Genomic DNA, 140,993 nt, shown 5'->3' with positions numbered 1-140,993 from the left:
TTCCTTCCTGTCCTGCTCAAAACCCACCCCCCAGACCCCTTCTGTACTTACGCGCTTCCTTAAAACAGTATCGCCGAAGTCAAACCGAACGGGCTGAGCCGCTCCTCTTCCGCTCGCCGGCCCTCGGAACGTCAGCCTGCAAACGAATCGGACCGCCGAGGTCACCGGCAGAGTCTCCTTTCGGAGCTTCGTCCCCGCCCCCCCCCCAAGCTTTAACGACGGTTTCCCAAGCGGGCAAACGCAGGGCCTCCCTTCAGCCCGTAACGGTTGTTATCGCGGGCTCCCAAGTCGCCGTGACGACGCTAAGCGGCAAAGCAAGGCAAAGGCAGCTGGGGGCACAGCTTACCCACCTAGCCGCGAAAATTCCTATTTGAGGCCTCCCTCGCCGCTTCTGCCAGGCAAACGCACCGAAACAAAGCTCCCGACAGGCAGCTGAGGCTGCACACGGACCTCGGGGCCCCGCTAGCAACAGCGACGCCGGAGCCGCCGGGCTGCCAGGCGCTATTCCCCCCCACACACACACCCTCCCCTGCCGGCCTGGCGAAGCGCGGCTTACGACTCACGAGTGCGGGAAGGACGCCGCCGAGCTTCCCGCGGCCGAAGGCTCCTCGTCAGGAGCGGGCAGAGAACCTTTCCGCCAGCGTTCGGAGTCCCCCGGCCGCTCTCGGCACCCGAGAACTTGCCGACAAAAGGGCTGAGGGCGGGAGCCCGCACTTCTTCACGGCAGCACACAGCCGTTCCCCGACGTGCCCAACGCCTAGGAGTAGCGCAATTTATAAAGACAAAAACAGCACCGCTACAGGGCGTAAAGCCAAGCTGAAATTCCGACAGCCAAATCTTCGCGCCCGACAGAACGGGCCATGTGCATCGGCGCCTACAGCTCGAGGCTAGCGAGGCCTCGCGGGCGATGCTTCTCTGGCAGGCTGCGCAGCTGAACTCCTGCGTCTCGCCCGAGAGTGTGCGCTGCCACAAAAGCACAGAGCGAAGGAAGGAAGGAAATAAATCGATTCAAAGGTCGGCAGAAAATCGTAACAATCCAAAGTTGTTTCTAACCACAAAAGCGCATCTAATACACGAGAAGGAGCCTTAATTCCGCAAGGCTTTCACTTTTCTTCTAGCTGCCGCCTTCCTGCTGCCCCAAATGCCATTGCCAGGCAATCAACCTGGGGTCGCGCTAACTGAGCCTTCCTGAAAGCCATCTCTTCGTTTTACAATTCGCACGCTTCCCTCTCCTCTGGCCACCTGACCGCCGTTCCCCTAAGACAGGAATTTGCTGCCTTGGGGCTCTTAAAGCACGACGCTTCGCAGACACAGAAAGTCACGCGCGCAGAAACGGATGGACGTGGCATCCTTTCTGTAACGCGTACGCACCTTCCGTTAGATGTCGGTCACCTGTTATTCCGATCGCTATTAACGGCGAACCTTCCTCGCCGGGAAGAACGGGGGCTTTCCCTTTTGGGGCGACGGAGACGGCTCTCGCTCGGTTCCTTTTCATTTTATTACTTTGGCTCGCTTACGTTTTTCTGGTCTCTTCAACTTCAGCCGTAGCAACGAATCTAAAAATTAAATACCCTATCTTTCCTTTTCTACGTACGCGTGTACGATAACAAAACAAAATACAAACAACCAAAGCAAAACTAAGGCAGCTACGGTTAACGATAGCCGCAGGGTAACAACGGGTCGCTTAGTCCTCAGCGCTGCCTCCGGAAGGCCGAAATAACGAACGTTCCGCATCGAGAGTTACCTTAGTTACCCGGGCCAGAACGCCTCCTACTGCCGCAGCTTCTGCGGAGATCGAGGGTCCGCTGCTGCGTTCTTGCTTCCTCGTTTCAGCCCGCCCCTTAGGGACTAAGCGCAAAAAAACCGCTCGCTCGTCCGCCTTTGCTCTTTGTCAGCATTTGCTATCGTCGGTTCCGCCTCTGTAACGAAGAGAGAAAATTGCGTTTCGCTTCCAAGAAAACACTTCGACTGACGCGAGTTCTTTTTCTCTTTCCCATGTTTTCCCCCCCCCCCCCGCCCCCCCTTTCTTTCTTTTTCCTTCTTTCCCTCAAAGGAAAGGTCTTAATACACCGCCTTGCATCGTACGTTACAGAGGAAACCCTTTGGAAACACTACAGGGCCGACGCCGCGCCGCAACCCTGCTCCGGGGCCCGCCTGCCTCCCCGCTCCAGCCCGGCCCGCACCGCCAACGAACCGGCGCCCTAAACGCCGCACACGCAAAACGCAACGTCGCACCCACGCTCCAGCACACCCTGCCCCGCGCTCCCGCCGCTCCCGGCCCCAGCCCGCCCCCCCCCCCACTCGCCCCGCACCGCCGCCTCCACGCAGCGACGGCCGCAGCGGGCGGGACGCAGCCCGACGCCCCCGAACCTGCGCGTTCGCCTCACCGGGGGCCCCACGTCCCTCCCTCCACGCCACCTCTGCCCTCACCCGCCGCACAACCAAAACGCCCTCCCTGCTCGCCGCCATCTTGCTTCCCTGCCGCCGGGGGAGCCCGAGGGGAGGGGGGGAGCAGGGGGAGCCCGAGGGGAGGGGGGAGCGAGGGGGAGCCCGAGGGGAGGGGGGGAGCGAGGGGGAGCCCGAGGGGAGGGGGGGAGCGAGGGGGAGCCCGAGGGGAGGGGGGGAGCGAGGGGGAGCCCGAGGGGAGGGGGGAGCGAGAGGGGGAACCGGAGGGGAGGGGGGAGCGAGGGGGAGCCCGAGGGGAGGGGGGAGCGAGGGGGAGCCCGAGGGGCGGGGGGAGCGAGGGGGAGCCCGAGGGGCGGGGGGAGCGAGGGGGAGCCCGCGGGGCGGGGGGAGCGAGGGGGAGCCCGAGGGGAGGGGGGAGCGAGGGGGAACCGGAGGGGAGGGGGGAGCGAGGGGGAACCGGAGGGGAGGGGGGAGCGAGGGGGAACCCGAGGGGAGGGGGGAGCGAGGGGGAACCCGAGGGGAGGGGGGAGCGAGGGGGAACCCGAGGGGAGGGGGGAGCGAGGGGGAACCCGAGGGGAGGGGGGAGCAGAGGGGGAACCCGAGGGGAGGGGGGAGCAGAGGGGGAACCCGAGGGGAGGGGGGAGCGAGGGGGAGCCCGAGGGGAGGGAGGAGCGAGGGGGAGCCCGAGGGGCGGGGGGAGCGAGGGGGAGCCCGAGGGGCGGGGGGAGCGAGGGGGAGCCCGAGGGGCGGGGGGAGCGAGGGGGAGCCCGAGGGGAGGGGGGAGCGAGGGGGAACCCGAGGGGAGGGGGGAGCGAGGGGGAACCCGAGGGGAGGGGGGAGCGAGGGGGAACCCGAGGGGAGGGGGGAGCGAGGGGGAGCCCGAGGGGAGGGGGGAGCGAGGGGGAGCCCGAGGGGCGGGGGGAGCACGAAGGGAAGCGAGACCCGCAATGGCGCACTCGCGTGCTCGCGGCGCTGCAGCCGGGCGGCTCACGCGTGCGAACCGCAGCCCGCCGCGGCAGCCCGGGGCTCCCAGCGAGCGCCCCGTGGCTGCCCGTGCCCGTGGCCGCTCCGTGAGCACCGGGAAGGGGCGACGAGCAGGCGCCATTCGCTTACCCGTTCCCGAAACGGCGGAGAGCAGCGGCAAACATGGCGACCGGCACTGAGCATGTGCTCGCCGCCTGTGTGCGCACGCGCGCCCCCCCCCCACCGAGTGCAGTACCGCTTTTTGGACACCGGGTGGCAGCAGTGAGCGCGGCGGAACGCAGTGCGCACGCGCACCCCCCCTTTTCGTGCAATACCGCTTTTTGGACACCCCGAGGGCAGCAGGGAGCATGGCCGGCCGCCGTGTGCATGCGCCACGGTGCAGTACTGCTTTTTCGACACCCGAGCGACACGTGTCCGGTAAGGACCACACACACACACACACACACACACACACACGCCCAGCGGGCCACTGCTGCAGGGCGGAGAAGGCACAGGCACCTGGAAGTACAGCTGCTGGCCTGCCCCAGAGCACAACGCGAACGGCTGCTGGGAACCCCGCCGACAGAGAACCGCACCTCCCGCCACCTCGGGAGGCGCAACACGGTCTCCCAGAAGGCCAGTACGGGAAGACTGCACCTCCCGGCATGCCCTGCAGGCTAAAACGGCTGCCGGGAAAACCCCTGCCAGAAAACTATAGCTCCCAGCGTGCCGTGCAGACTAAAAGGGCCGCCCGGAAGCCCGGTGCCGGAAGACTACCGCTCCCAGCATGCCGTGCAAAAGCAACACGGCTGCCCAGAATCTCAGTGCCGGAAGACTACCGCTCCCAGCATGCCGTGCAAAAGCAACATGGCCGCCCGGAAGCCCGGTGCCGGAAGACTACCGCTCCCAGCATGCCCGGCGCCGGGGTGGCACAGCGCTCCCTCACCCTCCCGCCCTTCGCTCCGTAGCCATCGCGTTCCGGCCCGCCCCTCTGCCCGCCGCCCGCCCGCCCGCCCTCGGCACCCGCACCCCGCCGCAGCGCCCCGCAGAGCCCCCCCGCCTGCCCGCCCTTTGCACAGATTTCAGCGCCCTCGCCTCAGCTCACCCGCCCTTATTTACAGCGCCTGCTGCGAGGCGCAGAGTCGCTGCGTGTCGTGCTCGAGCCGCTTCTCCCGGAGGCTTCAGGAACAGCGCTTTCCTTTGAACGGCGTTGCAAAATACTCCACAGACAAAAAAGAGGCAGAGGCTGCACTTAAAAAACAAACAAACAAACAAACAAACAAACAAACAAAAAACCCCCACCCACCTACTTAATGGGACAATTTGCAAGCGTTCCAAGAAGCAGCCCTTCTTCTTTAGGACTTTCCACCTCCTGCCTTTACTGATTGTTAAACGAAATAAACAGGCCAAAGCAAGCCACGCGATTTGCTTGACAGACTGCTCAGTTTTTATTATTCAACAGCACGAGATGCTGGCACACAGTACGTCTGGCACGTTAAAGCATGAAAACGTTACTATTCCCATCACCTTTTTAGCTCGTTTCCTGCAGTGCCGCCAAAGGCTCGTTCCGTTTCGAAAAGAGCCGGCCTTTTCTAGCAGCGATCGCAGCCTAAAGGCTATTCCTAGGGCAGAAAGACTAACGGCTCGCTCACCTAGGTACCACTTACCTGGCTCCATTAGTTACTACGGGGATTAGCAAGGAAAGCGCATCGCCTTCTCTAAAGGGGAAAGACGCTCTTTTAAGCGCTTCCAGCGACTCCCCAGCATTGTCGTTACTTTGCGCGGCTAGGCAGCTTCTTCAAAGCCAGCTGCAAGAAAGAGTTTGCCTCCAAGGCACAACTTTCTGCTCCCCAGGGGCCGCTCGAGAGGAAAGCGGGCATTCGCCGCCCGCCCTCGGACAAAACGCACGGCAAGCCCTCGAGCACAGCACAAGACACCTTCTCTAGGGAAACCCGCTACTACGTCTCCTTCGCCGCAGGTTTTTCTCGGTATCGTGGCCCATTCGACAAACAAAAGAGGGCGAGAAATGTTTTCATCTGCTCTAAGGGCTTTCGTAGAAGAGAACGACATCGAAAGGAGTTACTACGGGATTTAGGCTCGGCTACGCACGCTACCCCAGCGCCACGGACTCGCTTTCAAGGGTCGGTAACGTGCGCGGTTTTTGCGCTCGTATTCACGGAACGAACAGGCGCTTCCCCGAGGAGGAGCGTTCGTAAAAAACTCTGACAATGCGTTGCGAGGCAGCAAACCTAGGCGAGCAGTTCTTTACTGGGATCCCTCGGCTGACGTTTCTTCGGCCGCACGCTCGCGGTCAAAGGCGTCTTTCTCACGTCCCGCCGTCAGGGCCTCCCCAGCAATTCCCGCAGCGACTCCCCCCTCGGGACAAACAGCTCGAGGACACGCACGGTCTCGCTAAAAGAACGGGGGGGGGGGGGGGGGGGGGAAACAAACGCGTGCGCTGCGCGTGGCACTCGCAGACCCGATCTTCGGGTCCAGAAGAAAACTCTCTAAAGCGGACCAGGCGGGCCAAAGAGGTCCCTTCTTTGCGCCACGCTTCTTTCCTCGCGCAGACGTCGGCCGCCTCTCCCCGCTCTCACGGGATCCCCTACCGGCAAGGGCACGGCGAAACGTTTCGGAAACGACAGCGTTTCCCAGAAGCATTTCCAACGCCTTGGGAAAACAGCCGAAGGAGAGGCTCACGCGGGGCGCGTAACTAGAAAGAACGCTCCGCACAAAGGCCTCAAATGACCAGCCCGGAGCAGGGATCCCGGGCTCTCCGGGAGCGCAGGAGTTCTCACGTCCCTACTGAATGGAGCGCGCTGCCCGTGAAACACGAGACGCCGCAGCGACGCCGATCGTCGGAGGGAAGCCTGCAATAAGAGCAAAAGAAAAGCAGACGTTGAGGACAAAGACCAAGCTACGAGCCCCTCGCAATCCAGACACGCTTCTAGATTTACCGCCTATTTCAAGGCGCGCCTTCGGCAATTCCGTCCAATTTATTTTCCCAGAAGCCCGCGGCGAGGACGAAACGCCTCTCAAAGGAAGGTACGGCACAACCGCTCTGGCCTATAAACTACCGGTTTCGACACAGGAAAAGCACGGGGAAAGCGCTCGCGTTCCCCCCGAGAAACCACGTCCAAGCAGACCGATGAAGCAGGCCCCAAGTCTGAAAGCGGACCTAAAGGAGCCCGTTTGGCAGCCACGAGCTGGAACACGCCGTTCTCCTCCTCGCTAACAACCTCCCGTAGAGACCGGCAGCTGTACAGCGCCTTCTGCGCTACACGGAGGAGTCGGATACCGGGCAGATGCCGCGTCCCGAACGCGCAACTAGAGATTTGAACGCACGGACGTAAACAAACGCCCGTGACGTAGCGGAGGTCTAGCGTATTCACGTTTACCGTGCGTCGGTTCTCCTGCGCGGACGGGCCGTTCCACCTTCTTTACTCGTTAGCTGACAGACGCCCTAGGAGAAAGCAAAGAAAGGAAGAAATTCAGAACGAAATGAAACAGATCGGAGGCAGCCTCCAAGGCTTTGATCCATCCCCCCAGGCGGCCGAACCCCCTTTGCAAAGGCACATCTCAAAAGACGTGTCCTTCCGCGATCGCTGCGCTCCTGAGAGCCTAATAGTAGATGGTGCTTGTTAAACAGGAATGAGATGGTAAAACAGATGTTTCCCAGTCTCAAAGAGATTTACGGCATCTACGTATTATGATACACCAAAAAGGAAAAACAAGATGCATTTTTTTTTTTTGGGGGGGGGGAGGGCGGGCGGTGGGGAAATCCTTAAAGCTTTCAACACCAGCATCTTAATACGGCTTATTTGCACCTTAATTCTGAAGAGAACGAGAAGGGGGGAGAGCTGGCCACAAAGGCGGCGAGGGAAAAAGAGGGAGGCAAAGGCAGACAGAGAAAGCGGACAGCGCAGGGCAGAAGAGGGAGAGGGAGGCAAACGGGCGGACGGGGAGCTGAACAGAGGCGCGGAAACAGAACGAGAAGGCTGCCGAGGGGGACGGAGGGCTGCAAAGGAGCCTGGCGTTCAGCGACGGTATTTTACCGCTCCTCGCGCGTTAGCAGCCCCTTTCAGATGCTTAAGCCCAAATTCTCTCAGCCCTTCACAGCTTCAGTCCCCGCGGCATCTAGTTTCTCCACACTCTCCAATCTTCCTCGCTCTTTCCTGTCCTGCTCAAAACCCCCCCCCAGACCCCTTCTGTACTTACGCGCTTCCTTAAAACAGTATCGCCGAAGTCAACCGAACGGGCTGAGCCGCTCCTCTTCCGCTCGCCGGCCCTCGGAACGTCAGCCTGCAAACGAATCGGACCGCCGAGGTCACCGGCAGAGTCTCCTTTCGGAGCTTCGTCCCCGCCCCCCCCCCAAGCTTTAACGACGGTTTCCCAAGCGGGGCAAACGCAGGGCCTCCCTTCAGCCCCGTAACGGTTGTTATCGCGGGCTCCCAAGTCGCCGTGACGACGCTAAGCGGCAAAGCAAGGCAAAGGCAGCTGGGGGCACAGCTTACCCACCTAGCCGCGAAAATTCCTATTTGAGGCCTCCCTCGCCGCTTCTGCCAGGCAAACGCACCGAAACAAAGCTCCCGACAGGCAGCTGAGGCTGCACACGGACCTCGGGGCCCCGCTAGCAACAGCGACGCCGGAGCCGCCGGGCTGCCAGGCGCTATTCCCCCCCCCCCACACACCCTCCCCTGCCGGCCTGGCGAAGCGCGGCTTACGACTCACGAGTGCGGGAAGGACGCCGCCGAGCTTCCCGCGGCCGAAGGCTCCTCGTCAGGAGCGGGCAGAGAACCTTTCCGCCGGCGTTCGGAGTCCCCCGGCCGCTCTCGGCACCCGAGAACTTGCCGACAAAGGGCTGAGGGCGGGAGCCCGCACTTCTTCACGGCAGCACACAGCCGTTCCCCGACGTGCCCAACGCCTAGGAGTAGCGCAATTTATAAAGACAAAAACAGCACCGCTACAGGGCGTAAAGCCAAGCTGAAATTCCGACAGCCAAATCTTCGCGCCCGACAGAACGGGCCATGTGCATCGGCGCCTACAGCTCGAGGCTAGCGAGGCCTCGCGGGCGATGCTTCTCTGGCAGGCTGCGCAGCTGAACTCCTGCGTCTCGCCCGAGAGTGTGCGCTGCCCACAAAAGCACAGAGCGAAGGAAGGAAGGAAATAAATCGATTCAAAGGTCGGCAGAAAATCGTAACAATCCAAAGTTGTTTCTAACCACAAAAGCGCATCTAATACACGAGAAGGAGCCTTAATTCCGCAAGGCTTTCACTTTTCTTCTAGCTGCCGCCTTCCTGCTGCCCCAAATGCCATTGCCAGGCAATCAACCTGGGGTCGCGCTAACTGAGCCTTCCTGAAAGCCATCTCTTCGTTTTACAATTCGCACGCTTCCCTCTCCCTCTGGCCACCTGACCGCCGTTCCCCTAAGACAGGAATTTGCTGCCTTGGGGCTCTTAAAGCACGACGCTTCGCAGACACAGAAAGTCACGCGCGCAGAAACGGATGGACGTGGCATCCTTTCTGTAACGCGTACGCACCTTCCGTTAGATGTCGGTCACCTGTTATTCCGATCGCTATTAACGGCGAACCTTCCTCGCCGGGAAGAACGGGCTTTCCCTTTTGGGGCGACGGAGACGGCTCTCGCTCGGTTCCTTTTCATTTTATTACTTTGGCTCGCTTACGTTTTTCTGGTCTCTTCAACTTCAGCCGTAGCAACGAATCTAAAAATTAAATACCCTATCTTTCCTTTTCTACGTACGCGTGTACGATAACAAAACAAAATACAAACAACCAAAGCAAAACTAAGGCAGCTACGGTTAACGATAGCCGCAGGGTAACAACGGGTCGCTTAGTCCTCAGCGCTGCCTCCGGAAGGCCGAAATAACGAACGTTCCGCATCGAGAGTTACCTTAGTTACCCGGGCCAGAACGCCTCCTACTGCCGCAGCTTCTGCGGAGATCGAGGGTCCGCTGCTGCGTTCTTGCTTCCTCGTTTCAGCCCGCCCCTTAGGGACTAAGCGCAAAAAACCGCTCGCTCGTCCGCCTTTGCTCTTTGTCAGCATTTGCTATCGTCGGTTCCGCCTCTGTAACGAAGAGAGAAAATTGCGTTTCGCTTCCAAGAAAACACTTCGACTGACGCGAGTTCTTTTTCTCTTTCCCATGTTTTCCCCCCCCCCCCCCGCCCCCCCTTTCTTTCTTTTTCCTTCTTTCCCTCAAAGGAAAGGTCTTAATACACCGCCTTGCATCGTACGTTACAGAGGAAACCCTTTGGAAACACTACAGGGCCGACGCCGCGCCGCAACCCTGCTCCGGGGCCCGCCTGCCTCCCCGCTCCAGCCCGGCCCGCACCGCCAACGAACCGGCGCCCTAAACGCCGCACACGCAAAACGCAACGTCGCACCCACGCTCCAGCACACCCTGCCCCGCGCTCCCGCCGCTCCCGGCCCCAGCCCGCCCCCCCCCCCCACTCGCCCCGCACCGCCGCCTCCACGCAGCGACGGCCGCAGCGGGCGGGACGCAGCCCGACGCCCCCGAACCTGCGCGTTCGCCTCACCGGGGGCCCCACGTCCCTCCCTCCACGCCACCTCCGCCCTCACCCGCCGCACAACCAAAACGCCCTCCCTGCTCGCCGCCATCTTGCTTCCCTGCCGCCGGGGGAGCCCGAGGGGAGGGGGGGAGCAGGGGGAGCCCGAGGGGAGGGGGGAGCGAGGGGGAGCCCGAGGGGAGGGGGGGAGCGAGGGGGAGCCCGAGGGGAGGGGGGGAGCGAGGGGGAGCCCGAGGGGAGGGGGGGAGCGAGGGGGAACCGGAGGGGAGGGGGGAGCGAGGGGGAGCCCGAGGGGAGGGGGGGAGCGAGGGGGAGCCCGAGGGGCGGGGGGAGCGAGGGGGAGCCCGAGGGGCGGGGGGAGCGAGGGGGAGCCCGAGGGGCGGGGGGAGCGAGGGGGAGCCCGCGGGGCGGGGGGAGCGAGGGGGAGCCCGAGGGGAGGGGGGGAGCGAGGGGGAACCGGAGGGGAGGGGGGAGCGAGGGGGAACCCGAGGGGAGGGGGGAGCGAGGGGGAACCCGAGGGGAGGGGGGAGCGAGGGGGAACCCGAGGGGAGGGGGGAGCGAGGGGGAACCCGAGGGGAGGGGGGAGCAGAGGGGGAACCCGAGGGGAGGGGGGAGCGAGGGGGAGCCCGAGGGGAGGGAGGAGCGAGGGGGAGCCCGAGGGGCGGGGGGAGCGAGGGGGAGCCCGAGGGGCGGGGGGAGCGAGGGGGAGCCCGAGGGGAGGGGGGGAGCGAGGGGGAGCCCGAGGGGAGGGGGGGAGCGAGGGGGAACCCGAGGGGAGGGGGGGAGCGAGGGGGAACCCGAGGGGAGGGGGGAGCGAGGGGGAGCCCGAGGGGAGGGGGGAGCGAGGGGGAGCCCGAGGGGCGGGGGGAGCACGAAGGGAAGCGAGACCCGCAATGGCGCACTCGCGTGCTCGCGGCGCTGCAGCCGGGCGGCTCACGCGTGCGAACCGCAGCCCGCCGCGGCAGCCCGGGGCTCCCAGCGAGCGCCCCGTGGCTGCCCGTGCCCGTGGCCGCTCCGTGAGCACCGGGAAGGGGCGACGAGCAGGCGCCATTCGCTTACCCGTTCCCGAAACGGCGGAGAGCAGCGGCAAACATGGCGACCGGCACTGAGCATGTGCTCGCCGCCTGTGTGCGCACGCGCGCCCCCCCCCACCGAGTGCAGTACCGCTTTTTGGACACCGGGTGGCAGCAGTGAGCGCGGCGGAACGCAGTGCGCACGCGCACCCCCCCTTTTCGTGCAATACCGCTTTTTGGACACCCCGAGGGCAGCAGGGAGCATGGCCGGCCGCCGTGTGCATGCGCCACGGTGCAGTACTGCTTTTTCGACACCCGAGCGACACGTGTCCGGTAAGGACCACACACACACACACACACACACACACACACGCCCAGCGGGCCACTGCTGCAGGGCGGAGAAGGCACAGGCACCTGGAAGTACAGCTGCTGGCCTGCCCCAGAGCACAACGCGAACGGCTGCTGGGAACCCCGCCGACAGAGAACCGCACCTCCCGCCACCTCGGGAGGCGCAACACGGTCTCCCAGAAGGCCAGTACGGGAAGACTGCACCTCCCGGCATGCCCTGCAGGCTAAAACGGCTGCCGGGAAAACCCCTGCCAGAAAACTATAGCTCCCAGCGTGCCGTGCAGACTAAAAGGGCCGCCCGGAAGCCCGGTGCCGGAAGACTACCGCTCCCAGCATGCCGTGCAAAAGCAACACGGCTGCCCAGAATCTCAGTGCCGGAAGACTACCGCTCCCAGCATGCCGTGCAAAAGCAACATGGCCGCCCGGAAGCCCGGTGCCGGAAGACTACCGCTCCCAGCATGCCCGGCGCCGGGGTGGCACAGCGCTCCCTCACCCTCCCGCCCTTCGCTCCGTAGCCATCGCGTTCCGGCCCGCCCCTCTGCCCGCCGCCCGCCCGCCCGCCCTCGGCACCCGCACCCCGCCGCAGCGCCCCGCAGAGCCCCCCCGCCTGCCCGCCCTTTGCACAGATTTCAGCGCCCTCGCCTCAGCTCACCCGCCCTTATTTACAGCGCCTGCTGCGAGGCGCAGAGTCGCTGCGTGTCGTGCTCGAGCCGCTTCTCCCGGAGGCTTCAGGAACAGCGCTTTCCTTTGAACGGCGTTGCAAAATACTCCACAGACAAAAAAGAGGCAGAGGCTGCACTTAAAAAACAAACAAACAAACAAACAAACAAACAAACAAAAAACCCCCACCCACCTACTTAATGGGACAATTTGCAAGCGTTCCAAGAAGCAGCCCTTCTTCTTTAGGACTTTCCACCTCCTGCCTTTACTGATTGTTAAACGAAATAAACAGGCCAAAGCAAGCCACGCGATTTGCTTGACAGACTGCTCAGTTTTTATTATTCAACAGCACGAGATGCTGGCACACAGTACGTCTGGCACGTTAAAGCATGAAAACGTTACTATTCCCATCACCTTTTTAGCTCGTTTCCTGCAGTGCCGCCAAAGGCTCGTTCCGTTTCGAAAAGAGCCGGCCTTTTCTAGCAGCGATCGCAGCCTAAAGGCTATTCCTAGGGCAGAAAGACTAACGGCTCGCTCACCTAGGTACCACTTACCTGGCTCCATTAGTTACTACGGGGATTAGCAAGGAAAGCGCATCGCCTTCTCTAAAGGGGAAAGACGCTCTTTTAAGCGCTTCCAGCGACTCCCCAGCATTGTCGTTACTTTGCGCGGCTAGGCAGCTTCTTCAAAGCCAGCTGCAAGAAAGAGTTTGCCTCCAAGGCACAACTTTCTGCTCCCCAGGGGCCGCTCGAGAGGAAAGCGGGCATTCGCCGCCCGCCCTCGGACAAAACGCACGGCAAGCCCTCGAGCACAGCACAAGACACCTTCTCTAGGGAAACCCGCTACTACGTCTCCTTCGCCGCAGGTTTTTCTCGGTATCGTGGCCCATTCGACAAACAAAAGAGGGCGAGAAATGTTTTCATCTGCTCTAAGGGCTTTCGTAGAAGAGAACGACATCGAAAGGAGTTACTACGGGATTTAGGCTCGGCTACGCACGCTACCCCAGCGCCACGGACTCGCTTTCAAGGGTCGGTAACGTGCGCGGTTTTTGCGCTCGTATTCACGGAACGAACAGGCGCTTCCCCGAGGAGGAGCGTTCGTAAAAAACTCTGACAATGCGTTGCGAGGCAGCAAACCTAGGCGAGCAGTTCTTTACTGGGATCCCTCGGCTGACGTTTCTTCGGCCGCACGCTCGCGGTCAAAGGCGTCTTTCTCACGTCCCGCCGTCAGGGCCTCCCCAGCAATTCCCGCAGCGACTCCCCCCTCGGGACAAACAGCTCGAGGACACGCACGGTCTCGCTAAAAGAACGGGGGGGGGGGGGGGGGGGGGAAACAAACGCGTGCGCTGCGCGTGGCACTCGCAGACCCGATCTTCGGGTCCAGAAGAAAACTCTCTAAAGCGGACCAGGCGGGCCAAAGAGGTCCCTTCTTTGCGCCACGCTTCTTTCCTCGCGCAGACGTCGGCCGCCTCTCCCCGCTCTCACGGGATCCCCTACCGGCAAGGGCACGGCGAAACGTTTCGGAAACGACAGCGTTTCCCAGAAGCATTTCCAACGCCTTGGGAAAACAGCCGAAGGAGAGGCTCACGCGGGGCGCGTAACTAGAAAGAACGCTCCGCACAAAGGCCTCAAATGACCAGCCCGGAGCAGGGATCCCGGGCTCTCCGGGAGCGCAGGAGTTCTCACGTCCCTACTGAATGGAGCGCGCTGCCCGTGAAACACGAGACGCCGCAGCGACGCCGATCGTCGGAGGGAAGCCTGCAATAAGAGCAAAAGAAAAGCAGACGTTGAGGACAAAGACCAAGCTACGAGCCCCTCGCAATCCAGACACGCTTCTAGATTTACCGCCTATTTCAAGGCGCGCCTTCGGCAATTCCGTCCAATTTATTTTCCCAGAAGCCCGCGGCGAGGACGAAACGCCTCTCAAAGGAAGGTACGGCACAACCGCTCTGGCCTATAAACTACCGGTTTCGACACAGGAAAAGCACGGGGAAAGCGCTCGCGTTCCCCCCGAGAAACCACGTCCAAGCAGACCGATGAAGCAGGCCCCAAGTCTGAAAGCGGACCTAAAGGAGCCCGTTTGGCAGCCACGAGCTGGAACACGCCGTTCTCCTCCTCGCTAACAACCTCCCGTAGAGACCGGCAGCTGTACAGCGCCTTCTGCGCTACACGGAGGAGTCGGATACCGGGCAGATGCCGCGTCCCGAACGCGCAACTAGAGATTTGAACGCACGGACGTAAACAAACGCCCGTGACGTAGCGGAGGTCTAGCGTATTCACGTTTACCGTGCGTCGGTTCTCCTGCGCGGACGGGCCGTTCCACCTTCTTTACTCGTTAGCTGACAGACGCCCTAGGAGAAAGCAAAGAAAGGAAGAAATTCAGAACGAAATGAAACAGATCGGAGGCAGCCTCCAAGGCTTTGATCCATCCCCCCAGGCGGCCGAACCCCCTTTGCAAAGGCACATCTCAAAAGACGTGTCCTTCCGCGATCGCTGCGCTCCTGAGAGCCTAATAGTAGATGGTGCTTGTTAAACAGGAATGAGATGGTAAAACAGATGTTTCCCAGTCTCAAAGAGATTTACGGCATCTACGTATTATGATACACCAAAAAGGAAAAACAAGATGCATTTTTTTTTTTTGGGGGGGGGGAGGGCGGGCGGTGGGGAAATCCTTAAAGCTTTCAACACCAGCATCTTAATACGGCTTATTTGCACCTTAATTCTGAAGAGAACGAGAAGGGGGGAGAGCTGGCCACAAAGGCGGCGAGGGAAAAAGAGGGAGGCAAAGGCAGACAGAGAAAGCGGACAGCGCAGGGCAGAAGAGGGAGAGGGAGGCAAACGGGCGGACGGGGAGCTGAACAGAGGCGCGGAAACAGAACGAGAAGGCTGCCGAGGGGGACGGAGGGCTGCAAAGGAGCCTGGCGTTCAGCGACGGTATTTTACCGCTCCTCGCGCGTTAGCAGCCCCTTTCAGATGCTTAAGCCCAAATTCTCTCAGCCCTTCACAGCTTCAGTCCCCGCGGCATCTAGTTTCTCCACACTCTCCAATCTTCCTCGCTCTTTCCTGTCCTGCTCAAAACCCCCCCCCAGACCCCTTCTGTACTTACGCGCTTCCTTAAAACAGTATCGCCGAAGTCAACCGAACGGGCTGAGCCGCTCCTCTTCCGCTCGCCGGCCCTCGGAACGTCAGCCTGCAAACGAATCGGACCGCCGAGGTCACCGGCAGAGTCTCCTTTCGGAGCTTCGTCCCCGCCCCCCCCCCCAAGCTTTAACGACGGTTTCCCAAGCGGGGCAAACGCAGGGCCTCCCTTCAGCCCCGTAACGGTTGTTATCGCGGGCTCCCAAGTCGCCGTGACGACGCTAAGCGGCAAAGCAAGGCAAAGGCAGCTGGGGGCACAGCTTACCCACCTAGCCGCGAAAATTCCTATTTGAGGCCTCCCTCGCCGCTTCTGCCAGGCAAACGCACCGAAACAAAGCTCCCGACAGGCAGCTGAGGCTGCACACGGACCTCGGGGCCCCGCTAGCAACAGCGACGCCGGAGCCGCCGGGCTGCCAGGCGCTATTCCCCCCCCCACACACACCCTCCCCTGCCGGCCTGGCGAAGCGCGGCTTACGACTCACGAGTGCGGGAAGGACGCCGCCGAGCTTCCCGCGGCCGAAGGCTCCTCGTCAGGAGCGGGCAGAGAACCTTTCCGCCGGCGTTCGGAGTCCCCCGGCCGCTCTCGGCACCCGAGAACTTGCCGACAAAGGGCTGAGGGCGGGAGCCCGCACTTCTTCACGGCAGCACACAGCCGTTCCCCGACGTGCCCAACGCCTAGGAGTAGCGCAATTTATAAAGACAAAAACAGCACCGCTACAGGGCGTAAAGCCAAGCTGAAATTCCGACAGCCAAATCTTCGCGCCCGACAGAACGGGCCATGTGCATCGGCGCCTACAGCTCGAGGCTAGCGAGGCCTCGCGGGCGATGCTTCTCTGGCAGGCTGCGCAGCTGAACTCCTGCGTCTCGCCCGAGAGTGTGCGCTGCCCACAAAAGCACAGAGCGAAGGAAGGAAGGAAATAAATCGATTCAAAGGTCGGCAGAAAATCGTAACAATCCAAAGTTGTTTCTAACCACAAAAGCGCATCTAATACACGAGAAGGAGCCTTAATTCCGCAAGGCTTTCACTTTTCTTCTAGCTGCCGCCTTCCTGCTGCCCCAAATGCCATTGCCAGGCAATCAACCTGGGGTCGCGCTAACTGAGCCTTCCTGAAAGCCATCTCTTCGTTTTACAATTCGCACGCTTCCCTCTCCCTCTGGCCACCTGACCGCCGTTCCCCTAAGACAGGAATTTGCTGCCTTGGGGCTCTTAAAGCACGACGCTTCGCAGACACAGAAAGTCACGCGCGCAGAAACGGATGGACGTGGCATCCTTTCTGTAACGCGTACGCACCTTCCGTTAGATGTCGGTCACCTGTTATTCCGATCGCTATTAACGGCGAACCTTCCTCGCCGGGAAGAACGGGCTTTCCCTTTTGGGGCGACGGAGACGGCTCTCGCTCGGTTCCTTTTCATTTTATTACTTTGGCTCGCTTACGTTTTTCTGGTCTCTTCAACTTCAGCCGTAGCAACGAATCTAAAAATTAAATACCCTATCTTTCTTTTTCTACGTACGCGTGTACGATAACAAAACAAAATACAAACAACCAAAGCAAAACTAAGGCAGCTACGGTTAACGATAGCCGCAGGGTAACAACGGGTCGCTTAGTCCTCAGCGCTGCCTCCGGAAGGCCGAAATAACGAACGTTCCGCATCGAGAGTTACCTTAGTTACCCGGGCCAGAACGCCTCCTACTGCCGCAGCTTCTGCGGAGATCGAGGGTCCGCTGCTGCGTTCTTGCTTCCTCGTTTCAGCCCGCCCCTCCCTTAGGGACTAAGCGCAAAAAACCGCTCGCTCGTCCGCCTTTGCTCTTTGTCAGCATTTGCTATCGTCGGTTCCGCCTCTGTAACGAAGAGAGAAAATTGCGTTTCGCTTCCAAGAAAACACTTCGACTGACGCGAGTTCTTTTTCTCTTTCCCATGTTTTCCCCCCCCCCCCCGCCCCCCCTTTCTTTCTTTTTCCTTCTTTCCCTCAAAGGAAAGGTCTTAATACACCGCCTTGCATCGTACGTTACAGAGGAAACCCTTTGGAAACACTACAGGGCCGACGCCGCGCCGCAACCCTGCTCCGGGGCCCGCCTGCCTCCCCGCTCCAGCCCGGCCCGCACCGCCAACGAACCGGCGCCCTAAACGCCGCACACGCAAAACGCAACGTCGCACCCACGCTCCAGCACACCCTGCCCCGCGCTCCCGCCGCTCCCGGCCCCAGCCCGCCCCCCCCCCCCACTCGCCCCGCACCGCCGCCTCCACGCAGCGACGGCCGCAGCGGGCGGGACGCAGCCCGACGCCCCCGAACCTGCGCGTTCGCCTCACCGGGGGCCCCACGTCCCTCCCTCCACGCCACCTCCGCCCTCACCCGCCGCACAACCAAAACGCCCTCCCTGCTCGCCGCCATCTTGCTTCCCTGCCGCCGGGGGAGCCCGAGGGGAGGGGGGGAGCAGGGGGAGCCCGAGGGGAGGGGGGAGCGAGGGGGAGCCCGAGGGGAGGGGGGGAGCGAGGGGGAGCCCGAGGGGAGGGGGGGGAGCGAGGGGGAGCCCGAGGGGAGGGGGGAGCGAGGGGGAACCGGAGGGGAGGGGGGAGCGAGGGGGAACCCGAGGGGAGGGGGGAGCGAGGGGGAACCCGAGGGGAGGGGGGAGCGAGGGGGAACCCGAGGGGAGGGGGGAGCAGAGGGGGAGCCCGAGGGGAGGGGGGAGCAGAGGGGGAGCCCGAGGGGAGGGGGGAGCAGAGGGGGAGCCCGAGGGGCGGGGGGAGCGAGGGGGAGCCCGAGGGGCGGGGGGAGCGAGGGGGAGCCCGCGGGGAGGGGGGAGCGAGGGGGAGCCCGAGGGGCGGGGGGAGCGAGGGGGAACCCGAGGGGAGGGGGGAGCGAGGGGGAACCCGAGGGGAGGGGGGAGCGAGAAGGAGCCCGAGGGGAGGGGGGGAGCGAGGGGGAACCCGAGGGGAGGGGGGAGCAGAGGGGGAGCCCGAGGGGAGGGGGGAGCGAGAAGGAGCCCGAGGGGAGGGGGGAGCGAGGGGGAACCCGAGGGGAGGGGGGGAGCGAGGGGGAACCCGAGGGGAGGGGGGAGCGAGGGGGAGCCCGAGGGGAGGGGGGAGCGAGGAGGAGCCCGAGGGGCGGGGGGAGCGAGGGGGAGCCCGAGGGGAGGGGGGAGCGAGGGGGAGCCCGAGGGGAGGGGGGAGCGAGGGGGAGCCCGAGGGGCGGGGGGGAGCACGAAGGGAAGCGAGACCCGCAATGGCGCACTCGCGTGCTCGCGGCGCTGCAGCCGGGCGGCTCACGCGTGCGAACCGCAGCCCGCCGCGGCAGCCCGGGGCTCCCAGCGAGCGCCCCGTGGCTGCCCGTGCCCGTGGCCGCTCCGTGAGCACCGGGAAGGGGCGACGAGCACGCGCCATTCGCTTACCCGTTCCCGAAACGGCGGAGAGCAGCGGCAAACATGGCGACCGGCACTGAGCATGTGCTCGCCGCCTGTGTGCGCACGCGCGCCCCCCCCCACCGAGTGCAGTACCGCTTTTTGGACACCGGGTGGCAGCAGTGAGCGCGGCGGAACGCAGTGCGCACGCGCGCCCCCCCCACCGGGTGCAGTACCGCTTTTTGGACACCGGGTGGCAGCAGTGAGCGCGGCGGAACGCAGTGCGCACGCGCACCCCCCCTTTTCGTGCAATACCGCTTTTTGGACACCCCGAGGGCAGCAGGGAGCATGGCCGGCCGCCGTGTGCATGCGCCACGGTGCAGTACTGCTTTTTCGACACCCGAGCGACATGTGTCCGGTAAGGACCACACACACACACACACACACACACACACACACACCCAGCGGGCCACTGCTGCAGGGCGGAGAAGGCACAGGCACCTGGAAGCACAGCTGCTGGCCTGCCCCAGAGCACAACGCGAACGGCTGCTGGGAACCCCGCCGACAGAGAACCGCACCTCCCGCCACCTCGGGAGGCGCAACACGGTCTCCCAGAAGGCCAGTACGGGAAGACTGCACCTCCCGGCATGCCCTGCAGACTAAAACGGCTGCCGGGAAAACCCCTGCCAGAAAACTATAGCTCCCAGCGTGCCGTGCAGACTAAAAGGGCCGCCCGGAAGCCCGGTGCCGGAAGACTACCGCTCCCAGCATGCCGTGCAAAAGCAACACGGCTGCCCAGAATCTCAGTGCCGGAAGACTACCGCTCCCAGCATGCCGTGCAAAAGCAACATGGCCGCCCGGAAGCCCGGTGCCGGAAGACTACCGCTCCCAGCATGCCCGGCGCCGGGGTGGCACAGCGCTCCCTCACCCTCCCGCCCTTCGCTCCGTAGCCATCGCGTTCCGGCCCGCCCCTCTGCCCGCCGCCCGCCCGCCCGCCCTCGGCACCCGCACCCCGCCGCAGCGCCCCGCAGAGCCCCCCCGCCTGCCCGCCCGCCCGCCCGCCCTTTGCACAGATTTCAGCGCCCTCGCCTCAGCTCACCCGCCCTTATTTACAGCGCCTGCTGCGAGGCGCAGAGTCGCTGCGTGTCGTGCTCGAGCCGCTTCTCCCGGAGGCTTCAGGAACAGCGCTTTCCTTTGAACGGCGTTGCAAAATACTCCACAGACAAAAAAGAGGCAGAGGCTGCACTTAAAAAACAAACAAACAAACAAACAAACAAACAAACAAAAACCCCCCACCCACCTACTTAATGGGACAATTTGCAAGCGTTCCAAGAAGCAGCCCTTCTTCTTTAGGACTTTCCACCTCCTGCCTTTACTGATTGTTAAACGAAATAAACAGGCCAAAGCAAGCCACGCGATTTGCTTGACAGACTGCTCAGTTTTTATTATTCAACAGCACGAGATGCTGGCACACAGTACGTCTGGCACGTTAAAGCATGAAAACGTTACTATTCCCATCACCTTTTTAGCTCGTTTCCTGCAGTGCCGCCAAAGGCTCGTTCCGTTTCGAAAAGAGCCGGCCTTTTCTAGCAGCGATCGCAGCCTAAAGGCTATTCCTAGGGGAGAAAGACTAACGGCTCGCTCACCTAGGTACCACTTACCTGGCTCCATTAGTTACTACGGGGATTAGCAAGGAAAGCGCATCGCCTTCTCTAAAGGGGAAAGACGCTCTTTTAAGCGCTTCCAGCGACTCCCCAGCATTGTCGTTACTTTGCGCGGCTAGGCAGCTTCTTCAAAGCCAGCTGCAAGAAAGAGTTTGCCTCCAAGGCACAACTTTCTGCTCCCCAGGGGCCGCTCGAGAGGAAAGCGGGCATTCGCCGCCCGCCCTCGGACAAAACGCACGGCAAGCCCTCGAGCACAGCACAAGACACCTTCTCTAGGGAAACCCGCTACTACGTCTCCTTCGCCGCAGGTTTTTCTCGGTATCGTGGCCCATTCGACAAACAAAAGAGGGCGAGAAATGTTTTCATCTGCTCTAAGGGCTTTCGTAGAAGAGAACGACATCGAAAGGAGTTACTACGGGATTTAGGCTCGGCTACGCACGCTACCCCAGCGCCACGGACTCGCTTTCAAGGGTCGGTAACGTGCGCGGTTTTTGCGCTCGTATTCACGGAACGAACAGGCGCTTCCCCGAGGAGGAGCGTTCGTAAAAAACTCTGACAATGCGTTGCGAGGCAGCAAACCTAGGCGAGCAGTTCTTTACTGGGATCCCTCGGCTGACGTTTCTTCGGCCGCACGCTCGCGGTCAAAGGCGTCTTTCTCACGTCCCGCCGTCAGGGCCTCCCCAGCAATTCCCGCAGCGACTCCCCCCTCGGGACAAACAGCTCGAGGACACGCACGGTCTCGCTAAAAGAACGGGGGGGGGGGGGGGGGGAACAAACGCGTGCGCTGCGCGTGGCACTCGCAGACCCGATCTTCAGGTCCAGAAGAAAACTCTCTAAAGCGGACCAGGCGGGCCAAAGAGGTCCCTTCTTTGCGCCACGCTTCTTTCCTCGCGCAGACGTCGGCCGCCTCTCCCCGCTCTCACGGGATCCCCTACCGGCAAGGGCACGGCGAAACGTTTCGGAAACGACAGCGTTTCCCAGAAGCATTTCCAACGCCTTGGGAAAACAGCCGAAGGAGAGGCTCACGCGGGGCGCGTAACTAGAAAGAACGCTCCGCACAAAGGCCTCAAATGACCAGCCCGGAGCAGGGATCCCGGGCTCTCCGGGAGCGCAGGAGTTCTCACGTCCCTACTGAATAGAGCGCGCTGCCCGTGAAACACGAGACGCCGCAGCGACGCCGATCGTCGGAGGGACGCCTGCAATAAGAGCAAAAGAAAAGCAGACGTTGAGGACAAAGACCAAGCTACGAGCCCCTCGCAATCCAGACACGCTTCTAGATTTACCGCCTATTTCAAGGCGCGCCTTCGGCAATTCCGTCCAATTTATTTTCCCAGAAGCCCGCGGCGAGGACGAAACGCCTCTCAAAGGAAGGTACGGCACAACCGCTCTGGCCTATAAACTACCGGTTTCGACACAGGAAAAGCACGGGGAAAGCGCTCGCGTTCCCCCCGAGAAACCACGTCCAAGCAGACCGATGAAGCAGGCCCCAAGTCTGAAAGCGGACCTAAAGGAGCCCGTTTGGCAGCCACGAGCTGGAACACGCCGTTCTCCTCCTCGCTAACAACCTCCCGTAGAGACCGGCAGCTGTACAGCGCCTTCTGCGCTACACGGAGGAGTCGGATACCGGGCAGATGCCGCGTCCCGAACGCGCAACTAGAGATTTGAACGCACGGACGTAAACAAACGCCCGTGACGTAGCGGAGGTCTGGCGTATTCACGTTTACCGTGCGTCAGTTCTCCTGCGCGGACGGGCCGTTCCACCTTCTTTACTCGTTAGCTGACAGACGCCCTAGGAGAAAGCAAAGAAAGGAAGAAATTCAGAACGAAATGAAACAGATCGGAGGCAGCCTCCAAGGCTTTGATCCATCCCCCCAGGCGGCCGAACCACCTTTGCAAAGGCACATCTCAAAAGACGTGTCCTTCCGCGATCGCTGCGCTCCTGAGAGCCTAATAGTAGATGGTGCTTGTTAAACAGGAATGAGATGGTAAAACAGATGTTTCCCAGTCTCAAAGAGATTTACGGCATCTACGTATTATGATACGCCAAAAAGGAAAAACAAGATGCATTTTTTTTTTGGGGGGGGGGGGGGAGGGCGGGCGGTGGGGAAATCCTTAAAGCTTTCAACACCAGCATCTTAATACAGCTTATTTGCACCTTAATTCTGTCCCTTGGACTTTTGAGGGCAAGGCTGCATTTAGCAAGTTACTGACGTCTCACATTCGTCGCTCGAGATAACTGGGCCGAGAAGAGCCCAGAGGAACGCAGTTGCCCACCACCACACGCCCCCTGGCAGAGCGCGCTCTGTGATCCACAGAACCGAGAGCAGCAATTCATCCCACCTTTAGTTTACGCACGCAAAAAGCCGGCTTTAGAAACAGCAGGACCTGGAGACTTTGTACGGCAGCTTATGGAGAAGATACAAAATCAAATCAGCGCGCACGAATGGAGGACCGCCAAATTACCGATTAACGAGATAAGCCGAAAAATTAAAAAGAAAAGGAAAAACGCTACCAACTGGACCCTTAAAGCCCAGAAAGATGGGAGGAGGCGCTCTAGCAGGAATCGCAAAGTCGCTATTAATAGCAGTCGCTCGTTAGTTTTGCCTCCCAGGAGCAGCACGGAAGGAATCCGTTCTACCACTGTGGATATCCTCAGCTGTATTTTGCTTTGGCTCGCTTTTGTCGGCTTTTGTTCTCTTTTGGTATCGCAGACGCACACGTGAAAAGGGAAAGGTGCAATACTTCCTTTTGAGAGGAATATCCCTAGCTGAAGGTAGAGACAAGCGCAAATCGTAAACAAGCTGAGAGCAGAAGTGAGAAACGGATCCAATTTCAAGCTGTCTCCCCCTCCAAATAAGAGAAGCTCCGCTTCTCTCCCCGAGGACAGATGTCCCTCCTATTATCGGCTACTGCGATTAACAGATCGCCAACATACAAAGCTCGGAACGGAGAATCATACGCACACGCACCGAGAACGTATAAAACATCAGACTTTCGAGAGCTACGAGAAGCCCAGGTGAATCTGTCACATCTAGGAAAGCTTCCCGCAGCACACGGTACTGCAACGTACCGTAGTCCGTTAACCGCAGCTTCACCGCCCTGGACCGGGAGGACTGCGCCTGCGCACAGCCCGGCTCTGCAAGGAGCCCGCTCGTGTACACGCACCTATAAAAACGACAAACAGCAGCACGCAGGTTCCTCGACTGCAGGCGCTGCAAAACGCTACGCGTGGGGCACGTATTCACGCGTCAAGCTGATGACAAAGGGATTTTTGTGACCGAGGAGATGACGACTTGAATTGTAAAAACGGGCAACTACGGCGTTCCCGTCTTGGGAAAGCAGCACCAGATAGCCATCGCTGCGAAGAAGTTGCCTGATCTGAGAATCACCTCTTTAAGTATGGAAAAATCGTAGGCAGTAGGCAGCATCTCTGCAAAAAGGAGCACGCTTTGAATTGGAAAGCCTTCTAATCAATAAACTGTAAATGAAAAACTCTGAACCCTGTTTTAAGCAAGAAACACAAAAGCACATACGAGTAGGAAAACTGTAAAAAGAAGTCAAGGAATTTTTGCCCACAGCTTAAAGTGTCCCCCTCGTTTGGAAGGGCAGCAGAACAGGAAGACATGTATCAGAAAAACGTTTCAGTTGCTCTATATAGACTTGATTTAGCCACCATGTAAATGTGACCGTATGCAAGAATCGCGCCACAAGATTGCACTAAGCTGCACTTCCACCGAACCTACCTGAAACACCGCAAGCACTATTTCATCTGCATTACAGATGATTAATATTTTGGTCCTCTCAGCTCCACGGGCAAACGTACACAGCCAGCGCCACCAGAAACCACCTAGGGCAAAACCACCTTCCATGCCCCAGCCCCCCTCACATACGACGCAGCACCAGGACTTAACTATGCCCACACTGCAAGTCGGAGCTCGTCCTCCATGGCCAACTGCAGATCTCCACAGAGCTCCCAGCTGTGACAACGCTCCTTCCACCACGAGACTACGCTTCAGCGCCGGTGAAGAGGTCGGAACAGTCACTGAGAGGCCAGGCGACTGCACAGTCCTCCCAGAACCGTCCCCTAGTCCAAGGCCTGTAATTGCACCCACAATTACGACTGGCCCTCTGCTCCCTCTGGCTCCATTTCATCGCAAGGATGTCACAGCAGCCCTCATTACAGTCAGGCTTGCTCAGGCACCCGGCTGCCTCCAGCCTTCAGCAGATGGTGCTCCTCAGGGGAACTGCGGCATGGACAGACACTGCCATGTTGGAAGCGGCTTCCTTGGCACCAAAACACACACCCCCAACACAGAAAGGAGGAACAAGCAGTCCCGTCCCACCTACCCTCCCTCAGTCATCACAGGCAGAAGAAGGAAAGCCAAGACCTTTCAGACTCCCAAGTGACGCTCCACCACTGTGTTCCGGAGCGCTGCCCACTCAGCGTGCTGTCACCAGCAACGCCACTCTCACCCACCAGGCAGCAAGGCAGGCAGCCAGCCCTGTGCCACCTCTCCAGCCCTCTGTCTCTCGCCCCCACCCGCGCTTCTCCCCTCAGCACAGCCCTCGCCCTTCTCCCACAGAAAACACAGCCACAGAACAGCCGTGGCCCCCAGAGTTTTCAGTCACCTCCAGACCGCTCAGAGAGCAGCGTCTAGCCAAGACAAGATAAAAACTAAGGCCTCCAAAAACTCCAAACAGCAGAACGGCTGAGCTAATGGGAAAGTGACTCTGTCCCGAACAACGACAGAAGCAGGGTTTTGCTTTACTTGCTTAGACGGCCTAACAGACAGCACAAGCGCCCCACGTTAAACAGACGCTGCTGGAAAGCCCTGCGACACGAGAGCACACCAGAAAGCAGCCGAGAGCAGGCTGCTGCTAGACAGGAGAAAGAGGAGCAGAGCGAGGCTGATGCAGGGAAGACCCCAGTTTACACAAAGACAGATCAGACACCAAATTGCGCTCCGTGCCGGTGTCACAATCTTGATTCAAGCTGCACTGTACAGCAGCCCTGTCCATGCACAAGTGGACAAGACACGGCAACGGATGCGCCGACGAGGACAGACCACAGCAGCAGCTCCAGACTGCCTTACCGCAAGCACCTGTGCTAACATCCGAGTACTCTGCTGATCTCCGCCTCCGTGACACCTTCCCCAGGAGCCTCTTCACTGTCAGCCACATCCCCAGCAGTGTCTCTGGCCCATTTGTGCTCCCCGCCTGCACATCCACAGCCCCAGGCTTCGGCATGCAGAGGTGTCTGACATGACCCGAACCAGGCAGATCGAAGGGACCCTCTGGGTGCTGCTGATCACCTCTGATGAGCGCCAACCACCTCTTGGCACCTGCAAAACCAGACAAAACACAAGGAATGACAGACCTTCAGGTGCACAGAGGGGCAAGGAGCCAGACAAAGGGAGGGGGAGCAGAAGAAAGGAAAAGAGGGATAGAGAGCTTGACAGAGGGATGGAGAAAGAAAGAGAAGGCTGGAGACCTGGACACAGCAGGAGAGAAAAAGAGGGATGTAAAAGTGGACAGAAGAATAAATAGAGGAAAAGAGGGAGACGGAGCTTGACAGGAGAACGGGGAGCTAGAAGGATGGAGAGACAGAGGGATGGAAAGGAAAAAGAAAGAAGTAGAGAGAGGGATGGGGAGACAAACAGAGGGACAGGGAGAGGGACAGAGTGACAGGGAGTGAAAGAAAAGGATGGAAATGGGACAGAGGGGCAGGGAGCAGAAGAGAAGGATGGGAAGGTGGATAGAGAGATGGAAAGGAAAAGAGAGGGAGGCAGAGGCAGACAAAGGGATGGGCAACAGAAGAGAGGGATGGAAAAAGAAGTAAAAGACTGGAGATGTGGAGAGAGAGAAGGAAAGGGAAAGAGAGGTATGGAGAGGCAACAGAGGGATGGTGAAAGAAGCAGAGGGACAGCAGGCTGGGGAGTGTGACAGGGAGAGACAGGAGGATGGAGAGCCAGATACAGTGACGGGAAGCCAGTCAGAGGAATGGGGAGCAGAGGATGTGAAAAGAGGGCTGGGGAAGTAGACAGAGGGAAGTACGGATGGACAGAGGGATGGAAAAAAGTAAAAGATGGACAGGGGGCCAGACAGAGCAATGGGGAGAGAAAGAGAAGGATGAAAAGCTGGACAGAGGAACAGGGAGTGGCAGAGAGGGATGGGGAGCGGAAGAGAAGGCTGCAGACCCAGACAGAGAGATGGGGAGCTGGACAGAGGGAAAGAAAGAGGAGAGGCATGGCAGGCCAGACAGATGGGCAGATGGCCAGACAGGGGGACAGGGAGTGGAAGAGAGTAACTGAAGGATGGAGAGCTGGGCAGCTTGGTCACTTGACTATCATTCACTTAAGATAATAACTTGGTGTCTTATAGCTCTTAAAATATAATGCTTCATAGATGTACGTATTTGTGCGTGTGCAACTTTATGCATGTAGTGCACTTTTTGTTACACATACAGAGCTTGCATTAGATGTTGGTGATGGATGATCCTGGTCACTATTAATAATGATCCTTCCTCACCAGGAAGAACAGGGCTTCTCTTGTTTGGAGGTGGAGACTGCTTGCGGTTCAATACATTTTTATGGTCTCTTCAACTTTAGCCACGGCAATTAATCTAAAAAGTAAGTATTACATCTTTCCCTTTTCACACATGCACATATGATAATAATATAAAACAGAAACAACCAAAGCAGAACTAAGCCAGATACAGTAAACAATATCCACAGGGTAGGAATGGATTACTTAGCGTCCAGTGATGCCCCAGGAAACAGAAATAACAAACAACTGTTATCAAGAGTTACCTTAGTTACCCAGGCCAGAACACCTCCTTCTGCAGTACTGTTTCATCCAGTTCATTAGGTATTAATCACAAAAACCTACTCGCTCATCTTCCTTGCCAGCATTTGCTACAATTGGTTCTATCTCTATAACAAACAGATAAACTTTGTGTGTTATTTTTAATGAGACACTGTTAAATTTATGCATGTTATTTTTCTCTTCAACATGTTCTCTTTCTTTTTTCTTATGCATCACTTGCCATTATACATTACAGGGTAAACTTTCTGGAAAAATTACATACAGCAGTTAAGCTTTGGTTATTAGACAGACGGGAGCATCACCTAATACTTACCTACTCCATCTTCCATGAAACATTATTTTTATTCTGGTTCAATATTATTGTACTGTTCAGTATTTTATCTCAAACCCTTGTATGCACATTTAACCAACAACGCTCTCAACCTTTAACTATATGGAAGAGTGAGAGCACTTAATTTGCTTTCCTCTGTTTCAATCCTATTACCTTTTCAATACCTCTCCTAGGTTTCTTCTATACTTGGGACACTTGCTTTAAAGATGACGACTGAAATGAATGACTGGATCACTAGGTCTAGCTCTTCAAGTTTTTCTCCTTTGGAGGATTACCCTGCAAAACAAACCAGAAAGACTGACGAGGCCATGAGGGTATCAGATTTTCAGACCACTTCTCCAGGGCTTTTAGCGTGATCGATGGAACCATTTCTCTTCACACTACTCAAAGCTACATTCAACTATTAGTTAAGTCTAAACTATTTCTTTTTGGTTTTATTTTGTTGTTTTGTTATTTTTGTTTATTTTTTTTAACTTTACATATGCTGTATAATCTGCTGTGCCACACTGCTAGTCCCTTCTGCTTTTACAATAGTTTTGACAATTAAAGCTAGTAATTAAAAACACCCATTGTCCTATGGGCTGGAGTAACACATTCCTCTTTCCCCGACAACTTGCCTAAAACCTATGCTGTTTCCTGCAGCATGGTTGAGGCTTCTCATAGCCCATCACCGTTCTCTTTGGCTTTTCCTGAACTCCCCTTTTTTTAGGCTACTCTTTACCTTCAATTTTTTTCTTAATATTCTCCTTAAGCTTTGTGCACAGTGCTATTATCCCAGACTGGCCACATTGAGAGAGCTGTCTTGCACGTACAGATGGCTCTGGAAGATGGCTCAGAAAAAAAGGCAAAGAAATATGGTTGTCATCAATGCAATCACCCACCACATTCTTCACCAAAAGACAGAGTAAATTCTCTTTTCTCTAAAAGAGGACTGAGTCAAGGTGGAGACACAGATCCAACCTCACATTTATCAGAATACCTTTTTATAAATTCACCTGCTGTCATAAATAAAACCAAGCTGCTATTAACGATAGCAGATGACTGCTCACACAACACTTCAGGTCAGAGGGAGCTTTGGGACCAGACCTGGGGACCCTGGCACAGGGTTTAGGGGTGTTTCATGTCTGTGGGGTTGCTGCGGTCTTATTTCACACAGAATCACACAGAATCACTGAGGTTGGAAGGGACCTCTGGAGATCATCTAGTCCAACCCCCCTGCTCAAGCAGGGTCACCTAGAGCACATTGCACAGGATTGCATCCAGGCGCATTTTGAATATCTCCAGAGAAGGAGACTCCACCACCTCTCGGGGCAACCTGTTCCAGTGCTCTGTCACCCTCACAGTGAAAAAGTTTTTCCTCATGTTAAGATGGAAGTGTCTGTGTTTCAGTTTGTGCCCATTGCCTCGCGTCCTGTCGCTCGTCACCACTGAAAAGAGTCTGGTCCCATCCTCTCGACACCCTCCCTTCAGATACTTGTACACATTGATAAGATCTCCTCTCAGCCTTCTCTTCTCCAAGCTAAACAGGCCCAGCTCTCTCAGCCTTTCCTCATAAGAGAGATGCTCCAGTCCCCTAATCATCTTTGTGGCCCTTCGCTGGACTTGCTCCAGTAGTGCCACATCCCTCTTGTACTGGGGAGCCCAGAACTGGACGCAGTACTCTAGATGTGGCCTCACCAGGGCTGAGTAGAGGGGGAGAATCACCTCCCTCGACCTGCTGGCAACACTCTTTCTGATGCAGCCCAGGATACCATTGGCCTTCTTGGCCACAAGGGCACATTGCTGCCTCATACTTAACTTGGTGTCCACCAGCACTCCCAGGTCCTTCTCAGCAGAGCTGCTTTCCAGCAGGTCAACCCCCAACCTGTACTGCTGCATGGGGTTATTCCTCCCCAGGTGCAGGACCCTGCACTTCCCTTTGTTGAATTTCATGAGGTTCCTCTCTGCCCACCTCTCCAGCCTGTCCAAGTCTCTTTGAATGGCAGCACAGCCCTCTGGCGTATCGGCCACTCCTCCCAGTTTTGTATCGTCAGCAAACTTGCTGAGGGTGCACTCTGTGCCTTCATCCAGGTCATTGATGAAGAAGTTGAACAAGACTGGACCCAGGACTGACCCCTGGGGGACACCGCTAGCTACAGGCCTCCAACTAGACTCTGTGCCACTGATCACAACTCTCTGAGCTCTGCCATTGAGCCAGTTCTCAATCCACCTCACTGTCCACTCATCTAACCCACACTTCCTGAGCTTGTCTATGAGGATGCTATGGGAGACAGTGTCAAAAGCCTTGCTGAAGTCGAGGGAGACAACATCCACTGCTCTCCCCTCATCTACCCAGCCAGTCATTCCATCATAGAAGGCTATCAGATTGGTTAGGCATGATTTCCCCTTGGTGAAGCCATGCTGACTACTCCTGATCACCTTCTTTTCCTCCACATGCGTGGAGATGGCTTCCAGGATGAGCTGCTCCATCACCTTTCCAGGGATGGAGGTGAGGCTGACTGGCCTGTAGTTCCCTGGGTCCTCCTTCTTGCCCTTTTTAAAGACTGGGGTGACATTAGCTTTCTTCCAGTCCTCGGGCACCTCTCCTGTCCTCCATGACCTTTCAAAGATGATGGAGAGTGGCTTAGCAATAATGTCCGCCAGCTCCCTCAGCACTCGTGGGTGCATCCCATCAGGGCCCATGGATTTGTGGGTGTCAAGTTTGCTTAAATGATCTCTAACCCACTCCTCCTCCACCAAGGGAAAGTCTTCCTCTCTCCAGACTTTCTCTCTTGCCTCCAGGGTCTGGGGTTCCTGAGGGCTGGCCTGAGCAGTAAAGACTGCAGCAAAGGCGGCATTCAGTAATTCTGCCTTCTCCGCATCCTTCGTCACCAGGGCACCCACCCCATTCAGCAAAGGCCCCACATTTTCCCTAGTCTTCCTCTTGCTGCTGATGTATTTGAAGAAGCCCTTCTTGTTGTCCTTGACATCTCTAGCCAGATTTAATTCCAAACGGGCCTTAGCCTTCCTCGTCGCATCCCTGCATACTCTGACAACATTCCTATATTCATCCCAAGTGGCCTGTCCCCCTTTCCACTTTCTGTAGACTTCCTTCTTCTGGTTGAGTTTTGCCAGGAGCTCCTTGCTCATCCATGCAGGTCTCCTACCTCCTTTGCTTGACTTCCTACTCATAGGGATGCACCGCTCTTGAGCCTGGAGGAAGTGATGTTTGAATATTAACCAACTCTCTTGAACACTCCTTCCTTCCAGGGCCCTCACCCATGGGATTCCTCCAAGTAGGTCCCTGAAGAGCACAAAGTTTGCTCTCCTGAAGTCCAGGGTTGCGATCCTACTTGGTGCCCTGCTGCCTCCTCGCAGGATCCTGAACTCCACCATCTCATGGTCACTGCAGCCAAGGCAGCCCCCAACCTTCACATCTTCCACCAGTCCTTCTTTGTTTGTTAGTACGAGGTCCAGCAGCACACCTCTCCTTGTTGGCTCCTCCACCACCTGTGTCAAGAAGTTGTCACCAATGCTCTGCAGGAATCTCCAGGACTGTTTGTACCTAGCTGTGTTGTCTTTCCAGCAGATATCGGGGTGGTTGAAGTCCCCCATGAGAACCAGGGCCTGGGATCGTGAGGCTACTTCCAGCTGTCTGTAGAAGGCCTCATCAACTTCCTCATCCTGATCAGGTGGCCTGTAGTAAACACCCACAACAGTGTCACCTCTATTAGCCTGCCCTTTGATCCTTACCCATAAGCTCTCGACTCGCTCTTCATCCACCCCTAGGCACAGCTCAATACATTCCAGTTGCTCTCTCACATAAAGAGCAACTCCACCACCTCGCTTTCCTGGCCTGTCTTTCCTAAAAAGCACGTAGCCATCCATGACAGCACTCCAGTCATGCGAGCTATCCCACCATGTCTCCGTAATGGCAATGAGATCATGGCCCTGCGACCGCACAGATATCTCTAGTTCTTCCTGTTTGTTCCCCAAGCTGCGTGCATTGGTGTACAGGCATTTCAGGGAGGTGATTGAGCATGCAGGTTTCCCAGGAGGGGTAAAAGAGGGTCCTCCATAGCCACATCCCATGCGCACTTCCCTGGCTGCATTCACCTGCTGGAGGCATCCTGACTTGAGCAGTCTTTTGCCAACTACCCTGTCACTATAACTCTCCCCTTCCCCCATCTTACCTAGTTTAAAGCCCTCCTTACCAGGTTGGCCAACCTGTTGGCAAAGACCTGTGTGCCCCGCCTCGTGAGGTGGATCCCATCTCTCGCCATCAGTTGTCGATCTTCAAACAGGGTCCCATGGTCGTAGAAACCAAAACCCTGTTGCCAACACCAGCGGCGCAGCCAGTCGTTAACCTGGAAAGTCCGTCTCCTCCTCCTCTCATCCATCCCCCTCACTGGCAGGAGGGAGGAGAAGATGACCTGGGCTCCCAGACCCTTGACCACCATCCCCAGAGCTCTGAAGTCCTGCTTGATGGTCTCCAGTTTGCCCTTGGTGTCATTGGCGCCCACATGGAAGAGCAGCAGTGGGTAATAGTCCGAAGCGTGGACAAGCCTTGGCAGTCTTTGCATGACATCTCTCACACGAGCCCCCGGCAGGCCACAAACCTCTCTAGACAAGAGGTCAGGTCTGCAGATAGATGCCTCCGTCCCCTGTAGCAGGGAGTCCCCCACAACAATCACCCGCCGCTTTTTCCGGGTGTTCCGGCAGGGCACAGGGTCTGTTGTCCCGGTTACTTCCCTGGCAGCCATGCCCATCTCCTCCTCATCCTGGAGGGCACTAAACCTGTTCTTCAGCTTCAGGTCTTCAGGAGGAGTAGGAGCCTTTCTCCTCCCACGAGCAGTGACCAGTTTCCAGCCTTCTTCTGTGATGTTATGATGTACCGTTTCACACGGCACAGAGCCCTCTGGCAACTCCACTGCTGCAGGGGGTTGGGACTCCTGGAGCTGTACAGTCTCCGAGAATACCCTGTCTATCTCTTGCTCTGCTTCTCGGATGCTGCGCAGCCTACTGACCTCCTCCCGTAACTCCCTTACCTGACGACACAACTCGTCAACAGCAGCACACCTCCTGCAGGAGAGCTGGCTGCCAGCCCAGGCCTCCTGGAGAGGCCCCAAGCACTCCCTACAGCCTGAGACCTGTAGAGCCGCATCTACTGTCAGAGGGTCAGTCTGGGTCCAAGCCTCTGACGCAGCAACTCCAACAGTCACTGGGGAACGCGCTGTGCGGCGTGTCACGACCATACTTGAGGAAGTGTACACCACAGGGAACAGAAATGAAGGTCCCTTCGCACGTCCCTTCGCGCGAACTGCTGTGCAAACTGCTGCCTCTGTTCGCTGCGCTCTGGGAGCTGCGCTCTAGGCCTGGCTCTTATATAGGCCTCTCCCTAGCACTGACTCACAGGGTGCTTGACCGCCCAATCAAGGGCCACTGGGATCAAAGGGATCAAAGGCCCCAACCCCCTCTGGTCAGGGGCAACCCAGAGAGCTCGTTAGCAGCAGCCACTCCTAGCTGGAGCTTTTCCCACGAGCTTTTCCCAGGAGAAGTCAAGGCCTCCTGCAGTTGTCCTTGCCTAGCTTCCCCTTTCCTGTTCACAGCGATCACCTTCTAGGTCCTCGGGGGTCCTCAGAAAGCCCACAACTTCCACAAGATCCTCAAGTTCTAGTCAGAGCCCAACCACTGCTGCGCAAACTGCTGCGTCTGTTCGCTGCCTCTGTTAGCTGCGCTAACACGCTTTCAGGTGGCAAGGAGGATCCCAGTGTGGTCTGAGCCTGGCAGGAGCCTCATCGACATCCAGTGGTGATGGTGTTGGAGCCGAGATGGTTGCAGAGCCACCCAGCTGGGCCTCAGTGTTTACCCTAATTGATTCTAATGACATCTCTGCTAGAGTATTCAGGGGCTAGCTTGCTGCTGCTGGGCAAGGTGTTGGGGTGGTACTGGGTGTGCTGGGGCATGACTCGGAAGTGATACTGGTGTTGTGTGGGGCTTTGGGACAGGGTTTGTGGGAGGTTCTTTGGTCATGAACAACGTTAGGACAAAGTCTGGAAGCATTCTGGGGTCTTTTGGGTCAGGGTTTAGGGGTCACTAGGGGCTTTGGAGCAGGATTTGTTAGGGGGCTTTTGGGGGGCTGGTTTTGGGGAGCATTCAACAGGGCTCTAAGTAAAGGAGAAAGTTTGTGTGGTGGAAGAAGGGGGGTTGTAGGTAGGGGTCAGGATGGGGGTCCCATCCTAAAGAACTGTTGAGTGTGCCTGGGTGCTAAACATAGCTGCCGGCATAACAGGAGGAGCCATGAGTGACCACAGAGGAGCCAGAGAAGGTTTTGGGGGACCCCGGAGTCTGGCATCAGGCTGCGGCACCAGAGCTGAAGACATTCAGATCCTGGTACAGCACATGGGTGCCTGGGGAGAAGTTGGAGGCAATGCGGAACCCAGCACCATGTATGGGATTGGGGAACCCCGTGGCTTTGTGGCAGTTGATCTGCATGAACAGGACTCAGGGAGGCTCAGTCAGCCAAAGAGTCGTCGCTCTTGTTGGGTGGCCCCCACAGTCAGTGCCTGGGGGCAGAGGTGGCCTCAGCAGCCCCGGGGGGTGTCTTTTTTCCATCATCTTCTCCTTTCCTCAGTTATACTTCTCAAGTAATTAACCTGGCACTGCACTAATTGCGCCTTACTCAAAATAGTCTTAAATCCGTATGGGGTTCATAGGTTTTAAACCTACCTGCAGTGCCAGGCACGCGCCCCAGCCATCCTCCCCGCGATGCCATGCCAAAACCCTGCCGCAGGGCCCGTCTGCCTCCTCGCAGCTCCAGGGTGGCCGCAGCCGCAGAGACGAGCGCAGGCGCCGGCCCGCGCTGAGCAGGAAGCCGGGACCTGAAGGCGAGAGGAGGGAACAGGGGAAGCCAAACCACGAGCCATTCCCCCCCCGCCCGTCCCCGCTCCTCCGCCTCCAGACCGATAACCTCCCGCCCTCAGCGCCAGACAGCCCCGGTCTTCGCCGCCCATGGCTGAGGGACGGACGTGCCCGCCGCGCGCCGCCATGCCGCTCCAGTCACGGCGCACGCGCCACCCACCACCCGCGCGGGAGGGGCGGGGCGAGGGGGGCGGGGGCGGGGCGAGGGGGAGGTGGCAAACCGCGCATGCGCGAGCCGCCTGGCCGTGGGTCCGCCCCGTGCTCCAGCGGGCGGCAGGCGGCACGTCGGCACACTGCGCATGCGCCAGCGGCCTCCTGCGGCGCGGCCACGTGAGGGCAGCGGTGATGGCGGCCCGCGGCTAGCTGAGACAAGGTTCCCCGATGTTTCGGCAGCTGCGTTCCCCTTTGCTTCCTGCCTGGTCAGGCAGCTCCCCACATGTCTTCTCCCAACCCATCCTTGCTGGTGGAGGAAGTCTCCTGCAAAGGACAGGAGAGGAAATCCATTCAGTGCTCAAGGGGTTAGGGAGAAGGAATCTGAGCTGAAGATTCCAGTCTTGATCTGAAGGATGTTTAAAGCCCATTTCCAGGGAATGTACAGGGAATGTGGGTCAGCATCACCCTGCCCTGTGACTGGATGCGAGGCAGAATTTTTCCATGATCCTTCAGGATTGGACAAGTCCTCCACGCCGGGTTCTTCCGCCATCGTCCACATGTTAACCCGAGGAAGGGGACACAGGCAAAAGAATTCAAAGGCTCGTGGGACACCCCATCACTCTACCAACCCACAATCGCAGGGCATGTCCCCAATCCATTACACGAGCAGGAGGCCTCATCTCCCACCCTTGCTGCACAAGTCCTTGCCCACCTGCAGCTCCCATGTGCCAACACCCAGCCCTTGGCCAGGGCCATGGCCTTGGCACAGGTCCCAGGGCTGCATTTCCTCACCCAGCACCGCACCTCCTGGGACAGGATGCTCAGGAACTGCTCCAGCACCATCAGCTCTTTGGTGTGGCTCTTGGGCTCCAACCAGTACTGGCACAGCTCCTACAGACAGCTGTCACTTCCTAAGCCCCCTCTGCTTCTCGGTACCTGAACCTCTAACATAACCCCTAGCCCTTAATCCCAACTTCAAATCCTAATCCTAACTCTATAAATCCTAATCCAAACTCTAACCACTACCCCCCTAACCAAATTCCTAAATCCTAGTCTGAACTCTAATTCCTAACCCCTAACTACCAACTCTAGCCCAAATCACAAACCTGAATGTGATCCCAAACCCAAGCTCCTAAACCTAACCCCAACCTGAACCCTAACCCTTGACCCAATTCCAAATGCTGACTTCAACCCCCCCCCCATCCTAGCCCTGTTTCCTAATTTTAAACCCCTAACTCCAAACCTTGCCCTAACCCTAATCTGAATCCAAACCCTAGCCCCAAGCTATATTCTCCTCCTCATAATTCTCCTAATAAAGGGAACAGTCCCAAGATAGGTTGGTTTAACATGTTTTATTCTTAACTGTACAAAGAAAGCCAAATAGTTCAAAAAAAAAATATCTTCCCCTTTTACAGGGATTTCCTACCCACGCGCTCCCCACAGTCCCTTCCCATAGCTTGTGATAAAGGCACATGCACTGTCAGCTTGGTCTCTCGAAGAATGCTCTGGCTGTAGAGCCAGAAAGCAGTGAAATCATCCAATAGCAGAAGAACAGAAACATTAAGAACAAAACAGCAGCTCACCGCAGTGACAGCATAATGCATTTTTTGCCCATTACAAATGTCATGACTGCATTTTAGCTGGAACATGTTCCAGCATCATCAGCCATGATGGCTAAGGAAGTAGCAGTTTGCTATAACATGTATTAAAAAAAACACCCAAAACCTTCCTTACACATACTTGGGATTACTGTTGAGAACGTAGTGTGTCCATGCACCTCTGCTTTGATTTACGTCAAGAAGATTCCGTACAGCAGCTTGTCACAACACTGCAGGCAGCTGCAACTACTTGGTGACTTTCTTAGCACATCAGCTGCACTTAGGAAAGCTCTTTACTTTCCTAAAAGCTAAAATTAGATTTTTCTCTCTGTGCCAGATGATACCACAAACACTGTTTTACATTTAGCTGATCCACAAAGCTGCAAGAGAGTTATGACTTGTAACAGGCACAGGACAGGTACAGCGGAGTCTAAGAGAGAAAAGCTCTGCCTTCCCCAGTCCCAAGGGACAGCACAATCTGTCAGCATACGCTAGTAATAATCCTCTGGAGAACTGAGCAATGTTTGCCAATACCCAGGTTGTGACTCCTCTCAGCAGCTTTAAGATTGCAGATGTGTACATGTGTACTTGGTGTCTAGGCTCCCATTACAGTCCATGGAGATCTAGCCAGCACAGTCAGTGGGATCTAGAGTGTGATTCCTCTGGCAAAATGTTGGCATCTACTCTAAATAACATCAACCACTCTCTCAAGTGCCAGTGACAATGCAGACTAGATCTCCCTTGACTTTAATGAAAGCCTAGACACTTTGCTCAAAATACATGCTTCCATCACTGAAGCCTAAATATAAACAAGAATAATCCCACTCCAAATGTCTAAAGTCATCTTTTTTAGGTCCCCAAGTTCTTCCTCCTGCACAGGAAAAACATGCCCAACTATGGTATAAGCACTCTGCTGAACTTTTCCTGCATTCTTCTTACTCTCTGGCACTCTCTTTCCAGATTCATAAGAGCCTCTGATTCTTGGGACCTTAGCTACAGCTAGTGAACAAGACACAGTTTTCTTAGTTTCTATCCATGCTATGTCACTCTTCCCATCGAGTACAAAGACACACAGCCATTTGTGGCAGGATCTAGAGTACCAGCTTCACTTCAGAAATCATATGATCAGCAGAATTCACAAATTACTGTGCTGAGTTGTTTCTTTTGCTTCTTAGCTTTTCTTCTGAAGAATAAAAAAGAGAGACCAATGGAGAATGGGTGAAACAGCAATACTTAGGGTCATCTCCACATACATCATTTACTCAGTTGTATGAGAGCAGAGCAGTAGGAGAAGGAGTGTTAAAAAGACTTGATGTTTCAAATAATTATTCTGCCTTAGGAAACAGTAGCATATTTTCTGTAGCTATTGAAGCTGCTCCTAAACTGCTTATTTGGTAAAGAGTTCTCTGGTCACAGAAAGCTGAAACAGGAGCATTAGTGACCAGTGTAGCAGGGAACAGAACAGTCACTGTCAGCCTTATGAATTGGTGTTTCTTTCAGCTCTTTGAGATCTTATGGATAAAGCTGCTTCTATACAGGCTGCCAGATCTGAAAACATCAGGTACAAACAAGCCTGCTGGTGTTTATGATCTAATACTATGACAAAACTAGTGGAAGTTACATTCTGTTGACAGCTCTCTACATTGATAACAATTTGAAGCTCTTTTCCACATCAGAGATTTTTCACACTCCGTCATCCAATTCTCCTACCACTCTTCATAAAGTTACCTTCAGCCCATTGTAAACTGATTATCTGGGGCACACAGTAAGCAAGAATTTTGTGCCTTGAAACTTGGCCTTTGCATCTGAGGAAGTTAAATCAAGTAGTGCCACACATATCCAGTTTTTCTGAACCAATTCTGCATGTATGTGTCTGAGTATCAGCATTTGTACAGGAACACACACTCAGATACACACATGCAGTAATATCTTTCTGTTCCTACTTTCACATACGAGTTTTTGGAAAATTTGTATGTTTTTAAGAACACTGTCCTTTCTTTTTTTGTGTGTGCACATTCTTCTGTCTGTTGGCACACCATTTTCTCCTGGCTTGATTTACACGCTGTGCCGGCGTTTGTTGATCATGGCCACAATGTGGGACAGGTCCAGACTTTTCATCATAACCTCCATGAACTCCTCATCTTTCCTGGCTCCTTCCACAAATTCATCCAGAGAAAGTTCACCTGTGTCAGACAGACAGGAGATATCAGAACAGGAAAAGGAGTACTGTAATCCAATTTTAGAGACAGTTCACTAAAGATTCACTGCTCTGAATTACCAAAAGTTCTCAGATAGGTTTTTTTACATTATCTGAAACTTACATTATCTGATCTCTCTGCAACTCTGGCTTCCGTATTTTTCCTAGGCAAGGGTTAAATCACAGGAGTCTAGCTATTCTGAAGACAGGGGTTTCTCACAACTCCATTACAAAGGGTATATCACAAAGAATAGAGAAAATATGTGGCTAAGGAGCGAGATCATAGTTTCCTACATAATACTGCTGGATTAACCTGCTTCTTTTTGGCCTAGCCTGTCCTGCTGGTAGGCCTCCTCCATAACTGCTGGTTTTCCTGTTAAAAGAAGTAACAGAATGAAACTGTGCCAGGCAGAATAAGGTTTTCTGTCCTGGGCCAAGAAGGCCTCATGAGAACAAAAAGCAGAAAACATAGGCATGGAGTGCAGAAAAACATGACTGTGGCTAGCCCTTGTGCAGGGAAGCAGCTCAGCAGAGTGTTGCTGGAATAACAAAAGAGCAAAACAGAAGGTAAGGAGAGCGTGAAGTAACCAGGAAAGAAATATCTCGCAGGGACTTACAATAACTACAGTGGCATCCAGCACCTTTTGGCTGACTGGTCCACAGCACCTAATGGGGCTGCCATACACCCTGGAGCAGACCCAGTGGAATAACTCATAACTTCCACCTGAAATGAGAATGCCTCCTTTCCTAATTGCTGAAGGATTTAGGAGCAGCTGAGGCCACCTGAGAAACTGTTTGTCATTCCCACTTCTAACCCTGACATAAGCTACATAGAAACATCCCAAAAGGCAAAAAAAAAACCCAACCCCAAACCCCTACAAAACTCATATGGACAAAACATAGCTTAGAGTTAGTGCCAGAAAACGAATCCTATCAGACTGGTTATGTACTAGGCAAGGAGAAAAGTGTCTCAGCAAAATTCATGGAGAATAGATTGCTGGGAGGGACTTCATGTCACCAGCAAATAAAAAATGCAGAGGCATAACGTTCAAGCAAGAAAGGAAAATGTGGGTATTCTTCTGTAGCACTGAGTGATCAACTGAGTTGGATGACATAGATAGGAATCTTACCATCTCCATTCACATCAATTTTATTAAAGACTCGATTGGTGAACTCTTCTGCACTAGTTTCATGGTCGCCGCCATTGATAGCTCGAATAGCCTAAAAAAAAAAAAAAGAACAAGAATGGGAGGCTGCCCTGGAGCAGCAGACTGATTCCACTGCAGCCTGTCAGAGGAGATTCAGAACGTGAGAGTCGTACCTGACACCCTTCTCATGCAAAAGCACACCAGCGCCGTGGGAAAACAGAGCAGAAATTCTGAGGCCTTACAGCTGGCACTGAAGGCTTCAAAGGGAGCATGGTTCTGAAGCAAGGAACGAGCAATAAAACCTCGGGGACTGCCCTAAATCTGCTCAGGTAGTGCTTTTGCGCTATAGAAATAGCAGAATCCAGGCCACTTTCCCAGATCAAACTCATCTAACTTTAGCCATCTACAAGTCAGATCCACAGGTCTAAGCTGACCATCCGTGTTTCCTTTAAACTGAACGAGTAGGCACATTTCCAGAGAGCGATTTGCTCCACCCTGAGAACTCTCAGAGAGGTATCATGAACGCCTCTACAGGTGCCCGTTTTTATCCACGTACAACAGTGGAACCTAGCCAAATCTAAAACTAGACTATCATCTTCCAGGTGTGAAGTAAAGATGGAATAAATCACACCTTCAGAAACCAACAGGTTAAAGGTAAAACCTTCAGTTTTACCTGTGAAGCACTGGGTAAAAAAGACAAAGCCCTATGAGATCTCACGCTCCCCACAGAAAATCGCGCTGACTAACAATTCATATTACTTAGTGTAATTGCAAATGTTAATCCATTTTTACACTGGTCTACACATGAACTGGTTAACAAAGGAAAACAGAAATCTAGACTTTCTGTGTGCATCTTCCCAGATTCCTCTGGAGCTAAATATGATACAAAGACACTATTTAATTTCCTTACTTACCTTGTTCTTCTGACGGCTTCTTCTAGTACCCTATGGTCCACTAAGCCCCATAATCCCATCAAACACTCTCTCTATTTGACATCCTGATAATCCCTTCATTATATGCTGTAGTCATTTATTTCTCACATCTCTGCTTGCTTTCCCTGTTTTCAATTTATATGCTGCTTCCTGTGTGTCCTGCTTCTCCCTAAAGCTCATTAGAGATTCATTTTCAGCTTAAGAATATTTAAGTGTTATTCACTACCATTTGTCCTATTCATTACTATATAGGCAGGGTTTTCTTTTCCATGCCTAATTCTTTCCTTTTTTTAAGGATGTCCATGAAATATGTGATTCCAGAGCCATCATATTGATTCTAAGACTATTAATTTTTTAGCTTTTATCTTCGGATATTTAATAAATTTGTTCATACTTTCTCAAATGCCCTTCTACTAAAACTTAGTATTGGCTCAGCACCTTCCCAAGGCCCCCCAAAAAGAGACCCACAGGACTAGTTTCTCAAGGGCTCCGTGTGTTGAACAGTTACTATCTGTTGCTGCACTGTGATGCCTGACTATTTCTTTCACAAGTCATTTGTCAAAGGCTGCATATTATTACAGTTATTATTGACTTTTTTTGTCTCCGATTTCTTTCAATGCCCAGCACTGACATTCATATCCACATGAGGACTCCATTGCTACAGTCTTATTAGTGGTTTTATTTGTGGACAACTCAGACTTCAAATCTTTATCAAATCCATTTTCTGACCTTTCTTATTCAGAAAAGCAAATTATTTAGGGTCATTGAATCTTTCCTGCATTCTTGTAGTTTCCCAGTGTCTGTGGAGTAATCTGACCTTCCAGAATAAGTCATTCTGAGATATTCATACAGTCCTATTTATGTCTGTAATTCCAACATCTCCCATAACAGTTATTTGCACTCAGTCTTTTCTACTGGCAGTCATACTTCTGCAACCTATTTAGCAGAGTGAGAAATGTATCATTACATTGACATTTAGGAACAGATTCTAAAAAGCAAAGTGGGAGCTAAATATCCAATTACTATTCACATGGGAGAAAGGAAACTTCTGGAGCATATGGCAGGACTACGAAGGACACATTGCAGAGACTGCAACTGACAGTCATGGAGTCCGAAATCTTGGAAAGTTCAGGTTAGGTCCTGGACAAGTAAAACAATTTTATGGAATTATCTATGCTGTAGTGTATGCTATGGTGGTAGAGAAAAGTCTGTCAAGCCTGCTGACTGAACCATGTGACTGTGGAGAAACCTGCTAAAAGGGAAAAATGATGTTATGGCAGGTATCATCCATGATCATCTATGTGGGAAATAGAGAAAGTCTCACCTGTGAGATGGGATTTGTCTTTAAGGAAAGAGGAAGGAACGCAGACCCCTGGAGACTCACCTTAATGATGTTGAGTAATTCATGTCGATCAATGCAGCCATTGCCGTCCACATCATAGAGCTTGAAATACCACCGCAATTTCTGTTCCATCTTCCCACGGAGAACGAGGCTGAGAGCAGCCACATATTCCATGAAGTCAATATATCCATCCTGTGGGAAAATGAAAACCAAATTGTGACAAGAACAAAGTGAGGGAGTTGTGACTCTAGAACTACTTTACCTTATTGCTCTTTGGATTCACAGCTGGAAGAGATATAACTAGTCCTCCTTCAAAATACATGGCACAGAGGCTTGGCTTTGGGGAAAAGCTTGGAAATGGCGTGTTCACCTGTTTAGCATGCACACACTATATTTTGGCTACCTTTAAGATCTCCAGAACACCTGGATTTCTGTAGTTCTGATCTATTGCATGGCTAGAACACTCTGTGCTCGCCACTTGCAGAAGTGAAACCTGTCACTCGCATGGCCGTGTGGATGACCCCTCCTTCTCTGCCCACCAGAGCTGACTGACGAGGGCCTTTTAGGGAAGAAAACTGGTCCAGAGCCCTGGCTGCAAGAAAAGCGGAAGATCGCTCCACCTTAGGTTTTCTCTGCTAGCCTGTTTTGTCTCTGTGGGAAAGTACTGCTCTTTTAATAAGCCATAGGTCTGTTCTCCATTCTCTAAAAAAGAGTAACTGAAAATATTTTTTAAAGGCATGGAATATGATTTGACAGCTGGAGAAAATGTTCTGTATTTGTTTTTTTAAACCTTTAATTTATTGAATTTATGAAGAAACTCAAGAAGCTCTTGTTTCCTTTGCAAGAAAAATGCTAGATACTAAAGACTCATAATCTAGGGGAAAAGACTTAGTATTGACTTAAATCTAAAGCAGATAAATAGAAATGACAGATAAAGTACATATGTCCTTTGATGATTCTGAATAACTACTTTAACAAATCACAAAGGAAAACAATTAAACTTTCATTTGTTGAGGAATCCAAACAAGATCAGATGCCTTTCTGAAACATATGTAAAAGGCAAAGGTAGGTGGACTAGCAGAGCACTACTATTGGACAGCAAGGATCACAGTATTTTAGAATATCTTTTTCAGGATCACAGCAGTACTCCCACTATGTGAGATTTTTCATAATTAGGGTGAGCAAAGTACCAGAAAATACAGACAAACAGCTTTAAACTTGGAAAGGAGGGGCATGATGGCAATTTATAAAATAACTATTGAAAAATTATCCTCTTTGCCCTCAGCAGAGTTCTCAGAATCTGAAGGTCCAGAGGGCAGATGATCCTACCCGTCTTAGACACCTATATTACTGCAGGGTGACTCTTCCTCTGGGTGCTCTTGTTCCTTGCCGTTGATTATAAAAGGAGCTGAGATTAAGTGGCTAACTATTAACAGGCTAAAATTAACTGATGTAGGTCCACCTCCTCTGGCTGCCCTGCTCTTACTTCATTCCTCTCGAGATTATTCCTGCTTTATTTGATAGATCAGCTTTTTATCTTAGTGTGAACAGATCTGAATTTGAGAGGTGTCTTAAGGCATCGTTTACTGCATAACCTGAAGCTCACACAAGCACTTTGAAATGCATTACAGCCTTGAACAAATTTTAAAGTCCTTAAATACCTCAAAAAATGACAGAGAGAAAGGAAAATCTTCTCCAAACAATGTAAACATTTTGGTTTAACTTGTAAAACTTTGCTTCTTGCGACTATCATCATCCTGGGCAAAGTTGTGGACTGAGAACTTTAGGGAGAGGAAGAATCTTTGAGATTTGCAGTCATTACATCCCTCACAAGACCTCAGCTACCCTAATGGAGCCTGGGTGCTCCTCTCTTACCTTTAAACGTTCTGTAATATTCATTAGCATTCCTTAACTCTTTACACCTTCTCACGTGTTGTCCAAATGACCCTGTGATTTCCTACCCACATCACTTGTCCTCCTCGACTCACAGACAGAGGCTCCTTCTGGTTTCAGAACCTTGGAGCAGAGACCAAAGCTGCATTTTCCTAGGCTGCCGTAAGACCAAATTTATCTGCCATTCACATTACAGACCTGCAAGCACAGGCTTACGTATACGTGGATAAAAACAGGCAGAAGTGAGAGGCATGTCCTCCTTAAAGGTACTAAGGGGGATACTGTAGCTTACATTAGAGACAGCAAGAGGTTGCCTGTCACAGCGAGTGATACTACCTGCTTCCTAACTGCTGCTATATGCTATACCTCCTACTACTGAGGAGAGCCGTATAGATTGTCTACCCAAGCAAGATTAATTTCAGCTGCCAAGTACCTGGAAATGACTTCCTCTGCAAATGTTATAAATATTTCTATTTAATTTGGTTTCTGTATTCTCTAATACCTAATACAGGTTCATTTTTGAAGAATAATAAAAGGCTTAAAAAAGCTCTAGATCCCAACCTCATCTTCTTTCACTAGCATTTTGCTAACCAAGCAAGGCTAAGTCAATTAATACATAATAAAGGATTCTCAAAATTCAGTGATGAACTTGCAGAAAGCATTTAGAGGACGAAGTGTTATTGCCTATGGTTATGTTATCTCTGTTATTATCTACGCACATTAATTTGTCCCTGCATTTAGCTACTTTATATTGGTGTCCCTCAACAACTTTCCACACCAGGGTTTGTAAGAGAAAACCAAGGACTCCAGCAGTTGCAAGAGCTGGTTTCCTCTTAAGCCATACAAGGCACAATTTCCTTGCTGGAGAACTCACCTTATTCATATCAAACGTGCGGAACATCTGCTCAATGTACTCATTGGCCTCCGGATCCAGCCCTCGAAGCCCAAAGAACTGTTTAAATTCATGCTCGGTCAGCTGTCCAGAAGGACATTCCGTCATGAACTTCTTGTACCAGTGGTGGATCTCAACAGTCTGCAAGTCATCCACTGTGGAGCTGCTGTTGTTCCCCATGTGTACAGATGGTCGGAAGGAAGAACACTTCAGGACCGATCCTCCTCCTCCTGCTGCTCTTGCAGCACTGCCCATCTGTTCCTCTCCACATTCAACAGTAGTCTCAGTTGAGCGAGGGACCTAACTTTCCAGAAGCCAATTATAAATTTTAATCTGCTTAGAGGCTGATTTACAAACCTGAAAGTTTCAACGATATAAATAGCTTCCTTAAAATAGAAAGAAGATACAAGATAATCTACCAAATCGCTGCTATTTCAGGAGCCAAATCAGAAAGGGTGAGACCATTAATCAGATGCTGGCATTAAGAACTATACTGGTTTTACACACTACTCTGTTTTTAGCTTTGATATAATTATGCGTGAAAACGAGGGGAAAAGGCTGCAGGTTGTGGGATTTAAGGTGGAGTAAAATTATGACCTACTCCTCTAATTGTGTTTGAGAGTCTGTCTTCTCAGGTGGAGATCATTTTGTGTCTAGGACCAGACCATATCACAGAAATCATACGTGACCACAGATATCAGGTTATGCAATAGGAAGCTTGTCTCCACTCACACAAAGGAGCACGGAGGAACAACGGCAGGTGGAGAAAGTGAATAACACCCTGCCCTGGCTGCTCCCAGGCACATCGCAGGAGGGCAATCAGCCCATGAATCACAGAATCGCTGAGGTTGGAAGGGACCTCTGGAGATCATCTAGTCCAACCCCCCTGCTCAAGCAGGGTCACCTAGAGCATGTTGCACAGGATCACGTCCAGGCGTGTTTTGAATATCTCCAGAGAAGGAGACTCCACAACCTCTCTGGGCAACCTGTTCCAGTGCTCTGTCACCCTCACAGTGAAAAAGTTTCTCCTCATGTTCAGATGGAAGCGTCTGTGTTTCAGTTTGTGCCCATCACCTCGCGTCCTGTCACTGGGCACCACTGAAAAGAGTCTGGTCCCATCCTCTCGACACCCTCCCTTCGGATACTTGTACACGTTGATAAGATCTCCTCTCAGCCTTCTCTTCTCCAAGCTAAACAGGCCCAGCTCTCTCAGCCTTTCCTCATAAGAGAGATGCTCCAGTCCCCTAATCATCTTTGTAGCCCTTCGCTGGACTTGCTCCAGTAGTGCCACATCCCTCTTGTACTGGGGAGCCCAGAACTGGACGCAGTACTCCAGATGTGGCCTCACCAGGGCTGAGAAGAGGGGCAGGATCACCTCCCTCGACCTGCTGGCAACACTCTTCCTGATGCACCCCAGGATACCATTGGCCTTCTTGGCCACAAGGCCACATTGCTGCCTCATGGTCACCTTGGTGTCCACCAGCACTCCCAGATCCTTCTCCGCAGAGCTGCTTTCCAGCAGGTCAACCCCCAACCTGTCCTGGTGCATGGGGTTATTCCTCCCTAGGTGCAGGACCCTGCACTTGCCGTTGTTGAACTTCATGAGGTTCCTCTCTGCCCACCTCTCCAGCCTGTCCAAGTCTCTCTGAATGGCAGCACAGCCCTCTGGCGTATCAGCCACTCCTCCCAGTTTTGTATCGTCAGCAAACTTGCTGAGGGTGCACTCTGTGTCTTCATCCAGGTCACTGATGAAGAAGTTGAACAAGACTGGACCCAGTACTGACCCCTGGGGGACACCGCTAACTACAGGCCTCCAACTAGACTCTGTGCCACTGATCACAACCCTCGGAGCTCTGCCATTGAGCCAGTTCTTAAGCCACCTCACTGTCCACTCATCTAGCCCACACTTCCTGAGCTTGTCTATGAGGATGTTATGGGAGACAGTGTCAAAAGCCTTGCTGAAGTCGAGGGAGACAACATCCACTGCTCTCCCCTCATCTACCCAGCCAGTCATTCCATCATAGAAGGCTATCAGATTGGTTAAGCATGATTTCCCCTTGGTGAAGCCATGCTGACTACTCCTGATCACCTTCTTTTCCTCCACATGCGTGGAGATGGCTTCCAGGATGAGCTGCTCCATCACCTTTCCAGGGATGGAGGTGAGGCTGACTGGCCTGTAGTTGCCTGGGTCCTCCTTCTTGCCCTTTTTGAAGACTGGGGTGACATTGGCTTTCTTCCAGTCTTCAGGCACCTCTCCTGTTCTCCGTGACCTTTCAAAGATGATGGAGAGTGGCCTAGCAATAACATTCACCAGCTCCCTCAGCACTCGTGGGTGCATCCCATCGGAACCCATGGATTTGTGGGTGTCAAGTCTGCTTAAATGATCTCTAACCCGATCCTCCTCGACCAAGGGAAAGTCTTCCTTTCTCCAGACTTTCTCTCTTGCCTCCAGGATCTGGGGTTCCTGAGGGCTGGCCTGAGCAGTAAAGACTGCAGCAAAGGCAGCATTCAGTAACTCTGCCTTCTCTGCATCCTTCGTCACCAGGGCACCTGCCCCATTCAGCAAAGGCCCCACATTTTCCCTAGTCTTCCTCTTGCTGCTGATGTATTTGAAGAAGCCCTTCTTGTTGTCCTTGACATCTCTCTCCAGATTTAATCCCAAACGGGCCTTAGCCTTCCTTGTCGCATCCCTGCATACTCTGACAATGTTCCTATATTCCTCCCAAGTGGCCTGTCCCCCTTTCCACTTTCTGTATACTTCCTTCTTCTGGTTGAGTTTTGCCAGGAGCTCCTTGCTCATCCATGCAGGTCTCCTGCCCCCTTTGCTTGACTTCCTACTCATAGGGATGCACCGATCTTGAGCTTGGAGGAAGTGATGCTTGAATATTAACCAGCTCTCTTGGACCCCCCTTCCTTCTAGGGCCCTAACCCATGGGATTCCTCCAGGTAGGTCCCTGAAGAGGCCAAAGTTTGCTCTCCTGAAGTCCAGGGTTGCGATCCTACTTATTGCCCTGCTTCCTCCTCACAGGATCCTCAACTCCACCATCTCATGGTCACTGCAGCCAAGGCTGCCCCCGACCTTCACATCTCCAGCCAGTCCTTCTTTGTTTGTTAGTACGAGGTCCAGCAGCACACCTCTCCTTGTTGGCTCCTCCACCACCTGTGTCAAGAAGTTGTCACCAATGCTCTGCAGGAACCTCCAGGACTGTTTGTGCCTAGCTGTGTTGTCTTTCCAGCAGATATCGGGGTGGTTGAAGTCCCCCATGAGAACCAGGGCCTGGGATCGTGAGGCTACTTCCAGCTGTCTGTAGAAGGCCTCATCGACTTCCTCTTCCTGATCAGGTGGCCTGTAGTAAACGCCCACAACAGTGTCACCCATGCTAGCCTGCCCTTTGATCCTTACCCATAAGCTCTCGACTCGCTCTTCATCCACCCCTAGGCACAGCTCAATACATTCCAGTTGCTCTCTCACATAAAGAGCAACTCCACCACCTCGCTTGCCTGGCCTGTCTTTCCTAAAAAGCATGTAGCCATCCATGACGGCACTCCAGTCACGCGAGCTATCCCACCATGTCTCTGTAATGGCAATGAGATCATGGCCCTGCGACCGCACACAGATCTCTGGTTCTTCCTGTTTGTTCCCCATGCTGCATGCATTGGTGTACAGGCATTTCAGGGAGGTGATCGAGCATGCAGGTTTCCCAGGAGGGGTAAAAGAGGATCCTCCATAGCCACATCCCATGTGCACTTCCCTGGCTGCATTCACCTGCTGGAGGCATCCTGACTTGAGCAGTCTTTTGCCAACTACCCTGTCACTATAACTCTCCCCTTCCCCCATCTTACCTAGTTTAAAGCCCTCCTTACCAGGTTGGCCAACCTGTTGGCAAAGACACGCGTGCCCCGCTTAGTGAGGTGGATCCCATCTCTCGCCATCAGTTGTCAATCTTCAAACAGGGTCCCATGGTTGTAGAAACCAAAACCCTGTTGCCAACACCAGCAGTGCAGCCAGTCGTTAACCTGGAAAGTCCGTCTCCTCCTCCTCTCATCCATCCCCCTCACTGGCAGGAGGGAGGAGAAGATGACCTGGGCTCCCAGACCCTTGACCACCATCCCCAGAGCTCTGAAGTCCTGCTTGATGGTCTCCAGTTTGCCCTTGGTGTCATTGGCACCCACATGGAAGAGCAGCAGAGGGTAATAGTCCGAAGAATGGACAAGCCCTGGCAGTCTTTCCATGACATCTCTCACACGAGCCCCCAGCAGGCCACAAACCTCTCTAGACAAGAGGTCAGGTCGGCAGATAGATGCCTCCGTCCCCCGCAGCAGGGAGTCACCCGCAGCAATCACCCGCCGCTTCTTCCGGGCATTCCCGCAAGGCACAGGGTCTATTGTCCCAGGTACTTCCCTTGCAGCCATGCCAATCTCCTCCTCATCCTGGAGGGCACTAAACCTGTTCTTCAGGAGGAGTAGGAGCCTCTCTCCTCCCACGAGCAGTGACCAGTTTCCAGCCTTCTTCTATGATGTTATGATGTACCGTTTCACACAGCACAGAGCCTTCTGGCAACTCCACTGCTGCAGGGGGTTGGGACTCCCGAAGCTGTACAGTCTCCGAGAATACCCTGTCTATCTCTTGCTCCGCTTCTTGGATGCTGCGCAGCCTACTGACCTCCTCCCGTAACTCCCTTACCTGACGACACAACTCGCCAACAGCAGCACACCTCCTGCAGGAGAGCTGGCTGCCAGCCCAGGCCTCCCGGAGAGGCCCCAAGCACTCCCTGCAGCCTGAGACCTGTAGAGCCGCATCTACCGTCAGAGGGTTGGTCTGGGTCGCAGCCTCTGACACAGCAGCTCCAACAGCCACTGGGGAACATGCTCTGCCATGTGTCATGACCACACTTGAGGAAGTGTACACCACAGGGAACAGAAACAAAGGTGCCTTCACACACCCTTCTGCACAAACTGCTGCCTCTGTTTGCTGTGCTCTGGGCCTGGCTCTTATATAGGCCTCTCCCTAGCACTGACTCCCAGGGTGCTTCACCCGCCCTAATCAAGCACCACCTGGATCAAAGGCCCCAACTCCCTCTGCTCAGGGGCAACCAAGAGAGCTCGTTAGCAGCAGCCACTCCTAGCTAGAGCTTCTCCCAGGAGAAGTCAAGGCCTCCTGCAGTTGTCCTTGCCTAGCTTCCCCTTTCCTGTTCACAGCAATCACCTGCTAGTTCCTCGGGGGGCCTCCGAAAGCCCACAACTTCCAACAAGATCCTCAATGAAGGCTCATTTCCACATGCACAAGGAGCACGGAGATGCGCAGGCTGGCGGGAGAGCCCCGATAACCAGTCAGAGAGAGGGGGCCCCTGCCCTGGCCCCTCGGGAGACCATCAGCCCCATGGGCCCCGGTGACACCCATCACGATGAGTCAAGGGGAGAGGATCTCTGGGGGAAAGGGAGGGATCAGGGAGGTTTTGGTGGTAATAAACGTGGGAAAACAGAGGGATAAGGGGATAAAAGGGGCTGGTCACATGTAAACAGGTTGCTGGTCCGTATGCGTGTCTGGCCATGGCCTGCACCTGATCAGCGCAGTCTGTCCTTTCTTCTCATTAAACTCCGCTTCTAACTCTTTTCTGGGGTGAGGAGCTCTCTGCTCTGTGTGTGTGTATGGAGATCTAAGTGCCAGCAGCTGCAGTGGGACCGTGGGTCACATGCACCCGCATATCCAGGGTGCCAGCAGCTGGAGCAAGTGAGTGTACACGTGTGAGATCACTAGCAAATATCAAGCCAAACTAGCCGGCAAATAGGTTAAATAGTTTGGGAGCCAGGTGTGTTTGTGTGTCTTGAAGTGAGACAACTGGAAGAGTTGGCTGCTGGAGGGACCAGAGGGTCCCAGTCAGCTGCTGCAGAGACCGTGAGGTCTGGGGATCAGCTGAGAGACCCACTGGCGAGTGAGTGTCTGTGCAGGAGGCAGCGGGGGAGACCGAGGATCCAGGGCAGCTGCTGGATGGACTGAGAATCTAATCCCAGTTACGGGAGGGATCCACAGTGTGTGTGCTGGTGGAGCAGCTGGGGAGACTGAGGATCCTGGCGCAGGCACTGTACGGACTGAGTGTCCAAGCCCACAGGAGGGATCCACATTGTGTGTATGTATATATTTCCTATGAACAGACATTCCTCCTGATCAGAGAGGGAACAAAGATGATGCTGTCAGTGCTGCTTGTGTTGGGTGAGTGCTGAGTGTGAATCCATGCTGACTACTCGTGATCACCTTCTTGTCTTTCATGTGCTTGGTGATGGTGTCCAGGATGAGCTGCTCCATCGCCTTTTCAGAGACTGAGGAGAGGCTGACTTGCCTGGGGTTCCCTGGGTCCTCCTTCTTGCCCTTTTTGAAGACTGCAGTCACATTTGCTTTCTTCCGTCCTCAGGCACCTCTTCTGAACAGCAATAACCGAGCTCTCTTGAAAATATTCTATTGCCTGTATCCAGTGGAAGTTGCTCAGGTTCATTTGCTGGATTGAAAGGATTTCACTAGCGGAATATTCCTCTATGATGGGATCCCTGGGCAGGGACCAGGGGGGCTTTTAACATACTCCCTGTTAAGTAAAGCCTTTTGACATTTTTAGCTTGCGCCAAGACAGATTTTCCAGGATTGTTCTTCTCAGAAAATAACTTTGCACCCTCCCTTTTTTTGAAGTTCACCCCAGAAAAGACACATCCCCCCAACAATGTTCTTTCTTGGCCCACAGAGGAAAACCAAACAAGTCACCTGCTACCTTAGCAAGATTGTCCTTTATTTTCAGTGAGCCAGCACACACCTCTCCTGTTTCACGGGACAGCTCAGTACAGTCAAGCTTGTGTCTGTACGCAGGAAAACTTAGCAAAGTTCACTGTGAGGGTGAAATGTCCCCAGGTCGCAGCCCTGAAATCTGCCCAGAGAGACAAGGCTCAAGCTTCTCTACCCCACACTGCAAACATGGTTTACCCTGCATGTGGAAATCCCTCTTAGAATCAAAGATGAGTTCAGCCTTCACACTGCTCTTTTCCCTTGGCCCCTGGGTGAGAGGAGGTCCAGGGCCACGGCCTGGGACAGCATCTCTTATTCTACAGCTGTAACTTCTGGACTGAGCCCCAAGAGCAAAGAGGGGTTCTCAGAGGCGGGTGACAAGTGACCGCTTAGAAGGAAAAGGTCCCACACTCATGTCCCTTTTGCTTCAACTAGATTAGAGCTGGTGTTTCTAGCCCGTGAATCGCCCTGTTGTGAACAGGAATGAACACGCTTCCTCTGCGAGCCTGCTGGTTGGCGTGGGGAAATATAAAAACTGGAATAGTCTAGAGAGAAAAGATGTCTCATATCTCACCCACTCGCTCTTCAAACTATCCCATCTTCCCCATCTGGGACTGGATGGGAACCAGAACCCACCTCAGGCACAGGCCAAAACATTCCCTCAAACACTGCAGTTTTCTCATTGGTACTTCTGCCATGTAGACACGCCAGGATGAGCCAAATTAAGCTAATAACATGTAAAAGGATGAAGCAGAGAGAAGCAGAAGTTTCAAAGGAGGCCGCTTGGGCAATGCTGGTCTCATTGCAGAAGCTTCACATAGTTTGCTGGAAAGAGGCCTACTTTGCCCCGGCACTGTCCCCGCCACCAGCCTTCATCTACCATTTCGATATGCGTGATTGTGTCATCAGGATCAAAGGAAATCTCATCATCTCCATCTGCAAAATTGATCAGAAAAATAGTCATCGTCCAAAGATGCATAAGCAAGAGAAGGGGCAAGAATAACCCCTGAGCTGGTTATGCGCGTGCACACGCACACACACACACGAGGGGAGCACAGAACAGCCAGGCTGATACGACTCAAAGTTCATCTCATGCCTCTCCCTAAAACCAGCACAGACACAGCAGAGGAAGGATTAAGACTTCACAGATGAGAGACGACACTTCTGTGTTCCCAAGCTATGTCTCATCCCGCCTCCCAAGAGGAAGAACAACCTTGGTTTAGACACCAAGCTGAAACCCTTCCGCCACCACCGATGGTGTCACCGTCTCTCCCACCCCCGAGGCCGGCTCCCAGTGCCTCTCTCGGCAGGCCGGCTGCCTTTCCCACACCCCGCTTGCCAGACCCACCTCCTTGGTAATCATAGAGAGCCACTGCACATGTCCCAGGACTCTCCACCTCATAAACGTTGTCCGTTTTCCCTGCAGAAGACAGGACAGGCAGGTGAGAAGGAGGCTGGCAGCAGTCACACAGATCTGGTCTGTGCTGCCCTCCCGTCAGCTGCCAGTCTCAGGGTGGACCACATCCAAACCCTGTCAGCAGGGAGACGTGTATCATGGCTCAAAGCAAGTGTGTGACTTGTCTCCACTTCTTCAGGGAGAGAGAATGGGACAGGCTGTCCTGATACTTCGTGTCTCTCCTCCCAAGAAAAAGGCTGGACTTAACTCCAGCCTCCCCCTTTTTCACCCACAGTACCAGTGAGGTTGTGATGGAAACCTCAACAACAGCCTGTGCAGTTTGTTCACAGGCTGGAGGACGCCTGCCCTAATCCCTGCACCTCGTTCATCCCGGGGGACACTGCCAGAACAGGTCTCTCACTAGGGTTTTGAGCAACAGGCTGAATTAACAGGGCATGCCCAGACCCCAGTGCAGAACCGGCAGTTCCTTCCTAGGAAACATTGCACCAAAGAAAAGAGCATCAGTCCAAGTGCAGCTTCTTCAGAGCCCGCAGCAGCCCTCCTGTCTGACTGCCCGAGTCTCGCTCCAGTAGATATACCCGGCATCTGGCCCAGGACTCGGTGCAGCTGGTGTCGCACCTTAGAGCGGGGCAAGGGGGTGGCAGAGGAACAAGCTCCCATCAGCGTGGCCTGCTACCCTGACAATGGCAGACTTCAGGGTACAAAATCCCTCTGCAGTCTGTCCCATACAGCTGGTGCAGAGCAGACAGAAAACAAGCTCCCCAAGAAACAGGCTCTTCCCTAAGTACTCACCCAGGCAGGGCTGGCTCTGGCTGGGCTCCTCGGGGAGGATCTCCTCGTAGTCTTCGCCTCCATCCTCTCCGTCGTCATAGATGGCAGCCGGCTTTCCCAAAGGCTCTGGCAGCTCCTCGTAGTCAGCATCCATGCTGGTACCGTCACAGTAGTCAGAGGACTCTGGCAGCTCCTCATAGTCCCCGCCATCCAAACTCACACTGTAGATGGGCTGATCCTCGTGGGGGGACTTGCACAGCTCCTCACCCAGATCTGCTGGCCTTGGTGGCAATGTGGGCAGCGTTTCCTCATCCTCCGCTTTTGTATTCTGCTGTGAAGTGCGAAAGTGACAGGAAAGTCACCCACAACGTATCCGCTGCCAGCAGCTCTCCCATGGCTGCACAGTGCCCAATGCAAGGGAACCTGCTTCCTTGCAGACGCCTTTAGTGCTACCATGAAACAAATAGAGTATCATTCTCTGCACGATAGAGGAACAGCTCAGTCATGAGTTCTGGGCTGAACGGGCACCTGGGAGCACTGTGCGGCCATGGGGAGAAAGGAGACCCTCATGTCTCTGCCTTCTCAGCTCACTGCTACCGCCGCTGCTCTCTCCCAGCAAGCAAAACCACAGACCAGCTCAGAAGCTGGAAGTTCCTGAAACTAGAAAACTAGGAGCCCAGAGGGGCTTTTATGAAATTAATATGTAAACACTGGTGGCATTTAAAACCCCTGCCAAAGTCAACAGATGACAAAACCTCTACACTCCTGACATCTCTACCAGGATAGCCTAGGTGCACCATTGCTGCTACTCGTCACTCGTGTTTAGACCTATGCCACATGCTTCGCTACAGCTCACTGTACCACCCCTGGACTGACACCCTGCAAGAGCCCATCTGCGTAGTGTAAGGTGCTGTGCGTCTGTGTCCCATCCCCATCCCAAAGTTTTCCCCCACCCCATTCCTTCCCAACCCTCTCCCACGCTGTGGCCGTGCCCTGTTCCTGCCCTTGCAGCTGCCCCGTGAAGCACGGCCCCCTCTCCAGGGCAATCCAGTCCCTTCTGCCTACTCCCCTTCCCAGCCAGCCAACCTAGCCCGCCTCGGCACCTGCTCTCCCCGTGACACAGGCCCATCTCTGTCAGCTCCCACGGGAACCCTTGCTGGAATGGCGGCAGGGGCTGCTTCTGTGTGGTCCTTGTCCTCTCTCTGTTGGATTTCCTGCTGGAGAAAAGTCATCAAGAGCCCCTCAATTCCACTGAACAACGCCCAGAGCAATGCTCATTTCCATTCCTGATAGGGCAATTCCGAGACAAGCCAACATCTCTTCCTGCTGAAGCCTGTTCCAGCTCCCCCAGACCTGCCCTAGGAACTGGAAACTAACAGGACTGTAACTACTATGTGGTCTGCAGGAAGCAGCCTCAAGAAGGGAATGTATGAGGGAGTGCGTTACTGGAGAAATCCTGTCCACACATCAGATGCAGCAACACCACAAAGTAGAAGGAGGTCTTGCAAACCTGAGGGTTTGGAAAACCCTGAATGCAGACTGCTGGAATGGGGATGTTGGGGATATTGTGTTTGCCCTGCGTTTACCAAGCACCAAAGGGAAGCAGTAGCCTAGGCTAAACCACAGAGGGACATCGTTAGCTACAGCCAGGTCCTGGTCTGCATGCCAAAAGGGGCAAAATCCAGTGCCAACCGGGGAGCTCAAGGCCAGTCCCTGGCAGGTACGGGGAGACAATTTAGGCAAGAGGTCACCAGAAACAGACTGAACAGAAGGAGATGGACCTGTGTGGCCCTGAGGAAAGGTCTGCTTTGCAAGTCTTGGGGGGCATAGGAAGATGCCTACGGCTCACCTGCCGCCGAACCGCCTGGCGCTCTCGAGCCTGCCGCCTCATCTGCTCCTCTTCCACCAGCTTCCTGCTCTCCTCATCCGCCAATTTAGCCATGTTTTCAAACCGTGACCGCAGGCTGCTGGCACTACTGGAAGCTGTTGTGGAGAAGAGAGCTGCCCAAGCCTCCCCAGTGGCTCTCATCCCCCCACCCCCCCCCACCCCCCCGACATGTCCAGGGCAAACCCAGACCTCTGCCGCTCCCAGACAAACCTGCAGTACAACCACCTTCTCCAGCCTCCAGCCACCTTCTCCATCCCCCCCCCCTACAGCACATGCCCACCAGTGAGCCACTAAGCTGGGGACGTGGGACCTATAATTTCCCACCCAGCCCAAGGCTGGTACTCGAGCATCTCACCTGCCTCCACCGGTCTTGTCTTCTCATACGAGGAGGTTGGAGCTGCCATTTCGTTAAAGCCAGCAGCGCTCTGCAAGAGGAAGCAAAGAAAGCGTGCAGCCTGTTAGGCGAGGCCAGTGCCGAGACCTCAGCTCAGTTTGGCTGCTGGTGCCTGCAAGCAAGTCACAGCTTTGTTCCCAGGTGTGTCCTCACTGGTGAAACCGCCACAGTCCTGCGGGGAGGGAGGCTGCTGGCTGCAGTCCTGCTCTCCCTTCCAGACTTCCAGCTGAAGACAAAGGCTGTTCCTGTAAAGGAGAGATATTCCAAGAGCCAAAAAGGCCATATGGAGCTGAGCAGAGGAGGCTGGACAAGGAGTGGCAAGGGGATTGCTGCATGGGGCAGGAAGGCTGGGGGCAAGAGCATTCCCAGGGAATGCAGTGAGGGGCTGGGGATGTGCCGGCCAGTCCACCTTTTCCTGAGGTCCGGGGACCCGCTGTACTAGCTGCGCCAGATCCATCCCCTGCGCTCCCAGAGGTATGGGGTGTGGAAGCACGGCCCCGTCAGGTGAAAAGCTGCGGCTACATAACCGTGAAAACCATACGGCCCTTCAGCGGGCCATTGCCTGCAGGATGCGCACACAGCAGCAGAGGCTGGAATACATCAAGGAGAAACTGGGTGCATGAGCATCTGAGGTATCGCTGGCTTTACAGGGTGTGAAGAGATGGCTGAACTGGTAATACCATCGATGGGGGTGGTTGTAGCAAAAAGAGGGTGAGATTGAGGGTGGTTTTTTTTCCATATGTATTTGCAGTTACTACTAGACATTAAACTTCAAGGTTAGTTGTTTGGGGGGTTTTGTGCCTTTCCACCCTTCCCACCATAAATTATATCTGTGACTTTTCCCACGGGCTCTACTAGCACACATTTTTCAGTGCACACTCATAAATCCTATTCCAGCCATGCAGAGAGGGGAAGAAAAACAAAAACTCCAAGAATATTCTTTACCTACCACTGCACTGCCTCAGGCATGAACTTAGATGACAAATGCTAATGCTTATTTGTCTACTTCTACGAGAAAACTATTGCACACGAAAAGGAAACAGTAAAAGGAAACTGCAGGTGGGATGCAACTTTCAGACAAATACAGCTACGTTTGTGTTTGTACACACAGGTGTCACCACATGGACTGGGAGTCTAAGCTCCTGCTACAGTCAGTGGAGCCCAGAGAGCAGCTCAGCTCACCTTAAAGTAAACCCACCTGAGCAGGTAAACAGCACTTCAGGCTCCGCTGAACACTTGGACCAGGTCTCCACAGAGCACAGCAGAGACATGTTTACACGACAGCATTTAAAATTAGGTGTTGTAGTGCGAGAGCTGAATCTCACACTTAGCATTCAAAAATTTTACAACGGGGAGTTTAAATTCCCTGGGGTATATTATGCTCTAATCTGGAGCAATGAGTTCAGCATTGCTCCAGTACCTGAAAACCAGGCAATCAAGAACTTAGGTACCTGCCTGACCAGCCTTAATTTTGCCATCTTTGATTTTTAAACTCATGTTCCACTCCGAGTTGATCAGGAATTCCTTACCCTGCCTCTGCATCCAAGTGCAGCCTGCTCCTCAGAATGACCCATGGCTGTTGACCTTGACACAAGCGCTCATCTAATTTGATATGTTTTTTCTGTCACATACACAGCGCCTTGGCTTTTGGCATTGCACCTCCATTAGCTGTTGTTAAATTCACAGACCACGCTAATCTCCCCCTTAACGGGCGACTGTCCTTGGGCAGGACGCTGTTTCCACTCTGCTACCGGCACAGCCTGCACGTGCGGCCCTGAAGGGAACATGCTGGATTGCTACAGGCACGTGTTTATCTCCTTCCTTGGCCCAGGGCCCTGAAGAAAGGTCCTCGCCCACTTCGTCCAGCTCCTAACTATAAATTGTGTGGGTCAGGGATATTTGTACCGCACCAGGCACAACACTGTGCCCAACAACAGCCAAAGCATGATTCAGGGAAGGAACCACTCCTTCCTCCTTCAAATGCCCCAAAGCCTCCCCACCATGCAGGATTCTCACCCAGGCTATGCCCATCCTTGCAGATCATCATCCACTGGCAGGACCTGTCCCCGTCTTTCCTAAGCAAACTTGCAGGGTAGCTTGCCAAAGCAAAAAGTTAACTCAAGCGCCTGAGACAGTCTGCATCTAGACTGCGGACAAGCCTTTGCCTGGGTTCAGCCCAGACAGGAGACAAAGCAGCAAACCGGACGAGCTCCTCTCATGCAAGGTTTGGCCCTGCCAACCCCAACTGCGCTGGGATTTGTTAAGGTACGCAGGCAGGTGACTAAGCCCTGATTGGAGATCTAGTTAGCAGAACAGACCACGAGAAACTCCTGGACTTGCTGAATATAACAAATAAGAGCGGGAAGCTGACAAGAGTTACAGTCAGTGCCGTGAGGAACGGCAGGTTTCACAGGTGGTTAAGGCTGAGTGAAGCTTCACAGATAATCGAAGGGATTGCTGGGGTCCTTTGGGGGAGTGGAACAGGGCAAGGCCAGCACTACACTGGTAATAACACGGAAGTCCAAGATGACACAAATACCAAATTTGTGTGCAGACAGAGCAAAGCTAGGAGCAATGGGGAAAAAGCAGCTGGGGGTGGTTTATTTGGGAGGAGACAAGGGTAAAGAAAGGGAGGAGCCAAGGCAGATGAGGGAGAAGTATAAGCATGGGAAAACTGAGAGGTGGCACAGTGGGGATAAAAAGGGCCAGTCACACACAGGCAAATTGTTGATCGGTTCACTTGTCTGAGTCCAGTAGAAAGCACTTCACTAACCTGGCTCTGCCCATAGTCAAACTATCAAACCCAGCCCTAGGGCACAGCAGGTCTATGACTGTTCAGTCTGAGCAAAAGCAGCTGAGAATGGGGAAAAAAAAAAAAAAAGAAGAATCTCTGTCTTCCTTGCATCCTGGTCTCCCCAAGCTGCACTGCTCTGCACCCTCTGGTGTTTACACCGGACCAGTTCCCCCAGCCCTGCAATAGCACTGAGCTTGTGTCTCTCTGTCGGAAGCCTTTTCTCTTGCAGCCATGCAAAGATAAGCGGCCATCAGGAGGAAACTGCAGGCTACTGCATGCAGAGACTTACCTTATCCACTCTGTCCTTCTGGACCCCATAACGGCCTCCAAACCCTTTGGCATAGTCTGTATGGAAAAAGTGAGACTATCATATAGTACTTTATATTCTATATGCACCTGACTTCAGCGTGCTGTGACTAGTGACATGAATTAGCTTTGCCTTGAATTGAAAGGCACATCTGTGGGCCAGCTGCATTTGATCACTCCATCAGGAGCGGAGTGTCACATGTTGAACTAAACAAAGTAGAGATAACGGAGGCAAGATGCTCTAGAAAGCAGCTGTTAGGACTAATCCTCCAAACCTTTGAGTGAAGCACCCAGTGTGTGGTGCTGCACCCTGGCAAATCTGCTTCCAAGGCGCTGGGGTAAGCAGCCGGTCACGCCACTTGAACGCAAAGCGGTCTTTTTCACTAAAGCTGGACAAACAGTGCTAACAGTATTCGGGCCATTCCGGGAACCTGATTTGCCTCCTTCCCATGCACCTGCTTTTTGTGCGAGTTTATGATGAGGAATGTGCCTGACGGAGAAAGTGCAGCACCGCCTGGGCAGCGTGATCCAGGGACTTGCATTCAATACCCCCCCGCTTCCATTGATCCAGGAATGCTGTACCTGAGCCCCCTTCCTTGGCAGAGTTACCCCTGTGTTTGGGGGTTCACAGTGCTCCAGCTGCCTGCACCTCCACAACACGCTGTCACATTTGTTTTCCCGTAGCTATATCCCTGGCAGGCATAGCTGGTAGCTCTAGGGCTGTGCCTGCTCCAAGGAGGTTGTGCCGCCTCCTCCGGCAGCATTTCCCTACCTGTCTGGGATGCATGGGGCTGCACGTCTTCCTGGTGCTCCCAGCCAAGGGCACTCTTGTCCTGACGATCCCGCTGGACTCCAAACTTTCCACCAAAGCCCACAGAATAGTCTGCAGCCAAGGGGATCCAGATCACAGCATGAAGGACAGACAAGGGAGAGAAACAGAAGAGCAGCAGTACCATGAGGTCAGGCTGTTTTCACAGAGGAGATGATTATTCCTGCCCAGGACTCGGGGAAGAGATGAGGAATGGACACAGAGAAGAGACAGACTTCCCCAACAGTGGCTGCAACAACAGCCCTCCCTCCTCCTTGAAACACATCATCTGCCATCGACACCTGCCTTGGCTTCCCATGCACTCTTCCTTTAGAGATACGCTGCCCAGGAGATCCTTGTGCCTACGGAAACCTGTTGCTCCTCTTCGTTTGGCCTGAACTTCTCCAGCAATCTTCCGGGGGCATTAGCCTGCTGCCCGTGGCTGCCCCATGCTTTCCATGCCTGCCCCAATCACCTTGCAAGCAGCGGGCATCCAACACCTCCCACAGCACTTTTGCCACCCGCGCAGCAGGCTGCAAGCACAGCACCCCGTGCCCCTGTGGGGCACAGTCCCAGGCCCCAGTCCCAACAGCGCTCACCGCAGCGGGTTCCCCCAGCTCACCTTTCTGAGAGTCATGCTTCTCCGCCTGGCTCTTGTAGTCAAACCCCACTGCTGCTTTGTCCACCTTGTCCCTCTCCACGCCGTAACGGCCACCAAAGCCCTTAGAGTAATCTGAGGAGATGCACAGAGTGAGGTGCTACCCCAGGCACGAGGCTGGTGAGGGGCAGAGCTAGAGAAGGGGAGCAGCACTGGGAAGGAGCACCAGGGAGGAGGAGGAGGAGGAGGAGGGATGATGGATGACACCAGAATAAACAGGAGTTTGGAGGGGATGGCGTGGAGAGCAGGGAGCACCGCGAGGGCCATCGAGGACGAAGGTCCACGGGAAGGGGTGCACAGGGTGAGCATGGGCTGTGGCACCAGGAGAGCCCAAGGGCCACAGGTGGCAGGAGACACACAGCCAGAGAGGGCAAGGAAGGCAGGCGACATGCCGAGGGTGGTTGGGGAGGCGGTGGGAGCTCGGCCGTCTGAAGAGGCAAAGCCAAGGCAAGACTTGGGCGCTGATGGTCCAGGCATCTGCCCATCCACGCCCCTCCAGAGCAAGGATTTCAACCTGCGATCTGCCAGTCTCTGGAAAGGTCTCTGAATAAATGTATTGAGCCCTTGAAAGTACAGAAGAAATGGCAAACTTCTGCCGTATGGCTTACATCTGCCACAGTGGAATCTCAGCATTTACAAGGCAAATGCTCACTCTGGATGTTGAAGCAAAGGCTCAAACCCACATTTCTGGAGACATTCTCCAGTTCCCCCCCCAGTCCATCTCTGGCCCGCTCGGCTCTCGTGTGATGGAAGCACAGCGCGTCTTCCTGACGCCTCCCCTTTTCACATCCTCTAAAGCGGCAGTGTACGAACTACTTCAGCTGTATTCAGTTATCCTCTAAGGACTACCAAGTTATTTTCGGCCGATGTCCTAAGAAATTTCAGCCTCTATCCTAGCTGCTGGCACTACAGGGCCTCTTTCCTTTCAGAGACCTGCTCTTCCAGCTCCATTTCCAAATCCTGCTCTTCAGCAGGAGTAAATCAGTTGTTACCTCCTTTTGCTCCCCAGCCCTGTTCTTACAGGTCGCCTTTCACAGGAATGAGCTGCGGCTCCTCTAGTAAATTCAGCCTTATTGATCCATGAAGATTTTGCTCTTGAGAAATCAGCACAAAAACATTTTGGACTCAAGAACGGCTCTCAGAATAATATTCACCCCATTCACTCCAGCTCAGTCAGCTGAGGATGAATTAGACAGTAATTGTTAAAATCTCTAATTTACAGAAATTGCTTTGACTTCTGTTGAAGCTGTTCAATCTAACTGCACCTTGCCTTCTAAAATTTTCATTTTGTCCTGAGTGATTTCTGAGATTTTACACAGCCTGATAAATTTCTATTTCCATGTCTACAATCTCCTATCCGATCTCTTATACAGGAATGTGTTAATGTATCACAATTGCACGTGATTCATTAAGTTAAGATCAGCCCAGAATGTTTCGTAAACTCTCCCTTCTTTTATAGCTTCCTCTGAAATGAACATGATCCAGTTTTCTTCTTGGCAACGCAGCATGCCTCACATTCATCTAAAAGAGTAACAGACCTTGTCCTCTCATCCTGTCTTGGTTGTGGAGTATTTAAAACAACTTTAGTTTCAGTTCTTGCAATATTCCAGAAAATAGTATTTTGAATCTCTTTCCTTGCTGAATATAGCTGCTTGCATGTACATGTGAAAGTTTGGTTGAATCTTCTCCAGCATTCTGCAAAAGTTCTGGTGCTGTCGAGGCTTTTGTTTCCATATCCGTTGTTCAGCCTTTTCTTACTTGCTGTTTTTCAGAAAACCTTCTAACATCGTACTGTGCTTGGGTTTACTACGGAGCAGCTGCTCAGCAGGACTTGTAGGGAAAAGGGATCAGCAGACCCAAAACTCTTCCTTTGTCTGCCATCTGTCAGGGGAAGGCAGTTCTCTCCGCTCAGCCACGACCCAGGTCCCAGCAAGGCAAAGCACAGAGGCAAGAGGGATGCGCAGCAGAAGCGGGGTGACAGAACAGCAGGGGAGGGGGCCGTGAGGGTGACTGACCAGGGACACAAATTTGAAGTTAGCGATGAGCAGCAGGGGGATAATGCAGGAGGCTGTGCCGCAGCAGACAGCACAGCACACAGGGAGAATCATGATGAGCAAAGACGCAGATGAGCAGAAAAGAAGCTGGGCAAAGTGCTGAGGGATGACAAGCACCCATGGACTTGCCTTTCTGGGACGAGTGTTTCTCCACCTCACTCTTGTATTCAAACCCCAGTGCTGACTGGAACAAGAAAGGCAGGAAACACCAGTCACCCTGACAGCCAAGCTGGGCCTCACGCATCCTCCTCCAGCGCCCTGGGCCTGGTTAGGACCCTGCTCCACGACCTGCACTGCAATATGCAGCTGCACGGCTACCCCTCGGCTGGCAGCCCCCCTCGCCCTCTCACGCCATCCCCTGCTGTCCACACGGCAGCATGCCCAGGAACGGGCCCTCTGCAAGACCATGCAGCCCAGGTAAGGGGTCCACAGTCCCAGCCCTAAAACCTGCCCACCAGTCCAACAGCCCTGGCTGCAGCCGAGGCAGCTGGGCAGCGTTACGAACCAGGCAGCGCATGGGAGAACAGGGTCCTGCAGTCAGTCCCCTGCAGTCCCCGTCCGGTCCTACCGCAGGCAGTCACTGCGCATGGCGTGACATGTGGTTTTGGAGATGACAAACACCACAGCCTCAAGGATGGCGGTGTCCAGGACAGAAACGCAGCTCTGTCTGCACAGCACAGTGCAAGCACAGTTGGGCTGCACTGTGCATGGCAGCATATGCAAACCAGAGAGCTAATCTGCATGAGTTCACCACAATTCACCATCAGTCATCACCTTGCAAACAAGGGGTGAGCTGCGTGTTTCAGGGGAGACCATAACGTGTGGCCTGCCTAGACCTGCACTCATCAGCACTTTGAAAACTGCAACCACGATCCTAAACATAGCACAGTGTTTCAGGGACAGTGCTGAGCACAGGCCGCAAGCACACACTTCCACTACCCTGTCCAACCCACCTTGTCAGCTCGGTCCCGCTGGACTCCATACTTCCCCCCAAATCCCTGGGCTGCATCCGTCTGCGAGGAATGCTTCCCAATATCAGCGACGTACTCGTGGCCCACTGCACACTGAAAAGAGAGAAAGCATGACGTGAGCCCCCACACTCACGCCAGCAGGGTGGACAGGGACATGGGCACCACACAAGCATCTGCCCTGCTTCCAGACACTTGCAGCCACCGGGAGACAGGTCCAAACCAGCCATACTGCCTCAGCCAGCACCAGCCCTGGTCCGAGACCTGTGAGGCAGCTTCGAGGGCAGTCATCCCACACAAGCATCCCTATGGCCCAACTGCCAGGTCACCAAGCAAATGTTAGGCTGCTGAATATCTGCTGCTCCCAAATGCCAGCGAATTAGAGCTAAGCATAATCATGGGGGAACCTGAGGAGAAAAGTGCAGACAGACACAGCCAAAAACCCACAGGCTCCTGGTTTGGCACATGCTGCCCAGGGACAGTTTGTTGACCCTCACTCTCAGACACAGAAAACAGACCTGGCTGGGATCACCCTTTGCCCTGCTAAGGGACAGGCCGGGGTCCCAGGCTCCCTGGCAGCAGATAGCATGGCCAGGAATTCACCCATGCTCCTCAGGAGAAAGGCCAGAGACTAAATGATCGCAACATCTGTGGTAAGACCGGAGGAAGGCCTAGAAGCTGCTCAGCAAAAGCCTCCTTGCTCTGCTCCTGCAGAAGAGCCTGACCATGGCTACTCCACTTTGACCTCCTAGAAGTCTCTGTTTCTCACCCTGCCATCCTGGTATCACACATAGGCACAGTACCCCCCCCTATACTGCTGCAGTCTTATCACCCCACCTTTGAAGAGATGTATTAAAAGCAGGAAGGTACAGATAGAAGTGTGACAAAGATTATCAGAGAATATAAAACAGATCCCATATGAGAACAGAATACGTGGATTAGGGCTCCATCCTGGGAGACAGGATGGAGATCTGTAACGGAGAATGCGAGTATGGGATTATTATTCATTATTTCTCCAAGCACAAGCGGGGGGGGCACCACATTTAATTGTTATGCAGCATATTTGAAACAAGCAGCAGAAAGTCCTTCTTCACAGTGCTTAATTCAGCTAAGAGGAGTGTTGCAAGGAAGCTACAGAGGCAAATTGCACAAATGGGTTCAAGGAGATCCTGGAGACATACTACGAGCGAGCTAGATGTGCGAATCTGCGGAGCCGTGCCAGCTCTCCATTCCCTCCGGTCAGCATTAGGCCAGAAGACAGGGACACTCTCTCCTTTACGAAACAAAGACTTTTCTACTGAGCCCAGGAAAGTCCTCTACAACTGTTACCTTGTCCATCCGGTCCCGCTCTGTTCCAAATTTGCCCCCATAGCCATACGAGGCCTTGGGGCCAGTTTCCAGCTCCTTCTTCTTGATGACCTCATGTTCCTCTGACACCTTGTTCCTCAGCTGGTGGATGCTGGCAAGACAGAAGACCAGGGCAAGTCACTGTGGGGTTCTGCAGACCCATGCAGCTGGCTAGAGCGTCCCTGAGCTGCAACACTGGCCAGAGCCCTGTGCAGAGAAGGATGTAAACCCACCACCAGCAGAAACCCCTTGCCCACGGCTGGGCTTCCCTCTGGGGCAGTCCCACACCTGCAGCTGCTGCACCACGGTGGGGGATGATGCTACCCCAGGGCCTGGGGAAGGACATGGAGAGATCTGCTCAGCGGGCACGTCCTGTCTCCACCCCACAGCCTCCATTCACGACTACACCCTCTCTTTCATGGGGGGCCTACGTTCTCCTTTTTCCGTGTGCTACAGAAACACAGCACAGGGTAGCGCCGGGCTGTGCCCACGGAGCTGCTGGATAGGGGCAGCTTTGGACAGGAAAGGAGCAGGAAGTCTTTGCCATGGCGGAACAGGCACATCCCGCTCCCGTTAGCCGCTCTCTGGAGGTCCTCCAAAGTTAACCCACTGCAGCATCACAGGCGGCCCGTGAGTTTTGCCTTTTAGTGCAAAACCAGCATTTCAAACCGAGAGCCAACACGGCGGCAGCCATCCAACCCAGGCTGCAGCTGGCAGAGCTGGGGCGGGCAACGGATAAGGGCAGCGGGCTGCCCACCACGGGGTGAAGCCTCCACCTTCCCGGGCCAGAGATGCACCCCAAGAGGGGGGCTGCAGGCGGCCACCGCGCAGTCCCCACTAACACGGCACCGACAGCCTCGCTGCGCCCGAAGGACCCGCTGGGAGCCCTGGGGAAGAGCCGGCGGGAGCAGGCAGGGCGAGGAGTCCCTCCGGGCACCGCTCCTCCCCTGCCCTGGCTCCACTTCGCAAAAGCCCTTATTTGGCCGATTTCGGTTTGCTAGCGAAACCGCCGCTTCCATTTCCTGCAGTGAGACGTCACCACGGCAACAGCCCACCCGCGTGTCCGCACTGCCCGAACCGCAGGCCCCGTGTCGGAGCCGCAGGCGCCCGCGATCTGCGCTTGGCCCCGGACCGCGGCTCGGAGGCGCCTCGCTCTCCCGCGGTGCTGCCGGGCCGATCCAACCCGATCCGATGGGAGCCGGGCCAGGCCGAGCTGCTCCCAGCTGCGCGCCGGCCGGACCCAGCCGGCTTCCCGGCAGCCGCACTCACTCGATGTGCTCGGCGCGGCCGGATCCCTCGATGGTTTTGGCTCCCCATCGCTGCTCCTTCTCCGAGATGTCGTTCTGCAAAGCAAACCCGAGCCATGAGCGGCCTCCCGCTGGGCCCACGGCGCCTCGCGCCAGCCAGCCCTGCCGCCCCGGCCTGGCGGCGGCTGCCAACGTTCGGGGTGGCGGTAACCCGCCCGCCGCACCTCGGCCGCCGGGACGCGAGGCCAGGGCTCTCGCCACAGCGCCGCCACCGGGGCCCGGCCTTCGCGGTGCGGAGAGCGCGGGGCGGCCCCGAGGCACGGACGGGGCCGCGCGAGGCGGCTGCGGCAGCGTGAGGCCGCCGGACCCGCGGCACCGAGGCCTGGGGGCTGCGGGGCCACAGCCCAGGCCCGGCAGGGGCTGCGGAAGCTCCCTCCCCCTTTCCTCAGGGAAGAGCCGGCATGTGAAAATGCTGTAAAAACTAATCGCTTAAGAAAATACTGGAAAAACACCGAGATGAACGTTTTAGTCAAGGTCGACTGTTCTGCTTCAAATTTTTTTTTTTTTTTTTTAGGTCTGAAAATGTATTTGGTAAATTGAACCATCAATAAAGTCTTAATATAAGGTAAAACTAAAAATGTATATACAAAATATAATAAAAAATACAAATTATTCTGTTCAGGCTTGTTTTTAAACACTACCGCAATTAGGAGAATTAAATGAAGTAAAAAAGGGGGGGGGGGATTTTGACTGCTCTTTTTTGAACATTAGCAATTTTGGGACTTTATGAAGGAGACTTTTCCTTCCCTCCCAAACCAGAATGTCTTAGAACTCCTGCAGCAGGCAAGGTTTAGCCTCCCACCCGTAGGACTCCAGCTGCGTCACTACAGAGGCTGTTCAGCAATAAATTGCCCTGGAAAGGAAAACGAAACCTCGGCGGAGCCCACGGGGACCTGGGGCCGTAACGCCTGCCCGGCGCTCCCTGGAGCCAGGAAGAGCAGGACTTGCTGCACGACATGCTCCCAAGAGGTTCAGAAAAGGGTATGAAGAATGATACACCAGTGTCTCGAGATAGTAAAAAATCATGTAGGTTAACCAAATACAAGGTGACAAAGAAGTGCAAAAAAATCTTGTGATACTAAGTGAATAGGTGGTAAAACTGTAAATGACAGTTAGTAAGTGCAAAAGCAAGGCATATGGGGAAAAAAATCCTCATTATATCTACACAATGACAGCTCCAAAATAGTTGTTATCATTCAGGAAAGAGTAGGAATTCTAGAACTGGCCAAAAAGCTGAACTGTAAGTGAATTATTAGGAAAGGACTAGAGAACGAAACAGAAAACAAATTGTGACATTGTCTTAATCCAGGGAGTTCCCACAGGCTGAGCACTTTTACACTCTCACCATCTCGCCTAGGAAATAAAAGAAGATATAAACAGGAAAAAAAGGCAATCCAGAGGCGTGGAGCTGCCTCTCTACAGAGCGACCCTAAATAACGTGGGATTCTTCCATTTGGAAGAGACAAATAAGGGCAATTTTGGAAGCCTGTAAAGTTACGAACAGTGCAGGAAAAATAAAATGCAGTTTCTTGTAGCGACAGCTGTGGGGAGGACTTAGTGACGTTATCAGGCAGCAAGTTTAAATACTTTCCGCTCCTTTAGTGATATTACTTGTAGTCAGATGCAGGATACGCTGAGGCTGGAAGGTCTGCAAATGAGGTATAGATAGGGGTCAAAAACAGCTTAGACAGACCACCTGACAGTAAGCCCATTAGTGCCCAACAGGCACGATGGGGCAGATATTCAGGGAGTCACGAATCGCCAGCGCCTGGCAGCCAGGTGGTGTCCCGGGGAAGTTCTCCTGCTTCTTACAGGTTTCCCTGAGCTCTGCAGGGGCCGCGCAAGGGGTCGGTGGGACGCGGCCATCCCCGCACAGCCCTGCAGGCCAGCGAGACCTTTGCACCACCACCCTCATCTCAGCTAACCATCGGTCACCGCGCCAGGCACTCACCACAAAATCAGGGTCGGTGTCCCAGTCGTCCCCCTGGGACTCAACCTTCACCGACACGTTGTGTCCCACGACCGCTTTCCACATCTGCACAGGGAGGACACAACGTCACCCAGCGCCCAGGCACCGCCGGCCCCCCGCCCAAAGGCACCAAGGCACGTCAGACCGCGGCAGCCGTGGCACGACTCAGGCCAGAAGGACGCTTCGGAGGCCACCAGCCCCCACCGATCTCTGCGCGTCTCTCACACGGCACCAGGCATCCCAAAATGATTACTCCTGAGTACCCACGCCTCCTTCAGAAAAGAGCATGGGATTTTTAAGGGTAAACCCTGATGCACACTGACCTCATGGTTAAAAAATACGCCTTATTTTAATGTAAATTAGTGCTGGCATCCAACCATCAGACTATGGTTTTCCAACATGTTACTAATTTTTGTGCTCTGGGAGACTGTTCAGTGCTTTATCTTGCCTTTTGTTAAGCACGGTCACGGCATGCCGTCAGAGACCGTGGCTTGCTCCGGCACCGCAATACAACGCTGATTTATCCCAGGTTGAACTCCTGAATTTTCTTGTCTGTTTTCCAAACTTTTAACCACTGCCTGGCAGGCTAGAGAAGATTCAGAGAAAAGCTGTACGTTGGTCTTACAGTATCAGTACAGTATGTCCTATGGCGTTTATGTCTGTCTCACAGTAAAAATAGGAAATGGGGCTAAAATCATCAAGTGCGCAAGGCGGAAAGGGCTGAAGCTGCCACTGCACAGCTTGCACAAGCTGTCTAAAGAGGCCTGGAGGAAGTGACGGGCTCAGGAAGAGGAAGTTAAATGAAACCAATGTGAAATCTAAAGCTCCGGCATTTCATTTTCAAGGTGACCTGAAAAAAAAGGTGATGAAAAAGCTCTTCCCAAACAACACAGCTTCTACAAAACGAGAAGCAGAAGGAAGTCACGTTACGTTCCCGGCCTCCCCACACAACATGGTTTTGTTGTTCTCAGCAAAGCTCTTACTTCCCACTTCCTATTACTACTGCCTGTGCCGTCAAGAAGCCCCCAAATCTTCATCCCTGCAGCCCAAAGGAGCTTTTCGCGGGGGCAGGAAGGCTGGGCAGCGTGCGCAGCAAAGACCACAGGCGGCACAGCAGGCCACTGAGCCCAGTCCCGCGTCGCTGCAGACTTCCCGTAAAGCCACGAACAACCCAGCGGAAGGGAAGAGGGCTGTGGCAGATCCTCATAGAGCAGCACGTTTCCTTCGTCTGCATCTCGATGGCACCGACTCCTCCATCCCACGGCGGGACAAGCCGCGCACTAGCCTCCAGACTGACTCCAAGCACCCCGGACAGTCGCTTGCTGTGCAAGCAAGATGTTGACGCTGAACAGGGAATCGCACAACCGCTGCTGTCTGAAGCAATAAACCTCCAGCCAGCTCATTGCACTGAGCTTCGAGCCGCCTCGAACGACTGTTATGAGAATCGGCACCACGTAACCAGGGAGCAAAGACAACAGGAACTGAAAGTGCGCAACAGGGACAAGTCTCTTCTCTGTTAAACAAAAGCAAGTTAGCAAGCTGAAGGGGAGGATGCAGGACCAAGGCAGATTTACAGTAAAGATATGGCTTTAGGCTTTCTCCAGGCTGCGCCAGAAAAAAAACGGCGTCATACTCCAGAACACGGCGTGCCTGTGCTGCAAACCACCGTGCTTGCACACGCCGACAGCAATCCTGCGACCAACAGAACACAGCTAATCGCAAACAAAAGCAGGAAGGCTAATACAGGCAAAATAGCACTATCTAAAAATACCTTTTGTCCCCCCTTCCCCTCCAGTGACCTGAAAGGCAAGTGGGTTTAGGGGTTTTAATTCTGCTGTAAATGGCTCTTGACCAACTACTTCCCAAAGGCAGCCAGGACACCCTGCGTCCTGGGCACCACGGCAAGCCACGGCCTCTTATCGCACCTCAGGACTCCAGGTACCTGCTGTAACGAGAAACATCAGACACGGCTACAGCACAAGCGTAGGATACTGCTCGTTAATTCGGAAACTTGGTTCTTTAGAGGCTTAAACACAAAAGCAGCAGCAGCAACAACCAAAACACAGACTGGAAAGTAAATGCCAAGCGCCATCGGGTAGCACGTGCCAGCTCAGGAAGCAGCGCTCTTTGCCTGTCCGCCAAGCCACCATTTCTTTGTTGCTGCTGCTCGCTTTCCGCCCCCCAAACCCCCTCGGCTTTCTTACCTTGCACGGCCACCACGGCTCCAGCAGCAGACTCGCCGCTTCTTGCCCCAGCACCTGCTGCTAGCCCCAGCTTTTGACTCGCTGCACCCTCCCAGTTCCTGTTTTAGCTTCAACTAACTTCACTTCCCATGTCCCAGCCCCCAACTCCGTCTGCTCAAGCTATGAGCACCGAAACCTGCGCCGGGGCGCTGCATTTCCCCAGCGCGCTCCGGAAAACTGACAGGGCGCGAGCCCCGGACGCAAACTGCTCCGAGTCCGTTAGCAGGGCTCGATAGGGTACAGGTACATTTCTTAATGTACAAAAATAGCTCGTGATCTCCACATCTGTATCTGCTCCAGAAAGCACTGTGCCATACAAATAAGAAAAACTTAAATGGCTAAAGCCCCTGAATTTGACCATTACAGTGAGATCTTGAGCCAGAAAGCTGCTGCTTACAGAAGTTAAGAAATTTGGCTCAATACCTTACAGCGCAATTAAAATATATGTATAAACACATAGGCACATAATTCATATATATATACACACATATTTTATATAAAGATCTTTCAGGACAAAAAAAAAAAAAGTAAAGTAAAAAAGTAAATCGCCTGAACTGGGAGGATGGAAAGGATGTGGTCAAAGAATCCTAAGCACTTACAGACCAAACTCTTCGGTACATTGCTCACTGGTGGAAAGTGCACAGTTTTGGAATAAGTAGCATGAATTACACTAGTCTGGTACTAAATAAATGTCTCAAACCAAAATAATTTCCATTGTGAATGAGTCAAGTGAAACACAAAAAGCTTCTAGAGTGGCCATTTCTATTTGACAGGATGGCAAGATATCCAGGGCTTTTTTTGGACATTGATCAAACAAGCAGCCAGCACAGGTTCAGCCAAACAGAGACGTAACAAGAAGCTGAAATTTTTGAAGCAGTGATTGCCAGGTAAAAATTCCACACCTTTCATTATTTCATTAGATCAAGCCACAAAACTGTTAAGTCAGACTACGATTATGAGATCAGGAGCGCCTTCCAGGTTTTGGTCCCCATCCTCCCCCCCACCCTCACACCTTTTAATCAAAGCTCTAGCTGCTTCTTCCAAAGGTATAAGATATTCAAACCACTCTGAACCAGCAGAAGCTTGCCTTAGAAGCAAGGCAGGTGCTAACTTTGGGTCCTGTGCAGTGAACTAGCACCAGGAACTGTGAGGAAACATACTTGGCTTCTAATTCTTCCTCCTATTAAAAGCAGTGGGAACATCATCCACAGTCTAACAATATCCTATTATTTAGCTTTTGTTCTAATAGCGTTCTTCAGTTGCAACAGAGCTCTCTATTAAAATGGATGAAGGTACCTGCCTTTGGCTACAGAACATTGAACAAGGACATTATGTTTCAACTTGTCTCACCTAAGTTAGCAACAGCAAATTGGAAATGTGCAACTCACTCCTGTGACTTTCCTGGGGTTACACGACACTAATGGGGTCCAGAATTTAGTTCATTCTGCCTAAACACAATTACAAGTGAAAATAAGTAGTCTTCAGTTTTATCAGAATTGCTTTGGAAAGTAAAATGCTATTTCCTTCTTTTGTCATTGCAGCAGAACCTGAAAAAGGCTGAGAGAGAGGCGAGATGGGAAAACAGGCCATCACCATGACCCTTCAAATAATATGAAGGGAACAGATCTTCTCCAACCAGCACACCAGGAAGAGTACACTGAAATGAGCTACAGTCTTATGGCACACCCATAAAAAGTATACAACAGCACCACACCTTCAAGGGACCTCTGACATTTACACGATGACATTAAACAACTTCCATCTGAAAAATAATCTTTATTATATACAGGAGCATGTACCTGAAGAAACTACAGGCAAAGTATTTGGTCACTGAATTTTATGTAGTTGAGGAATTCAGGATAGATGCTCAAGGGCGGTGCGCAAATGGATATGCAGTGCCAGTGTTCTGGACCTGCCAGAGAGCCAATTATTTTAGGCACAGTGATGAAATCAATCCATCCTCCAACAGGCTTCGTTCAGTGACTAAAGAATCTTTGTTCACCAGCAATATCAAAAGAACTACCTCTTTCACCTGTGAAAAATGCATGTGGCTACTCAAGCCAGAGGCAGGTACAAGCCTTTTTGCAAGTGCTCAGATCAGAAGGCAGGACAACTTGGTCACTGACAGGGAACTTGACTGGAACAAGCTTCTTTGCATTCAGCATCCTCCCATTGGGAGGAGGCGCCATCTCACTTCCAGGACATTTTCAGGAATTCTTCAGAAAACCTAGCTTTCCATGTATCATATAGGAACAGGTCCATTTGCATCAGTTTGCTTTAGGCTCACACAAGTCCAATGCCCAGCACTAGCTTTCCACAACAGGCTTTTCCTAAAGCAGAGATGCCAAAACAGGCCCCAGAACTCCGTCCCCGTGCCCAGCCTAGGGGGAACAGTTTACTTTTGGGACTTCTGCCTTTGACTTGGGCCCACACACCACATAATGGAACCCTTCAGCATAACCTATACAGGTTTAATCTTGTGACAAGTAATCAATCGGAGGACCAGAAGGCAGGAGCACAGCTCCCCTCATTTCAAGAGGCGTGCAAGCACTTTCTCTCTTCAGGGAGAGGTGCACAAGTGTTATAAACAGCAAGGTTATTAACTTGAAGATAAAAAAATTTCTTGTTTCCTATTCCTTTTCAATAATTAAATTACTGACATTATTTTACAGGCTCATCAGAGCAGACATATGTTTTTAAATGGAATGCTCAGCAGGTCCAGACACAGTGATTTTGGCCCTTCTTTGACAGGAGGCACAACTGAGCAGGAAACATGATTTTGAGATTTGATTCATATTCCTTAAAGATTCCACAATGTCCTTAAGATACACATTTAAAACATCCCTAAGATCTAAGGGCCAGAAGGAAGAAAGAAATTTCCCTTTCTTAGAAGTAGCTACAGGGTTTCCCCAACCGAACTTATTGATTGAGTCTAAGAGGGGAGGATCCTGAAGTTCCTAAAAATGTTGATGTACTGCAGCAACTCAAAAATTTTACTTATACCTACCACAAGTATAATACTCTAAAATGAGTGGTGCCAGCTCCAGGTAGAAGCTGCAGGAACAGATGCCTCTTTGGAGCTTGCAGCATGAGGACTCTGGCTCATAAAATGCACCACTCAGTGACTTAAAAACACTAAATGGTATGGCAGATGTCCTGGAAACAGAGTCCAAGCATCAGCACTGGCTGCTGCATACTTAAATGAGAGTAAGCAACCTGGATGCAAGTTGCTGGGTTCAGCTGCCTCTTAAGGGCTGATTTGATTCGGTACAAGAAGGCAGCTGGGTGAAGTGGTGGTTACAGCTACCCTGCAGCTAGGCATTGCAGGCCCAGGGCTTACACAAAGGGCTGGGGCTCGAGGAAAGGCTGTCGTTCCTGTTCACAGGTGGCCTGTAAAGCATAAAAAGAGCAAGATATGAAGAACAAGCAGATACACGGCCGCTAGCAGAGGCAAGTGGGTTCGGGAACAGAAGAGAGATCGTAACAGGCGCCACAGTCCAGGGATATGCCGAGTCTGGAAGAGTAAAAGAGACACACCAGTTAGTGCCAGGAATGACCAAGTCCCCATTTGCCTTCACCCAGAGCTCTCCAGGCCATGAAGATAATTTTGTCTAAGCTAATGAGCACCAACCTTCCAAAACCCCTTCCACTATCAGATTCTACCTCGAGTCAATCCTCAATAAAACGTTCCCCACCCCCATCAGACAGAACCTGCTCTCTGAGGGTTAGCCATAAACCAGCACTCGCCAGTTCTGCTTGAGAAAGGCCAACAAGATGCAAAACATCTCCCCCTAACATTTGCTACCTACAAATTTCTAGCCCAAGTGACATATAAGCAAACGGATCAATGATATTTTTCTGCTAGAGACTCAAGCTAGCCCCAATTCATCCCACTGGGTTGGAAGATGAAAATGCTTATTCGTTAGTCGAGTTCCCTTGACCCTGTCAGCTGCAGAGATTTCAGATCCTGCTCAACAAATCAGGTATGGCAATTTCACACTAGGCTCAAGGTACCTTCAAACAATGTAACATCAGCTGGCAAAGTTCCAGCACAAAGAGAAAACAGTCTGTTCTACTAACATTCCCCCGGCATGAACACAGGGTAGCATCCAGTTATGTCTGTTGCCCTGGTTCTGCTTACGCTGTTCTTGGGAGTACTGCCCCCTTTCTGCTGGAGAGGGCAGAGGGCAAACTCTTCAGCAGGGCATCATCCTTATCAAAACAGGACAAGCGGCTGCCAGGCACTCACTCAGTACAGTGAAAAAGCAGCTTTCTACTTTGGCTTCCAGCCTGACTGACACAGGCTTGAAAGACGACGAGCAAGGAAAGACTGAGACGGTTGCCAAACAAAGGGCAGGCTCTCCAGACGCCACAGATGCCGGGGCCATTATCATGTATGCTTCTTATCCAAGAGATTATACATCTGCACAGCCTTTTGCTTCTCTGCTCACCGCTGAGGCCTTGGTCCCACAAGGGACCTGGGACCACATCTCAAGTGCAGGCAATGCTGATCTACGTTTTAGTGGCCTCTGAAATACACTCTGCTCACGCAGACTGCGGCAAAGTCACACTCAGAACAATAAGCAGCTTCTGACATGGAAAGCAGAGCAAGCCAAGGGCAGAAAACCACAGAAGCCCATACAGAACTAGATATGCCTAAAGCAGGATTTAGCCTGCTATAGGTTCACAGTTTTCAGTTAACATTTTCCTGCAACAGCCAGGGCTCGCATCATTGGCAGCTGTGAATGAAAATTCTTACTTTGTTTAAAGTGTTATCCATGGAGTCAATCAGCAAGGAACGCTCATGACCTGGAGTCATATTAATGCTAGTACTTAAGGAAGACGTCCACTCGCTTGATTCCAGCCTGCAGCAAAAAACATTAAATCAGTCTCAGTTTGTTATGATGCCCCAAGCAAACACTGTAGACAAGCTTATGAAAGGAGGTACTAGTTCAAAAGGTGGGCAACCATAGGCAAACCAGCAGTGGCCTCACTTGACAAAAACTGGTTTTATTTGTACAACTGTCAGGCCTCCTGAGCCCAGGCTGAGCAGAATGACTGGGTGATCCAAGTAGCAATAATCCTCCTTCCTGTCCTCAAATACTGTTTCAAAATTAAATTATTCCCAAATTATCTGGAAGCTGCTGAAACCATAACAGAGTAGGCATATTGTGCTCTCTGAAAGGTAGAGTTGCAGCACTAGCCACTTCCCATGCCTGCCAGTCAGAGAGAAAAGAAAAAACTTCCATATTGCATGATGTGGGGATTTTCATTCTTTTCAGTAGTGGGGACAATTCAGCTGCTGGCAGTGAAGTCTTCTCTTACCTAATTTATATCCTGTCCCTTCAAAACTCTTGATTTTTTTGTACTGTTCTTTCCTTTGTCTTTCAAGAATTTCAAATGCTTTAACTTAACTAAGGTCTGTGAGTTCTGCACAGGGGCTTCCATGTGAAATTTCACAGCTTGTGACTTGAAAGAAGCCAGAACAGCTGATAAACTGTCTACTTTAAATTCTGTGAAATTTTTCTGGAAGCCCTGGCCCCAATGGTAATGGTTCTTGCAAACTACTTCCCAGTGCCAAATCTTCAAGATTGATAAGTTACTATTACAACATAAGATGCATAGGCAGCACTGTCAAATCTTTGGACTAACATTAGAGAAGTGGCTCAGTTGTAGGAGGCCTCTATAGACTTTAATGCTAGAAAGGGATAATGCCGAGTTGTGTAGCAACTACCAGAGAACTTCAGAATTCTTGCATCTGGCCCATATTTTTTTGCTCGATAAGCATGGGTGTCAGGAAGAAAGCCACTGTTCTGATGTAAAAGACTACCGTAGCGGTATTTGTCTTAACTACCAAGAGGTGCACACAGAAGTGCCTACGATCAAGTTAAGTGGCAAAAAACCACTTTTTATAGTCAATGAGAAGAAACAGGCATTTCTACCATGTGACTCACCTCATCCTAATGCCTCCTTTTCCCTGCTGGTTATAAGGGCATCTGTCAACTAACCTGAGATACACGGGTGCTTATTGAGGAGACAAATGCCCGGGAAGCACCTGAGAACTCCTCTTTTCCCTTCATCCAATTCCCAGGCTCCAAACCACACTTTCCAGTAGTTAATTTTCCTCACCGAAAAAGTTGGCAACTTATTTCTAGTCAGAATTTGTCTCACTTGAGTTTTTGTTCAATTATATCATTGTCTGGAAAATTAAAGATAGACATGGCATAGTTGTTTCTACACCCAAAGTGGCATCGGGCATAAGGATGTGTGAAGTGCGGAGATGAACAAACAACTAGGATCATCATGCTTTTATTGTAATACTGCCTGTTTGCTCAAGTTGCCTCACCTCCTGATCTGATCCTGTGCTGCTGAGAGCGCCTCCTCCACAGCAAGACGCCGGTCCCGTTCTTCCTCCAGCTGCTCTTCTAAATACCTCAGATCCTGCTTTGTGCTGCTATGCAAATGTTCAGTTTCAGACAACCTACCAAAAAGTAAACAAGCATATGCTAAAAAGGGCTCATTCCTGGACTACTGTTTCTGTTGTATTCACTGATATGGTAGGTGAACAGATTCCAATTTCTTTCTACCCCCCACAGAAGACAGTTATTTTCTTTAAACTTAAATTTTCTTTAAATATTTAAATTATTCAGAAAACCAGAATGAGGAGATGAGTCTCTTGAAGCTTCTGTGTCACATCAGGAATGAGTTCCTTGTCTCTGTTACCCATGCCCCCTTTCAGAAAACTATTTCCAAAGGGTACAAGGAACTGTCTGTTAGGTCTCAATTTCACCCTAGGCTTAGGGCACAGAGAGCCTTGAGACCAGGACCATCAACATACTTCTGTAGTTACTGGGGACCCAGCCCACTAAACCAAAGATACTAGTCTGACTGGAGACAGTCAACCATAACTGCTCCTGCACGTTATTTCTATACTGTTTGAAGTTCTGTGCAAAGAGGTTAACTAATTATAGCCATCAAGCACATCTGACAGTTCCTCAACTTCCATGAGATCCTACTGTGGAACTGGGTTCCTCAAAGCTCCAAAATCAGAACCAGGCTCTTCCCCAGCATCTCAGCCCGAGGCCCTCCATCAGGACTAACACCTCCCACCGCTATTCTCACACTTTCTTTACCTCAGCTGCAACTCCTGTAGTTCTGGTGTGTAACCCTCTCTCTGAAGCTCATTCTTTTCTTGGGGTGCTCCTGGAGCAGCATCTGTTGCAAACAACTCCTAAAAAACAAACACACACACACACACCACATACACATGAATGTGTGGCAGAAGGGTACTGAATGAACAGGGTAGAAGCTAGCTACATTGCTGCACAGTTAGTGGGACCATCTGCAGTAAGCTTTTCTCTCACTTGCACCCAGAGGAAGACCCTTACCACGCCCTTGTCTGGAAGCTGTAGCTCCTGAAGCTGCTTCTCAAGCACCAAGCAGCGGTTCAAAACCTCGTTGTAATGCTGATGGCTCTCACTGATGTTCCGACTACTACCTCGCAGCTGAAGGGAGAGGGCATTTTTCTCCTCAAAGACCTGAGACAGCTGAGAAGAGAACAAAACTGCTGAGTAAAGAACTTCTCAGACATTATTCTGAAAGCAAACCTATTTTCTGTGTAACTGAGGGTAAAATTGTACTGAGAACATAGAAATTGCCACGCTGTACATTTCTAAGGTCCAAACATCAGTGATAGCTTCCAACAGTGGTTCATGGCTATGATTTCAGAATAGGGGCCCTGAAATGTCAACGTGACATATGGGGTAACATGCTTCCAAAACAAGGTTTCAAGTGTTGAGATTGACCTGAGCCTTCCAAAAACATCATTAATAATTTAATGATTTTATATTCTTGTTGTCTCCTTGACTGCAAATCTCTCCGAGAAGCTTGCTAAATTTTCAGCCTTGTGTTTTGGGAATCGGACCGCTTGTGATTCTGCACTGAAATACAGTAGCTTTTTAAAGACAGCAGAGAGCACTAAAGATCGCAAGTGTGCCTTCTGAAGGAGGGACTTCCTTCAGGAGTCTAGAAGGCAAGAGTACATAATAAAGTCCTGTCAACTAATAGAAACTGAACCTTGAAACAATTTTCTTCACATAATCTTTCTCTCGCTGGTCTCCCTGCTGCCAATAAAAATGCCAGCAGAAGGAGGGAATTTGTCTGGGCAATGGTATTTAGCAAGGGAGAAGTGAAACTGTTGACAGCAGGATCAGAGAAAAGGATTAGGAGAGCTAAAAAACGGACTTTTCCATGACGCAAGAAGTTGGACAGACATCATCAGAACTCCACTACCGTCAGTCAGGATGGTCATTTTAGAGAATGGCACTAGAATACAGTGGCAAAAAGCTGTTTCATACACTACTGGCACTGATCCTGCTGACTGATCTATGTAATCCAACCAGGGATTAGGTAGTGTCAAGAAAACAGAAAACAATTCCCTACTTCACAAATAGCAAAATTTTGTCAAGTAAAGCTCTCAAGAGAAATCTAAAGGCCAGAAATATTTTCATGTTTCAAATTAACAAGTCTGGAAATCATACTTCTTTCACAGCTAAGGAATCGGTTGAATAAGGCACAACAATGCCATGACAGATGTTATCTGAAATTTGCTGTAGAAGCTGGGAGATACAACCCCTTGCTTCATCACAATGGATCATAAACCATACAAACAAGGAATAGGATTGCAAGCCTAGAAGGCAACAATAATACTGGAATTTCCTAAATAGCACTTGAATAAAATATCTTTAAAATGCTAGTTATTATACCAAGGTTAACAAGATTAATTTCAATGAATGCTCCTCAAAAGGTAATTGAGAATAGTCAACGCTGATTTATCAAGGGCAGACCATGCTTGACCAAGCTTATTGCGTCCTACAACCAAATGGCTGACTATATGAAAAAGGAGAGAGAAGCGAATGTAATATATTTTGCTTTAGCAGGGCTTTTAACACCATCTCCCAAGGCATTCACATCAAGAAACTGAGAAACTAGGAACTGGACAGACTGTTACATAGGCTTAAAATTGGCTGGACCACTGGACTCAAAGGTGGCTTGACAGCCAGCAATGAGCAGAGTACCCCTAGGGTCTTCAATTTAGATGGCCTTGAGAAACTTGAGGATTGGGCCAACAGAAACCTTAAATTCAGCGAAGGGAAGTGTAAAGTGCTGCACCTGAGGCAGAACCCACACATCAGTAAAAGATGGAAAGAGACTGCCCAAGTAGCAGCTCTCCTGAAAAGAATCTGGAAATTACAGAGGAGCCCAGCTGAATACAAGCCAAGAGTGAATAAGGCAAATTATATACTAGGCTACATTAGGAGGAGCAAGACCAGCAGAGTGAGAAAAGTTATTATCCCCTCTACCTGGTACCAGAAGACTGTAGCTAGAATACTGTGACCAGTTTGGGGCTCCCCAGCTCAAAAGAGATAAAGAGAAATAGGAAAGAGGCCACTCAGCTAGACAGAGTCATGGCTAACCTGATCTAGTGTTGGTGACAGTGCTGCTTCAAGCAGGTCATACTAGATGATCTTCAGAGGTCTCTTCTAACCCATATTTTTGAATCTGTGATATTTCACTAAATGCCCACAAGAACAGAAAGATCTGGTCTTGCTCCCTGAGCCCTGTTCAAGCCTATCCTCTTCCCCACGTTGCTCAGCCCAGACTCCACAAGAAAGTAGAAGATATAACCTGTACCTTGCTGTTTAACTGCTGAATCCTCAGCTCTTTTTGGTGCAGTTCTTTCAGGGTGTCACTTAGCTGGGCCTGAAGAAGTTTTGTCTCTGCTTCTAGGCTTGAAAAGTCCCTTCTCAGAAGTTCTGGAGAAATCTACCAGGGTAAGAAAAATCAAAAATATATCACATATGACAATCCCCTTCAACATTAGTCCTTCTTTCTCTAGTATTCTAAGATCAAAGTCCTAAATTATTCCTAGGCCTGGAACTTGACCTGCCCAAAGAAGACATCAAACATGGAGTAAAACAGTAATATCCCAAAAGGCAGCTGAAAAGCCAAATCAGGAAAAATCACTCAACTTGCACATAGCATTGGTACTTCTCAAAACCTGTACAATACATGACAAAAAACAGCACAGTACAAACAGCAATAAAAACCTCAACAAGAGACTTTTAATGTCACATTCTAATTTTTAAGGAGAACTAAAACAGAAGAGAAGATTTTAGTTTCAAAAACAGTGCAAGAGGCAATTCTAAAACAGCCAGATTGAAAGACCTGAGAAGGTCCACACTGGCTGGATGGAACTAAAATGCTTGGCAAGCCCAGTCTCTTTTACTCTCTCTCTTGGAAAGTTAGGAACTATGAACTAAGGGAAGAGGGTATTAAGGGTATGCCATGGTCCTCTACAGGTTTTCAATAATCCAAGTTGCTTTGTTGGTATACCCCTTGAAAGCCATGCAACAAAATCAGATACTGCAGTCTGCAAGATGTTTGACCTGCTAGATCCGAAGACAAGAAACACGCACTGCTTTGGCTGAATTTCAAGCCTCAGATTTCCATGCTATGCAGAAGCTGCTCTGTTTCCACTCACCTTCTTCTGGTACTGCTCCTCTACAATTTCAGACTTGCTGAGGGGCAGCCTCATCTCTTGCATGATCCTTTGTAAATGGCTCAGCTGCTGGTCTTTGTCTGCTATGACCATCAGGTACTGCTCCTTTATGCTGCTGCTCTGCTTTTCCCAGGAAGTCTTCTCTTGTCTGCAAAGCATCATGTAAAGGAAATTACCAGGAATTTACAAGTAACACTTATGATACCCAGGCACCCAGCTCAGAATAAACCAAGGAAGATGCTCACTATTTCCCATCATTACCCTGTGCCAGGTAAGTGGGCTTTATGGAAATAAAACCTCTTAAGTAGAAGTAGCTTAAGAGCAAGTTTAAGGAAGTATTTTTTATTTGACTCAACATTGCAGATTGTTCACTACTCACATGTTTGGTAATCCTGAACCATTCTATGGTCTTGCTGTACATAGAGTTTTGGCTAGAATGTCATTGACAAAGCAACTTTTCACCATAGTTTCGCCCCATCTCAGTCACACACACCAAAGCCATAGCATTGATCCCAATAAGTAATTATGAGTCCTTCACTTCACTTGCACTGTAGATGTCCAAGAAATAAGTCTCCCTTTCTTTTATCAGGAGATAAATAAAACTTGCAAGCTGCTTAAAACTTTACAAGATCTATTTAGTTTTGCGGTCAGACTGGGGGGGGAAAGGAGCATTACAAGTGTTTATATCTCTTTGTCCAAAGATAAACCACGTCATTTCCACAAAAGAAAAACCCCTCTCACTCCAGATTCTGTCATACTTAGGTGGATCTCTGAAGTAATCTCAGAGGAATTTTTTCCCACTTTTAGAACAGGGCGTAGCGTTTTGGCTAATTTTAGTCCAGCAGAGCATGACAATTTACTAGACTAAAATTACAGACTGTTTTTATGGAAGACATAAAGCAAGTAAAACAAAGTATTAGAGTCATATGACGTGAGTATCTTCTATACAGTGATATCAGTCAGATAATCAAGGGCGTTCTCTCAATCATCAGCTTGGAGTGGAGAGTTCCATAATTATATAAATAAGCTCCAAAAAAGAAACTGCCTAATTTTCCTCTGAAAGAGAGGACATTGGCCACCACTGGGGGAAGGAAACAAAAATTAAAAGGCCATTGACCTGTTTCACATAACCATTTTCCTCCAGTACGTCATTTTGTAAACCTTTACCCAAAGCCTGAGGCAAAAGGACAAACAAGGAAAATGCATGCCCACTCCTGAACAGGGCAGATGATTTAGTGACAGCAGACATGGGTAAGGGTATTCAATACTTCGGCGCCTACACACAATGGCACTTTGCATTATTTAAAAAAAGAAAAAAAAATTAAGAAAAGGCATATTTGCATCTCTGAGGCAGTGAAGAAGAAAGGCAATTCTCACCTAAGCTGTTGGAGCTCCTGCTGGTAGAAAATACTTTCTTGCTTCAGCTGCTCTTGGAGATGGTGCTGTTTATCGGCCTCTTGCTGATATTCCTGCAGTTGAGCTTTTAAACGAGAATTTTCAGCTGTTTCCACGCCAACTTGTATGTATTGCTGCTGTAGATTCTTAAGCTCTCTCACCTTTAATTAAAGTGAAACATCAGAGTGTGTGACAACCACTGAGCAAGCAGCTAGGTTTATTATTTATAAGCATTTAAAAGCATTTCTCACTATGGCATCCGGAGGGAAAAAAGTCACATTCAGATGACAGAGAATCTAGAAATTGACATCAGTGACTACAGCAGTCTACTAAAAGCTGCTAAAAAACCTCTGAAAATGATATTGCGAATGAGAGAGTAGGGAGTTTTGAAACATTCCATTAAGATTTGATGTACATTAACAGAAAGACCCTGAACTAGAATATTAGTTCCTATATTTGGGGGGAGTGATAAAGTGAGAGAGAAAGAGCTGAATAAGAACAACTCCTGAAGTTGGTACTTAGTTCTAAGAATCAAAAGTAAAAAAATCAGGGAATTGAGGAACTAAAAATCCTTTTGATTGTCTACACAGACTGGAATTAGAAGAAGTTGCCATTCCACATCCATCACTGCCATCACTTATTGAAGAAGACTAGATGATGTGACTGACTCTGGAGACAAGGAAGTACTTAAAGAACCATGAGGGTCCTCTACTGAGGATCTATCTTAGCATTAGAAATGCTACACAGATATCTAAGTTAAACTAAACAGCAACAGAAGAGGCAAATCTACAAATATCTCAAAGACATTAAACTGACACAAAGGAAAAAGTGTTTAAGATGGTACATAAAGTCTGTTGTGGATTAAGGAAATGAAGGGAAAACTAAGACCAAGTAACCATGGGAAATGATGGTAAAAATCACTGTCATCAGACCAGCAACTAGAGCTCCGAAATTTGCTTAGCCACATTGCTCCAGAGAGTACACAAACACAGACATGCTAAGTATGCAAGCAAGGATATCAAAATGAAGCTGCAGTGCCTTGTACCTTCCTTGCCAATCAGCTGCCAAAATTGGGGGGTGGGGGGGAAGGCTCTCAAGTTTTTAGAAAAGACGAGCAAACACAAATCAAATGCATATGAGCTTCCACAGATGTGGACTAAGCAGATTAACAAGGAACCCACATCTTATTCCTATGATTCCATATTTTAAAACTAAGTTTACAACAGAAACTATCTCGCAAAGTTGACAATGGAATCATAGATAAGCATCCATGTGTCAGAAAAGACAATGATCTATGTTTTACATTGTAAATACCAGATCTAGATCTGCTGAATTTTAAGGAAATCTGAAGATTCAATAGAGGTCACAAGGAAGTCACCTCAATTTTCCACTGAGGCTTTATATAAGAGCAGAAAGAGAGAACAAGGACTTACTAGTCTGTCTCTGTCATTCTGCAAGGAGGACAGGGCCTTCTTAAGACTCTGTACTTCCGAAGGAGTGCTGAAAGTGCTCCCTGCTGCTTGCTGCTTCACTTCTTCAGTTTTCCGTGTTTTGTCCAGTTCATTCAGCAGACGGTCTCTCTCATCCTGCAGGCTCACCATAGCCTTAGAGAAAGATTTGACTTGGTTGGAAGAGCTTTCCAGTTCCGAAGACAAATGGAGAAGCTCATCATCTTTAACTCTGAGCTTCTGATTAAGTTTCTCAACCTGGGTCAAGAGACCTCTTTCATCAGCAGCTTTCTGCAGTTCTGTCAGCTCAGATCTTGCTGCATCTCGGTCCCTGGCAGTGGAGTTTTGCTCCTCCTGTAGCTGAACCACCTGTTTCTGAAGATTCTGCATTAGATTCTGGTGTTCCTCTAAGTCTGCAGAGTATTTCTGTTTCAAAACTTGAAGCTCTTCATTGGTCTGGTCCCAGCTATCCTGAAGAGAGCTCATGGACTTCCCAAAAGACTGAATTTGGGCTCTGAGATCTTTATTTTCCTCTGTGACTGCAAGAAATTTCTGTTCCATTTCCATTAGGTCTTGTGCCAGCTCTGCTACCCTTTCTTCTGCTGTTTCTGTTTCATTCCTCATTATCCCTGCATCATGATGTAGGTGCTTCAGCTCCTTTCTAAGCCTGTCCTCAGCCTCTTCCACCCTTATGGCTGCATCCCTTTGAACACATGCTAGTTCCCCCTCAAGTTCTGTTATCCTTTTCTGTGACAGGGCAAGTTTGTGACTCAGTTCTTGTGCCTCTTCCTCTCGGTCCTTCAGCTGCACTTGACACTCCATGATAGGACCCCCCTCACATAACGCTGTCATCTCACCCTGTACCTGAGATAGAGAGGATGTAAGAGTCTCAACCTTTTGAGACATTCTGGCTTTATCCTCTTTCAAGACTTCCATGCACTCCCTGAGATTGTCCTGAGTATGCTCAGACTCTTTCAGCTGTGCTTCTACAATTGCCTTCTCCTTTTCCAGAGTCTGGATCCGCTGAAGCTGTGTTTTAAGCAGCTGTTTCTGCTGAGAGTCCTTTATTGAAATCACTTGGTTCAGGTCTTCTCTATATCGCACTAACTCTGCATCCAGCTTGGCATTTTCCGAGTGGAGGTCATCCATCTTACTATGAAAATTTCTAATTTCTTCCTTGAGCTTATTGTTTTCAGAAGCAGCCTCTTGAATTAGCTGATCTTTCTCCAAGATTATAACAAGGTGACGTTCCTCAAGTTGCTTGTAGTCTCTCAGTACACGGTCTCTGTCATCTTGCAAAGATGACATGGACTTGGTGAAGGAGTCCAGTTGTGCCTTCTGCTGCTTACATTCCTCTCTACTTATTTTCATCTTTTCAGTGAGATGATCAAGCTTGTCCAGAAATTTTTTCTTTTCATTTTCCAAGGCTTTTTTACCTTCTTCTTCCTTACTTAGCCTCTGCTCCAGTTCTTTCATCTCTTCAGAATGTTGCTGCTGTAATTCAGATAGGGCAGCCATAACTGCTTCTTCCTTGGCAGACAGCAAACTAATGATCTTTTGATCCTTGGCACTAATTTCTTCATGCAGCTTGTTTGTTAGGTCCTTGGAAGCCTGCAGATCAGCCTTAAGCTGTTCACAGCTGAATTTAAAGTTTTGGATAGAAGTCTCTTGTTGCTTGACCATACCCTCCAGCTCTTCTCTGACTAATTCACATTTGGTGAAGGAATTCTGTAAGTCAGCAAGCTGGTCTCTCAGGGTCCTGATTTCTGACTCCAGTTTCTGCTGTTCATTCTGCGACTCTTTGTACAGTTTCTGAGACCCTTCTAGCTGAGCCAAAAGCTCCTTTTTTTCCTCCTGCAATATTTCACATGTCTTCTGATAATGCTGAATCTCCCGCTTGGAACCAGACTCACAGTCTTGCTTATCGCGTTCCAGCCTGAAAACAGAAAAGAAAAAAGTTAGATACAAATCAATGAAGTAGCTCAGTATCCAGATCCTCACTGACAGTTTTCACTGATGCTATTAATTTAGAAAAAAACCCACAGAATTAGTTTTACTTAAAAAAACCAAAAAACAAAAAAAACAAAAAACACTAGAAATAGCCACATGATTAGTCCCCCTCAATTTAAAATTCAAAGCATCTTTTAAATTTCCAACTCTGCTATTGTCTCAAGAGGGAGGGCAGGGAACAGCAACATTTTTAAAAAAGGTGTTTAGCAAGATAAATCTTTTTATAAGTGTTAAGCGTCAGTACTGGAAAACTGGAGAAGGTTAGAAGTCGAATGTTACTACCCCCTTTTCATTAAAATACTTATTTTCTCTCACCCATCTTTGCTAATTAAAAATAAATAAAAAAAATCAGAAGTCACTGTTCTCATGTGTTTGATGCTCATTTTACTTTCCAGTTTGCAAAGATGTGGCATTTTGATCATAAGCTTCATAGAACAATTTTACTCATGCGAGAACAGTTTGTTTTTGAATTTTTGAAATTAAGATGTACATTTTCATAGTTCCATCTTTCCCTTAAAGTCTAATTTGGGATTAAACTGGAATTTTGTATCTCAATGCTCTCTTGACCTGCCAGGTTTAGTCTCCACATGTAACAACTCTATACCAACAAAACTATTTTAAATCTCAGACTAATAAAGACTCTAGATAGCACTCAGCTGGCTACTGCCTGTTACAGAGAACAGATTTAACAGAAGTATGCTAATGATGAGAAGGAGAAATATCTTACAGTGTTAATCTCTCTGTATCCTTGTGCATTCAGCAGTAATTCCCTACAACGTAATTCCAGAGCTCTTTTCTACCCAAAGATGAGTCATGCAGGAGATGAATCGTATGTTTACGGCTTTATTAGGAAGACTGATTCTATACTCCGTGTTAGGCAAACGTTAGCTTTACCAATCACAAGTCACATTTGGTTATTACATACTCATAATTATTTCTTTCTGATAACTTGAAAAAGGAAGGGGGAAGATGCTTGCTCTGTCATTCAGAAGGACCTTGACAGGCAGGAGAGATGGGCAGAGAGGAACCTCATGAAGGCCAATACGGGGAAGCGCAAAGTTCTGCAGCTGGGGAGGAAGAGCCGCATGCATCCGTACAGGCTGGGGGCCAATGGGCCGGAGAGCGGCTCTGCAGAGAAGGACTTGGGAGTCCTGGTGGACAAGAAGTTGACCGTGAGCCAACAATGTGCCCTCATGGTGAAGGTGGCCGACAGTACCCTGGGCCGCATTAGGCAGAGTGTTGCCAGCAGAAAAAGGGCAGTGATACACCCCCTCCACTCGGCCCTGGTGAGGCCACATCCAGGAGTACCGTGTCTAGTCCTGGGCTCTGCAGTACACAAAACACATGTACTTGCTGGAGCAAGTCCAGCGAAGGGCCACAAAGATGATGAAGGGACTGGAGCATCTGTTGTACGAGGAAAGACAGAGAGCTGGGACTGTTTAGCCCAGAGAAGAAGGCTCGGGAGGGGATCTGTGTGTACTGATAACTGCAAGGGTAGTGTAGAGACAATGGAGCCAGGCTCTTTCGGTGGTGCCCAGCGACAGGATGAGAGGCAATGAGCACGCACTGAAACGCAGGCAATTCCATCTGAACATAAGAAAACACTTTTTCTCCCCCACTGTGAGGGTGACAGAAACAGGTTGCCCAGAGAGGTTGTGGAGTCTCCATCCTTGGAGATATTCAAAATACAACTGAACGCAGTCCTGGGCAACCTGCTCTAGGAGACCCTACCTGAGCAGCGGGTTGGACTAGATTAGCTCCAGAGGTCTCTTCTAGCTTCAGCTATTCTGCGATTCTGTCCTGTCTCACCACTAGCTGCTGCCTTGTCCAAGGGACATACAATAGTACCAGCTTCATCATCACCACCTTCTTCCCTTTACCTGGATATATGAATCTGAAGTTCTTCCACATGTATGGTCATCTGCTTCATCTGGTCCTTTAGAACAACACAAGTCTCCTCTTTTGAACGTATTTCTTCTTCTTTCTTTTGAATAGTCTCAGTGAATTTCTTCTCCCATGTTTTGGATTCATCTATCACTCTATCCCTGTCATCCTGAAGAGATGACATGCTCCTAGTGAAGGCTGCAAGCTGGGCTAGTGTTTTGGTTAGGCTGCCTTCCAATTGTTTGGCTTCTTGATCTTTTGTCTGCAAGGAGTCTTGAATATCACAAACAGTTTTTTCCAGATAGTCTTTCTCCCTCTGCAAAGTTGACAGCTTTTCTTCCATGTTTTTAATTTCCTTTGAGTGCTTGTCTTTTTCCTGTTCCAGTCTTCTCTCAAAGTCCTCATCCTTTTTCTTCATTTGAATTTTAATATTCTCTTTGTTTGCCTGCAACTCCTCTTTCATTTTGACGTGCTCTGCTAGAGCCCTCGCTGCCTCGCTCTGAGTGTCATCCAGTACTACTCTGCAGAAAGCAAGCTCTGCTTGGGCTTTCTTGGTGTCTTCAACTGCTTTAGCGAAATTCTCTTTGGCTGCTTCTAGCTCTTTCTGAGACTCACTTTGGACAAATTCCAGAGCTTTAACAGTTCTTTCTAGACTACTGATCTTTTCCTGGCTTTTAATACAGTCCTTTTGCAGCTGCTTGATCTCCTGCTGTTTCTGTTTCAGCAATTCCTGAAGCTCCTTTACATGTGTGCTGTTGTCTCCCTTCCAAGTGCATTTTAGCTTTTCTACAAATTCCTTTTGCTTTTCTGAACTTGCTTTACTTTTTTCCTTTGCCATCTGACATTTCTCCTCCTCCAGTTCATGCATCATTCTCTGCAGACTCTGGAGCTCATGTTTCAGTTGTTCATTTTTGATCTGGAAGTCTGTTGCATCTTGTTGATAGTTTCCAATGCTTCCATTAAGTTCTGCTAGCTGATTCATGAGCCTTTCTTCCAAGTCATCCTTCTCTGCTTCTAAGGTATTCTTCTGTTCTGTCATTCTGATGAGCTCCTCTTTGTTTTTTTGTAGTGTTTGTTCCATCTTCACTACTGTGTCCTGGAGAGCATTCAATTCATGGACTTTCACTTCCATTTGGGTCTCTAAAGCCCTCTTCTCATCTGCTAAAGTCTCAACACTCATGTGAATGTTGCTGAGCTGTTGCTCTGAAGCCCTCCTGTTCTCTTCCAGTTCTGCAATTCGCTCTGTGAGCTGAGCTACCTGTTGTATGTAGGTATCAAGATCTTCATATGGGCTGCTACCTTCAAATGCTTTCTGTTCCAGCTCTGCAGTATGGGACTCCAGACTAACATTTAAGTCCACTTGATTTTCAGTCCCTTCCACTGGTGACATGGTGGCAATTGCCTGATTTTTTTCTTCCTCTGCTGTCTTTTGGGCAACATACTTGTCTACCATTTCTCTGCTTTCCTTTAGTTTAGATTCCGTGAACTGCAAGTGATCCTTTAACTCTCTGATCTCCTGAGCAAGGGATTCCTTTTCCATCATTACTGTCTCAAGCTGAGTAGAAAGAGACTGGTAATCTTTTCTAGAACTCTCCAGATCTTCTTTCAGGCTAGTATTTGTCATGAAAGCTGCATTTCCAGTTCTGTGTAGGTCTCTATCTGTAAAATGCATCTCTGCTCTGAGCTTCTCATTCTCTTCCTCTAGTTCTAGGATCTTTTGTTGCTTTGATTTTGCAAATTTCCTCATTTTCTCCTTCATTCCATCTATTTCCTGTCCAGCCTCCTGCAGCTGCTTATCTGTTTCTTCTTTTTTTGCTTCAACACTTTTCAGCTTAATGAAAATTTCCTGCTTTTCCTGCCTAACAGTTTCCAAAACACGCTGAATCCGCTCAACCTCATTACTTACATTCTCATAGGACTGCAGGAGAGTTTCATATTCTTTTTGAAGATCCATATATTTCTCATGCCGCTCAGAATTCTCAGCAGCCTGAGAACATTTCAGCAATTCCATCTCCTTCTCCAGCTGCTCCTTCTCTTGAGCAACTCCTTCCAGAGTCAGCTTCAGGTTTTTACAACATCCATCAAGATTCTGATTTTCTGCAAGTGCCTTATCAACTTCTGAAATAAGTTTTTCTCGTTCTTCTGCGAGACTTGCTAACTTTCCTGTTAAATTATCTGTTTCTTTAACATGGCCACATATTTGGCTTTCCATGTTTGTCAACTTGACAGAAAGACTTTCAATAGTTGTTTTAGCATTAGCCAGCTCCTCTTTTAGAGACTTGCTCTCCTTCAGTGCCTCTTTTCTAGAGATAAGTGCAGCCTGCAACTTTCTCTGCATTTGATTCTTTTGTTTAGTTTCTTCCACACCAACATCTTGCTTCTGCTGAATATCAAGCAGCTCAGTTTGCAGTCGCTTGCTTTGTTCCTCATGTACCTGAGCTTGAGCTTCCAACTGACTACACAGCGTCTTGACAGAGTTTTCTTTCTCCAGCAACTGTGCCTGCACAGTAATGAGTGCTTCACTTTTCTCACTTAGCTGCAACTTCAGGAATTCAACTTCTTCATCTTTTTGGTGCATAAGGTCTTCCAGACTGCCCTTTCTAGAAACTTCTGCTCGACTTTCTTCCAATTCTATCTGGAGACTTGCTGCCTTAGCTTCAGCTTGGTCACAGGTTCTCTTCAGCCCTTCTATCTCCAGAAGCAACTGTGCCACGTGCTCTTGTGAATGAAAGACTAATTCTGATTTGCAAGCAAGTTCACTTTCCATATGGCTGACCTTATATTCCAGTTCTTCTTTCTTTGTCTGCAATTTCTCAAATTTTGTCTTAAATTCTTCTCCAGAAACATCTGCAACTTGTACAAGCTTGCTGTTTGTAGTATTTTCTGCTTCCGAGCATGAAGAATCCAACCAACCTTGACTCCCACAAGGGATACTCTCTGTTGACCCTCTCTGTTCTTGGAGTTGTCTGAGCTGAGCTTGGATGCTCTCCTTCTCTTTGCTTTGCTTATCAAACTGTTCTTGTAGGATGTTGTAGTCATCTTTCTGCTGTTTAAGCTGTTCTCTGTGATGCCTATCTTTTTCTTGAGCTTTTTTTATAGTGTCTTTGCGAGATACCAGGGCTTCCTGGAGTTTTTTTTGAAGTTGTTCTTTTTCTTGTTCAAGAGTTGAAATTCTCTCTTTCAGAGCAGTTTTCTGTTTTTCTTCATGATTTGTAGCTGCTAAACTAGTTTTTTCATTTTCTTCATAATCCTTTAGGCTCTTACTGGTTTTAGTTAGTTTGTCAGCAACTGTCTGACTTTCCATGATTTCAGCTTTCATTGAATCAGTAATGTTTGTCTTATCTTGTAAGCTTTGCCTCATTTCCTCAATCACTGCCTGTAACTGTGCTTCATTTGTTTCTTTATCCAGCAAGTCCCTCCGGATGCTCTGCAACTCAGACTCCTTTTCAGAAAGCAGTTGAATCAGATACTCCTCCCTGGGCTGGCTTTCAGGATTCACTTCTCCACTTATCCTGCTTGTTATATTTTCTTCCCCTTCAGGTTCTTGAGCCACTGAGGTCTCTGATTCAGGCTCCCTTCTCAATTGTACTAATTCATTCTCCAATTTGCTAACCTTCTTCAGAAGCTCCTTCCTGTTGATAAGTGCTGCTTGCAGCTTCCGCTTGACTTGCTCATTTTCTTTTTTCAGAAGTTCGAGTTCACTTCCTAACACCTCTCTCTCCTTACATGCTACCTGTGTCTCATACTGCTGCTCAGATTCCCCATATTTCAGATATGCATCTTTTGCTTCTCCTATGTTTTGGTCTTTTTCCTCCTTGGCTTTTAACAGACTCATTTGCTCTTTAAGACTCTGTAGCTCATTTCCTAGAGAAAATTTCTCTTCATTCAGCAGGACCATTTTCTCAGACATGCTGACACTGATCTCTGTCATCTGTTGGTCCTTCTCCAGCAAGGTTTGTTGCAGGCTCTCAATACACCTCTTGTGTTCAGCAACAAGCTGTTCTAGGCTTGCTGCTTCGAGTCCCTTTGAGGCTAAGCTTTGGGAAAGCTCTTCTATCTCAGCTGTGTTCTTCATCAGAAGTTGCTCCAGATCAAGTACTTCACATTCCTTCTTCTGGATCTGGCTTCTCAGCCCTTTTAGTTGAGTGTCCTGCTCAGAAAGCTGAAGCTGTGCTTCATCCAAGTCTTTTTGCAAAGCTTCAATTTTTATCTCTTTGGATTTAAATTCATTTTTAAGGCTCTGGATTTGTTCTCTCAGAAGACTGCTCTGACTGTCTGATAGCCTCTGCTTTTCTGAAAGAGCTAGATTTTTCTCTAGTTGCTTCACTTGATCCTTCAGTTCTGTTATGGTAGAAAGTTCCTTCATCTGACACAGGAGCTGATCTCTTTCTTCAGCTAAAGCACAAAATTCACTGTCAGAATCCTCTATCTTTTTTCTGTATTCCTCTGCCAAGTGATTTAGCCTATTTATTTCTGCAACTTTTTCTCCCAGATCTTTCTTATAGGATTCTTCTGATTTCTGCAGAATTATCTGCAGTTCCATAATTTGGTTTTGCAACCTTAGCAGCTCTTGAGATTGAGAGCTGCCAAGCTCTAGATCTGCTGCAGAGACTTCTTGCATCACCTCCGTCTCCCCTCTGCAGGGGACAGTGCTCCCCTGGGGAACTTCTTGAAGACTGGTCTTGTTTTCCTGAAGTACACCAATTTGCAGCATTTCCATTTCTGTCAGTAATGAGCTATTGCCCAACTCACTTTGTGTATTTGAAGCCTTTTGCTCTTCCCTCTCAGGGAGGAATGTCTGGGATCCATCTTCTAGCTGGTTAGTTTCTTCTCTTGTTTGGAGAATTGCAGGAGTTTGGCTTTCTGGGCCCTTGAGCTGCCCTTTCAGAAATGCTATTTCTTCCTGGGCTTCATTCAGTTCCAGCAGCAAAACTGACAGCTCTTTATGTTTCTGTGCAGCAAGATATCCCAGAATTCCAGACGGACCATTTTCCTCAGCAAACTGCTTGCTTCCAAGTCCATCTATTGCCTAAAACAAAATAAGAGGTTTCAATTTTCCTTTGGATCCTGTCAAAGGGTCATTTTTCACTGGCCCTGAAGTATCTGCTTTCCATGTTTCGTAGTCTAAAGTTACCCTTTACTTGTGCTGCCTGTTGCAATAGATAGTAACTTTACTAACAAAGGAAGGACTCCCCAGGTCATTTCAGTTCATTCCAGTTACTAAAGTTGTAGCATAAAGGACTCTCGCTTTAGAATTACACCACAAATGTAACTGCTTGTTCTCTTATTTCCCATTCTCTCTTGATTACAGTATAGTATGATTCTGAAGTGTCTTCTTTTTCCTGTGATTCTCACAAGCCTTCTACTAGACTTTTCCAGCCACATTTTCCTGGCCTCCTATCCATAGTCTCTGAACGAGGAGGTTTTGTCTGCTATTTTATCTGTCTAATTTAACCTGGCAAAGAGATAGCATAGAAGCCCACATTGCAGTCTATCTGACTCCAAAGTGAGAAGACCAGACAAAACATCCGGACCAAAGTGCTCAGCTTTTTCCAAGTGTCAATCCTAAGGTTTCCTCCCACCCCCAAATACAGGTGAAAAGGGAGGAGACCCACCAGCTCAACAATAAGTCAGCTTTCTGTGTTGCAAAGGCTGTACGTTCATCAGGTTGGAAGGCAAAACCAGTTTATGATAAACCGTTAAAGAGCCTATCTCAGTGTTGCAACAGTCACTTTAACTTATGGGGATGTTAAAAGACCTATTCTTTGGTCCTTTTAAACTAAAGTTACTATATCCACAGATGTATGCAATATTGTAAGGAAACAAATACTGGACCAAATTTGTACCTCAGGGAGCAAAGTGTCATCAAAAGGCTTTGGCGCTTCAGAATTCACTGGCTCTCCTGACACACCTAGTGATAAAATGCACATTTGTCACTATCAACATAACCAGTCACACCAAATCAGTAAGCAAGAGGAGAGACAACACATGGGACTGGAGCTTCTCCAGTTTCCAAAGTGGGAAAGGCACAAGATCAAGAGTTTGAGCTTATGCATTGGGCCCAAACATCCCCAATAGCCCTGCAGATGCAGAAGCTTTCTCCATCTACTGCATGCTGGCCTCACTTAAGTCTATACTATATCTAACCTCCACAGAAGAGTGAAGAGACAGGAGAACTAGGATGCTTACCCCCTTCCAAACAAGCAGGATTGAACATATGTACCCTTTAGTTCCACCTCTTGTGTAAGAAAATAACCTTCTTCTGAGAACAGCTAACTCTGTTGCACTGCTAAAAGACTAAAGTTCAAAAGCCACAGGTGATACAAGATGGACTGGGGAGCTATACCTGTCATCAAAAAAAAAAATTGCCTGAAACTTTGTTTTCTAATTTCTAGGAAATTATAAATAAATACATTAGGAAAATCAAGGTTGTAAAGTTAAGCTCTTAATTGTTAGGAAACACCAGAGTTTATAGTTGCCCACTCAGTTTCAGTTTTGCTCTTTCGTAATAGTAATAGCATAAGCATTCAAGTAATTAAACAAATGTACATCTCTTCATGTAATGTAACATGGCAGAGTTAAGAGCATTTAAATATGGCACTCCTAATTTTCAAAAGGTTGACTCTGTAACCCAGCCAGTTTGTCTTCTTTCTCCTCTCCCTCCTCCCCCCCCACCTCCTTTTTTTTTTTTTTTTTTTTCCCCTTCAATTCCAGGGGCACCAAATCTTACTGGTTTGCCAAGGGGAACAAAACACAGTTCTTCATCTTACTGTAATTCTTTTCTGTGTATTACACATCAGACTCTGCACCTACAAACACTCTCCCCTTCAAACTCTTCTCCCCTTATCATCTCAGGAACCGCTTTTTCTCTCTTCTCTTCTGATGTATACCTCGCTATCATACATTAGAATCTTCTCTTCTACCTCCTGTACATCTTTACTACCTCCTGTACGTCTTTAGTTTCTGACCTCAAAGCTCCTCTCTCCAAATCTCCATATCCACCTCAGATTCTTCTCTGAAGGTTCTCAAACTCCCACAATTTTGTGGTTAATATGCCTCATTCTGAGTCCTTACCTCTAGATCTAGAAAAGCAGTCTACAGAAGAGGCCGAATCTTCCGGAGTCTGGAAGTCTTGCAATTTCACCTCAGATCCAGCATTCTGAGTCTGTTGGTTGAAGAAAACATACTTAGTTTTGAGCCACGATCTTCACATTAGAAGACAGTGATCTTAGCTATGTGCTCCCCTGTCAAACTTTGAGTAAAAACTGTCACTCTCTACTTTAGGCCCAACTCTGATGCCTAATGAAAATATAAAAACGTTGGTTATGATATTAACAAAGAGATTAAGACGGATCTCAGATCAGATTAGTTGTAGGATATCAAGGAATGCAACTATTCTAGTAACTCCCTTTCCACCTCAAGATGCTTATTTTTCCATCTTCACTGCTTCAAAGGGACTAACTACAGCTTTGTAACTTCTCACTGAATCACCCAAGCAGAGAAGGTGGGAAGTTGTGCGTGCAGCATCATGTGCTCCCCTGCTCCAGCAGCTAAAGAACCTGCCCTCTCCGTAGGAAAGTTACACTAGGCTCCATAAAACAAAACAAACAAAAAAAGAAACCACACACGCTGTTATACATCTCCTGCTGCTCTGTCAGACAGGAAAAAAAACTCACTGCAGAAGAAAATGGAGCACACTATGGAAAGCAGAAGCAGATTTTGCCATTTCACAGACACAAACCTCTTCTCCCCTCACACACAAAGATGCTGAATAAAACCCAGAAAATTGGTTAGTTTGCTGTTGACATCCATACAAGAATTAGGCCTTCATCTCCTAGGTTTTTCATTCTAAAAGTCCACATACAAGTTAACATGCACCCATAAAGATTTGCAGTATTCCAGACTAGCTCCCAAAACACATTGTCTGTCACTACAACAAACAACTGTTAGTACCACTTCTGTAGGAAAGGGTTTGAACTGGAGCATAAAGGAACAATGAGTCAGAACTAAGACAACAGAGTGAAAAACCTCTAAAGAAAGCTACCCCCTGGCAAATAAAAATAAAAATAAATAAAAAAAATCCGCCCAACAGTAGAGAGAATGAAAGTAAAATTAGGCAAATAGAATTAATGCATGCTGTCACTACCTAGGATGGAAGCACAGACCTCTAACAAGTCACCCAACCATACAGAAACAATCTCCAGCCCCAAGTTCTAGAGCTCTTTTGCCTTAACAAGCTCTAAGCACTCACATGAGATGGATAGGATGCATCCAGATAATCCCTGCACATGACCCAAACCCCTCTATTGGGTTTGGATTCATACATATCTTGACCTGAAGTAATGGGTCAGATGCATGAGTGGCAATGTTCACTTGTCCAAATGTAAATGCTTACATACAGGTTATTTATCTGGACTCCTTTTATAATTAAGTGATAGAAATGGATGCTTCTAGGGCTGGCTTCATTGAGCCATTTTAAACACCTACCTTGGCCAAGGTGAATCATATGCTAAAGAACCCGTTCCTCTCCACTGTCTATACAGGGGCTCTAGACAACGGCTCAGAGGCTTATACCTGTCCTTGAAAAGAATCTGTGCATGTGTGTGTGTGCACGCACGTGTCTACCTGTTGATCCACTAGCTTACACCTTAGCTATATGCAGTTGGAGTGTAAGGGTCTCAAGTCAAACAGGATGAACTCATTCAAAATGCCTTCTCCATCTCCATCATGAGTCCCAAACGTCAGCCTTTGCTATGACGACTTAGCAGTAATAAAAACTTAAGAAAACTGGCTTCGGCACATTATTATGTATCATTCCCCACCCTCATGTTAAAATTAATAGCCAATTTAAAAAGCAATAAATGTAAGAGGTAAACACTGCATCATCCTCTTTCCCCTGCTGGCAGGTTGGAATAGAGTAGAGAAGTCTGGAGAGAGGCTAGACTTTGCCGTAAGCTAAAGAACAATTCTACAACAAATTCTTAGTATAGATACAGAGGCAGAGACGCAGAAGCAACGGTTCTCAATCTCCTTGCCAACTGAGTAAAAAGCAAAGCAACAGGTGTCTAAACCTGCATTCTTAACATCTACAGATTGCATGGAAGTTGTACCTGCAGCTGTTCATAGTGGAAGAGCATTAAAAAAACCTAGAGTCTACTTGTCTCCTGCTTGACAGAGAGAACTCGGCTTCCTCCGGTCAGTCTGCAAGATTCCCCATCAGAGCAGTGGGATTGAGTAGGGTTTGAAAGGCATCCTATAATGACTGCCAAGCCTTTGGAGTCATATTTCCTAAGACCTGCCTCAGAGTAGCTTGTGGCTTTGCTGAAAAACTAACTCACAAGAGAAAAAATAGCATGAACATGGATTGGGTGGATGGAGGACAAGAATTCCACACAAGCAACAAAGGGAAATACAGCCTGATAAGAACACGCTACAAGCAGTATTTGCAAGCTATTTCTGTCTTTCACCATTAATCCAGTTAATAATAACCTTCCAAAGAGGATTGTTAAAAAAGGTCACAACAGCTTAGCAGTTTTAAGGCTAGTCCTTGACCTGTTTTAGTTTTGGCTTATTTCAGCTGCTTAATTATTCATTACCTGTTCTGAGTTTTCTGCAACAATCACAGGTTCCTGCTGAGGTTCCAGGAGAACAAGTTGCGAGTGCAGCATCTCTGAAACATTCAAAACCACATAAACGTGAAATGATTTCCTCAAAAATTAAAACTCTGATTTAGCGAGTAACAGGATTCTCTTCTAGGCACTTCAGAGAACAGGGTACATGGCTATTAGCAACATTTATGTAGCGAAGATATATAACATTGCCTTTGGATGATGTGTTCATTCAATCATTTTTTCTGAGAGTCAAACCACCAGAACAAAATACTGGTTTAAGCACCTTTCAGAACAGAACAATTACTGTTACTCAGACAGAAGTTAAAGGACAGCTGACAGAGCTTCAATTTTTAGGAACACTTATAAAGGAGAAGAAAAAAAAAAAGTAATCATTGTGGCATAAGGCTTCAAATTTCATTGGATAAAAGTGAAATGAGAAATTGTTAAAATTGTATAAAAATAGGAATCCAAGGGCCACAATCTAAGTCAAGAATGCTAAAAGAATTCAGCTGCTGTTTGGCTTAGTATATTTTTTACATTTGTGCTTCTGTAAACTGGTATATAAATATCATTTATGATAGGTATGTTACTGTAGACAAGCAAAAGCAGCAGACAGGTAAAGGAAGTGTCCTGTACCACATCTAGACTTTCATGTTTGAAAGCAGTAATTTCAGTTGGTTAGCTTCCTGATTACTACAAGAAATACAATTCCGTTTAGATTTGATACCAACAGATACCATCTCAATCATCATCTATTTTTAAATGTGTACCTTTAGCATCACATTCTATCAGAGCTACTAACCACCTGAGAAAACAGATACTGAACTTGTTCATTACCCTGCTGGCTACTTGCCAGTAAGCATCTTTCTTTAAACAACTTGAGGAAGTCTCTGTGTCACAGACCCTGAATTTTATAATCTTATGGGAGACTTTAATCCCCCTGATATCTGCTGGAAGGGCAACATGGCAGAACGCAAAAAAAAAACAAACAACAGACTTTGGAAAGTGTCAGGGATAAATTCTTGATACAGGTACTAGATGCACCAACCAAGGGTGACACACAGCTGAATCTGTTATTCATGAGCAAGGAAGAACTGGCTGGGTATGTGATAAGGGCAGCCTGGGCTGCAGTGACCATGAAATAGAGTTCAAGATCCTATGGGGAGCAAGATACAGATTCTGGACATCAGGAGAGAAAACTTCACCTTATTCAGGGAACTGGTAGGTGGGATCCCATGGGAGACAGCTCTGAAGGGCAAAGGAGCTCAGGAAAGCTGGCAGGTCTGCAAAGACAGCACCCTCTAAGCACAAGAGCAATTCATCACAATATTGAGGAAAACAAGCAGACATCAGGAGGTTGGCTTGGCTAAGCAGGGAACTCATGACAGAGCTCTGATGCAAAAAAAGCACTATGCAGGAGATGGAAACAGGGACAGCCTACAAAGAAAGAATTTAGCAACATTTAGGGACAGTGTTAGAAAAGTCAGAACTCAACTAGGGTTGAGGCTTACAAGGGACATAAAGGGCAACAAGAATAGCTTCTACCACTATGTTAGTAGTAGAAGGCTGAACAAGGAAAATGTGGGACCGTTGCTGAAGGGGGTGTGTGATTCATTGACAGCAGATGCAGATAAGGCTGAGGTTCAACACCTCCTTTGACTCAGTATTCACTAACAAGATCTTCCAAGCCTGCGCTTAGAGACAGGGTTCAAGGAGATCTACCACCAGCAGTGGATGAGGACCGAGTCAGGGATTACTTGTGAGAACTTGACCAGAAAAAATTCATGGGAATGGATGGGTTGCCCTGCACTCAAGGGTTCCACAAGAGCTGGCCAATGTCCTTGCAAGGCTGCCATCATTCTTGAAAGGTTATGGACTGGAGGAAGCCTGTGATGACTGAAGACAAACACTGTATCTATCTTCAGAAAAAGGCTAAAAGGACAATCTGAGAAACTACAGGAGAGTCTGCCTCACTTTCAATCCCTGGGAAAATCATGGAGAGTCCATGACACAATGTCCAAACACATTTCTAGGTACTTGGAAGAGGAGGCTGTGACTGAAACAGTCAGCATGGATTTACCAAGGGTAAATCATTCCTGACCTACCCAATTGCCTTCTATGATAAAATTACTGGATTTGTGGGTAAGGGGAGAGCAGTGGGTGTCATTTACCTTGACTTTAGCGAGGCTTTTGACAGTGTCTCCTATATTCTTGTATCCAAGACAGGAAGCTATGGTCTGGATTAGAGGACACCTCAATAGGTTAAAAAAACTGATTGGCTGATCAGGCTCAAAGAGTAGCAATTAATAGGTTGTACTCCATCTGGAGGCTCTTAACTAGTGGAGCATCGCAGGGGCCTATCCTGTCACCTCTCCTGTTTAATATCTTTATCAATGACCTAGAGGTGGCGGAGTGCACACTCATCAAGTTTGCGGATGACACCAAACTGGGGGGGGGGGGGGGGGGGGGAAGGAGGAACAACTGATATGGGCAGGGCTGCTGTTCAGAGCGACCTAGTCAGGCTGGAAGAATGGGTCAATGGGAACCTCATGACATCCAACAAGGACAAATGCAAAGTTCCGCCCTGGGAACACGGGTTGGGGACTAACTCTGCAGAAAGGATCCAGGAGGTCCTGGCAGACAACAGGCTAAACATGAGCCAGCAGCATGCCTGGCAGCAAAGAAGGCCAAGAGCATCCTGGGTTGTATGAACAATGTAGACAGCAGATCAAAAAAAGCGATTATCCACCTCCACTGGGCACTTATTAAGACCACATCTAGACTAATGCGTTCAGTTTTGGACTGTCAGTACAGGAAATACACTGAGAAATTGAAGCAATATCAGCAGAAGGCCACCAAGATGGTCACGGGGCTGGAGTACTTGCCCCATAAGGAAAGACTTGAGGGAACAGCGCTTGTTCGGCCTGGAGAAGAGAAGGCCTTGGGAAGACCTAAAAACAGCCTTCTAATGCTTACAAGGAAGTTAATCAAGACGACAGAGCCAGGCTCAAAAGAGGCTCACCAGGCTCTTTACAGTGGTGCATGGCGAGAGGACAAAAGGCAACAGGCATATACTGAAACAGAAGAGGTTCCAGCTTGGTGCAAGGAAAAAAGTTTTTCCACTATGAGGAGAGTCAAGCATTAGAACAGGCTACCCAGGGAGGTTACGTGAAAACCTCCAAGACTGGTGACTAAGACTAGACTGGGTCTGATCTCACAGCTGATCCTGCTTTGAGCAGGAAGTTGAACTAGAGACCTCCTGAGATCCCTTCCAACCTGAGTTATTCTGTGATTCTATGATTCATTTCAGTTCTAGCTAGTTCTACAGATGCTACCTCAATGTTTTAGTATAAGAGCCAGTAAAACAACTTATACAAGGTTTTTTTCTTCCCCAGCAACATCAACTTTGACACATTAAAAAACAGGCCCCATTTTTGCAAATACATAGCTATCAATGATATAAAATGTATATTAATATATACACAAAATCAAATTCAGGACCAAGTTAAGCAGTCCTGTTAGGGGCACGGCTTTTTATTCTTTTCAATTCTGAACATGCAGACTTGACATAACACTAACATATGAAACAGGGTTTTCTTTTGCCCCGCTTTAAACTTTTTTTCTATACAGAAGTTTCTTTACAAAACAATATATGCCAAGTTGAAAAGTAGTATATATCTTGAGGACGCTCAGATGAATAGTATTTGTGAATTCTAACATCTGGAAAGCAGTCTGCCTTCTATGATAATGGCTTTCTTTTACTGATTCATATCATACTATGGTCTTTCAGCAAGTTTTTTGTTCCATTAAGTGAACCAGGGAAAGCCTACATACACCATTAGTTATCTGTACAGTGACTCAGGGTGGGAGGTGGGCATCTCTAGCTGTCAATCCAAATTTATTTAATTTTTTTTAATCCAGTCAACCATAAAGTCAAAAGCTGTTCGAACCCATCTTTTTATACTAATATTAACACTGTCAGAATTATTACTTCTACTAGTCTACATTCCTAGACACTCAAAACCAAATTAATTGTCCCATTTTTGTGTGAGAGGTGTATGGGCCCTTTACTGTTTCAGCAAGAGCTATCAAAAATAACTCCCCAGAAGTACCATCTACAGATTGTCAGCACTCTGTATGAGGGAGAAGCTACTGCTTCAGCTATATATTATTTTGTACCTCTCAAGAGGGTGCAAGTGCACGTTGTCTTGGAATACAAAATTTATTCTACCATCCTTAGGCATAATTTATATTAACAGAACAAAAAAAAAAATCTAATAAAACAGAACTATTATTTGAACTAAATATGCCCTATCACTATCCAGTTAACTCTGCCATCCCTTTTCTCAAGAAGTCAGCAGTCACATAATATTACCATCCTTGCCTTTGTCCTAGTTTTTTCATGTCTCCTCCACATTCTTTGCTCCTATTGCCACAGATCATAAGAGCAGGAATACAAAACATGTGCACTGTACAGGCAACGACAAATGCTACCCACCGATTCCCATGGCCAAAACATCAACCACTGCTTAACATCACAAGATAACACTACGCAGGCAGACCTACGACACACAACCCAGTCTTTTGAATAATTCCAGATGTCTTGCTTTTCCTTCTCCTTTTAAATTCTCCTTTTAACTACTGAAAAGAATTAGAGAATATTTTTGAAGTTCTTGACAAGGAATACATAATGATCCAGTAACTGTGGACATATTTACTACCTAAAAATAGGTAAGAAGAAGAATAACTATACCACCTCCAGATTTCTGTCCTTCCAAAGTTTCTGTGGGTAGAAGCAAAGTCCCAGCCTCATCTTTCTGCTCTATCACTTTTCCCTGTGAGGTTGTTCCATCCTGTTTAAAAATAGGATGGTGGGTAGAAAGATAAGTTTACATACATTTTTTACATAAGCATTAGCCTTTGATCTTTCCATTAACCTTTTTAACGAATCAGTTGGCAACTTCTAAATTACTTGAGTTGACTCCTATTTCTTCTCAGGCTCCCAGTGTTATAACATCTCTGCCCAGACTTAACATAAACTGAGAGAACCCGAAACAGCCTTTCCCAACCAATTCAGTAAAAGAAAGGAATTCAAAACATTTCATTCTATTTCAGTTCCTCAACATATCAAAAAGACTTAGGAGACTCATATACAAAGACCATACCTGTTTCTTCAACTCAGAGACCTGCACTACTGGCTGGGATTTTAGCTCATTCTGACAGCAGACAAATTCCTCAGATTTTTGTATCAGTTCATCTAGGGGAGCAGAAAGAAAAGAAGTTAAAATGTGTTCTTACCTTTTCTGCTGAAATATATGCAGTTTACATGTATGCACACTAGTATATAAAATCCTTTATCTCTCAGTCTCCACTTCAGTTTTGGGCCCTTTAAGTAGCTAGAAGAATGTCTATTTGAAATAACAGCTTTAGGCAGGGTGAATGTTATTAGTTCTAATTCAGTATAAATTTACAGAGAAAACAGTATAAACAACTTGCTTCCCTTGGTTTTTGAATTTTTGGTAGAAGAGTCATGAAAAAAAAAAAAAGGCACTAAAATCTTCATCTTAGAAAGTCTGTAGATCAGATAATGCCTCTCAGTTTTGGCAGTCCTAACATCTCATTTTTCCCAACAAAGGAAACTCAACTTTTGAGAACTGTAAGCCAGACTACACGAGAATAAGAACATCGGAAAAAGAGAAATTAACACAGCTACAACAGTATTTTTAGCACAGGGAAAAGAAGCCATTACAAGAAGAGAGGTTGGTAAATTAAATATGCCTTTTAATTTAATTTTATTTTATTGTAGAAGAGAACAATGTTAAAATTTGATGTTAACTACAATTATTGTACATTGTCTCTTCCTGTAAGAGACACCTGCAGGAGAAAGGCTCAAAACAAAAGGTGGTTCTTCATCTAACAAGCAGTTAAGACGCAGATCTCCTTGCCACACAATACAACACATCTAAAAAAAGCTTACATAAACATGGAAGAAAAAAATCCAGTAAGTTATTAAAATTCATTAAAAATATATATGTATACACACACGCACAGATGACTCAGGACATCCACAAGCCCCATGACCTTATAAACTGGGTTGGTACACAAGGAAATCAGCAGATATGTTGCCATATTCGTAGGCTCTTTTTCCTGGCTTTGGCCACTGCCAAAGACAGAAAGGTACAATCGCACCAGAGGCCTTTAGTTTGATACAGTACAGCCACTCTTATGTCACTATGTAATTAGGAAGTGTTATAACAAGACTTCCTTATGAGCTACCATAAAAACAAAGCCAAGCAGAAAGCAACCCAGTGATCCTTCGGCTCCTGAGAACCTGCTACACCCAACGTCTGCACTTCCTCACCTTGCAGTCTCTGTATTGTAGCACAGTTTTCAGCAGACAGCACCAGCAACCGGTCAACATCTTGTTTCAGCTGATCATTTTCAGCTACAAGGGCAGCGTGGCTAGACTGCAGCTCTTGCTCAGCCACCCGGAGACAACTGATCTGCAGGTTTTTCTCTTCCACTTCCAGCCTCTGTTTCTGCTCTAGGTCTCTATACTTCATCTCTAATTCAGCTTGCACTTTTCTTGCCTGTTCCAGCTCTCCTGAGAGACTCTGCACCTCCTCCTGCAAGCAATGGGAGGACAGCTTCCTCTCGGCTAGTTCCAGCTCCATCTTCTCCTTGAGGTTCTGAGCTTCTTGTCTCTCTGCATCTAGCATATCCTTCAGGGAGCTTAAATCCACTTCCATCTTCTGGCACTGTTCTCGGAGTGCCTGTAGAAGGATACAGAAATGAGTTTAAGTCTCATCGAGAGCAACTCAGCACCACGCAAAATATCCAAATCATATCTTAAAATTGCCTTTTCAAATATCTGAGTAGTAGAAAGGAGGAAATAAATGTGGCAGAAATCACAATTAATTAGAAATTGCCCTATGATTTGCAACTTGCAAGGAACAATGCTGGGAGAAACAAGAATTCTCAATTTGGGTAAGGAAAAGAGAAATCTTAGTTTAGAGCAGGGAACAGAAAGGAAGGAAACAACAGAACAGTGGCCATGAGTTCTCTTCTGGAGGAAAGAGAAAACTTTCCTCCCCAAAAGGGGAGGAAGCACTACAACAAAAGAAAATAGGGAGAACTCAAACAATTACAGGGGACAATTAACAAGCAAACAACAGAAATGCATATATGAGAAGGCAGTCAAAAAAAAAAAAAAAAAAAAAAGCAGAAATAAGGAACCAAGGGGGACAAAGTGTCCCACACAATGCTCACTGCTCCATGAGAAACCCCAAAAGCTGGGGGACACTGACCAGGGATGCAAGACAACCAGGGAACAGAAACAGACCCTACAGTTGCCAGAATTCCCCTTGTCAAGCTTCCTCCTCCTGCAGCTGTGGATAGCCAGCCTGGCTGGGGTCAGGAGAAGGTTGAGGAGGAGATCCCATTACTCTGCAGGGAGGGTGTAAATAAGAAATGTGAGTGGAAAAGTGCAGTCAGAATCTCTATGAGTGAGTTTGGAGCTGGAAGAGAAGCTTCAACCCCACGGCCTCAGTGTTTGTATGTGCTAGGCTCTCCCTCTGACCACAGAACAGGCATGAGGGGAATCAACAGCACGGAGGAGTCAAGGGAGCCATGAGGATACTCATGCTCCCACTGCATTAAAAAAAACCCTTGTGGGCAATATAATCAGCACCAAATACAAGTTGGCTCACTGAGGTTCCTCACCTCTTCCTGATGGTAAAAGATCCCACCACTGTGCTTAGTTCGGACACAGAAATAAGTGCGTAAGTCTGTAAGAAAGTTTCCAAAGTGAGGTTCAGCACTCGACTGGCTGGATATTGTGCAGCCTACTAACATAGCGTGTGTGGAGAAACTGGGGAGACTTGCAGGACAGATGCCCAAGGGGGAGTTCTGCGAGTCCAGATGGAAGATGTTTTCTGCCAGCACTTGCCTGAGGCAAGACAGAACTCATCGCCATTGCTGGAAAAAGTAATGGGTAGGGTGAAACTCTGACCTAACCCAGTATGGACCCTCTTACAAGAGGCCTCTAGAGTTTTGCTTACTTGTAACCCACACCGTAACCTAGCCTTACTCTATTATTAGGGGCAGGAGGACAGCTATCATGAAAGAGATCCAAATTTTGATTACAAAAGGTATTAAAAAAAAATTCAGAGCTCTTCAAACAATATATATGAAATGCACAAAAAGCAGCTTTTGCCTCCTCAAAATTAAAAATTGTCCCCTAAACAACGTCTTATGAAAGTTTTATAATAATGACAATAATGAAATACTTGCATAACATCAGCAAGAGTCCCCAAAAATGAAGATATGCTTCTCTGTTCCTTGTCTTGAAGCTTTAAACAAGGTGAAACTGGTTCATTTCAGATATGCAAGTAGTTTCCAGCAGTTCAGCCAGAAATCAGTTTCTTTCTGCTCATCTCCAGTCTTATAAGATAGTGAATGAGGTCATATTTGCTCCCTACAAATAGCCTCAAGCCTTTCAAAGCCTGACCAACAAACCTGAATGCAGATCTGTTGTGTTCTGAAAAAGTACATTTAAAAAAAAATAAAAAATCCAGGTGGTAGTATTAAGAGCTAGCACTTCTCCAGGAAGAAGAATCTCGGTGTTTGCATCCTGAACGAGCCAGGGACACTGGAGGGCAGGACAACTAGCGATTGCAATAGAGGTCCCTTTTGCTTGGGAATAGGAACAACGATGATTTGAGCATAAGTGAGCTGACAGGACAACTGCTTGGATGACTGAACAAAAGCCTAGCTGCTGGGTTGGACTACTGTCCATGAGACTGTTAGAGTATGAGTCTCTCTTAAAGGAATGGAGAATTTTTTTTCCCCAGAAGTTCTGAAATTAGAAAAAAAATTAAAATGCATTCACCACCTATTTGCAAGCAAGCTTGTTAGATATTGTGTACTAAATCCCCTCTTGAGGGGATATATACTGTCATGTATGCATAGACTTGATCTCATTCTGTTCATGCTCCAAAATGTTTGAGGGCTAGTACCACTCCGGAAGCTGTGTCATCACATTAGCAGGTTCTCAGTAAAGCACGTGAAAGCATATTGCCTGTGCTCTGACACCATAGTCCAGAAACGGTGCAACTATACTAGCATGGTGTTAGGACCTTTTGGCTTCAGCCAAGCACTTTGTATTTGACTGCTCTGAATGCACCACTCAGCAGTGTAGAGTATGGACAGTTTTGTTTTTTTCCCCCCTCCACCTGTCCAGAACCTCAGTCACTAGAGATGGCCGCTGCAGCTGCAGTATCCCTATCCTTGTTGTTTGGCTGTAAAAACAACAGTGGGGAAAAAAAAGTGTTTTCTTATGTTCAGGTGGAATTGCCTGCGTTTCAGTGTGTGCTCATTGCCTCTCATCCTGTCACTGGGCACCGCCGAAAGAGCCTGGCTCCGTTGTCTCTACACTACCCTTGCAGTTATCAGTACACACAGATCCCCTCCCGAGCCTTCTTCTCTGGGCTAAACAGTCCCAGCTCTCTGTCTTTCCTCATATGACAGATGCTCCAGTCCCTTCATCATCTTTGAGGCCCTTCACTGGGCTCACTCTGGTAGCTCCATCTCTCTCTTGCGCTGCAGAGCCCAGCACTGGACCCAGCACTCCAGGCTTGGCCTCAACAGGGCTGAGTAGAGGGGGAGGATCATCTCCCTCCACCTGCTGGCAACACTCTGCCTAATGCAGCCCGGGGTACCGTTGGCCACCTTTGCCATGAGGGCACACTGTTGGCTCACGGTCAACTTCTTGTCCACCAGGACTCCCAAGTCCTTCTCTGCAGAGCCGCTCTCCGGCCCATTGGCCCCCAGCTTGTACGGATGCATGCAGCTCTTCCTCCCCAGCTGCAGGACTTTGTGCTTCCCCGTATTGGACTTCATGAGGTTCCTCTCTGCCCATCTCTCCTGCCTGTCAAGGTCCTTCTGAATGGCAGCACAACCCTCTGGGGTATCAGCCACTCCTGCCAGCTTTGCATCATCAGCAGACTTGCTGAGGGCGCACTGTGTCCCATCATCCAGGTCATTAATGAAGAAGCTGAACAGGACTGGACCCAGTATTGACCCCTGGGGTACACCGCTAGTTACTGGCCTCCAACTAGACTTTGTGCCACTGATCACAACTTTAAATGTTTATGACTAGTATAATGATGTAGCATATAGAAATACAGGTCTGGTATCACAGCAGAGGCCTTGAAGTGGGGACCCAGGATGTGGCGTGAGGGAATACATGGAGGCAGGGGATAAGAGATAGGGCACGCACCAGCAGTAGAGACCCAAAGCCTATAAACAATTCACCAAAGGTTAGTTTAAAAAAAATACAGTCCTGGAGCTGGAGAAAAACAAGTAGGGCTAACAAAGTGAACAAAGAAATGGTATCTAACAGACATAAAACACACCATATATAGTAAAATCAGATGTAATGTGAACTTGCAGATCAGTGAAGAAAATGCAAGGGATAAAAGCATAAAAATGACTCCAGCTGCATCCTGGGATGAGGAAGAAGCCATCAATGTGAACATCAAATTCCTCGTTTAAAGATTTGCGATGCCGACAATTCACTGTAAACACTTCCCCGCCCCACCTGAACCCATTGACTTTGAGAGGCCATACCAGAAAAAGAGGTAGATACTAGAAAGCATAGGTATAACAACTTTAGCTATATTCTTGTTATTGAAATCTCTTCTGTATAGTAGTAGTCTTCCCCCCTGCCCTTCTCCCTTTTCTGCATCTGGTCTAATAACAGTTTAATCAAAGAATTCTTAAGACTTCAATTACACTAATAAATTCTTGGCTTTACATATGAGGGGGGTCCATAACAAGATTTTGAGTGTAACAGCTATGGGGAGACATGTCATGGAGAAAGCAGGACTCTGGATGGCCATATATGAAATAGCGGAAAGACAGTCAAGTTTAATTTTTTAATTTTTTTTTTTTGGGGGGGGGGAGGTTGTTGGTTTGTTTTCTTTTTAAAGTTTACTTTCTCTTCTTTGAAAGAGAGGGTTACCTTACAGTTGAGGCAAAACCCCATGAATCATCAGATTCCCCATTCAGGCTAAATTACCCTCTATTAAAGAAATAACAAGTTTTCATCTCAGAGCTGAAGGAGCCCCTAGATGATTTCATGCTGGAAACTTGGTTCTAGAAATCAGCAACTGTGCTTCTGGGCTACTGACAAGGTCACCTTCTACCAGCAAAGATACATGACAGTAAGGCAATAAGCAAAGCAAGAAAAGATACCTGGTTTTGTTGTTCAGCATTATGTAATTCCTGCTGCAGCAATTCTACCACTTGAGTCCTTCCTAGCAACGCTGCTTCCTGTTCCTCTAGCTTCCTCTGAAGCGTCCTCAGGTTCTGAGAGACACACAGTGCTGGATCAGTATCCGAGAGGCTAACATAAGAGGTCTAGTTTTCCTGTCTTCATCCATGCACCTACTTTTCATAATGCATTTACTTTAACAGCCTAAATAACTTCGTTTTTGTTGATATTTATTCTGGAGCCCCTGGGCACTAGGAAAAGCTCACCACTGTCTCACAAATAGGGAGCAAGGGCACACTAAATTAACACTGTTTTAACCGTCACATAAAAAGTTTATAGCAGGTCAGCAGATTGAAGTTGGGATCTGAAAGTCTAAATTAGCATCCTGAAAAAAAAAAAAAAAAAAATCATATCTCTTCTCACCCTTTTTGAGATATTTTTCTGAGAACTGCTCTCAGGGTGTCTTCAGAAAAGTAAATTTACTTTTCTCCTTCCACGCACTCCATAAACTTATATTCCGAACCTACCTGCTGCATCTCCACTTCCCGATCTGACTGGGCCACTGTCTTGAGCAATTCAGCTTGGTGGTGAGCCTGCTCCTTTAGGAGAGCTTCTTTCTCCTGAATCACCTCCTGCAGGGAGCTCAGCTGAAAACACAAGCCAGAAAATAGAAGAACTGAGAAGGTTATGAGCTTGGCCTACATGCAGGCCTGCTTTCAATATGCAACAGCACACGAGACAATCTTCAGCATGGTAATCCTCTATATCACCTAGGTCAAAATGATATCTTTATTCTACTAACACCTACATATTAACTGATAATATTTCAGACACCAGAAAGCAGAAGGTGTAGAAATTTCATTTACAAATATGCAGAATAAAAGATATGATTACCATATAATCACAAATTCACAAACTTCTGGTTCTATAGTTGTATAGCATATAACCCCACCCAAGGATCAACATTTAAAATTGACTTCTATAATATTAATAAAAATCATTCCATTAATAAATCGAATGTAATATAACACAGCAGTATGTCCTGCAGAATGACTGTCTTAAATTGTGTCAATAGAGGTATGCAGTGGAAAATACAGACATATATACATATGGATGACTGGAAATCTTCTTCCATACCTGTGTTGCATACTCGATTTCAACATCTTTCAGATTCACTTTGGCTAGAGCCAGCTGTTCCTTCAGATCCTTAACAGCCTTCTCTTGCTCCCTGAGCTGTTGTTTCAGTGTTTCAGCTTCCTCTCCAAGTCCTTCATCTGCATTTTGTTTGTTCTGACACTGTAAAAGGAAAGAAGGGGAGGAAGTAACAGAAGAAAATAAACTGATCAGTATTACCTACCACTGGGGTGGCAGAGGGGTGGGGAGGCACCACACCATAGAATCCTGCCATGCTCTTGACTCCTCACCGTATGTCTATTTCTAGAATACCTAATTTCTTAACCTTAGTTTTGTTGCTTAAAAATGAAGTTAGCCTGACTTAACTACCCAATTTCCCTATTTCTGTCTAGATATGTACAAGATGACCTCACTAATATGAAAGTGATCCACCAGTATTTATTCAAATCACTTTGGAATGGCTAATTACCCATCACTGTTCCTTTTATCATATAACCTAAGCCAAATCATATTACCAAAGCAAATACAACAACATAACCTAAGATATGACTGCCTTGATTTGTGAGGCTGTTGAATTTCACTAATTTCTCTAATACCAGAAATAAAAAATTTGTTAGTTAGTAACAGAAGAATATCCACCAAGGGACAGGTGGTAGGAAGAGATGGACATGAAACATTCTAGACTACAGAAGATGCCTATGGAAAATATCTGTTTAGAATAAAGGGATTTATAGCAATGAACCTGACAGAAACAGGAAGCATGCCAAGTAATCGTCAGTTCTGCTCCACTCTGAGGCACTAAAATTCTCTGCTTGTGGCCATGAAACCTAAATTCAGATAACATTTCTCATAAAACATGGGCTCAAGCTATGTCTGCTCAGATATACCAGCACACTAAACCTGCACCATTTTATCTCATATAAAGGCCATATGTATGGCAGGCAACTCTCTAATACCACAGTTTTACACCTACTTAACACAGTCACATACCTCGTCCAGCAAAACAACATTGTCACTGAGAAGCAGGAAAACACTCTTCTACTGTTACTGTGTCAGCACTCCTAACTTCCTCAAGCCATTAACGCTGAGGACTTTTGACTAAATGTATATAAAATGTATCTCTTCCCTATTCCTTGTTACAGGTGTTGGATGAAGATCATTAATGGCCTATGAACGCTAGAGAGTACTGAGGTGCTTTAAACCCACTGTGAAAATTTAGGATGGCATTTATAAGGATTTGTATGTCAGTAATACAATGAGTAAGAAGCTACTGGTCCTCAAAGATGTGTCACCTACAGAAAAGGGCTTTAGAAGCTGGTAAATAGACAAGGAAAAGGTTTTAATTGCACTTAAATTCAGAGGCAGAATGGGCAGGGGGGAAGGCAGGGATCAAGAAAAGTCCAGGAAGCTTTTCAGAAGCTAGGCATATAAATCATTTCTAAGGCTGGGGCAAAGCAGGTGCTGGGTGGGAAAGAAGGGTGGATTAGTGTGTTTACTTGGGATTAGTTTTCAGGATTTATATTTACAGCAGGATTTGGAAAGGCTTCTGATCCAGATCAAGTCCTTGCACCCTAGCCACTACATGGGATACCACAAACAAGGGCAGGAGCACAGCCCCAGGGTTGCCAGAGCTCAAGCTTTCAAACGTCGTGTTTTCCCATGAGGTAAAAAATATTATATCTTAAATGTAATTTGCGTTTACCCACTTAAGAGGAACCTTAATTGTTCTGCATACAAATACCTATTAGCGAATTACAAGATGTAGGCCAATATGTGGATTCTCCTGAAAATGAGGCACTCTTAAGCCCAGAAAGTAATAGTGCTAATGAGATATTCAAAATACAGCCTTCCCATGGGGCCCCCATCATCAGAGAGAAGAAAAATCCCTTTGCTATATTTACTCCTCATGATTACTAAAAGGAACCGGTAATAGCCAATACCTCAGCACAACATCTAACCCCAATCCAAATCTTTTTTCCTTCAAATGACAGTGATATTTCCTAGACAGATATCCTATTACTCAAGGCAGCATCTACTTGGGGAAATAAGTAACAAACAAACAAAGGAATCCACAGCTCCTCAGAGGGTCCAACCTTCCAAGAATATATATAAGTGCTTTCCAGGTCAAACATAATCACATAATATTGCAGGTAATCATCCTAAAATCATTTCTCTGAACTGCTTTCGCTGAACTGCTGTTCAACCCTAAAACTAGTAAGGCTCTGGTCTGCACCGTTTCCACTGGAGGCTGTACCAAGAGCTCATTCCTCTGATTAGAAACTTTTTCTAAACCATTTTCCTTAATGGATAATTTACACCCATTCATTCACCTGTCATACTGCCCTTTTACTTCAGCAGTTTTTCCACTTTCTTGATGTTTACCTTCCTCACATAATTACAGAAGAAAATTGTATTTCCTCTCAGCCTTTGTTGGCTAAACAGCCAAGCTATTCTGAGTGACCAGTAAAAGCAGTTACTAAGGGGACTGGGGAATGGAAGGTATTTTGCTGCTCAGAATTCATCCTTCCTGACTCTAAGCAAAGAGAACATGACAACAATCCACATGAGGCCTTGCCACTCTTGGTACAATAGTTGGAAGGACAACTGTTTACCTTATACAAAAAAGTAGGCTGTTTTTTAAACTACATTGCACTGATCCAGTGATCAACTAGTATAACAAGCTCTTGGGTTCCCCCCTCCCCCCCGAACTGATGAATTTGAATTTTGCAGCAAAAATGCTCATTAGTCCATAAAAGTAAGCCTACACAAAGTTATGTAAGAGACCTATACACGCTACATCTGAATAAGGTGCACAAAGCCTCAGCAGCAGGAGAGCAATGCCGAGTGACACAGCTACACAGCCTCCACGGCCTTCGCTGTCCTCTGCAGACAAACCACCTGGGGCGTTTTTTCCTGGCCTTGCATAACATAGCGGCAGCATACTACAAGTGCCTGACCTCGCACTTAGTAAGTTTTGTCTCATTTTTATATTGTGTCAGTCCTCAAGACCATGCAATTCTTCTTGTACGAAAATCAAGTTCTCCTTTGCATTGAAAACTATCCCCAAGATTGTATTGTAGGGTGGATTACAGTAGTAAGTGTCCATGATTTTGTGATGCCAGTCAAAATATTAAGAGTCATAAGACTAATCTTTACCCCATTAGTAGCACTTCTCATCTGACACTTCACCTTTAAACATCACTCACATTTACTCTTTTAATGTTTCTTATGATCTTTTGATCTTTTCTTTAATCATTCTAACATACTTTATCTTTTTTGGTTTTATGAACATCATCCAATGTCCTGAGAGCAGATCTTTTTTTAAAAACAGAGCTTGATCACTTGATCTGTTTGGACTTCCATCACATCTACCTTGCCTAATCTAACTTAAACAACAACAACAACCCACTGTGGGGACATCAGAGCTTATCCCCAGAAGAATAATAACTAAGAACAATTTTAAAAAATTACCAACTCCCATGGAAGTTTCTACCTAGTAGCTAACAGTTTCTTAATGACCCAATATAGGACATTTTTCCCTTATTTTTACCTGATTTTACAGAAATATATCTTGTTAACAATAAAGCTTTGGTCTTGATGACATGTGGTGGCACAGGAAGCTACATGTCTAGAAAATATATACATGTAAATGTTTACTAAGTTACTGCCTTTCAATTTTAATGAACTCCTTACCTCCTTGTTCTTGTATTCCAGCCAACACTTCCCTTTCCTCTGCTGTACTCACATCACAGATTACATATCGAAACAAAGCTCAGACAGACATATGAATTCTGCAGGAAAGCACTTTACTACAAATAACTGAAGATACACAAAGTGAAACTGGCCCATACCCTCGAGGAGATTAAGCTGTGCACTCCAAGGGCCTCTGCAGCACAAAGAAGCTGGACAGACTGGCTTACTTGAGCATAGACATCCTTGCTGGAACTATAAATATCCTTCTAACAAGACAGGTAGGACATACTAGCTCACTGGGACCTAAAATGTAGGGTGGCACCAGACTCTCAGTACAGGCTAACATCTTTCACACAGCCCTGTTCTCCCAACCTTGGGACAGATCTGGTCTTCTGACAAGGCCTGTGCAGACAACGGCGATCCTTTCTCCGTCAACTCCTCAATGCGTTTGTTCAGAGATGCCATTTTGGCTTTGGCCTGAAGCTTCAGCTTCATCAGTTTAGCATCTGCAGCCTCCCGCTCTTCCTGTGAAAGGAGACAAAGAGATGTACTTAAGATTCCAGTGCTATCCATCTCCCCGAAGGCACCATTAGGAAGAGTTAAAAACTCTGTGAAACAGTCCACTTCTTTGCGTCAGAACCTGTCCCCTTACTAAGGATGCTAAGTAAGAAATGTCCGGGAAACAAACCTGCTCTGAACCACTATACACAGCAAAATAGCTAGCTGCTTCTGCTCCAGTTGTTTCTCTTCTGAAGAGAAACTGAGTGTATTTCAGGGGATAGTTCACGCAAGAGGCCTTTCCTAGTAGTCAGTACAAACTAAGCCTGACTTTCTCTGCTATAGGCAGACCCCCAGCACTATCTCAGAAGGCATTGCATCCTCAGTTAACTACACATTCTCTCATGTCATGCCTCAGGGTATGCAATACATATTTGATTACACGCCATAAAACCACTGGACTGCTGGGTAGCTGCAGCACAGCCCCGCTTATCTCAGACACTCTGAACCAGGGAAAGAGCGAGCCTACAGAAGATGCTAGTACAACTCAGAGCCCCTGGACTCTGCATGAGCCAGAGGAGCTCCAAGACAAAAATGCTACATAACATGGATATAACACAGTAGAGTACTCTAGCGCATCTAGTACTAATCTAGAGGGAACTACCCATAAGCAGAGCAGACAGAAGCCATCCTACATCTCTTGGCTTAGGGTCCAATAATCATTCTCTGGAACTGATGCATTTAGTAGTGTAGCTCTCTGTAAGGCTGAAAAGAAACCAGAGCACAGAAAGCTGCACAATCATTTTACTCTTTCACCAGGGGCCCAGGAGCAAAAAATACCTTCAGTACAGTTTCTTTTTGCTGTAGCAGGGAATCCTTTTCTCGTACCAAATCCTTCAGCTGGACAACTAGTTTTTCTGTTTGAGCTAGGCGCTCTAGCACGTCCTCAGGCGTCTCCTCCATGCTTTCTGTTCCTGGTTCTAAAGCTTGTACCTGAAATAGTGAAATGAGTGCTCTGGAGGAAAAAGTAAACAGACTGTGGCATAGAGTTCAAATGGTATCTTCAGCTCCACCCCTAATTGCTGTGCTCTTGTTCCTTGCAAGCATTTCATCTAGCCTATAGAACTATTCCCATTTAGGTGAAATCAGGAGGAAAGTTCAGGATACCCTTGAAAAAAAATACAGAAAAAAGTACCTTTGCTGTAACACAACATCAGCAAATCTAAAATGAATGGCATAAAGGAGATGCTACTGCTCATAGGCTATGCACTGCCCTAAGCACCAAAGGGCAACATGCAGATCGAGCTTCCTCATGTTCCCCAATACCCTTTCTAATAAACGGAATCATTAGTTCTTTCCTCACTACAACTCTGATTTCCTTTCTCGGATCACCTTGAGATGCGGAAACTCAGCAGATTATGGTCTGCCCCGCAGAAGCACTGACTTAAGAAAGAGGTCAGGAATACAGGAAAAGCAAGTGGAATGATAGTTCAGTCTGGCGCTCAGCCATGAGGAATCAGAAGAGAGTTCTCACTGCAGTCAAATGACCGACACACCCCAACCTAGCTCTCAATAAGATCTGAAAGTCTTTCCATGATGTACTTACTGTGACAGAGGATTCAATAGCTGTATCTGCACCATCACCTGACAGCTCTTGTAAAACAGTATTTGCTAAACCTGACAAACGGCTCAGCATCTTGAACCTGAAACAAAACAAAGAATCACAATATAGTTAGAGTCAAAGCTGCTAGGAAAAATAAGTCACACTTCGTGCTGACTTCTAATGTTACGGAGGAGACCAGCCTTAGAGGGAACACATCTCCTCTGCTGACAAAGAAAAATCTCAGGAATAAATAAATGATCTTAAAACAGACAGACTCTTTGAACACATAAGCAAAGGATGTATTTGTAAGAAACAAGAAGATACCTTTACCACTGTATATGTATGATTGAAAACCAGATGTTTATACTAGATTTCAGGCCACTCTCATAGTTCATTTGCAATCTCCTTAATGAGATTGCAGAACTGCAATCTGTTCAGTATACGCAAAAGAATATACACTCAAACATGGTCTGTAAATACCTACAAAAGAAGCTTTCTAGAAATAAGGGTGGTGGACTCAGTGCTGCTGTACACTAAATAGAAGTATATTATATGAGATTAGGAGAGCCCTGCATGCTACATATGTGACAAGACAGGACCTCAACATCGGGGTGTAGCGTGGAGACGGCAAACATTCCCTGGCTGCTTAGCCGACCTTTTGCTCCTTAGCAGACCTCCTTTTTTCTTGAAACTCAGAAGCCAAACTGATCCAGCATGGGGAGCTGAAGAATGAGAAAAAAGCAGCAGTACTGGCCAGCAGTACTTCCCATTTTGGGAAGAGTAGCAGACTAAATCCTTCATTAACCATCTGGACAATGGGATGCAATGCACCCTCGGCAAGTTCACCAAATTATGAGGAGCTGTTGATTTGCCAGAGGATAGAGCTGTCAATCAGAGGGATCTCAACAGGCTAGAGAAATGGACTGACAGAAACCCTGAAGTTCAGCAGAGAGTCCTGCACCTGCAATGGAATAAACACATGCAGGACCAACTGGCTGGGAAACAGCTTTGCAGAAAACCTAGGGATCCTCACGGGCAAGCTGAGCACAAGTCAGCAGCATGCTCTCACAGCAGAGACAGCCAACTACAGACTATATTGCATTAGTAAGATTGTAGCTGGCAGGTTGAAGGAATAGATTATTCCCTTCCGTTTAGCACTTGTAAACCACATTTGAAGTACAGTGTCTGCTTTCGGGTTCCCTGGTGCACAAGAAAGACAGGGACAAACTAGAGCAAGTCCAGCAGAAAGCCCCCAAGATGAACAGAGGCTGGATATACAGAGATATGCCCAATATATGTCTGGATATATGGAGAGGCTGAGAATGCCGGGTTTGTTCAGTCTTGAGAAGAGAAAGATAAGGAGGGGAATATAGGTGGTGTCTTCACTATAACCACCCATTAGGCAGTTAAAAAACAGAGCCAGATTCTTCTTGGAGGCGCACAGCAGAAGGATAAGAGGCAACTGATACAAGCTGCAGCATAAGAAACTTCAATTAGAGAAAAAGATTATGCAAAAGAAAGGTGATAAAAATACTGGGAGAGATTGCCCAGAGCAGTTGTGATATTCTTCATCCTTGGAGATATTCAAAACTGAAGTGCATGAAGCCCATAGTAACTCAAGCAAACTTTGAAGTTAGCCCTGCTATGAGCAGAGGGTTGGATCAAACAAACTCCCCAAGTCCCTTATATGTCAAGTGTCGCACTTCACCAGACCCTCATACCATACTAGAATAATTTGGGTCATATCTCTTAAAAAAGTAGCTCTAGATCTGTTTGCCCCACCTGTAAGTCCACATCTGTAAAGGGCATAATAATTAGTACAAATATAAAAGTAACTGTACAGAAGGTACAAACTGAAACTAGACAAACTCATACTAGATACAAGCTCAGTTTAAATTAGAATAATTAACTAATGGCTTAAATTATCTAGGAATACCTCCATCAAATGAAATCTTTTGACACAGACAAGGTGCCTCTGTTTAGCTGAAAATAGGCTTCTAAAGCTGGCTGCAACAATCAGCTCATTCCTGACCTCCTTTATCTTAGTAAGCAAATCTTTCCTCTGACACCTCCAGTTCAAGTGTGTAAATATTAGCAACGGGCAGAACAGTAGTGCATTATTTTAATTGTGTAATAGCCACACCTTCCAGCCACCCGATTTCACAGAAGTAGAAAACGTCACAATGCACATCACAATATCAGTAGCAGAAAAGGTCATTAATTCATATGAATACCAACCTCTTCTACGCACTGAGCGGCTCATAGGTCTGCTTGCTCAGTAGTAAAGAGGTTTCCAAGGCAGTGCTATTGGCCATACGCAGGACCCTCACACCATTCTCGTTCATCTCTTGAGTACTGACACGTTGCATGAACTAACACCCTGGGGGAAAGAAAAAAAAAGAAAAAAAAAAAAAAGAGAAAGGTGGGGGTGGAGAAGGAAACAATTTATCCAACAGGAAAGGAGGAATAAAACCATTCTCCATTCTACACAGCACTCTCTGGGATTGTTACAATCAGTTATTTGCAATAAATACAAGAAGTGAAGTCTTTCCTCTTCAGGAAGCTTGATTTCTCCTGTTCTTGCAGGGACATGCCCCGATTTCTCCCGATATACGCAGAAACTCTTGGTCTCTGCAGCTTACAGAATAAAATGCTCAAGAAGCTTTTAGTGAAGTGGGGAAACGTGAGGCAAGAAGCCAGGCCTCAGACAGTCTCTCTTACAAAGTACTCCAGAGGGTGAAGCTACTGGAGAAGCACGTTGTCACAAAGCTGGGATCGTGCATGTTCTACATCCATATAACGGACAGTGAAAAAGTACTAGTACTTCTCTTACTTCTCAGCTGGCCCTGGGTCAGCCTGCGGCTCAGAACTCTAGAGTAATACAGGCTTTACAATTATTAGAGAAATTTCTTTTTCCATCATTAAATATGCACGAAGCTGGTAACACTGAAAGATTGGTTTCAAGACCTGGAATCACCGTTTCATTATAAGAGTAATAAAGTGTTTATAGTTTTGTAAACCACCCTCCCACAATGCTCTAGCAAAGTCCAGGCCCTGCTGCCTTGGCAGTGGTAAAAGCACATTTTAGAAACCAGCCAGTCAAAAAGCAAAAATGCCTCTTTCTGCCTATCACCAATATTTGAACAGGATGCATCTGATCATCTTACTATGCATTAGCCCATTGCTTCTCAAAGGTACAAACACATAAGACGTGGTTCAGAGATGACACGAGACAACATGATGACATGACATAACAAGATAACATATTTGCAATATGGGAAAAAGCAGAATCTAGCCATCTGCAGACATGCAGTGTAACCAAAAAATATCATGGAGCTCAGCACATATCTGCATATCTACAGGCACTGCAATTTCAGGCAGGTACACATGGACTATGTGGAGAAACCTAAGATTCCCTGGCCTTTGTCCAGGCTGGCTTCATTAACCTGATACTGAACTCAAACTAACATGCACTGCTGGGCTTAGAGGAGCTTAGGCCTGCCTGCATTTACTTGCACAGACATGGACTTTAATAAAAGACTTGAGTTCAGGTTATAGTCTGTTAAAGTGAGTCAAAAAATCATGTTCTCATGCGAGTCTGTAATTTTCACAGTAGTTATATTTTGATCTCTTTAAATACTACATAAAAGAATAAGCTTAGAGATCACAATTAAGATCATAGCACAGTACAGACGGATAGGAAGAGATACTCTTCGCTGCAAGACCTCACAGTCTGAAGGACGTATGACAGACAATTGAAGGAGAAAAGCACTACTCTGAAATTCCATTTTACAAAAAGAACTGAAAGAGAAAAAAATCCAGTGATTTGTCCAAAGTCACACAGAAAACATACCAAGTTGTTATTTCACATAGACGATAGTCTCATTTGGGACTGCAGATGGTTTATCTATTTGTCAACAAAAAGCTCTTTGGGTTGACAGGAGACAGCAGGAACACCCCCCCCTCCCCGGGAAATTGATTGGGAACTTGTGCAAAAAATGCAGAGACGGCACACCACTTTAGGCCTCTTATCAGATGAGATACACTGAAACCCCTCCCACCCACCCCGGCCCCGAGCCAAACACAGCTTGGCCTCCAGCAAGGTCACTCATCTAAGCCTGAATCCAGATGAAACAAGCAATTTGTTTGGCAGAAGCACCTAGACAGTCTGAAGATGCCCTCCTCCAAAAAAAAAAGAGAGCAAGTCACTATTGTCAATGATTTGGGGACACAGCATATTTTTATCCCTCTATTTTCTTCTCCATTAGCAATATAACCACAGAAATTACCTTTTCCAACAAAAAGATGCCATTTACAGATCTCACTGCAACTTTGTGACCGTTATACTGAATCCTAGAAACAAACATAACATAGCTTCAAACACTGTTACAAAGCTAACAGTCAGGACGCAAGGAGGTAGCTGTCTTCTTCATTAGCCTCAGGGACTTGTGACAGGATTACCCGGAAGCTTTGTATTCACTTCTGAGCTTAGATCAGGAAAGCCTTCTACAGTGCTGGCCAATTTCCTTGTAAACAGAAGTAGGCAAACACAAAAGGACAGGGGTTATTCTGCACTGCCTCACCCAAATAAATACACAGTACAGCTGGCAGAAACAAGCCTATTGCTCTTCCAGGATCACTACGGCTTTGCTATGGATTTCCATTTTTGCAGTTAATAGCAGAACACACAAGCACTCTGTCCACATTTTAAGTCAGTATAGTTTGCATTCTAATTGTTCTTGAAAATAAAGTTTTGCTAGACATTCCCATGACTAGCAGGCTTTTGCTCATGAGACCTTACCTTGAGTACTCGGACTGTGGTCCAAGTAGTGCTCCTAGCAGAGTCTCCTCCAAACGGAAATATGTTTCCCTTTATCGACCCCAAAAGTCTCAGTCTGTTGCTAGTTACAGGACAGCCTGCATACAACAAACAACAAGCGGAGCATAAATTGAAGTGCTTTTATCTCCAGATAGATAGCAGCTCTATCACAGCATTTCCTTCCCACCACCTCAACGTTTAACTCTGTATTTCCCTTCTTTTGGGGGCAAACAGGTGCTGAAGGCATCGTCGCTGCAGAAAATGCCCAGGGCCAAACCTCTCGCCCTAAGCGGAGGGGCTTCGAAAGGCACCGGCACCGCAGGCGGCCGACAGACCCTCCCCACGGCCCCAGAGAGCTGGGAGCAGCCGTCCGCGCGGCCGCCGGGGGGAAGCCGGCGCCCCCCGCCCGCGCCGACGGGCCGCAGCTCGCCGGGACGGGCCCCGCCGCCGCTCGCAGCCCGGCGCCGGGCTCGCACTGCCGGCACAAGGGGCGCAGCGGCCCCGGCCGCACCGCGGAGGCCGCGAGGGGGGACACACACGCAGCCGGGGCCCGTGACCAGGGGCGACGGCAACGACGCACCGACCTGCCGGCACCGCGCGCCCGCCGCGCGCCAGCCAGGCCCCCGCCGCGGCGCAACCGGCCCCGCCCGCAGCCACCTCAGCACCGGAACGCGCCGCCGCCGCGACTTCCGCCGTTAGCGCGGCGCCCGCCTCCCCGAGGGAGACGGCTAATCAGCTGCAGCGCCGAGGAGATCGACGCGGCAATGGGCCAATGGCGACGCGGCAGCGGTCTCGGCGCCGCGGCTACGCTCACGCACGGCACGAAGCCGCCAATCCGGAGCGGCGAGGAGCGGGGGCGGGTCGCGCGCGTGCTTCGAGCCGTGATACGCGGCTGCCGCTGACAGGGTTGGGGGCGCCCCGCCCCGAGACCGGCCGCTGGCGGGAGGGCGGCGCGGAGCGGGTCCGTGCGGTTGCTGCCAGCCTCCTCCTCACCCGCCTGCCCCGTCCTCTGCAGGGAAAACGGGCAGCGTTTGTGAGGCGGGGGGTCCTGGGACGTGTGCAGTGGCTCTCTGCGATTACCAAGGAGGTGGGTCTGGCAAGCGGGGGGTGGGAAAGGCAGCCGGCCTGCCGAGAGAGGCGCTGGGAGCCGGCCTCGGGGGTGGGAGAGACGGTGACACCATCGGTGGTGGCGGAAGGGTTTCAGCTTGGTGTCTAAACCGAGGTTGTTCTTCCTCTTGGGAGGCGGGATGAGACATAGCTTGGCAACACAGAAGTGTCGTCTCTCATCTGTGAAGTCTTAATCCTTCCTCTGCTGTGTCTGCGCTGGTTTTAGGGAGAGGCATGAGATGAACTTTGAGTCGTATCAGCCTGGCTGTTCTGTGCTCCCCTCGTGTGTGTGTGTGCGTGTGCACGCGCGTAACCAGCTCAGGGGTTATTCTTGCCCCTTCTCTTGCTTATGCATCTTTGGACGATGACTATTTTTCTGATCAATTTTGCAGATGGAGATGACGAGATTTCCTTTGATCCTGATGACACAATCACGCATATCGAAATGGTAGATGAAGGCTGGTGGCGGGGACAGTGCCGGGGCAAAGTAGGCCTCTTTCCAGCAAACTATGTGAAGCTTCTGCAATGAGACCAGCATTGCCCAAGCGGCCTCCTTTGAAACTTCTGCTTCTCTCTGCTTCATCCTTTTACATGTTATTAGCTTAATTTGGCTCATCCTGGCGTGTCTACATGGCAGAAGTACCAATGAGAAAACTGCAGTGTTTGAGGGAATGTTTTGGCCTGTGCCCGAGGTGGGTTCTGGTTCCCATCCAGTCCCAGATGGGGAAGATGGGATGGTTTGAAGAGCGAGTGGGTGAGATATGAGACATCTTTTCTCTCTAGACTATTCCAGTTTTTATATTTCCCCACGCCAACCAGCAGGCTCGCAGAGGAAGCGTGTTCATTCCTGTTCACAACAGGGTGATTCACGGACTAGAAACACCAGCTCTAATCTAGCTGAAGCAAAAGGGACATGAGTGTGGGACCTTTTCCTTCTAAGCTGTCACTTGTCACCTGCCTCTGAGAACCTCTCTTTGCTCTTGGGGCTCAGTCCAGAAGTTACAGCTGTAGAATAAGAGATGCTGTCCCAGGCCGTGGCCCTGGACCTCCTCTCACCCAGGGGCCAAGGGAAAAGAGCAGTGTGAAGGCTGAACTCATCTTTGATTCTAAGAGGGATTTCCGCATGCAGGGTAAACCATGTTTGCAGTGTGGGGTAGAGAAGCTTGAGCCTTGTCCCTCTGGGCGGATTTCAGGGCTGCGACCTGGGGACATTTCACCCTCACAGTGAACTTTGCTAAGTTTTCCTGCGTACAGACACAAGCTTGACTGTACTGAGCTGTCCCGTGAAACAGGAGAGGTGTGTGCTGGCTCACTGAAAATAAAGGACAATCTTGCTAAGGTAGCAGGTGACTTGTTTGGTTTTCCTCTGTGGGCCGAGAAAGAACATTGTTGGGGGGATGTGTCATTTCTGGGGTGAACTTCAAAAAAAGGGAGGGTGCAAAGTTATTTTCTGAGAAGAACACTCCTGGAAAATCTGTCTTGGCGCAAGCTAAAAATGTCAAAAGGCTTTACTTAACAGGGAGCATGTTAAAAGCCACCCTGGTCCCTGCCCAGGGATCCCATCATAGAGGAATATTCCGCTAGTGAAATCCTTTCAATCCAGCAAATGAACCTGAGCAACTTCCACTGGATACAGGCAACAGAATATTTTCAAGAGAGCTCGGTTGTTGCTGTTAACTGCTCTGACAAATCGTACGGACAAGCATGCATGGGCAGGTGGGGCAGGAGGAGCAGTCCTACGGCTTGTCTCTAGCCAGAGAACCCAGTGTGCCCTGCAGGCAGTGCTGACGGCTGTCTCCTCCGCTCGCCGTGTGACGCGTGAGAGTTAGGCTCCTGCTCTTGCAGAGGAGCCTCTCTCTCCCCTTCGGGTGCTTTGACTCCCTGTGCTGAAGCCAGACCTCCCCTCCTCACGTGCCCCTAACGTAGCAGTTGTAGGCTCGCTTCCCTGCGCAGTGAGGAAGTTCCCTGTTTTTAGCCGTTCTCCGCAGCAGATGGGGGGAAAAGGCTGAGCAGGTGGGGAGCAGGGCAAGAGGAAATATATGTGTGTAATTTTTTACTTTTAATGTTTAAAGCAGTATTCAGGAGAAATTGAAGCCCTCCCCTAAACCAGTAGATTCCAGGCCACATGATCGACCATCCACTGTAGGAGTTAGTTGTTTTAATTCGGGGCATGCAAATACCATCACAACGGGAATAAATCAGTTGCACGCTGAGTTAGCAATGACGAGGGGCTGCGCAGCACGCGAGCAGCTGCAGGAGCACTTCCCAGCGCAGCGCCGGTCGCCAGCGGCAGGGCTGCCCGGGGCCCTGCGACGGTACCTTTTGCTTTTGCTGGTCAGTGCTGCGCATGGGGTTGTTCCGGACCGTCCCACACCTGCACAAGGCAAAGCTCACGTGAGCTCCTGGAGGGCAGCACGGCATCGGTTCTCGGTGTTGGAGACGGAGAAAAGTCACTCCACGTTCTATGGCTGTGAGATCATGGTAAAGCTGCATTCTGATTCGAGTAAGAAACTGGCATTTTTAATATGAAATTTTTGGAGGTTTTTTCTTGCGATAACTTTCCCAGTATCTTCTCATGCAGTTCACCCTTTATTTCCTGGCTTTTCTTGCCTGGGGGCTCTCCAGAATGGGCCTTATAACAGAGTTCCCCCCCCCCCCATGTGTCCTAGTGAGACTCTGAAGAAAGGGCATTTCCATAAATTTTTACAATCAGAAAAAAGGCATGTGAAAAGTAGAGGTGGGTGAAGGGTCTGCAGCCTGGTTGGGTAGATGCAACAGGCCAGCCCAACACAGGGACTGCTTGACCAGCCATGGTATTGCCACAACACCCGTGCGACCATCGGAGCTGAGACCCTGCTGCAAAGCCCTTGCATGTGGCTGCTGCAGCAACTGCGGTTCCAGTTTACGTAGCTATACAGCAAAGCAAGCGCTGCTGACGAGAAGCTAAGCAGTGCCAGCTCACAGCTCCGTGCTCGTAACTCGCTGTTTGACCGAAGTGCTGAGAGTAACGGGTGCTCTGCTTACACGGCCAGCTGCCACGCCGACGTACAAAATACTACAGAGCTTTTGTGACGGCCTGGAGAAACCCAGCAGAATCAGAGCCAAAGCCGATGTGGAAGTAGCCTGGACTGACGGCACCTGTGCTAAAGCCAGATTTTGCACTCTGAGCCATTGCCTCTTACCCCACGCAGGGCCTAGCTTAGCGCTACGAGCAACAAGGTGGAGCTCAGGGTCTTGCTTGGGGTCAGAACATGTCTGGTGCCACGTGAAATTGCCTTTTGCAGCACGCCTGATAGCGGGCTGTAGCGCTCTGGGTGCAAACAGCTCTTCCAGACACACCACAACCAGCAGTGTGTAAGTTACAGAAAAGGTGAGCTTTAAAGAGCGGGAGTGTTCAAAATTTGTCTAAATACCCGTTCCGGAAAGGGAGGCAGAGGCCAAGGCAGGTGGTGCTGCTGCTAGCTGCCGTCTTTCTCTGGCAAGGCGCTGCCTCCATCTCTCCGGGCCATTGCAGCTCCAGGGTTGAGCTGCTCGGCCCTGGCAGCGGCGTCGCAGCAGCACGTCCTGTGCTGAGCTCGGCGTGTGATACATATAAAATAAAGATGTGAGCCCAGGATTATGAGCTTGTTCTCAGTTTGATTTTGCCATTCTGCCCTCGGTGATGTGCCAAAGGCTGGATGAGCGATGACGGTGTGCTGCAAGCATCCCCTCCCCAAACAGGGGGCCCCGAAACCCCTTCTTCCTCCAAAGATCTCCCACAGCTGCGTGATGCTGAGCTGTTTCCGCACCAGTGCAGCCACCACCTTGTCCCAGCCCTCCTGCTGCTCATGCGTCGCTGCCCAGGGAGCCCCACGCTCCCTGCAGCACCTTCCTCAGGGCACCCTGCACCTCCTGGTTGCGGAGGCTGTAGATGAGGGGGTTCAGCATGGGGATGACGACGCAGTAGAGCGCAGAGACCAGCGTGTCCACCTCCGGCGAGTAGCCGGAGCTGGGGCGGTCGTAGTTCAGGTTGGCCATCCCGTAATACAGGGCCACCACAAGCAGGTGCGCGGTGCACGTGGAGAAGGCCTTGCGCCGGCTGACGGCCGTCGGCATTGCGAGGACGGTGGCCAGGATGCGGAGGTAGGAGACGACGACAAAGAGGAAGGGGCTTATGCCCACAAAGACGCTGGCAGCGTGGAGAGCTGCCTCGCTGGGGTGGGTGTTGCTGCAGGCGATCTTCAGCAGGGGAGGGACGTCGCAGAAGATGTGCTGGAGCTGGGCAGCCCCGCAGAAGGACAGCCTGGAGGTGAGGAAGGTGTGCACGGCGGAGTTCAGCATGCCCCAGAGACAGCAGCCCGTGGTCGCCACCGTGCAGACGCCCCAGCTCATGACCTGGGCGTAGTGCAGCGGCCGGCAGATAGCGGCATAGCGGTCGTAGGCCATGACAGCCAGGAGCGCGCACTCGGTCCCCGCGCACCATATCAGGAAGAATATCTGCGCCAGGCACCCGTGGTAGGAGATGGTGGCCTGCCGGCGCAGGGCGTTCGCCAGGATCTTGGGCACTGTCACTGATGAATAGCAAATGTCCAAGCAGGACAGGTGGCTGAGGAAGAAGTACATGGGGCTGTGGAGACGGGGATCCAGGGAGATGAGAGCAAGTATTGCAGAGTTCCCCAGCAGCGTGGCCAGGTAGATGGCCAGGAAGATGAGGAAGAGGAAGGGCTGTGCCCGGGGAAAGCCTAGAAGCAGGAACTCTGCCACCCGCGTCTGGTTCTCCTCTGCCATGAGGCCTCTTGGGTTCGTCCGCGGTGAGAAACGAGCGCTGCAAAGAGGTGGTGAACGTGAGACAGCAGCCTGGGGAACGACTGCCACGGTTTCACCGACAGGATGCCTTGGGTCCCATCTCCGTAGCGGCTGAAAGCCTCCCCGACGGGGCCTCGCGGACACCGCGCTTTCAGCGCCGAGCGAGCTGCCACTCAGCGCTGGAGACCTGGCTGCAAGAGAATTGTGCAGCAGAGACGTGGACCGGCACGCGCCTAGACTTGTGCAAACCTCCTGGCCTTGAGGAAGGTGTTTCCTCCAGCCAGCCCCCCTTCCCGTCCTGACGAGTACCCAGCACGTCCCTCTTGGCCTCCCGTTAGACGTGCTTGCGGTGCCCACGCGCTTCGTTGCCCTCCGGCCACGGTGGCATCGTCCCCCCGGTGCCGCAGCCCCCAGCCTGCTCGTCCCTGGCCGCCTGGCTGGGAACGTGGCATCACCCTGCACCGGCCACAGCAGGTTATTTTCTTTCTAACCTCCCTGTCTCCCTCTCTGCTGTTTTTGGGTGCTTTGCTCCGTGATAACCAGCCCCTAGGAAAACGCGCGTTTCAGCTGAGGGCGACTCGGCGCAGCGTCGTCGCAGAGCTGCGGACGAGCGAAGCCGGCAGAGATGTCTGCTGGCCTGGTCCTCCCCGCCTGCTCGCCGTCACCCTGTTTGCTGCACCGAGGGTTTTGCTGGCCGGCATGCGGCGCCGTGCTGGCTGCTTCCCCAGGACGCGAGGGACCCGAGGCAGCGGTTATGCCCTGCAGAGCTCAGCCGGGGCCGGCAGAGGCAGGGCTTGCCGGCTTTCTGCAGCCAGGCTGCTCCGGCCCGCGGTGCCAGCTCCAGTGGCCCCGCAGACATCTGCCGCAGCTCTGCCGGCCAGGCGATTCGTCCGTCTGCGCGCGAACCCAGCGTGGTGCAGCAGCCCTCTGCCAGGCTGCTGAAGAGACGAGGCTGCGGGAGAGGTCAAAACTGCCGCGATCGCCTTGCCCTGGGGTGCGGACCTGCGCCAGCCGCTGCCCAGCACCGGAGCGCCCCGCGCTCAGCCCGTCCAGGACCAGGCTCTCAGCCTGGCAAGGAGAAGGATCCGGAGACTCTTGAGCACGCAGGCGCAGAGACCTCGGCGACAGCGGCTTTGGAGGCGCCAGCGCACGTCGTGGCTGCACGGCGGCACCGGGCGCCTCGGGGAGCCACAGCGATCGTGGAGCCGCGCGTGAAGAAATCCTGCTCTCCTCAGCCTTGCGGAGCTTTTCCTTCGGCTCCGCTCGGCTGCCTCAGCAGATGTCGGTGCTTTGGAATATCCGACGCTCACGCCGGAGAAGGAGGAAAAAGGAGCATCGCTGAGCAGGGTGTTTGCAAGGCGCCGCGCCATGCTGGGGCCCGTGCTGGGCTCCGACCTGGTTTTCTCACGGCGCCGAGGCGTAGCTCGGCCGCGGGGAAGGCTGCACAGCACCAAGCTCACGGACGCAGCTCCCTGCTCGTCCGACCTGGAGACTACGCTTGGCACCGGGAGGGCATTGCGTCTGCTCGCCCACCTCGGCGCAGGGCGGCTGCCAGCAGCTTCTCTGCGCGGGTGACTGTCCCGGCTTCTCTTGCAAACCCCCTTGATCAGGAGTCCACAGCGTCCCCGGAAAAGCTATCAATTCATTTCGCTCTCCTTACGTTGGAGGTGTCTGCTGATGCCTGTGCGGGGATCCATTGCCTTATTTAAGGCTAAAGTGAACAGGGCAAAAAAGTATTCCTTTCCTCTCTCTAGACGTGTTTTTAACAGCTGAGGCCAATTGCCACGTCTCAGCAGTTTCTCCACTAGATCAAACAACATGATTAGATTTCACATTAGTGCCCTTGCTTTGCACCCATTAATCTGTTTTTAATTTCTCTGTCCAAAGCACGTTTCCAAGTCTCAGTCTTGATTTTAAAGTGTTGTGCAATGGAGAATTCACTGCTTCTGTTGGGAGTTTTTTCTTATGACTCTTTCCCAAAGTAAAAGCACTGTTTAAAACTGGGCACCTTATTTCCTGTTGGAATTGCCTGAATGTCAGCTCTGTCTCATTCACCCTCGCTAAGTCGTCCTCTTCCAGGTTAAGGAGTCTCTAGTCTAACAGCACTTTCTCCCTGGAGAAGTGCTCGCACGCTGTGATCAGCCTCCGTCTTTGTTTCAACGTGCTAAATAGATTAAGAGCTTTAATCCTTTCGCTGCGAAGCATATCACTATTAGTTCTGATTCGTTTCTCTTTTCCTCTCCACATTTTCAACTTTTTTTTTTTTAATACTGAGAGGAGAGCTTTCAGTCAAAAGATTCATTCATCTTTGTCTAGCACAAGGACACCCAAACTCGTTACTCCGTCTTGGATGTGGCTGCTACCAGGTTTAGAGAAGACTGCTGGCCAAGCTCTCCAGTAGCCTCCCAGATCGATATATCCTTTAACAAGGGGGTTTTGTTTATTTTTCCTACATCTGACAGTCGCCTAAGGATTGTATCATCCAATTTTCTGGAAATTTGAGCCTGCCTCTCCTCCTCCAGCCAGCCCCAAACCAAAGCAGTGTGCCTTTCGGTGCAAGAACAGCCCGGCTTGTACGGAGCCACGTTGCTCCGGCCCGAGAGGGGCCGGGCAGGCGGCCGGAGCGGAATGAGACCTAGGAGAGCGCTCGGCAGCGTCGCCCTGGAATCGCCGCCTGTCTCCGGCTCTCCCGAACTGCAGAGCTACATGATGCGCTTGTTGGTCTGAACAGACGCAAAATCCTGCATGTGTGAGCTTTCGCAGCACCAAGGCAGGCGGCGGTTTTGTTGAGGTACGAGCGCCTCCAGGGCAGAGGTGCCAGAGGGAAAGCTCTGCCCAGGACCTCGCTGGGTTGCTCCTGAGCTGGTAGCCAGAGGCAGGAGCCTGCCAACGAACTGCGGTAGAGCCAGCACTGGCGCAGGCAGGGACCTGCCTTTTATGCAGGAGGGACTGGGGAACCTCGAGAACCAGAGGGATAAAAGTAAGAAGAAATCGAATAGCAGGAGGTTAGGTGTGTAAGGGCTGGTCACATGTTTGTGCTCTGAACTGGGGCTTAGTGCTTGGGAATAATAGCAGGCAAGAAAGAAGCAAGCGAAATAGCCCATCACATGCCACCGACAAACGCTTGGTTTGGTGCAGGTGTGCAGCGATGACAAGTAAGTCACGGTATTTGCAGCAGCAGGGAATTGATGATTCCGCTGCAGGAGGGCTGGAGAGGTCTGGAGAGCTGCAGATGACGCTCTCACCACGCTGATGAACTTGGGCTGGATCAGGCGCAGAGGCGCAGGGCTACAGTGCAGCCACAGCAGGCATCCAGAGGAACGACCCTATTTTTTTGCCATAGTCTGGGGCAATGTAGCAGTCAGCGACACAGCCACGTGATGAGAAATGCCAGATTGCCTCAGACATCCTGCACACAACGAGACACGGTGATGTGGCAGCAAAACCTCTCTTCCTCCTTCCCACTGCACACGGGTGATCCTTGAAATAGTCTCCACCTGCCCCTTCCTCTTTCTGCTCTCTCTCACATGCACTGAAGGTGATTTCTCATGTGACGAATGGCTCGTCAAGTGTTCCCTTGTGCAGCTGCACCTTTGCCCACCGCTGACCAGCCCAGAAGGGCTGGATGGGCGAGCAGAGGTGCTCGCTACTGGTGCTGTTGGTGCTGGGGAGGCAGATGGCTCCTGTCGCTGCTGTTGGGAGGAGGAAGGTGCTCCTGACCGGTGTGATGGGGATGCACTGCTCTGAGACCCAGCTCCCCTCCAGTGCTGACCCTGAAGCAGGCTCCTGAGTCAAGCCGAGTTGCCCTTTCTCCTACAGGAGGCCACATCTGCTCTGCACCCATCCAGGGAAGCCAGCTGCTTCTGCAGGAAGACGGGGCTCTCCTCTCCAGAATGCCACATCGCAATGACCAGAGCAGATAGCCTGGAGCATGCAGCCGTGGGAGGTAAGACCCTGAGCCTCGGGTCTGGTCCAGACCCGGTTTGAGGTGATGGCTGGCCTGCGGGAGCTGGCAATAACGCAGGATGAATTTCCCCTGCAAGGGACTGTTTCGCTTGGAGCATCACCAGCAGCCACAACCTGCTTGCATGCCCGGATCATCAAGGAGCCCTGGGTGCCGGTGCAGATGTTGCCCCAGGCAGCACACTGACAGGGATCCCTGCAAGGGTCCTGCCATGAGGAAGCCCTGCCCCACCGTGGGCAGCAATCTTGCCCTCCCTGCCCTCACTTACCTCCGTGTCCTAGAGCCCAAAGACAGCAACCAGTGACAGACATCCAGTGCTTGGTAAGGTGGAAAGACCAGTGAAGCCCCAGGTGCCGTCTGGAATGTCTTACTTGATTGAAGAAGAGCCCGTTCTTCTTCTAGGCTTGGGACCGGAGAAGTGGCTTTTAACCCTGTGAGGGTCTTGAGGGAGAGGCTTGCAAAGATAGCTCTTCGGTGGCAGGAAACTAGGAAAGACGGGGGAAGGGGAGAGTTACAGGGACCACGCTATCAGTGGGAGTACCTCAAGCATTTGCGTGCAGGCAAGGAAGTGCCCACAAGACAAGACTATGGGGAACCTCTAGCACCCCTTCTGGGAAATCAGCACGTTCGGATGCCTCTCCGAAGTACCTGTGCACAAATGCACGCAGCACGGGGAATAAACAGGAGGCATTAGAGACCTGTGTGCAGTTGCAGGGGTATGACCTCATTGCGATTACGGCGATGTGGTGGGACAGCTCACCTGACTGGAATGCTGCAGTGGATGGATACGGGCTCTTTAGGAAGGACGGACCAGGAAGGCGAGGAGGGGGATTCGCCCTTTCTGTGAGAGAGCAGCTGGAACGTATGGAGCTGTGCCTAGGGGTGGACGATGGACTGTCCGAGAGCTTGGGGGTAAGGATGAAGGGGCAGAGCAACACAGGTAACACTGTTGTGGGTGTTTGCTACAGGCCACCTGATCAGGAAGAATAAGTAGACGAGGCCTTCTACAAACAGCTGGAAGCAGCCTCACAATCACAGGCCCTGGTTCTCATGGGGGACTTCAACCACCCTGATATCTGCTGGAGGAACAGCACAGCAAGGCACGAGCCAACCAGGAGGTTCCTGGAGATCATCGATGAAAACTTCCTAATACAGGTGATAGAGGAGCCAATGAAGAGGGGTGCTCTGCTGGACCTCATACTTACAAACAAGGAGGGGCTCGCTGGAGATGTAAAGGTTGCGGTGACCATGAGGTGGTGGAGTTCAGGATCCTGAGAGGAGGGAGCAGGGCAAAGAGTTGGATCACAACCCTGGACTTCAGGAGAGCAGACTTTGGCTTCTTTAGGGACTTGCTTGGAAAAATCCTGTGGGATAGGGTCCTAGAAGGAATAGGGGTCCGAGATAGCTGGTTGATATTCAAAGATCACCTCCTCCAAGCTCAGGAACGGTGTATCTCAATGAACAAGAAGTCAAGCAAGGGAGGCAGGAGACCTGTATGGATGAACAAGGAGCTCCTGGCAAAACTCAAACAGAAGAAGGAAGTATCGAGAAAGTGGAAGCAGGGACAGGTAACCTGGGAGGAATGTAGAGAAGTTGTCTGAGTATGCAGGGCTGGTGCTAGGAAGGCCAAGGCCCACCTGGAGTTCAATCTTGCGAGGGATGTCAAGAACAACAAGAAGGACTCACGTAAATACATCAGTAACAAAAGGAAGACTGGGGGAAATGTGGGTCCACTGCCAAATGGGGCAGGGGCCCTGGTGACAAATGATACAGAAAAGGCAGAGATACCGAATGCCGCCTTTGCCTCAGTCTTTGCTGGTAAGACTGGACCTCAGGAATCCTAGGCCCTGGAACCCAGGGAGGAAGTCTGGAGAAAGGAAGACTTTCCCTTGGTGGAGGAGGATTGTGTTAGGGATCACTTATGCAAACTGGACATACACAGGTCCATGGGCACTGTTGGGATATATCCACAAGTGCTGAGGGAGCTGGACAATGTCACCGCAAGGCCACTCTCAATCATCTCTGAAAGGTCATGGTGATCAGAAGAGGTTCCTGAGGATGGAAGAAAGCAAATGTGACTGCAGTCTTCAAAAAGGGCAAGAAGGAGGACCCAGGGAACCACAGGCAAGTCAGCCTCTCCTCAGTCTCTGAAAAGGTGCTGGAGCAGCTCATCCTGGACACCATCACCAGGCACATGAAAGACAAGAAGGTGATCACGAGTAGTCAGCATGGATTCACAAAGGGGAACTCGCACTTAACCAACCAGATCGATAGTCTTCTATGATGGAATGACTGGCTGGGTAGATGAGGGGAGAGCAGTGGATGTTGTCTCCCTCGACTTCAGGAACTGTCTTTGACACTGTCTCCCATAACATCCTCAAAGGCAAACTGAGGAAGTATGGGCTAGATGAGCAGACAGTGAGGTGGACTGAAAACTGGTTCAATGGCAGAGCTCAGAGGGTTGTGATCAGTGGCACAAAGTCTAGTTGGAGGCCAGTAACTAGCGGTGTACCCCAGGGGTCAATACTGGCTCCAATCCTGTTCAGCTTCTTCATTAATGACCTGGATGATGGGACACAGTGCGCCCTCAGCAAGTCTGCTGATGATGCAAAGCTGGCAGGAGTGGCTGATACCCCAGAGGGTTGTGCTGCCATTCAGAGGGACCTGGACAGGCAGGAGAGATGGGCAGAGAGGAACCTCATGAAGGCCAATACGGGGAAGCGCAAAGTCCTGCAGCTGGGGAGGAAGAGCTGCATGCATCCGTACAGGCTGGGGGCCAATGGGCCGGAGAGCGGCTCTGCAGAGAAGGACTTGGGAGTCCTGGTGGACAAGAAGTTGACCGTGAGCCAACAGTGTGCCCTCATGGCAAAGGTGGCCAACGGTACCCCGGGCTGCATTAGGCAGAGTGTTGCCAGCAGGTGGAGGGAGATGATCCTCCCCCTCTACTCAGCTCTGGTGAGGCCAAGCCTGGAGTGGTGGGTCCAGAGCTGGGCTCTGCAGCGCAAGAGAGAGATGGAGCTACTGGAGTGAGTCCAGTGAAGGGCCACAAAGATGATGAAGGGACTGGAGCATCTGTCATATGAGGAAAGACAGAGAGCTGGGACTGTTTAGCCCAGAGAAGAGAAGACTGAGAGGGGATCATATCCATGTGTTTAAATATCTGAAGGGAGGGTGTAAAGAAGACAGAACCAGGCTCTTTCGGCGGTGCCCAGCGACAGGAGGAGAGGCAATGGGCACACTGAAACACAGGCAATTCCACCTGAATGTAATAAAACACTTTTTTTCACTGTGAGGGTGACAGAGCACAGGAACAGGTTGCCCAGAGAGGTTATGGAGTCTCCATCCTTGGAGATATTCAAAATGTGACTGGACACAGTCGTGGTGACCCTGCTCGAGCAGGGGGGTTGGACTAGATGATCTCCAGAGGTCCCTGCCAACCTCAACCCTTCTGTGATTCTGGGAGGAGCAACGAGCAGAGAAGCGCCCTGCGCAGTCAGTCCAGACGAGCGGGATCTAAGCCCGCAGGATGAAATCTGCCTGGTGCGTGACCCACCTTGGTCTCTCCGTCTGCTTTATGCTGTGCCAGGTTGAGCCTGGCCTGAGCTCTCTAGCCCTGGCCTCCCATCCAGCCCTGCAGCAACTCTTGCGGTGCCGGGTCTGTGGCACAGGTGACCATGCCGGGCACCCTGGCTGGGAAGGCTGTGAGCTGCAGTCCCTGCACCCCTCGTCGTCTTCTGCACCCCCCACCCCCTTTTATCCGTTGCAGGGCTATGCGAGAGGCGCTGATGCCAGCAGAGAGGCAGCAATGAGGCGGGCTGGCCATCAGCCCCGCTTGCGATCGCAACCCAATGGGCAACGCAGCCCTCAGGCGGCTGCGCTGCCTCCACGCTCCCACCGCCTGCAATGAGCAAGCCCGTCTAGCCCGAGCTGCGTGGGGCTCTCTGGGGCAGAGAGCGTGGTTCCGGAGACCGGGAGAGAACGTGGCCGTGGTGGAACTGCGATCTGGCAGCAGCTCCGGTTGGAGTTGGCTATTCCTGAGAGAAACGGCAGGTTATGCCAGACGTTCACCACATCACAGTATTATGGAAATGCAAAGTGGAAACCCAGAAGATGTGAAGACCACAGCAGGGAGTGAGTCTGGAAATCGAGACTGAGACATGAACGTCTTCACAGCAGGAATGCAGCGTCACCTTATTATAATCTTTACAGCTTCTGTTTTCTGATAACCGGGCAGTAAGAGCTGACTCTATAATAACCCCTGTGGTGGGGAGCTGTACCATCAGCTGGAGAATAAGAAGAGCGTAGACAGCATCGCTGAAAGGGAAGGAACACCCTGTGTGGTGATCCAGCACAAGCTCTACAGAGAGCTGTTATCTGAGTGGGGGGATACGCATGTCAGAGAGGACGTCTGATGTTGCAGGAGGAAGATCAGTACCGGTAATTATGATCCTTGTTTGTCTGAGAGAGTGTTTTCAGGGGAGCTGGGCTGACAGGATGGCAGTACCACAATAAAAGGACTTTGTGACACAGTCATTTGCTTTGAGTTTACAAAATTATACATTCCCCCCGTGGCAAAGAAGAACATTTCCTAGTTTCATACAGAAACTCATAAGCATGGCACTTCCGTGTAAGCCAGCCACTCCCAGACTTCTGGATGAAGGCATATGCTGGAAGCACTTGGAGAAACTCTCTCCCACACTAGTATTTGAAATGGATCTTTACTGAGACCAATAAAGAAATATTAAAAAACACTGAAATCTTGAAGGATGCCAGAAACCTGGTATTCAACTTTGGTAATCTGTGTCTATTTTCTGTGGTAATTTCTTCAGGACAGCTTTGTGAGATGAAATGTTGATGTTTGTGTCCTTCTGTGGTCTACTGAGACACATCAAACCTAGCCTTGAGGGCCCAGTGAGAAATCCAGTCTCATGAATTTGGGAAATGTTAAGGGAGTTGTTTTTTTAAAATTGGATGCCTAACTTGGGCACGTAACTGCAGGGATTGGGGCCAGCTCCCGTGAGAACTCAGCACTTCTGGAAATCAAACTATTAACTGGGTGCTGGGCCCTTAACTTCTCCAAGAGCAAGCGTTGGGCTTTCCCAAAACCATATGTACCCAATTACCAAATGTTGTGAAACCAGGAACTTCTCCAAGTCACGTCCCACTGCTTGTTTTGAGAGATGGGTTTTTTTCAGATCAAGAATTCCTCTTTGAGCAAAAAACCACCATCACTTGTATCACAGCTCGCTACAGCGATAGTGCCAGCCTCGCTGTTAATAGTCCAGACCTGATCACAAATGCTTCCTTTGGACACAGGGCCAAGGAAAATAGTGTGATTCACTGTGTTGTTAGGGTGGCAGGAATCTCTCTGCAGGGTCCAACCTCCTATCCAATGCAGAGCCAGCTCCATGGTCAGACCAGGCTGTCCTTCTTGTTTTGGGCGTCCCAACACTGGACACAGCATCTAGATATGGTCTCACCAGTCCTGAGTAGAGGAGGACAGTCACTTCCCTCAGTCTACTGTCTTTGGTCCCGTTCATACAGCGTGGGATGCTGTTGGCCTTTATTGCTGCCAGGGCACGTGGCTGGCTTATGTCCAGCTTGCTGCCCACCAGACCAGGGCCCCTAAGATCTTTTCTGCAGAGCTGCCTGCCAGCCTGGCGGTCCCAGCCTGTGTCATTGCCAGGGGTTCTTCCTTCTCAGGGGCAGGACTTGGCACTTGCCCTTGCTGGGTTTCATGGGGTTCCTACTGGCCTGTTCCTCCAGCCTGTCCAGGTGCCTCTGGATAGCAGCCCTGCCCTTGACCACGTTGACTGGTCCTCCTGGTTTGGTGTCACCTGCAAACTTGACAAGAGTGCATCCTGTCATCTTCTCCATATCACTAATGGAGACGCCAAACAGAAGAGGTCCCCGAACAGACCCCTGTGATGCTCCACTTGTCACTGGCCGCCAAGCAGAGAACGACCTATTAACCACCACTCTCTGAGACTGATGCTCCAGACAGTTTTCCACCACTGCTCTCACTGATGTCGTTCTTGTTTTGACATACACAAACTGAGTATGCTTTTCTTCATGTATTCTCTGCACTTGCTTCTACCGGCTGGGCAACCTCATTCACCCTGGCCTTTCCGTGGTCACAACTGACTCAGGAGCCAAGAGCTTCGTTAAAGGTGATGTTTCTCTTTGCTGACTATAATGGGCTTGTGCGCTGTTTTTTCTCAGCACTTTGGACTGTCATTGATGCAGTTGATATTACTAAAACTGTGCTGCCCGCTGCAAACCTCGTTCAAACAGTAGTTCAAAGACATTTATAACAAATTGTAGTCCAGACTCATCTGTTCTCTTTTTCCCCCCCGAACATCCCTTTCTAAAAATCCCCATGGACAAATTTCTGTATGATTTTCTTATAAATCCCACAGTTGTAATGCTCAGACTTATCTGAAAAAGGTTATAGTAAAACACTGTACTTCAGCTGGCGTTGCTACAGCTGCTTGTTTGTACATCTAACCCTGAACTTCCAGCTCCTTGGTACCAGATAGACATTGCCATGCTGGAGTGGGTCCTGGGGAGCACAGGGGTATGAGGAGATGCTGAGAGAGGGGGGTTAGTTCAGCTGGAGAAGCGAAGGAGGAAGGGAGACCTTACTGCTCTTTGCAACTGCCTAACAGGAGCAGGGAGAGCTGATGGAGCCAGGCTCTTCTCGGAGCTGCACGGTGATGAGACAAGAGGCGACAGGCACAAGGTGCAGCAAGGGACATTCTCGCTCGATGTCGGAAAAAAATCCTTCGGGCACTGGACCGGGGCCCAGAGAGCTCCATCCTTGGAGATGCTCAGCACTTGTCTGGCCACAGCCCTGAGCAGCCTGTGCTAACGGGCCCTGGCCCAACCAGGGCTTGAACCGGGGGCCCCTTCCCACCAGCACGAGTCTGTGATCTCTGGAATTAATTTCTCATCTGTTTTTGCAGGAACAACATTACATACTTTTCCCATTGCTTTCCTCAGGGAAAGAGTTTTCTCTGGGAAATTTTTTTTTTTTTGCAGATGAGCTGCCCTGGAGTTCCCTGTTATCTGGACCAGCCAAGAAACAGGAATAAGCAATATTTGGCATTTCCACTTCGGGCTGCCCAGAATGTGACAAAAGCTCCACACCGCATCGTGTGACAGTGGTTGATGGATCACAGACTGCCATTTTTTCCCTGACACTTGACAGGGAAAATTTTTAGCTGAAGGAAACAGCAGTGTCTCAAGTTACTCTGTAGCGGGAAATAGATGTGACTAGTTGTATTTTCATTCAGTTTAACTGACCACTGGGATTCATATTTTAGAAAAAAAAAGGTAACAATATTTGCACCTATATGACCCAGCTATGAAACGGGGCAAGGCTGACCTGATTTACTTGCACTTGTCATGGGCTAAGAGCATGCGCAAGTTCAACCATCGTGGATCAGGCGACGTACAGTGACTTGCTGCTGCGTGGTGATGTCCTAGCACTGCAGTGAGCAGAGGTGGCTGTAACAACCTGCACAGAGCCCCAGAAAACAGAAAGCAGAGTCCCGGCACCAGTCCCGGGGATGGTTTTCTTCCTGTCCAGCTTGTGCTCAGCAAAGGACAAGGAAAGTCTCTGCTGCTGCCATGGAGCAGCATGCTTGCCTGGAGATGTCAGCCTGGAGCAGGCACCTCCTGGGCAGCCACAGCACCTGCCTCCCTGTCTCCGTCCTCCCCTCTTCCGACGGCCGGCTCTGTTCTCCTGCTGCGGCGGGGAAGAGTCAGCTCCGAGGCCGCTCATCCAGGCCTTGCCCATGCTCCCCCAGCTTGATACCAAGCCTGCCAATTAGTGCACTTTTAATAAGATGCTTTAAATAGAAAGCTGAAGTTTAAGAAAAAAGTTTTCTTGCTTCTGGTTTGTCCACTTGGGACACGTTGCCCACAGGCTTCTCTCCATAGAGAGAACACACCACTAGGGTTTTAGTGCTAATTACTACAAGTGAAGCGCTCTGGGCTTTGTCACCTATCGTGGTTTTGTGTGACTTATAAACAAGGCACAAAGGGAGCTGTTAAAAGTTTGAGGCATTCACTTATGCAATAACTTTGAATCTTTTTACATCTGCTGTAATCAATTGCGTCATAAGGTAGAAGGTGCAGAACGAGAAATGGAAAAGGCATGTGTCTTTTCTACCTAGCCTTCCCGTCTTTGACACGTTCACACTCTAGATAAAAAAAGTACGCACCAAGTTGTTAAAGTATTAAAGGAAAACAAGTTAAATAATTTAACAGTGCTTTAGCAATCAATATGAAATAGCTGAATGACAGTAAACTTGGTAGAAAATATAAATTATTGCAAAGGGAAGTACAAAGATGAATTTCCACAATCATTTGTATACAGATTTGGCCTCCGTGCCCAAATTCCCGCTCTACTCTGAGGCAGTATATCTATGTTATATATGCATACTACAGCTGTGTCTGATCTACCAGTTGTTATAGGTATGCAGGACAGGTTGATATTCCTGCCCCGTACTGGGAGCGGGTGCGTGAGGAGGCACAGGTCTGTATCGGGCATGAGACTCACTACAGGACTGATGCAAGCCAGATTGCAGCTGCGCATCTGCAGCGGGTGCCGCAGCAAAGGTGCATTGGCCAGGGCTGCAGCGTCTGGCCTAAGCACCTGGACAGAGCTCTCACGACGTGATGCTGGGCCAGAGCTTTTCATACAAATGTATGATTTACAGCTTTAGGTAAGAGCTTGCTTCACTGTTAGAGGAATTTAGCAAGGGCGTTGTGGCAAAGCTGGAGGCCAGCATGCAGCATACCCTGAGCAAATGGACAGAGGAAGGTTTTAAAGCAAAAGGCAGTGCTTCTGGTTTGATAACCAGAATTCAACAGAGAGACCAGCACTGATTTATTGACCTGTGTAGAGTAATAACGTGATGTAATACAAGGATGACACAAACTCACCCGCATTAGTCATCTTGTGCTCTCTGTTCATCAATGGCAAGAAGCTGCTGTTTTCAGGGCTACTTGCCCAACTTCTCTGTCAGGCTGGGACAGCTCAGACACTCTTTTCCTCTGGACACCAGGGCTATGGCAGAACAGCTTGAGCATCTCAAGAATCTCCTTCCAACACCCATCATTTCTTACCTTTGGTATTTTCAAGGCTATTTTGCAGTTGCAGGCCACTTTTGATGCCAAATAAGGCACAAGATATCCAGGAGGTTTCTGGAATGCATTGACGATGGCTTCCTGAAACAGAAGATCAAAGAGCTGACGAGGGGAGATGCTCTGCTGGACCTGATGCTCACAAGCAATGAAGAACCAGCTGGGCATGCAAAGGTCAGGGCAGCCTTGGCTACAGCGACTATGAGAAGGTGGAATTTAGGATCTTGAGATGAGAGAGCAAGACAATAAGTGTCAGGCCCCTGAGGGCACTAACAGGCTTTAATGACCCTGACCAGCCTCACCTGGGGCCTGCACCCACCCCCTCTCCATAGGCCCAGGATCACATAAAAGCTCAGCCCTGGGCCTTAATCTGTGCCTCAGCTGTGCTGGAGAAGTGGTGGTTACCAGCTATGTTATAGCCCTGCCTGTGCCTTGCTGTGGGCCCTGATGTACAGGCTGACTTCCTGGCTTGACCTCAGACCTGCCTTGTCGCTATAGACTTGATTCTGACCCTGACCTGTGGAATGACTTTCTGACTTGACCATGGACCTTCCTCATCACTGTGAATTTGCCTGGCAACCTTGACTCTTGGCTGAACCTGGCCGTGATCTCTGGGTCTGCCCTGTTTGCCTCGCTTAGGCACTATGGGGCCGGGTCCTGGCTGGCGAGGGTCCCGCTCTGCCAGGCATGTTGTTGTACTTGGCTCCCCATACCTTAGGCATCAGCCAGCCCTTGCTGCTCCCTGGCAAAGAGCAAGATCACAGCTGCGGACTTCAGGAGAGCAGATTTTAGCCTGTTCAGGGATCTGCTTGGAAGAATCCCATGGGCTATGGTCCTGGAGAGAAGAGGAGTCCAGGATACCTGGCTGATTTTCAAAGACAACTTCCTTCAAACTCAGGAATGGTCCATCTAGTGAGCAGTATATCAAGCAAAGGCAGCAGGAGGCCTGTGTAGATGAACAAGGAGCTCCTAACTTAACTCAGACCTAAGAAGAAAGCATACAAAGGAGGAATATAGGGACATCGTCTGAGCATGCCGGTATGGGGTTAGGAGAGCCAAAGCCCACCTGAAGTTGAATCTGGTGAGGGATGTGAAGCACAACAAGAAAAGCTTCTACAGGTATATCAGCAGCGAAAGAAAGACTAAGGAAATGCGGGTCTGCTGCTGAATGGGGCAGGTGCCCTGGTGACAAAGGATACAGAGAAGGCCAAAGTACTCACTGCCTTCTTCACCTTGGTCTTTACTGGTAAGAATTGCTTTCAGCAACCCCGTGTCCCTGAGACCAGTGGGAAAGTCTGGAGCAAGGATGACAGCCTCAGTGGAGAAGGATCAGGTTAGGGAACACCTAAACAAAGTGAACATACCCAAGTCCATGGGCCCTGATGGGATGCAACCATGAGTGCTGAGGGAGCTGGCCAAAGTCATTGCACGGCCATTCTCAATTATCTTTCAAAGGTCATGGTGATCAGGAGAGGTGCCTGAGGACCGGACAAAAGCAAATATCACTCCTATCTTCAAGAAGGAAGATCCAGGAAGCTACAAGCTAGTCAGCCTCACCCTGATCTCTGGGAAGGTGATGGAGCAAATTCTCCTGGCAGACATCTTCAAGCATATTAAGGGCAAGAAAGTGATTGGAAGTATTCAGCATGGCTTTACGAAGGGGAAATCATACCCAACCAACTGACAGCCTTCTGCAACGAAATGACTAGCTTGGTGGATAAGGAGAGAGCAGTGGATGTTGTTTATCTTGACTTTAGCAAGGCTTTCAGCACCGTCTCCCATAACATCTTCGTTGACAAACTGGTGAAGTATGGACTAGATAACTGTATGGCGAGGTGGAGTGAAAACTGGCTGAGCTGCTGGGCTCAAAGGGTTGTGATCAGTGGCATGAAGTCCACCTGGGGGCTGGTCAATTGTGGCATCCCCCAGGGGTTGATCCTGGTGCCAGTACTGGTTTAATATCTTCACCAGTGACCTGATGATGTGACAGAGCGTATGCTCAGCAAGTCTGCTGATGATGCAAAACTGGGAGGAGTGACTGATTCACCAGAGGGTTGTGCTGACATTCAGAGGGA

At 49.9% G+C, this 140,993-nt stretch overlaps 4 protein-coding genes and 1 long non-coding RNA gene across 12 annotated transcripts; 1 reads left to right on the top strand and 4 right to left on the bottom strand.

Moving 5' to 3' along the window:
- Nucleotides 1-37,936: 37,936 nt before the first annotated feature.
- On the bottom strand, nucleotides 37,937-44,465 carry LOC106496142 (guanylyl cyclase-activating protein 1-like). Its single transcript, XM_013956737.2, has 4 exons — nucleotides 44,268-44,465; nucleotides 41,543-41,692; nucleotides 39,209-39,299; nucleotides 37,937-38,064 (listed from the first exon to the last, which is right to left on the bottom strand). The coding sequence occupies exons 1-4, from the start codon at nucleotides 44,463-44,465 to the stop codon at nucleotides 37,937-37,939; spliced, it is 567 nt and encodes a 188-aa protein (XP_013812191.2).
- Nucleotides 44,466-51,040: 6,575 nt separating this feature from the next.
- Nucleotides 51,041-70,116, bottom strand: LOC106496135 (hematopoietic lineage cell-specific protein-like). 4 transcript variants are annotated; one of them, XM_067289427.1, is made up of 15 exons: nucleotides 69,940-70,116; nucleotides 67,718-67,801; nucleotides 65,729-65,802; nucleotides 64,442-64,571; nucleotides 63,098-63,208; nucleotides 62,274-62,328; nucleotides 60,055-60,165; nucleotides 59,397-59,507; nucleotides 58,608-58,663; nucleotides 55,486-55,555; nucleotides 55,092-55,225; nucleotides 54,346-54,459; nucleotides 53,264-53,573; nucleotides 52,403-52,474; nucleotides 51,041-51,990 (listed from the first exon to the last, which is right to left on the bottom strand). In XM_067289427.1, exons 2-15 carry the CDS (start codon nucleotides 67,799-67,801, stop codon nucleotides 51,854-51,856), a joined length of 1,569 nt encoding a protein of 522 aa, XP_067145528.1. In that variant the 5' UTR covers nucleotides 69,940-70,116; the 3' UTR covers nucleotides 51,041-51,853. The 4 variants fall into 4 exon arrangements, with proteins under 4 accessions (XP_067145528.1, XP_067145530.1, XP_067145529.1 ...); XM_067289429.1 differs by having other exon boundaries at nucleotides 53,264-53,570; XM_067289428.1 differs by having other exon boundaries at nucleotides 54,346-54,456.
- A 1,618-nt stretch (nucleotides 70,117-71,734) lies between these two features.
- GOLGB1 (golgin B1) lies at nucleotides 71,735-120,561 on the bottom strand. 5 transcript variants are annotated; one of them, XM_067317659.1, is made up of 26 exons: nucleotides 120,494-120,561; nucleotides 119,892-120,007; nucleotides 119,380-119,443; nucleotides 117,329-117,470; nucleotides 115,094-115,190; nucleotides 114,328-114,480; nucleotides 113,362-113,514; nucleotides 109,300-109,458; nucleotides 108,690-108,809; nucleotides 108,144-108,257; nucleotides 103,249-103,660; nucleotides 102,053-102,144; nucleotides 101,644-101,740; nucleotides 96,873-96,946; nucleotides 94,351-94,441; nucleotides 93,123-93,187; nucleotides 87,273-92,305; nucleotides 83,368-85,318; nucleotides 81,917-82,095; nucleotides 80,522-80,687; nucleotides 79,672-79,803; nucleotides 77,367-77,525; nucleotides 77,112-77,209; nucleotides 76,325-76,459; nucleotides 74,738-74,843; nucleotides 71,735-73,492 (listed from the first exon to the last, which is right to left on the bottom strand). In XM_067317659.1, the coding sequence occupies exons 5-26, from the start codon at nucleotides 115,181-115,183 to the stop codon at nucleotides 73,358-73,360; spliced, it is 9,714 nt and encodes a 3,237-aa protein (XP_067173760.1). In that variant the 5' UTR covers nucleotides 115,184-115,190; nucleotides 117,329-117,470; nucleotides 119,380-119,443; nucleotides 119,892-120,007; nucleotides 120,494-120,561; the 3' UTR covers nucleotides 71,735-73,357. The 5 variants fall into 5 exon arrangements, with proteins under 5 accessions (XP_067173760.1, XP_067173759.1, XP_067173761.1 ...); XM_067317658.1 differs by lacking the exon at nucleotides 119,380-119,443; XM_067317660.1 differs by lacking the exons at nucleotides 77,367-77,525; nucleotides 119,380-119,443.
- A 232-nt stretch (nucleotides 120,562-120,793) lies between these two features.
- LOC136991178 (uncharacterized) lies at nucleotides 120,794-122,358 on the top strand. Its single transcript, XR_010883224.1, has 2 exons — nucleotides 120,794-120,996; nucleotides 121,409-122,358. It is a non-coding gene; the product is annotated as an uncharacterized lncRNA (long non-coding RNA).
- A 2,483-nt stretch (nucleotides 122,359-124,841) lies between these two features.
- On the bottom strand, nucleotides 124,842-125,783 carry LOC106496140 (olfactory receptor 5V1-like). Its single transcript, XM_067290003.1, has one exon. It carries the CDS (start codon nucleotides 125,781-125,783, stop codon nucleotides 124,842-124,844), a length of 942 nt encoding a protein of 313 aa, XP_067146104.1.
- Between the last annotated feature and the right edge of the window lie 15,210 nt (nucleotides 125,784-140,993).

The sequence above is a fragment of the Apteryx mantelli genome, chromosome 1 (assembly GCF_036417845.1).
Source record: "Apteryx mantelli isolate bAptMan1 chromosome 1, bAptMan1.hap1, whole genome shotgun sequence".
Taxonomy (NCBI): Eukaryota; Metazoa; Chordata; class Aves; order Apterygiformes; family Apterygidae; genus Apteryx; species Apteryx mantelli.
This window is presented reverse-complemented; position numbering and strand designations above follow the sequence as displayed.

What these genes read in the sequence shown, in the direction of transcription:
- LOC106496142 (XM_013956737.2), bottom strand. Translation starts at nt 44,465, where the DNA reads ATGGGGAACAACAGCAGCTCCACAGTGGATGACTTGCAGACTGTTGAG. An exon ending in GCACGTTTGATATGAATAAG is followed by an intron (nt 41,693 to 44,267) that starts GTGAGTTCTCCA and finishes ATTTTCCCACAG; the next exon opens with GATGGATATATTGACTTCAT. An exon ending in AATTGATGTGAATGGAGATG is followed by an intron (nt 38,065 to 39,208) that starts GTAAGATTCCTA and finishes TGTCTGACACAG; the next exon opens with GTGAACTTTCTCTGGATGAA.
- LOC106496135 (XM_067289427.1), bottom strand. Translation starts at nt 67,801, where the DNA reads ATGTGGAAAGCGGTCGTGGGACACAACGTGTCGGTGAAGGTTGAGTCC. An exon ending in ACACCGACCCTGATTTTGTG is followed by an intron (nt 65,803 to 67,717) that starts GTGAGTGCCTGG and finishes TTTGCTTTGCAG; the next exon opens with AACGACATCTCGGAGAAGGA. An exon ending in GAAGCATGACTCTCAGAAAG is followed by an intron (nt 59,508 to 60,054) that starts GTGAGCTGGGGG and finishes CCTTGGCTGCAG; the next exon opens with ACTATTCTGTGGGCTTTGGT.
- GOLGB1 (XM_067317659.1), bottom strand. Translation starts at nt 115,183, where the DNA reads ATGCTGAGCCGTTTGTCAGGTTTAGCAAATACTGTTTTACAAGAGCTG. An exon ending in TCTCTGAGTTGAAGAAACAG is followed by an intron (nt 101,741 to 102,052) that starts GTATGGTCTTTG and finishes ATTTTTAAACAG; the next exon opens with GATGGAACAACCTCACAGGG. An exon ending in GGAAGGACAGAAATCTGGAG is followed by an intron (nt 96,947 to 101,643) that starts GTGGTATAGTTA and finishes TGAATGTTTCAG; the next exon opens with AGATGCTGCACTCGCAACTT.
- LOC106496140 (XM_067290003.1), bottom strand. Translation starts at nt 125,783, where the DNA reads ATGGCAGAGGAGAACCAGACGCGGGTGGCAGAGTTCCTGCTTCTAGGC.